Source organism: Pantherophis guttatus, chromosome 4, assembly GCF_059756535.1.
Source record: "Pantherophis guttatus breed Tessera chromosome 4, ASM5975653v1, whole genome shotgun sequence".
Lineage (NCBI taxonomy): Eukaryota > Metazoa > Chordata > Lepidosauria > Squamata > Colubridae > Pantherophis > Pantherophis guttatus.
In genome coordinates, this window is record NC_142066.1 from 159996937 (window position 1) to 160133680 (window position 136744).

General features: G+C 52.6%; 8 protein-coding genes and 1 pseudogene across 25 annotated transcripts in view; 6 read left to right on the top strand and 3 right to left on the bottom strand.

The window, feature by feature from the left end:
- The first annotated feature begins 8135 nt into the window (after positions 1-8135).
- On the top strand, positions 8136-51164 carry KCNH2 (potassium voltage-gated channel subfamily H member 2). Of its 2 annotated transcripts, none has more exons than XM_034423497.3 (15): positions 8136-8874; positions 10254-10484; positions 28169-28333; positions 30737-31189; positions 31695-31909; positions 41053-41484; positions 44057-44444; positions 44854-45053; positions 45556-45808; positions 46751-46944; positions 47065-47164; positions 48060-48326; positions 48591-48792; positions 49255-49444; positions 49690-51164. In XM_034423497.3, exons 1-15 carry the CDS (start codon positions 8799-8801, stop codon positions 49867-49869), a joined length of 3546 nt encoding a protein of 1181 aa, XP_034279388.2. In that variant the 5' UTR covers positions 8136-8798; the 3' UTR covers positions 49870-51164. The 2 variants fall into 2 exon arrangements, with proteins under 2 accessions (XP_034279388.2, XP_034279387.2); XM_034423496.3 differs by having other exon boundaries at positions 8148-8874; positions 31692-31909.
- A 2348-nt stretch (positions 51165-53512) lies between these two features.
- AOC1 (amine oxidase copper containing 1) lies at positions 53513-61690 on the bottom strand. The gene is made up of 5 exons (XM_034423495.2): positions 61617-61690; positions 57946-59492; positions 55491-55779; positions 54318-54450; positions 53513-54236 (listed from the first exon to the last, which is right to left on the bottom strand). Exons 2-5 carry the CDS (start codon positions 59483-59485, stop codon positions 53958-53960), a joined length of 2241 nt encoding a protein of 746 aa, XP_034279386.1. The 5' UTR covers positions 59486-59492; positions 61617-61690; the 3' UTR covers positions 53513-53957.
- Positions 61691-70378: 8688 nt separating this feature from the next.
- LOC117669204 (uncharacterized) lies at positions 70379-79896 on the bottom strand. Of its 5 annotated transcripts, none has more exons than XM_034423455.3 (12): positions 79634-79896; positions 78603-78707; positions 77495-77623; positions 76558-76646; positions 76172-76230; positions 74933-75087; positions 74648-74776; positions 73210-73252; positions 72691-72728; positions 71778-71856; positions 71385-71520; positions 70379-71260 (listed from the first exon to the last, which is right to left on the bottom strand). In XM_034423455.3, the coding sequence occupies exons 1-12, from the start codon at positions 79809-79811 to the stop codon at positions 71105-71107; spliced, it is 1296 nt and encodes a 431-aa protein (XP_034279346.2). In that variant the 5' UTR covers positions 79812-79896; the 3' UTR covers positions 70379-71104. The 5 variants fall into 5 exon arrangements, with proteins under 5 accessions (XP_034279346.2, XP_087750505.1, XP_060549703.2 ...); XM_060693720.2 differs by having other exon boundaries at positions 70702-71133; XM_087894378.1 differs by having other exon boundaries at positions 70702-71133; positions 78603-78704; positions 79634-79814.
- A 411-nt stretch (positions 79897-80307) lies between these two features.
- On the top strand, positions 80308-88643 carry LOC117669218 (uncharacterized). 4 transcript variants are annotated; one of them, XM_034423492.3, is made up of 16 exons: positions 80308-80382; positions 80488-80594; positions 80679-80934; positions 81029-81166; positions 81831-82221; positions 82595-82684; positions 82866-82938; positions 83052-83245; positions 83321-83563; positions 83775-83873; positions 84292-84485; positions 84572-84746; positions 85717-85873; positions 86605-86758; positions 87233-87344; positions 87900-88643. In XM_034423492.3, the coding sequence occupies exons 1-16, from the start codon at positions 80371-80373 to the stop codon at positions 88070-88072; spliced, it is 2568 nt and encodes an 855-aa protein (XP_034279383.2). In that variant the 5' UTR covers positions 80308-80370; the 3' UTR covers positions 88073-88643. The 4 variants fall into 4 exon arrangements, with proteins under 4 accessions (XP_034279383.2, XP_087750470.1, XP_034279385.2 ...); XM_087894344.1 differs by lacking the exon at positions 83775-83873 and having other exon boundaries at positions 80317-80382; XM_034423494.3 differs by lacking the exon at positions 82595-82684 and having other exon boundaries at positions 80317-80382.
- Positions 88644-89445: 802 nt separating this feature from the next.
- On the top strand, positions 89446-94749 carry LOC148114443 (GTPase IMAP family member 2-like). 3 transcript variants are annotated; one of them, XM_087894382.1, is made up of 4 exons: positions 89446-89590; positions 91194-91290; positions 91728-91755; positions 93085-94749. In XM_087894382.1, the coding sequence occupies exons 2-4, from the start codon at positions 91231-91233 to the stop codon at positions 93864-93866; spliced, it is 870 nt and encodes a 289-aa protein (XP_087750508.1). In that variant the 5' UTR covers positions 89446-89590; positions 91194-91230; the 3' UTR covers positions 93867-94749. The 3 variants fall into 3 exon arrangements, with proteins under 3 accessions (XP_087750508.1, XP_087750509.1, XP_087750507.1); XM_087894383.1 differs by having other exon boundaries at positions 89529-89605; XM_087894381.1 differs by lacking the exon at positions 89446-89590 and adding an exon at positions 90212-90400.
- A 2925-nt stretch (positions 94750-97674) lies between these two features.
- Positions 97675-105683, bottom strand: LOC117669217 (GTPase IMAP family member 7-like). Of its 2 annotated transcripts, none has more exons than XM_034423490.3 (3): positions 104506-105683; positions 101872-101979; positions 97675-100673 (listed from the first exon to the last, which is right to left on the bottom strand). In XM_034423490.3, the coding sequence occupies exons 2-3, from the start codon at positions 101888-101890 to the stop codon at positions 100027-100029; spliced, it is 666 nt and encodes a 221-aa protein (XP_034279381.1). In that variant the 5' UTR covers positions 101891-101979; positions 104506-105683; the 3' UTR covers positions 97675-100026. The 2 variants fall into 2 exon arrangements, with proteins under 2 accessions (XP_034279381.1, XP_034279382.1); XM_034423491.3 differs by having other exon boundaries at positions 101872-101976; positions 104506-105619.
- A 703-nt stretch (positions 105684-106386) lies between these two features.
- LOC148114444 (verrucotoxin subunit beta-like) lies at positions 106387-113714 on the top strand. The gene is given in 5 exon segments (XM_087894387.1): positions 106387-106588; positions 109152-109951; positions 109954-110856; positions 111622-111682; positions 112998-113714. Coding segments are annotated over 5 exon segments (2484 nt in total). The 5' UTR covers positions 106387-106500; the 3' UTR covers positions 113630-113714.
- A 7521-nt stretch (positions 113715-121235) lies between these two features.
- LOC117669215 (acid-sensing ion channel 1C-like) overlaps positions 121236-136744 on the top strand; it is a 24313-nt gene continuing 8804 nt past the window's right edge. The window contains exon 1 of one of the 6 annotated variants that reach the window (XM_034423487.3): positions 121236-122345. In XM_034423487.3, coding sequence (XP_034279378.2) covers positions 121791-122345 — 555 coding nt within the window. In that variant the 5' untranslated portion in view covers positions 121236-121790. The remainder of the gene's footprint in view (positions 122346-136744) is intronic. The other 5 variants (XM_034423488.3, XM_034423485.3, XM_087894402.1 and 2 more) reach the window with 5 other exon arrangements.
- LOC117669216 (acid-sensing ion channel 3 pseudogene) lies at positions 126570-128641 on the top strand (annotated as a pseudogene). Its single transcript, XR_015734302.1, has one exon. The product of XR_015734302.1 is annotated as an acid-sensing ion channel 3 pseudogene (transcript).

The following is a 136744-nucleotide window of genomic DNA, read 5'->3' on the forward strand; positions in this document are numbered from 1 at the left end:
ATCCCTCGCTCCCTCCCTCCTTCCATCTATCCATTGTCTTCTCCTTGGACTGTGTTGAAGAGCAAGGACTACAAAACCTCTTTTCCGCCACCTCCTGGGCAAACAAAGAACTACAAGAAACAAGCCAAGTTCTAACCAGAAGCCAACATAGGTTTGTCAAAAGCAGAAACGGGCCGGATAATTGTTGTCTACTTTCACAAAGTGACAAAATTAGTGGATCAGTGAAATGCTGTGGCCATGCACAGAGTCCTCGGTTTACAACAATTCGTTTAGTGACAATTTGCAGTGACAACAGCATTGAAACAAATGACAGGTTTTCAAACTTAACGGCCATTGCAGCCTCTACCTGATCAAAATTCAGCTGGTTGGCAACTGACTCACATTTATGACGGTCCCAGGGTCTCGGGGTCACATGATTCCCTTTTGTCAACGGGGAAGCTAGACTCATTTAACGACTGCATTACTAACCTCACAACCAGGTTACTAAGAGCTGTTGTGATTCATTTAACCACCATGGCAATAAAAGAGGGCAGAACTCGCTTAACAACGGTCTTGCTGAGCAACAAAGGTTATGGGCTCAGTTGCAGTCAATTATTCTCAAGAAAAGAATACAGAATCGTAGAAGAACAGGCAACCTTCATGGTCATCTAGTCCAGCCCCTGCTCAAGCAGGTAAACCTTAAAGAATGACAGAGTTGGAAGGGACCTGGGATGTCCTGCTTGATTGGAATAGACAATCTCTGAGCTTCCTTCCAACTCTGTCCATCTATGATTCTGGAAGGCTTGAGCAGGGGGTTGGACTAGAAGATCTCCAAGGACCCATCTAGCTTTGTGATTCTATAAGGATGTTCTGCTTGAGCAGGGGCTGGACTAGATGACCTCCAAGGTTCCTTCCCACTCAATTATTCCAAGATCTCAGTTTCTGGGAGGCAGGGAGGCGGCATTCGGCCCACTGGAGCTGATTGAACCCACTCTGCAACCTTGGGGGGGGGACACCGGGCCGGACACCCACCCACCCAGATACAGGGCTCATCCTCCCCCCACTCCCACTCCCGCTCCACCACCCCCCACCCCCCACTCCGCCTTCCGGGAAGATGCTGCGTGGGCTCCGCCGCGGGGCGGGGTGTGTGTGTGGTGGTGGGGGGCGTGGAGCTCGCCTTTCCCGGCTGGGAAGGGGAAGGAGGGGCCGCCTCGGAATCTCCCTCGCTCCCAATACACACACCCCCCGAAAGAAAACCGGGAGACGGCGGCACTTTCAGCACCTTGGAGAGCGCCGAGGGCCCGAGCGCGCAGGCGCGGCCGCGTTTCCAGCGAAAGGGAGCGAGATTGGCCGCGAGTTCTCCCGGCTTTCTTGGCCAGATGGGTCGCGGGCCGCCGAGGCCGCCCCGGGCGGAGCTTTGGGGGAGGGAGGGGGAGTTGTGAGTGTGCACAACATGGCGCTCTCTCTCTCTCTCTCTCTCTCTCTCTCTCTCTCTCTCTCTCTCTCTCTCTCTCTCTCTCTCTCTCTCTCTCTCTCTTTCTGCTTCTCTCTCTCCCTTTCTCTCTTTGCGATGTGTTAAACCAATCCGCAATAAAGGAGATTATTCGGAGCTCAGGGTGGAAATGACCTTGGGGGCTCTTTGATTTTTGGTTCTTTTCCTGCACATGTTTCATTACTCAAACTAGAGAACAGTATCAGTACTAGAAGGGAGGGGGTTGTCTTCCTCCTCCTCCTGCTCCTCCCTTCAAACCCCAGTCCCTTCTAGCGTTGATGGTGTTCTCTCTGTCTCTCCCTCCCTCCCCCCCCTCTAATCTCAAGTGGTATAGGGTGTCCTGCCTGAGCAGGGGGTTGGACTAGGTGATCTCCAAGGTCCCTTCCAACTTTGTGATTCTATGATTCTGTAAAGGTCTCCTGCTTTGACAGGGGGTTGGACTGGATGACTTCCGAGGTCCCTTCCAACCATAAGTCTCTTATTTTACATGCTTCGGAAACGCTCCTCCGGGTGAGGCCTGTCCAAACTGCCTCAGCCTTGTTCCACAGCCAGCCCACGCTGCTGACTCAGAGATCCTGATGATAAGCCAATATTTCACTGAGGCTCTTTTTACGACGTCGTATAACCCACTGAGCGAAACGTCCTGGCGAGAATCGAATTATTCTGGATGTTGATCTCCAACCCTGGAATCATCTGCAGGTTGATAAGCAATTTTTCCATCCTCCACCAAAGCGATGAATAACTGGAGGGCGGGGAGAACCTCAACCCCTCTCCAATGGGGGGGGGAGGGAGACCCTGCTAATGAGGAGGGGGTGGAACCCATCCGAATGTGCCAATTTTGATATTTAAATGAATGAAATGGAAAGCCTGAAAACGAATGAGCATGAGAAGCTGAAAGGGCCTGAAAGGCTCTGCTGGAAAAAAGGCATTTGACAGCATCACCCAAATCCTCGGTTCTCGGAGGCTGAAGAAAACAAGAGAGGAAGTTGGCCTGGCGAGTCTTCACCTCAATTGATGGAAGGGTAGTTCTCGCTGAATGACCTTCATGGGGGCTGGCCAGTCATTAAGCAAAACATTGGGGTCGGAGCTGCGTTGGTTTTCAAGTTCCTCCTCCTCCTTTTTCTCCTCCTCCTCCTCCTCTCCTCCTCCTCCTCCTTTTCCCCATCCATCTCCTCCTCTCTTCTTCCCCCTCCTTCTCCCTCTCCATCCATCCTCTGGTCCTCCTCCTCCCCCTCCTCCCTCCTCCTTTCCCTCCCTCCCTCCCTCTTTCTTTTTCTTTCTTTCCTGCTTTCTTTCTTTCTTTTTCTTTTTTCTTTCTTCTTTCTCCCTTTTTTCTTTCTTTTTCTGTCTTTCTCTCTCCCTCCCTCCCTTTCTCTTTTTTCTTTCTTTTTTCTCCATCTTTTTTCTTTTCTTTCTCTTTCTCCTTTTTCTTTTTCTTTCTTTCTCTGTCCCTCCCTCCCTCTCACCCTCCATCCATCCATCCCTTTCTTTTTCTTTCTTTCTTTTTTCTCCATCCCTCCCTTTCTTTTCTTTCTTTCTTCTTTCTCCCTCTTTCTCCCTTTTTACTTCTCTTTCTTTCTCTCTCTCTCTCCCTCCCTCCCACCCTCTTTCTTTTTCTTTCTTTCTTTCTTCCTTCTCCATTCCTGTTTTTACTTTTTTCCTTCCTTCCTTCCTTCCTTCCTTCCTTCCTTCCTTCCTTCCTTCCTTCCTTCCTTCCTTCCTTCCTTCTCTTTCTTCCTTTCCCTTTCTCTTTTCTTCCTTCCTTCCTTCCTTCCTTCCGTTCTATTCATGCCTTTCATTCCTTTCCTGGCATGTCCTTCTTTCCACCCCATCTATTTCAGGGCTGATGTCCTAAAAATTACTCCTCTGCTGGCTTTTGTTCAGCTTCTCCTTTCAAGCCTGCCTGAAACCTGCCAGGCCTCCTTGATGGAGGCTCTAAAATTATCCCCCTTTGGACACCTTAGACAAAACCCCCAGCTCTCTGAAGGCCTCTGTCCCGCTGGTGGGGGGGAGACGATGGTGGGGGGAAGAGCAGAACCAGCAGCGAAGTGGGGCGGGGGGGGCTTGTTCAGCAACTGGGGGGGAGGGGTCTTCAAAAGCCAAGTTAGGGACCGAATGTCCTGGACAAAAATCAATCTTTGTGGTCACTTTGGAGAGTCCACCAAGGTGAAAGGATTGACCCCCCCGCCATTTGGGGTCAAAGGGTCAAAGCCTAGGGCCAAAAGCCAAAGCAGCCCAGGACCCTTTGCATGGGAGAAAAGGGTGAGGGGCTCCAAGCACAAAAGACCCTCTGATTTGCACTCAAATCACCAAGGCGGAGTCCGGAAAAAGGGCAGATGGTCTTTCCCCCCCCCCATGGGTCAAGGAGGGATGGCTACTTCTCTGTCTTTAAATGGGCCTGGGAGGGAACAGACATGGGGATGGGGAATGGGCAGGCCTCAGAAGAAAGGGACTCCCAACCGTCTGGCTTAGATGAGACATGGGGTGGGGGGTGGGTGTCTCTCAAGGAAGTCCCTTGGAGGGAATTCTGGCCTGGCTAATAACAAGAGAGAATGACAGCACACAATAACAGAATCACAGAGTTGGAAGGGGCCTTGGAGGTCATCTAGTCCAACAGCCTGCTCGGGCAGGAGCCCCCATGTCATTTCAGATAGATGGCTGTCTGGTTTTTTTCTTTAAAAACTCCAGGGATGAAGCGCCCACAACTTATGGAGGCAAGCGGTTCCCCTGGTTAATCGTCCTCACCGTTAGGAAGTTTCTCCTTCTTCCCGGTTGCTTCTCTCCTCGGTTAGTTTCCACCCGTCATTTCTGCCTTCTGGTGCTTTGGAAAACAAGTGGAACCCCCACTCCCCCCCTTCTTTGGGGCAGTGCCTCAAATCCTGGAAGGCCCTTAACACGTCATCGTCCCCACCACCACCCCACCCTTCCCGGTCCTTCTTTTCTCTAGACTGACCCATCCCCAATTCCCGGCCAAGAAATGAAGACGTGAACCCTTTCGGACGACAAAATAAAATCAAGCAAAGGCGGTTGTTAAGGTTTTGTTTTAAAAAAAAGCATTTTGGGGACAACCGTGATGTGGACGATGGAAGCTCTCCACAGACACTGGAGGCTGTGTGTGTGTGTGTGTGTGTGTGTGTGTGTGTGTGTGTGTGTGTGTGAGAGAGAGAGAGAGAGAGAGAGAGAGAGAGAGAGAGAGAGAGAGAGATTTGGCTGAGCCGCACCCACTTTTCTTCTACAGACAGATCCCACGCCCTTCCCCCAGGTTCAAGGTTGTTGACTCTTCTTGGCGCCATGGGGAAAATGCCGGCCTGGTTCTCCAATCCTCCCGGGGGAAGGTGCTGCTCTTCGCTCCCTGGGTTAATTGGCAGACGGTGTGGAAGGTGTGACCTGCGCTTTTTCCACTCTTGAGATCCGCCAGGAATTGTGGCAACCTCCTCTCTGGCCCTCGGCTCTCCTGCCGGCGTTTGGGGAGTTTTTACACAATTACAGAAGGACAGAGTTGGAAGGGACCTTGGAGGTCTTCTAGTCTAACCCCTTGCTCAAGCCAGGTGACCCTTACAGAATTATAATGTCAGAGGTCATCTATTCCAACCCCCGCAGGAAAACCTATACAAATTTACAAAAGTGAAACTAAAGAGAATTGCTGATTGGTGACAAAATATCATGACCAGTGGTGGGTTGCTACCAGTTCATCCCAGATCGGGGGAACCAGTAGCGGCAGCAGCAGGAGGCTTCGGCCACCCGCCCGGACACTTCTACACATGCGCAGAAGGGTTGCGCACATGAGTACGTGCACGCACATGGGCAAACCGGTAACAAACTAAATTGAAATCCAGTATTGATCGTGACAGGTTGCACGTGTATACAAAGCAATGCCATCCCATAATACTTCATCAAGTATTTAATTCTACTTCATTATCACATAAGTACAGTGGCACCATGGCTCAATGGCTAAGATACTGGGCTTGTTTACTGGAAACCTGCAGCCTTGGTTCGAGACCCAAGCACCAAGGGCCAGGGCGAGTTCCCGTCCTCACCTCAGCTCCTGCCAAGCTAGCAGATCAAAAGCATGTACTGTAAATGCGAGTAGATCAATAGATACCACTTCGGTGGGTAGGTAACAAAGCACCGTGATGTCATGTTGGCCACTTGATGGTGGAAATATCTTCAGACAGAACTGGCTCAATGACCTTGAAACAGAGATGGCACCACCCTCTATATTCGGCAATGACTAGGAGTGAAATCGGCATGGATTCCTTTTACCTATCATATTACTCAGGGGTCCCCAACCCCCAGACCGTCGCCACTACTGGGCCGCATCTTGTTTGAAACCGGGCGACGGGAGAAATGAGCAAGCGCGTGCATGTGAAGTTCCATTCGCTCGAGCGGTAGGCAAGCACATGCACAAGTGCGAACTTCCATTTGTTCGTGAGTGGAGTTTTGTGTGCAAGGACAAGTGCCCGAGTCTCGCGCAAGTGGAGTTTTGTGCATGAACGCAAATGCCTGCCTCTTTCTAGTGCGGAGTTTTGTGTGTGAACGCAAGTGCCTGCATTTCGCACAAGTGGAGTTTGTGTGCAAGCACAAGAGTCTGCCTCTCACGTGAGTGGAATTTTGTGCATTAACACAAGTGCCTGCCTCGTGCTCGAGTGGAGTTTCATGTGTGAGCACAAGTGCGTCTCATGCGAGTGGAGTTTCGCACACAAGTGTAAGTGCCTGTGTCTCATGTGAGTGGAATGCCAGGCACGAGTGCAGGAACTCTGCATGCACACGAACCTTTATTCGCGCAAGTGCAGGGTACGCCTTGCCACTCACACACCCTCCTCCCCACCCCGCACCTGGTCGAGGCACCGAGCTTCAAAGATTGTGGACCCCTGATATAACTTGACAATTTATGTGTCTCCTTTTATTAGGCCAAAGATCAATTCTGCTCACTGTCGGACCCTCGTCCGGATGCCCCTTACCACAGCTTAAGCTAAACGCCACGTCAACCTTGTTTAATTCTGGTAAGAGTGTGGTTTGCCATACGACAGTGCAGTGTGGAAACCGCATCCTGTCGGCGCGAATTTTGTGGTCAGCCGACAGAGGCGTTGTGGCCTTCTAACTCCTGACGGGAAGTGTTTCTAAAATCCTGCAAATTCTTGCAGGTGGAGGCCCGACCAGTCTAGTTAAAATTAATTTGTTGCTATTTATTAATTAAAATATATAATTAAAAGTAGAAAAAGCAATTGTTCCCCACACTGGCTGGGGGATTCTGGGAGATGAAGTCCCCAATTTGCAGAACTTTCAAAGCACATCCTCCACTCCAGCTCAGGAAGGAGTAAGTCATGGAATCTTCCACTTACCATATTAGGTAGGAACATTTGAAATGAACACAGCTCTTCCTCTTACAACAGTCAATGTGACTTAACGACCGTTCTTCACACTTACGACCATCACACCATCCTCACGGTTACGAGATCAAAATTCAGGCACTTAGCCACTGACTCAGAGTTGTGACCGTTGCTCGTGTCCCGAGGCCAGCCATGATCCCCTTTCACAACCTTCTGACAAGGCAAGTTAGCGGAGAAGTCCAATTCACTTAACAACAGTGTCTAGAAGCGTTGAGGGGAAAAGCCCCATTCGTTTAACAACCGGGGGGGGCTCATTTAACAACGTCAAATGATTCTGTGAACAGCGGCAGCAAAAAAGATGGTAACGCGGGGCAAATTCCCAGAAGAAATGTCTCGCTTAGTGAGAGAAATGGGCTCAAGGGGCGGCCATATGTCGAGGACTCCCTGGACTGGATCGGGGGAGGGGCTTTTTAAGGTCGGAAAGTTTGAAATAAATTCACATTTTATATATGTGTGGGGGAGGGGGAGTAGATTGGCTCAAATATCAGAGCCAGCACCCGGGGGTCCTCGATCTACGACGGTTCATTTAGTGACATTCCAAGTTGACAATGCAACTGGGAAAAAAAAAAGAAGCAGGCCGGAGTCTGTTTCAAGACGCCTGTTGGGGTTACCCGGTGCCCAGGTGCCCAGGGAGGGGGCACTGCCATCCAAGTGAGTTTCTGCGGGTAAACTTTGCCTGCTGAAGGGGGGGAGGGGAGGGGGGCTGGAGGCCCCACCCTCTTTTTCCTCCAGAACAACACCCCCCTCCCCGTCCTTTACCCAAGTCAGCCATGGAGGACCTGTTATCTGCGTCCTCCCCCCCCACCCCCGTTTCCCCCCAAGCTGGCACTTTTCCAGCTGGCAAGGACAGCTTTGACAAAATTTGGGGAGGGGGCCGCTTGGACCCAGTCTCCTGGCTGGACAGCTGGAGGCGCTGTCTGGCGCTCCCCCCATCCCTAGCGGGGGGGGAGGGATCCGGGAGGGGGGGGGCATCTTTACGAGTAGCCAGACCCCTTTGGGCAGAGAAAGTAGACCCCCCCTCCCGAGCTGCTTCCAATGAGACTAGAGGAGGCACTCTGCCCCGGCTCAGAGGCATCATCCATCTCCATCCTCGCCAGCGAGCCAAGACCCGCCTCGCAGCTGCCGACAGGTTCCGGGGCTCGGCTGAGCCAGCAGCTGACGGACGCCCCCCCCTCCGCCCTCCCCACCCCGTTAAAGCTCGGGTGGCGGGCGTTGCCATTGGCTGAGAGGTGTCCAGGCTCCTCCCCGGTTCAGTTCATCACCCCCCCTTCCCCAACCGCCCCCCCCTCGCTCGCCAGCACCTCCGTTCTGGACCGCCGGAGCTGCTGCTATCGGGGCCGTTCGAGACCCCGCACGGCGGGCGAGTCCTCGCTCGCAGCTGGGGAAGCCCAAGAAGAAGCGGCCAGCTGCGCTCCCCCCCCCACCCCCGCCGTCTCCCTCCTCTGCCTGGCTGCCCCCCTCCCTCCTTCCCTTCCCCATCTCTCCCCCCCTCCCTTCTCAAGCCCCACCGCTCCATCTCCTTTTCCTAAATAAGGTTCGGCATCGCAGCCCGTCTCATCGTGGCAAGAGACCCCGGCTTGGGAAAGCTTCAGGGACTCCGGAGACCACCCCCCAACCCGTCCGGCCCAGATTTCTAACGAGAAGAGCCAAGGGAGTCCCAGAGGAGGCCCTGAGAAGCGGGAGGGGGGGCTGGGGAGGGGGCGCAGGGCCCGGCTGGAAGGGGAGGGTCCTGCCTCCCTTGCCTCTGAATCCCTCGCCGTCCTCCCCACCCGCCGCCTCCCCTCCCCACCACACTCGAGAGACGCCGTCTTGAGACTCCGGGGGTCGCGACTCCGTGAAGGGCCCCAGCGCTGGGCCGCTCGGGGATCGCCGTTGTCTGGGGTCCCGGAGGCGCGTGGCGGCGGGGGGCAGGCGACCCTCCCCCATGGGCTTACAGCATGCCGGTCCGGCGGGGGCACGTGGCCCCCCAGAACACCTTCCTGGACACCATCATCCGCAAGTTTGAGGGGCAAAGTAAGTGGGGCCGGGCGAGGGAGGGAGGGAAGGGGCCTTGCCACGTAGGGTTGAGGAAGGGTCCCCGGGAGTGGCGAGGGCCCGTGCCCCTCCCTCCGTCTTTTCCCCGTGGGGCCGCGGTCAACGGAGCCCGGGAAGGAGGAGGAAGAGGAGGCCGAGCCTGGGCAAGTGCGCAGGAGGGGCGTAGGACCCTCTCAGGGCCCCGCCGGATCCATCTTCCCGGCCGGCGCGAGGAGGGGCCAGGACGGCGGAGATCCAGCCGGCTCCGTTGAACGGCGGGGAGACGGACCGGGGCTCCCGGGAGGGTCCGCGCCAGCTCTTTCTCAAGTGGAGGGGGGCAAGCGGTGGGGTGGGGTGGGTGGGTGCCTGGCAGGTGAAGGCCGAGGGGGCGCCGGAGAGGAGCGCCGCAGGTGGGCCGGGCGTGGAGCAAGAGGGTCCGACTAGAAGACCTCCAAAGCCCTTTCCGTCATTCTCCTTCGAGGCGGGAGGGGGAATGGGGGGGTGTCGCAGACCCCCGGGGGGGAGACGACCACCAAGTCGGTACCCTGAGAGGAATGGAACCTGGGGCAGGGTTCCAAAGGAAGAGAGGGGCTGGCAATCACTAGGGATGGGGTCCCTTTGGGCCAGGGGTCCTTAAAGCCCTCTTGCAACTGGGGGGTGGGGGGGTAACGGGGGGGGCAGGGAGGGCATTTGACTGAGTAACCCAGAAGATCCCTCCCTGCTCTGGACTACCTGGCAGGCCCCTCCCTAAACACGCCCAGGGTATCTTCTCCCCACGCATCTGGGGGAAGAGGAAGGCTCTGCTCACCCCCAGACCCACTGTAATGGGAGAGGCTCCCCTGCCCTTCTGGATTTTGGGGAGGGGGCTCAGTGCACACCCAGCCTCACCTCCTCCGGTGACAGCACACACACATTGACCCAAGGACGGCTCAGTCAGGACGGTGCAAAGGCCCTTATTATGCCCAGCGGCCCAGGAGGGAAACTGAGGCCGGAGAGGAAGATTCCCAAGCGGGCCTGGGGTCAGGATTTGAATCCAGGACCACGGCCCAGGCTTTAGCCTCAGCTGGGCTCCTTGCTCTCCCTCTACTGCTGATCCGAGTAGAACAGCAGGCGACACTCTGCCTCAGAGGTCATCTAGTCTAACCCCCTGCTCAAGCAGGAAACCCTTACAGAATTACTGAATTAGAGAGTTATTTTGTAATGGTCTCCTGCTCGAGCAGGGGGCTGGACTAGATGACCTCCAGGGTCCCTTCCGACTTTTATTCTGTATGGGTCTTCTTTTTGAGAAGGAGGTTGAGAGAAAGGGAGGCACAGGACTAAGGGTCTCAAATCTCTTTCCCTACTGACCCCACCCCCACCCCTCTCTCTTTTCCCCACAGGCCGGAAATTCATCATCGCCAACGCCCGTGTGGAGAACTGCGCCATCATCTACTGCAACGATGGGTTTTGTGATCTCTGCGGCTACACCCGGGCTGAAGTCATGCAGAAGCCGTGCACTTGCGACTTCCTGTACGGGCCTCGAACCCAGACCAGTGCCATGGCTCAGATCACCCAGGCCCTGCTGGGCTCCGAGGAGCGGAAGGTGGAGATTTGCTTCTATCGGAAGGACGGTGAGTGAGCCTGGGGCGGCTGGGCGGGCAGGGGCATCGTGGCCAGCGTCTTGAGCTCGGGTCAAGCAGGGGGTGGGAGTAGATGACCTCTGAGGTCCCGTCCAACTCTGGGATTCTGTAAGGGTCTCCTTTAAACTATGCATTTCTACAAGGGTCTCCTACTTGAGCAGGGGGTTGGAGTAGATGATCTCCAAGGTCCCTTCCAACTCTGTGATTCTGTAAGGGTCTCCTGCTTGGGCAGAGAGTTGGACTAGATGACCTCTGAGATCCCTTTCTGACTGATTCCCTTCCAATTCTCTTATTCTGTAACTATCTGCTGTTTGAACAGGGGGTTGAACTAGATGACCTCTCAGCTCCCAACTCCATTACAGGTAGTCCTCGAATTACAACTTTCATTTAATGACTGTTTCAAAGTGACAACGGCACTAAAAATGTGACTTAGGGCTGTTTTTCTTTGCGGCACCTCCACGAAAATGAATTGTGTCCCGTTTTACAACCTGTCCCGCCACCGTGGCTAAGTGAATCCCTGCTGTCGATCTGCTAGTCAGCCGATCGTTAAGCAAATCCGGCTTTCCCTTTGACTTTGCTCGCCCAAAGCTCGTCAACAAGGGGATCGCCTGACCCCAGGGATGCTGCAATCGTCGTAAGTACGAGTCAAGTCACCAAGTGTCTGAATTTCAATCCTGTGACGGTGGGTGATCATAAGAGTGAAAAACGGTCATAAGTCGAATTTTTCAGTGCCGTTGTAACTCAAAACTGTCACTAACCGAACTGTCGTAAGTGGAGCATTAAAGATTTGCATGGCTGTGGCTCCCTGAGACACCGAGACTGTCATAAATACGAATCAGTTGCAAGCATGAAAAATGCCAAGTCCCTTTTGTTTGGTGCCATTGTAACTTGGAACGGTCACTAAGCGAAGCATCGTAAGACGACTGCCTGTAAAGGGGAATCTTGAAGGGGGAAAAAAATAAGAGTAATTTTTGAAAGTTTTGTGGTTGTTTCTTGTTTTTTTAGCCACGTTGTTTTCATTTATAACATAATTGAATTTTTCTCCTCTGTCAATCATACTTTGCCAGAATGTGTCAAAACGACATTTTTGTGAAGGATACACAATCCCAGTTTTCCAACAAATGGTGTTTGTTTTTTTTCTTGTTATTCAACCTTTTTGCAAGTGTGTCAAGGTTTCCAACAAGCTGACCCCGGAAGTTGTAACACATACACAAAGTTGTGCGGAAATCACAATTTGGGGGGGGGGGGCTGCAAATGATTTTGTGGTGTTTTTGACACAATCTGAAATTGTGAGAATTCTCATCCTTGACGTTTTTAGTTGGGATTGCAAAAGCCGGTTGCGAAGGAAAAAAATAGTCTGTTTTACACACACACACACACACACAAATGAACACAACTTGGCCTTTCATCCTGTCCTGTTTTCAGCTGGGTTTTGGTTGTGTGTCCGGTTTTGTGAATTAACACAATCGCACAAGGCAATTGCATTGTTTTTAACACTGTGTTTAATTTAATTTAATTTAATTTAATTTCCAATTTATATACCGCCGTTCTCCCTGAGGACTCAGGGCGGTGTACAGCCAAGATAAGAACATAGAATACAAATATTAAAAACAGTTAAAAATATATATAAATTTGGCCCGAAAGTTAAGAAGTCACAAACTGATTAAAAGAATTTAAAAATTTCTTCCTAAACTAGCCCGGCTTGCTGGAAAAGGAAGGTTTTAAGGGCACGGCGGAAGGCACTGAGGTCCTGGATTCTCCTTATCTCTGGGGGGAGCTGATTCCAGAGGGTGGGAGCCCCCACAGAGAAGGCCCTCCCCCTGGGGGTCACCAGCCTGCACTGTTTGGCTGATGGCACCCCGAGGAGGCCCTCTCTGTGGGAGCGCACGGGTCGATGGGAGGTCGTCGGGGGCAGCAGGCGGTCTCGGAGATACCCAGGCCCTATGCCATGGTAAAGGTGGTAACCAACACCTTGAAGCGCACCCGGAAGACCACCGGGAGCCAGTGCAGCTCGCGCAGGAGCGGTGTTACATGGGAGCGCCGTGCTGCTCCCGTCACTACCCGTGCTGCTGCGTTCTGGACCAGCTGGAGCCTCCGGGTGCTCCTCAAGGGGAGCCCCATGTAGAGAGCGTTGCAGTAGTGTTGTGGTTCGTGCGTGTGCGTGTGTGTTTTCGTGTCCGGAGAAATTCAGCAGCTGTGTTTATCTTTTCGGAGGGTTCAGCTTCTGACACGGTCCTCGGTTTTATGATGGTTCGTTTAGTGACGGTTGGAAGTGGTGGACTTAGGACCGGTTTGCAGAATTGCGATGGGGGGGGGGGGAAATCCGCATCCAGAGGCTCAGCGACTGATTCGTCCTTACTATGTGACCTTTGCTTGCGGCCATCCAACAAGCAGTGGGGAAGAGCCGGTTCACTTAACAACCATGTTATTAAGGGATCTGCTTGTAGGATTCACTTAACGACAGGGGCAAGAAAGGTTGTAAAACAGGGCAAGATTCACTTAACAAATGGCTTGCTTTTGCAAGATATTTGGGGCTTCATTGTGCAGAATACAGAATCATAGAATGACAGATTTGGAAGGGACCTTGGAGGTCATCCAGTCCAACCCTCTGCTTGAGCAAGAGGAACATAGAAACACAGAATGACCGAGTTGGACCTTGTAAGTCATCCAGTCCAACCCTCTGCTCAGGCAGGGATCTTTACAGAATGACACAGATGGAAGAGACCTTGGGGTCATTCAGTCCAGCCCCCTGCTTGAGCAGGAGACCCTTATAGAACCATAGAAGGACAGCTTTGGAAGGGTCCTCGGAGGTCATCTAGTCCAACCCCTCGCTCAAAAGAATTCCAGGTTCAATGGGCTTGATCCTGATGGAGCCCAATACTTATTTGGGGGAAATGGTTGTCATTCAGCACGCAACTCAGCGCCAGGAGGGACACCCACTCAGAGTTGCGTGCAAAGTTTGCCGCAGCCGAAGGAAAATATTTCAAATTCTTCGGTCCCGGTGGAGGAGGGCAGGGGAAACGGGTCATCGTCTAGTCGACACAACAGCTGATGTGCACGTGGGGGACGCATAACTCAAAGGAGGAGTTGTTGCCGAAGGAGGCCACACACCGGGTTGTGTAGTGTTTGTTTGCTCTTGTCCCTGTGTTTGCAATTAACCTTCGCCCTTTGCAATCGGGTGGATTAAAATGGCTCCCTAGTTTGTTTCACTTTCCCAAGCCAGGCCTTGCTTGGAGGGATTCCCCTTCCAGCCTCAATGGGAATGGGACTTGGGTGGTCATCTAGCCCAACCCCCTGCTCAAGCAGTCAATCAGTGATGGAGCACCCACGACCTCTGGTGGCAAGCAGTGGCAAGCAGTTCCACTGGTTAATTGTCCTCACTGTTAGGAAGTTTCTCCTTAATTCCAGGTTGCTTTTCTCCTGCATTAGTTTCCATCTGTTGTTTCTTGTCCTGTTTTCTGGTGCTTTGGAGAATAAGTCGACCCCCAGTTCTTTGGGGCAGCCTGTCATCCTGTCCCCCCACCCCCACCCCACTCCTTCTTTTCTCCAGACTCACCAGACCCAAATCCTGCAGGCATTCTCCGTATGTTTTATTCTCCGGGCCTTTAATCCTCTTAGATGCTCTTCTCTGCACTTTTTCCAAAGTCTCAACAACTTGTTTGTAATCTGGTGACCAAAATTAGTTGCAGTTTTCCAGGAGTGGCCTGACTAAGGCTTTACAAAGCGGTACGAACCTTTTCTCTTGATTGTGATTCTGTGCCTCTGTTGAGACAACCCAGGATTGGGGGTTAGCATTTTCGGCTGCCGCTGCAGAGATATAGCTCAGGTTTAAAGGGTTGTCGGCAGAGGTAGTATTCAGCCGGTTTGGACCGGTTCCCCCAAACCGCTAGTGGAAATTGCGGGTGGGCTCACCCGGGCTCTATGCCCTCCTATTTAGGCAGGTCTTTGAGGCCGGACACATGCGTGGGAGGCGCATGAGTGAGCAAAGCGCCTGCACAGAAGGAGGTGCGCGTGCGTGGATGGAAAGTAAGTGACCCCCCCACCCCCGATTGTTGGCTAGGACTCCGAAGTCCATCTCCCAGTTCCTGTTTCTGAGCTGGGTTTCACCTGCTCAGTACCCGAACCTAGGGTTTTCTTTGTTTGTTTATTTTGTTTGTTTTATTAAATTTATATACCGCCCTACTCCCAAAGGACTCAGGGCGGTGAACAGGCACAGAATAAAATACATAAATACAAAAGTTAGAAACAATTTAAAACCAAATTAAATAATTTAGCCCAAGACAATTAAAAATCCCAATAATTTAAAACAAATTAAAATTTCAGTTTAAAAAATTAAAGAAAGGGGAGAAAATTAGGCCAGTCCGGCTTGCTGGAATAGGAGGGTCTTAAGAGCATGGCGGAAAGTGCGCAGATCCGGGATCCTTTTTCCCGCCTCGGTGTAAAACCTGGCTTTTCTCCCTGTTAAATGTCACTCGGGTTCGAGTCTGTCGAGATCTTTAAAACTTGTCATAAAACTCTCCCTGGACCAGAGCACACATGCTCAGTGCCCCCCTCCCTCCTCCTGCAGGAATTAGGGGGAGACCTCCCAGTGTCAGCTATCCTGCGATGCAGTTCTGGGGATATCCGTCTTCGGTTGCACAAACAGGCATGTTCCATGTGTTTCCCAATTTTCCATTCATAAATTTATACTCTTGCTTTTCTTTTCCTAGCTTAGAGGCTCAGAATTGATTGCGTTTCTCCAAACGGGTGTTCTGAGTGCCAATTTTCATGAGCACAGAATCACAGAAGGTACCTTGGAGGTCTTCTAGTCCAGCCTCCCTGCTCAAGCAGCAGATCCTTACAGAATCATGGAAAAACAGAAGGGACCTTGGAGGTCTTCTAGTCCAACCCCTTGCTTGAGCGGGAGAGCCTTTACCAGAGGTGTCCAACCTTGGCATGTATCAAGCATTATGGGGGTATGATTTGTTGGAATATACATTGTCAATACTAACGTTTTGTGTTTTTTTTTAAATGGACTTAACTCCGGGGGGGTGGAATTCGGAGAAGCGTATGCCGGATGTTGAATATGCCGGTTTATTTCTTGCATCGAAAATAAGATAAAATGAAACCTGGATTATTTTTTCCGTGGCTTTCAAGGGGATCTTAGACCAGCTGTTAATTTATTTATATCCCGCCTTGATGATCTTTTATCAAATTTCACACCGCCTAGCTGCCTGCAAGAGGCGAGAGCATAAAGCGAATGAATATGCTCCTGGAAGTCAACCTAAGTCAGCCGCGACACCAGGGAAGGGGCGGGGGGGTGGCGGTGGTTGTTAGAGAAAGTCTTGAGTCCTAGGGAGGTCACTGTCCCTCAGATAGGCGGGTGTGAGTCTCTTCTATTGAAGTGGGACCCTGGAGTTCAGTCGGCCTTGTTGGTCACATACCTCTCTCCTAGCTACGTTGCCACAGCCCTGCCCGCACTGCCCGATGTCTTGACTGAAGTGGCACTTGAACTCCCAGACCTTTTGGTTGTGGGAGATTTTAATCTGCCTTCGATTGGCGAGTCGTCTGAGACAGTCTGGGAGTTCATGGCCTCCATGGCAGCCATGGACCTGACTCAGGTAATTCAGGGCCCAACTCATAGGGGAGGACACACACTCGACCTGGTTTTTCTCTCTGGGCAGTGGATAAATGGTCATGGTAAGGGGGAGCTTTCCATCACTCCCCTGTCATGGACTGACCATTCCCTCCTTAGACTGGACTTTCAATCTGCCAATCCTTGCCGCTGGGAGGCGGGACCCATAAAATGGTTCCGCCCCAGGCGCCTGATGGACCCAGAGTGGTTCTTGACGGAGCTTGGGACATTCCCCACCTCTCAATCCTGCGATTCGGCTGAGGCTCTGGTGGCATCCTAGGAATGGGCGGCTGCCGATGCCTTGGACCAAATTGCACCTTTGCAGCCTCTGACCCGACGCAGATCCCGGGTCGCTCCTTGGTTTTCCATGGAGCTCTGGAAAATGAAACGTCGGAAAAGACGCCTAGAGGAGAGTTGGAGGTCCTCCCGGTCTGAATCTGATCGAAAACAGCTAAGAACCCATATTAGGTCTTATCTAGTGGCGATGGAAGTGGCGAAGCGAGATTACTTCGCCGCCCTCATTGCATCTGCAGAAAACCGCCCAGAGGCCCTGTTTTGTGTTAATTTAATTAACTAATTAGTTAATTAATTAAGTTAAGTTAATTTAGTTAATTTGGCTTAAAATGGGATTTTGTTGTACATGTTTTTAACTTGTGTTCGCCGCCCTGAGTCCTTCTGGAGAAGGGCGGCATATAAATACATGAAATAAATAAATAAATAAATAAATTCTTGGAAAACAAGCGAGGATGGTTATTCTATGGAAATTGCAATAATTGTAGCAAAGATTAGCATTTTCTCCATGGCGGTTTGTTGTGTGGTCAGCCAGATGTTCAGGCTGGATTTGGCCTTTTTGTCCACTTCTGTGGTCCTTCCCAGAGACCAGGGATAGGCAGATGTTCCTCTTCAATGGTATTAAAGGGATTGTTGCAAGATGTCAGCTGTTCCCAATAAAGCAGCCTTTTTGCAATTGACTAATGGGGATTTGGTCAAGGCCGGTGATGGTTATGGTTTGTACAGATGTTCCAGCCAGATGTTCAGACTGGATTGGACATTTTTCTCAAGCTATCGAGTCCAGTTTGTCTCCCTATGGAGGGAAATGTGGTGGTTTGACGGTGTTAAAAATACCGTCGCGGGATTTCAGCCGTTCTGGGCTGCCTGTTGCAATTGACTGATGGTGAATTTGTCAATGCCGACAGTGTTCCAAGCAGTGCTCCGCTTGTTTTGGGATCGCACCCAAGGTCCCTGTTGCTATTGGGACTAACTTGGATCAGGAAACCTTTAATCCTCCCCACCTTCTGATTCCCCTCCCCCCCAGTATGTCCCCTGCACTGGTATGCAGTTGTCCGCTGGCAGGCTGGCCCTCCTGGGGTCTTCAGAGTGCCCCACGGCTGCCTCCAGTCTTCCACCTCCGGCTTCTATTTCCCAGAGATGGCTTGAGGGGAGGGGTCTGCAACCTGTGAGCCGCAGCCCACTACCGAGCTGCACAAGTGGCTGGTCATCGCACGGCCCCACTCATGCGAGCCTCGTCACAACCACTCACGCCCCACTCACACTCGCGTCTCTGCAAACGTTGCAGGCATTCACGCATGCACATGCATGTACACATGTGCTTGCCCTCCCACAAAAATAATCCCCTCTCTCTGCCGTCCTACCTCTCTGGGCAGCTAATCCAGAAAGTTTGGGGAACTCTGCATTAGAGTGCTGCTAACCCCCCTTCAGTGTCCATCTGGCATTAGGTAGGATACCAGCTCCTCTTCAGGCCCCCAGCTCTTTTCCCAGGAAAATCTGAATTCCCACTGGCCAAATGAGAAGGGGCTGACAGTTCTGTGTGTGGTGTTTAAATGGTGGATGTTGTGCGTAGCTACCAGGGAGGTCGGGTCTCTTCGTCTGACCACTAACTTGTGTTCTTGCAGTCCGGTGCTTCACTTCCTCCCTGTCTGCCCTACATAGTCACAAGGGCAATCCACGCCAGGGGCCCAGGAGATCGGGGGGCCACAGCCCACTATCAGGCTGTGGCCTATTCAGAACTGTGTCATGTGAGAAGCAGGCTGGCACTTGTGCTCACAACTTAATTTACAATCCAGTTTATGCAGCCTGGTTGGGAGCCTCACATTGCAATAAACAAGGACATGCATTCAATTTGGCAGCTAGATGACCTCCAAGGTCCCGTCCTACTCTGTGATTCTGTAAGAGTCTCCTGCTTGAGCAGGGGTTTGGACTAGAAGACCTCCAAGGGCCCTTCCAGCCCTGTAATTCTCTAGAGATGAAGCAGGAGTCTGCCTGGAGAAATTCAGGGTGGCCTCTTGTTCCACAGAAGTTGGCGATGAGCTTCCATTCCTTTTCTAAGCTGTTCTCCACGGGATTCCAGCTGTTGCCTGCTGCTGCCCGGGGGTGGATGGTGGAGGGCTGGGGGAGAGGGCTTCTTCCAACGGAGGGATGGAATTTCAGCCTGGTATCCCACTGGGACCAAGATAAGCAATCAGACATGTGGGCCGGGGCCTTCGAGAGGGCTGCAGGGGGAGGGGGCTGCCTCCTGACCTGCCCCCCCCACTCCCCCTGGGGAGAAAGCCTTTCAGAGAGCAACGGCAGCAGAGGGGGGTGTTGCTCTCCGCTCTCCCCATCGTCGCTGGGTGTGTTTGCAGGCTGCTCTGGCCTGGCCGGCCTTGAAGATGAGCTGTTGTGTTTCATCCAGCTTGTGTTGGCAAGGAGCCCCGCAGCCTCTCGCCGCCCCACTCGCCCGGCTGCCCTCTGCGGCTGAGTTGCTTTGTGCGTCCGTCCCGGGTTTGCTCCTCCCTTGCCTTGTTTGTGCTCTGCTCCTCTTCAGCATGGGGGGGGGGGGGAACTGTCCCTCCCCCCATTCCCTCCCCATTTTCTCTGGCCATGGTCCTGTGGCCAGATCCCCCTCTCTTGTCCTCCCCATCCCATAAACATTTGCCATCGGTAGGCTGGTTCCTCCTTAGGGAGGGAGGGGACTTGGTTCTTGGCCTTGGAGTCTTCTGACTTCTAATTTACAACCACCATTGGGCCCCAAATTTCTGTCACTAAGCAAGGCGGTTTTTAAGTGAGCTTTGGCCTGTTTTGCCACCTTCCGTGCCACAGTTGTTCAGGGAATGGCTGCGGCTCTTTATGCTAGTAAGATAGAATTGGATTTGTTTGTCCGAACGTTGCAAAAGGGGATCACGTGATCCCCGGGATGCTACGTTATAAATGTGAGTCGGTTGTCAAGCATCCGAATGGTAAATCACCTGACCGTGGGGATGTGTGACTGTCTTAAGTGTGAACAATTGTCCTTTGCGCAGTGCCCTGTTAACGTCAAACGGTCACTAAATGAGCTGTTGTAAATCGAGGATTACATGTACTCTCTTCGGACCAGCAGACATCCTGCCATCTCTGCCTGCCAGTCTCCCCCTGCTCTTCCGGACCCTTTCGGTTCGGGTCTGTCTGGGCTGGGCGGGGGGTGTCATCCTAACCCCACAGAATAACACACCCTGAATTGAGGGTGAAGCTGTAGGGTCCCCCCAACCTCTTCTGGGTTGGAGGATGTGGGCAAAGAAAGGATTTGAACCCATATCCCTCATCTCAAATCATCCCCATGTTAAGCAAAACTGAGGACAGAAATGGGTGTTATCCTGACCCACAAATGACCATCTGTGGGGAGACCTCCGAGCTCTTCAGGGTGAACTTTGGGGGGGGGGCTCGCACTTTCTTTCTGGAAAACTCGACCAAGGCCTAAGAAGACTCCCCCTTTTAGAGGCCGCCTCCTTTTCAGCCCCCTCCCTCCTCCCTCACCTATGTGGGTCAGCCGGGAGTTTAATCCATAATTTCATTTCAATCAGCACGCAGAAAATCATAACGAAGACCGTTGAAAAGAGAGATGCAGCGGAGTTACCCTTGTGGCGGTCTCACCTGGTTCCCATGGGGGATACCCCAAAATTTAGTTGGGTTCCTCCCGGTTCGGTCCAGTTCGGCTGAGCCGGTAGTGGTGACGATACAACGTCACCGAACCGGTTCTCCCCCCCCTGCCCTCCCACCACCCCCCACGTTATTCTTACCTTTTATTTGGCCCCACCCCCAATCTATTGCTGCCTCCCGAGTCCCAGCTGATGACTAGAGGGAAAAAAAACTGTTTAAACTCTCGCCGCGGGGCTTCAAAGGGCCGCCCTACAGCTGATCAGTGTTAAAAGCAAACAAATGAGTCGGGTCGTAAGTGCGAGGACTGGTCGTAAGTGCGAGGACCTTCCAGAAACGACTGACCAGCTAGTCACGCCCACCTAGTCACATGACCTCGAAGCCACACCCACAAAATAAGCCACGCCCACAGAACCGGTAGTAAAAAAATTTAGAACCCACCTCTGGCCAGAACATCCAATACCGGCAGCCACGGCGGGCCCTTTAACACCCACTACGGGTGGGGGACCTGCCTAGTGGTGTTTGCAGCGTGCGGGTCTCACCCTTCCGTTTCAGCCTGAAAAAGGGGGTCTGCATGTATGAAAAGACCCCCCCCCAAATTAAGAGGCCCAGATATGACCTTGAACGGGACTCTCTCTGTGTCCGCCGAGGACTAATGTCCGATGGAAAGATGGGTCCCTTATACTTCCCACCCATTCAACCGCAGCAGACAGAACTGGAGGGTGGTCCTGGCCCAACTCCCCCCCCCCCCCATATGACAGTGGCAGCCTTCTGACGGTATTTTGAGGGGGGGTTGGCCATGTCCCTCCTGTTGGAGCTTCCGTGCTTCTCTTCTTTGGCTCTAGATAAGGGGTCCACAACCCCAGGCGGTGGTCCGTTCGGAGCCTGGCTGTGGAAGTGGTGGTCGAGCACCAGCGCAGCTCTATTTGTCCAAGCGGCAAGCGACTCACGCGCGTTCGACCGCCACTCGCATGGAACCATCCCCCCTCTCCTCCCTCCCGCCGGACTACAAAGCCAGAAAGGTTGGGGGACCCGCTGGGTGGGATCTAGTCTGGGACCGGCTTGGGGGGTGCTGGGAGTTGCAGCAGGGCCAGCCAGCTCCCAAGGTGGAGGGGGGGGGGTGTCTTCGGCCTCCATGCATGCCACCCTGCAGGGCCCCATCCTCTCTGCTGGGAAGGCTCTGGGGTGGGCAGGATTCTGGTGGGTTGATCCCTTTGGAGATCCAGAGATCTGCTGGGGAAGGATCCTAACTGGAGAAAGGACTCAGGGTGGAGCCACAGCCAGCCTCCCTACCCACAGGATGTGCTGGGCAGGGGTCTTTCAAGGGGTGGGGGTCAGCCGGCCGAGTGGAGGAGTCTCGGTGGGGCTTGAGTGGACCCCTTTGTCGCTCTCTGTTATGTGTGTGTGTGTGTGTGTGTGTGTTTTCCTCCTAACAGTGGATCGGCCATTTTGGAGGGCAGGGCAGGCGGGGCAAACCCCTTCCCCAGCCCCCCTCCCCAGCATGCAGGCAGGGCTGCCTCTCCTTGCCACTTTGGGGGCAGAGGCCAGACGCTGTAGTCCCTCCTGCCTCTCCTCCCCATCCCGGGTGCCAGGTGGCCTTTCTCCCCACGTCAGCAACTTCCAGCCAGCCGGTAAACAAAGCCGGCCGCGGCAGGAGCAACGCCCCCACTTCCCCTTTTAGGGGAATCCTTGCCCCTCCCTCACGCTCACCCTCCTCACCTCCCCCCCCCAGATAACACGGTTGCCATGTGCAACACGTGACGGACAGCAGACGGGCCCTGTTGTCTGAAAGGGGAGGGGTTCGCAGCTGCTGCAAAGGGTAACTGAGGCACGGCCATTTTTTGCCCCATAACTGCCCCCACCAGGGGTCCAGTGTGCCTGGGGTGGGGGGGGGGCATTTGGTTTCCTTCCTCTTTTCTGCCTGGAAAAGTGATGTGTGCTGATCTCCCAGAGTTGAGGGGCTGCGTGCCAGCGACCACAATGGAGCCCCACATTTCCATCGTTAAGTGAGACCTTTGTGAAATTTGCCCTGTTTTACATCCTTTCTTGCCCCCGGTCTCTAAGTGAATCCCTGCAGTGGCTTAAGTTAGTCGGCTGGTTGCAAAGTCAATCTGGCTTCTCCCATGGACTTTTGCTTGTCAGACGGTCACAAAAGGGGATCACATGACCCCAGGACACTGCGACCGTCATAAATGTGAGTCAGTTGCCAAGCGCCTGAGTTTTGATCACGTGACCGTGGGGAAGCTGCAACGGTCGTACCTGCAGAACATAGTCCCAAGCCCCTTTTTTCAGTACCTTGTAACTTGGAGCGGTCGCTAAGTGAACCATCATAAGTTGACAGGTAGTCCTCCAGTTATGACCACAATTTGAGGCCAGCATTTCTGTGGCTTGAGCCGGACGGTTGTGAAAGGAATAGAGTTCCATTTTACAACCTGTTTTATTTTTTTGCCTTGGTTGTTAAGTAAATCCCTGCCATCGTCCAGCGAGTCGAGCGGTCATTAAGCGAATCGGACTTCCCCTTCAACTTTGCTTGACCAAGGGGTCCACCTGACCCTGTGGGGAACGCTGCGGCCGTCATAAATATGAGTCCAAGCATCTGAATGTTCTGCATGGGACCCCGGCGACATGCAATGGCCGTTAAGGGCAAAAAGCGGTCCAAGGGCCTTTGTCAGCACAGACGGTCATTCAACGAACGGTCGTAAGTCGAGGACCACTTCTACAAGGGGAAAATCCAGTCCCCATTTTCTTGGGGGTGGGCTGTGCTTTGGGGAGCAGCCAAGGGAGTGGGAAGGGAGGGGGGCACAGCTCAGCCCCCCTCCCTTCCTCTAAGGCCGTGATGGCGAACCTATGGCACGCGTGCCACATGTGGCATGCAGAGCCATATCCGTGGGGACGTGAGCGTTGCCCTAGCTTAGCTCCAGCACGCATGCACGTGCCGGCCACCTGAGTTTCCGGCCTTCCGGGCCCACCGGGTGTAGGGAAACGGGCTGTTTCTGGCCTCTGGAGGGCCTCCGGGACAGTGGGGAAGGCCTCTGGAGCCTGGGGAGGGCAAAAAATGGGCCTACCGGTTCCACCGTGCCATCGCGTGCCAAAAGTGGGGGAGCGCGGGGGGTTGCACATGCATGTGCAGGGGGGTGGGGCAGATTGAATTTTGGGTGTGGGCACGCGCACGCTCTCCCCCACTTTTGGCACGCGACAGCAAAAAGGTTAAGCCATCCCTGCTCTAAGGGAAAACTTCTCGCTGATTTCCTGGGGGGGCGGGGTGGAGACGCAGGCAGCACGGCCCATTAACTTGTTAGAGATACTCCTCCCCCCATGGGGAAGAATTGGGGGGAGGGGCTGGGCAGGGAGGGGAGGGGGCTGGATGCATGCAAGAGAAGTGAGTGAGAGAGAGAGAGAACAATAGCGAAGCCCCCTGCCCGCTGTTTGCAGTAGCACAAAGCAGCCCCCCCCCCACACACAAAGGTCTCAGGTGTGAAAGGAGAGGAGTAGCATAGAGCTTTCCCTCCCGCACGATCCCCCGTAAAAATCGGAGTGGGTTTTCAGATAAGACCGCACCCCATCAGTCTCCCTTGAGCTGAGCATTGGTAGGGGGGCTTTTTTGAGGAGGGGAGTGGGTATGCCGACCCTGCCCCAATTGGGGCCTTCTCCTGCCAGACTGGCATGGAGCTCTCTTGGGAGGGGTCCCGGAGATGCCAACAAGCCTCGGCAGAAATGTCCCCTCCCCTTTTGCAGATTTGGGGGTAACACAGCCTGCCTTGTTTTGGGGAGGGGTGGTCGTGAGCTTCTGTGGGAGGAGCTCCTTCCAGGCACCTCCCCCCCAATTGAAAGGGAAAGGGATCCTTTTTGGGGGCAGAAGCAGTAGGGAGGGGGCTCCACGATGAATGAGGGAGGGGGCGGAGGGTCTATCTTGCCTACCGATTGGGGAGGGGGTACGAGGCAGTGCGGCAGGTGCCCCCCCCCGATCAACCTAGAAGGAAAGGAATACCTTAGAAGGTTTTGTTTAGTGACCAAAGTTAGAACCGAGCTGAAAAAAACCTGGACTTAGAGACGTTGTTTCACACTTATGACCTTTGGTTGTGGGATCAGGACACTCAGCAATGGAATTGTATTTATGAGGGTCGCAGAAGCATCCCGTGGCTCACAGGATCCCCTTTGGCAACCGTCGGATGGGCAAAGTCCACGGGGAAGCCGGGTTCACTTAATGACCAGGACAAGGAAGGTCATAAAATGAGGCAAAACTCATTTCACAAATGACTCATTTAGCGACAGACATTGTGGGTTCCATTGTGGTCGTAAATCAAGGACTATCCCATGGTGCAGGAGCCCCCAAATTCCGTTGCTAAGTGAGACATTGGTGAAGTGTTATGCCCCATTGAATGACCTCTCTTGCCTCCGTCGTTAAGCAAATCTGTGCATTTGATAAGTGAGTCATCTGGTTGGTAAGTGAATCCGGCTTCCCCCATCGACTGCTCGACAAGACGGTCACAAAGGGGGATCGTGGAATCCTGTGCCCGTCATAAATTAATTTTAATTGGATTTTAATTTATTTGGATATTTAATTGGATATTTAATTCATATTGTTGAATTTTTATCTTGTAAGCCACCCTGAGTCCTTCGGGAGAAGAGCGGCATATAAATTGCAATAAAATAAAAATAAAATAAATAAATACAAGCCCCTTGGCAAGTGTCTGAATTTGGATCCCATGATCACAGTGGTCGTAAGTGTGAAAAAAGTCCCTTTTTTTTTAGAGCCAACATAACTTTGAGCGGTTGCTAAGCGAAGGGCCGTCAGTCAAGGACTAGCTGTAAAGTTTTGCAAACCATGTGGTGGCTCAAACATCCGGCTTAGTGTGTGTGTGTGTGTGAGGGAGAGAGGGAGTTGGAAGGGACCTTGGAGGTCATCTAGTCCAACCTACTATAAGAGCCACCTCTATGTCCTTGGTCCTCCTCCTTTTGAATCCTGATAACAAACCAACATCTGTCCATCTAGTTTCTCCTCCACTGACTCGGAGGGACTCTGGCCTCGTAGAGGGGTGGGCTGGATGACCTCCAAAGAACCCTTCCAAGCAGGAGTGTGGGACGTGACCCAGGAAGTCCGGCAGTCAGTCCAGACTTACGACCATTGTACCAGCCATCCAGACTTATGACCGTTAGTTTTGCGAGCGTTCAAATTTGTGAAGTGACTTTATGACCGTTTTTCATAGTTATGACCGTCACAGCCTTCCCATTCGTCAGAGGCTTGGCAATTGACTCAAATTATGACGGGCGGGTCACATGATCCCTTTTTGCAAACGTCTGACCGGCGAAAGACAAGGAGGGGGAAACTGGATTCGCTTAACAACCGTGGGGCCTCATTTATCCGCTGCAGGGATTCACTTAATGACAGTGGCAGGAAAGCTTGTCAGATGGGGCAAAGCTCACTTAATGAAGGTCTCAATTAATGTCGGTGGCCCGCCTGCTCCCTCTTCTTCTTGGAATGGCACAAAGGAACCTGAGAGCTGAGGGACACATGCGCCCCCTGGTGCCCAGATGGTGCATTACACCTGGAGAAAAATTGTGACTCCTCTTCTCCTCTGTGGGAGGGATGATGGGAGTTGTAGTCCAGGCCTTCCATTAGGTGAGAATGCCCTGAGTGGAAGTCACTCGACAACTGACTCGTATTTATGACGGTCGTAGCATCTCAGGGTCACCTGAACCCCCTTTGTAACCTTTGGATGAGCAAAGTCAACGAGGAAAGCTGGATTCCCTTAACGGCTTTTGTGTTGCTCAGTTCACAAGGGCAGGGATTCGCTTAACAACCCTCGTGGGAACGGTAGTAAAACGTAGCAAAAACCTCAATTCACCAATGTCTCACTTAGCGGCGGAAGTGTGGGGCTCACTTGTGGTCGCAGGTTGAGAGGCCAGGTGTTTCTGGACGGGGGGGGGCAGGGGCCAGCCTAGGGAGAGGGAGCAGAATGACAGAGTTGGAAGGGATCTCGGAGGTCATCTAGTCCAACCCCCTGCTCAACCAGGAGACCCTGGATCATTTCAGACAGACTGCTGCCCAATCTCATCTTCAAACCTCCAGTGTCACAATGTCTGGTGGCAAGCAGTTCCACTGGTTAATTGTCCTCACTTTTAGGAAATTCCTCCTTAATTCCAGGTTGCTTCTCTCCTGGGTTGGTTTCCATCCGTTGCTTCTTGTCCTGCCTTCTTCTGGGGCTTTGGAATATAAGTGGACCCCCTCTTCCTTGGGGGCAGCCCCCCAAATATTGAAACACTGCTATCATGTCCCCCCTGGTTGTTATGGTCATGCCTGCATCTTCATACGTTTTCACCTCCACTCCGGGGCTCTGGTGGTGCCGAAGCTCAGTTCCGCCGCTCAACCAGCCCTTGGGGGTCAGGCTGCCCCCACCCCCCTTCTGCTTTTACCGGTTGCCATGGTGTGGTGGTGGCGGTGGCGGTAGCTGACCAGGGGCTTATTTGGGCATAAAATCCCCTGCCGAATTCCGCAGCTGTCTCTCTGTGCCAGGTGGGCAAAACGGCCCATCTCCAGCTACGGTGGGCAGTGCCTGGCCTCACCTTGGGGTGGAGAGAGAGAAACCCCCCTCCCTCGGCACCAAGACACCAGCCGTGCCAGGGCTGAACTCCAATGCGGTGTCGCCTTGGCTCAGATGAACTCTGCGCGTGCTCAGGGGTGTCCTGATCCACTTATAGCGGGAGGGCTGCCTGGTAGGTGGAGGGGAGGAAGAGGAAAGGGGAACAGCTCTAGGGAGGGCCCAAAGCTGACCCAACCCTAGAGGTCTTCAGCCAGCCAGCCAGCGGCTCGACCTTCCTGAGGACTAGGAACTTAACGTTTGGAAAGGGAGAAGGAGGCTTTGATGACTGGAGGCTTGGTTGAATTTGGGGGTGGGGTGAAGGTTGGTGGGGGGGTGTTCCTCCTGGCATTCTGAACATTGGGGTTTGGGGGGCTCTGTTGCGCCCCCCCGATAGTGAGCTTTTGGGGGAATTTGGGCCAGATCCTGGAAGTGGGAAAGTGGGCTTGGCCCAGGTGGGGCTGAGGGTTAGGGTCTGGGGATGATCGGCTGACCCTGCTGCTTATTGGTGGAGGGAGGCTCCCTAAACACACAGCGCCTGCCCCCCCAAGAGTGGGGCCCTTTGCTGTACCTCCAAATGCCCCCACCTGGCCCTTCGTTGATGGCTATTGCCCCCCACCCCCCAGAATCTTCAGGATGCCAGGTGAAGCTTCATGCCAGCGACCGGGCACAGCTTCCGTCCGGGGAGGAGGGGGGACAAGACTCCCCCAATCTCCATGGAGATCATCTTCAGGTGTGGGAGCCCCCTCCCCCCCACCTGTGCAGGATAATGGGTTACCCCTCCTGTTTATTCTGTTCTGTTCTGTTCTGTTCTATTCTATTCTATTCTATTCTATTCTATTCTATTCTATTCTATTCTATTCTATTATTATTCTATTCTATTATTCTATTCTATTCTCTATTTTATTCTTTCTCTATTTTATTCTTTCTCTATTTTATTCTATTCTATTCTCTATTATTCTATTCTATTCTATTCTATTCTATTCTATTCTCCTATTCTATTCTATTCTATTCTCTTATTATTCTATTCTATTATTCTATTCTATTCTCTATTTTATTCTTTCTCTATTTTATTCTATTCTCTATTATTCTATTCTATTCTATTCTATTCTATTCTGTTTTATTCTATTCTATTCTCTATTATTCTATTCTATTCTATTCTATTCTCTTATTATTCTATTCTATTATTCTATTCTATTCTCTATTTTATTCTATTCTATTCTCTATTATTCTATTCTATTCTCTATTTTATTCTATTCTGTATTTTATCCTATCCTCTCCTATCCATTAAGCTGCCCATCTGCAGAGGAATTTCTACACCCAGCCGGAAGAGCCCAGGGCTGTTGGCGTAGGTGGCACCTCCAGAGCATTGGGGCTGCCCAAGGGGGGCCCCTTTTGGATGATCTCTGGAGGTGTCCTTGCCAGCAGCAGGCTGGACCAGTGGGGGGAGGGGGAAGAGGGAGGAGCCTCTTAGGGCCCCCTCACCCTCTACCCTGCCCTGGGGAAGGGGGAGCGAAAGTGACACCATAATCTCTTCTGACCTCCCCACTCCCCACCCCCGTTTTTTTTGGCAGGCAGCTGCTTCCTGTGCCTGGTGGACGTGGTACCAGTGAAGAACGAGGATGGCGCCGTCATCATGTTCATTCTCAACTTTGAGGTGGTGGTGGATCGGGCCCTGTTGACCAGCTCAGCCAAGAACACCAACCACTGGGTGTCGCCGGCCGCCTGGTTGCCCACAGGTAGAGGGAAGGGCTCGGTCTGCAGGGGGCGGGCGGGCGGGCAGGAGGTTGCCCTTGGAAACCCATCCGTTTGTCCAGCTGGTCTTAAAATGAGACGATGATGCTTCTTTAGTTGCCATGTTACTTTGGGGCTGCCAGGAAGAGTAAAGCCGTCTTTAACTTAATGACTGCAATGGCAAATAAAATACAGGTAACCATCGCTTGCCCCCCCACCCCCTTCATGCCAGTGCCACTACCTGGTCCATGCACCAGAAAAGCTGGGGACAGCTGGCTTAGACTGATACCATCCTAATTCAGCTGGGGGTACAAGACGCAATCAGGATCTGGTCGATTTTCTGGAGCTGCCCTCCCCCCCCATCCCAGTCTAAAAAAAACCCTCGTCCCTTCTGCCGTGTCCCCCCTTGCCCTCGGAATTGCCGAAAGCGGGGATGGCAAAGCCAGGAGAGGGAGAGTCAGCTGCCCTATAGCTACTCTCATCAGTTAGAATGACCCCACCGGGGAGAGGACAGGCAAGAGTGGGAAGGGGAGGAGGACAGCCCGGTTTGGGGAGGGGGGGAGAGTGCTACAAAGGCCCAAAGTCTGGAGGAAATGCTCCTTACCAACCACAACGTCCAGTGTGGCAAGATCTTAAAAATGCGAGCTAATGCGAGCTAATGCAAACCCGGGCAGCTGTCCCAACCACAGGAAGGCTTTCTGGGCTCCATCCCTCTTCCTCCCCTACCCCGAGTCCTCGGGCGAGCTCTGGAAATTGAGCGGAACACCTTGGAGATGGTGATTCGGGGATGGGGGCAGCAGAAGAGGAACGGTGGCTTTCCGTGGCCGGCTGTTGGGCTGTCTGGACGACGATGACGGGGGGACGGGACTGGTCCTGGCGGGGACTCTGGGGTCCCCTCGGGTCAGGTTGCTTCCGACAGCTTGGCCAAGAGCCCGAGGAGGAGGCGGAGGGGAGGGTGGAGAAGCAGAACGGCGTGGGAGGACAGAGACAGAGGTGACTGTCTCCTTCCTGCAGGAACAGCCTGTCCCGTCACTTCTCCGCAGGGACAACTGCACAATTTTGGCTATAAAAGCAGCTCTCTTGTATGTATGAGCACAAAAGGGGGGACTATGCGAAGGTGCCGGGAGGGGAGAGGCTTCCTCTTACTGGTGGGTCCTGCTTTCCCCAAAGAGCTCAGGATGAACCTCCGTCACCCTCTGGGCCAGGCCATAAGGCCATAAGGAGGGCTGCTGACCTCTGGTGGCCAAAGCATCCGTATCCCCCCCTATGTCAGGGGAGTCAAACTCGAGGTCCGTCGGCCAGATCCGGCCCGCAGGCTGCTTAGACCTGGCCCGTGGGGCCATCCTCAAAGCGGCAAAGGATCGGCCCGTGGTGCCTCTGCGCAGGCCTCCCGAGCTCCGTTTCCACTGGCTGAGGCTGCAGGAGGCCATCGTGGCCAAAACTGGAGCCTCGGCGAGTGAGGTTGAGCTGCCCACGGACACCCCGGCCATGCTCACCCTTGCCCCCCCCCACCCGCCCACCCCCTCCTGCGGTCAAACACAATCCGGATGCGACCCTCAATGAAATCAAGTTTGAGGCCCTTGCCCCTATGCTCCTCCTGTGGGGAGGCGTCTTTTCTTAGACTAGGCCCGGAAGGCAAAAAGAGACAAATGGGCAGAGAAAAGAGGCACGAGACTGATAGTCCTCGACTTATAACCACAAGCAAAGGAAAATGGTGTGACCCCGGGACATTGCGACCGTCATAAAGACGCGTCAGCTGCCAAGCGTCATGTGACTGTTGGGGGTGTTTGCAACGGTGGTAAGTGTGAAAAATGGTCCTAAGTTATTTTTTTCAATGACGTAACTTTCAACTGTCACTAAATGATCGGTTGTAAGTCAAGGACTATAGATATATGTGTGTGTGTTGGTTTGTTCTGTAGACGACTTAATCCCCTTATAGTCCTCGACTTATGATGACAATTCAGCCCCAAATTTCCATTGCTGAGCAAGACGCTTCTTCAGTGAGTTTTGCCCCCATTCACGACCTTCCTCGCCACAGCTGTTAAGTGAGTCTCTGCAGTCCTTAAGTTAATCACACAGTTGTTAAGTGAATCCGGCTTCCCCGTTGACTTTGCTCATCAAAAGGGGATTGTGTGACCCTGGGGACACTGCGACCGTCATAAATACAAGTCTGTTGCCAAGCGTCTGAATTTTGATCCTGCAGCCACCGGGATCGTAGGAGGGAATAGCGGTCCTTTTTAGCGGTGCCGTTGTAATGTCAAACGGTCGCAAAACAAACCGTTTGTAAGTCAACCTGTAACAGAGTTGGAAGGTGCCTCGGAGGTCTTCTAGTCTGACCTGCAGTTGGGCTCTTTGCCCAACCATCTCAACCACACCATTCAAATCTGCATCCTGATTCTGCCTTCCAGGTCGCGGCAAATCTTTCCGTCTGAAGCTGCCGGCGCTGCTCGCCCTGGCCGGGAGTAAGCAGTCCCTGCCGCAAGACGATCCGGATGAAGCTGTGGTGGTGGACCTGTCCAAGCCGAGCAGCGAGTCCATGGCGCTGGATGAGGTCACCTCCTCCCTGGACCATGCCTGCCTGGGCTGCGAGGAAGAGGAAGAGCCAGAGCCGGAGGACCGGCGTGCCTTGATGGAGCACCGGGGGGATGGTGGTATGGACCCCCCGGTCACACACTCCTCGCCCCGGACAGACAAGGCCACCCTCCTCCACCTGGAGGCCTCCTTCTCCAACTGCAGCCTGACCCGCAGCCGCTCGCGCGAGAGCTTCTACAGCGTGCGCCGGGCGTCCTCGGTGGACGACATTGAAGCCATGAAGGGCGAAGGGGAGAAAGGCTGGGCCCACAGCCGGCACGCCAGCACAGGTGGGTCCCTGCATGGGCGCCGGGAGGCAGGGTGCAAGGGGTGCAAATAGATGTGCCGTCCGGGCCGGACGAGAAGTGGGTGAGTGGGTGAGGCACTGCTGATAGCGTTAGAAGGGACCTTGGAGGTCTTCTAGTCCAACCCCCTGCTCCAGCAGGAAACCCTTTACCATTCCAGACAAATGGTGGTCCCGTCTGTTCTTAAGAATCTCCCGTGTCGGAGCACCCACAACTCCAGTGGGGCAGACAAGGGGACCTCTCCCGATCTCGGTAGAAAGAGATTTGGGGATGTCAATGGGAAAATCTCCTGAACGTCCCCCCCAAATGAGGGTGGGGGCGGGATGTTGTTGACTGAGTCGGAGGTCCAACTTTGTATGGGCGGGTTTGGTGCCCTTGGGCAGCCAGACTGACGAAGTGGACGCAGGCCCAAGCTCGGGGTGTCCTTGCGTGTGCGGGAGGGAGACTGAAGCCCCCACTCTTTCACTAATAGCTTGGGGTTTCCCAGCAGGGGCCATGAACAACGTGCGGAGCCACCTGCTCAACTCCACCTCCGATTCGGACCTCATGCGTTACCGGGCAATAAGCAAGATACCTCAGATCACCCTCAATTTTGTGGACTTCAAGGCCGAGGCCTTCCTGACCTCGCCCTCCAGTGAGAAGGAAATCATCGCCCCCAGCAAGCTGAAGGACCGCACACACAACGTTACCGAGAAGGTCACCCAGGTGAGAGCTGGTCGCACGTCTCTGGCTGTGCAGGAAACCTGATGGAGAGACAATCGGAGGGTCCTTCTCGCGGTGATGTGCTTGGCATCTCGGTGGTCGCATGGCGGATAGACGCGAGCCTCGGGCGCTTGTTGAGAAGGGAGCAAGGCGGCTGCCAGGGTGTCTCTTCTGAGGGGAGATGTGTCCTTGTTCGGGAGGACTTTCTTGGTGTGTCTGCTTGGATTGGTCAGAGTAGAGCCGAAAGGGGCCTTGGAGGTCATCTATTCCAACCCCCTGTTCGAGCAGGAGACCCTTACAGAATAGAGAATAGCAGACGTGGAAGGGACCTTCTAGTCCAACCCTCGTGTGGCTGAGACGGCAACAAACAAGTCCAGGCAGCCAGGGTGGGGGCAGCAGAGAGGAACCGGGGTGGGTTTTCTGAGAGACAGAAAAACAATGAGGGAGAGAGAGAGAAAGAGAAAGAGAGAGAGGGAGGGGGGGAGAAAGATGGAGAGGGAGAAAGAGAGAAAGGAAGAAAGGAAGAAAGAGAAGCTTCTTGAAAGCTAGAAGCTGAAAGTTGAAGACTGGACTGCCATCTGTCAAAAATGATGAGGGTCTGCTTGGGTGGGGGTTGGACTAGATGACCTACAAGGTCAACTCTGTTAAGCTGTAGCTGTATCTGAGAGAGAGGGGGGGAGAAAGAGAGAGGGAAAGAAGGAGAGGGAGAGAGAGAGAAAAAGGGAGGAAGAGAGGAGGGAAGAAAGAGAAAATGAAAGAGAAAAAGGAGAGGAGAGAGAGAGAATGAGAAAGAGAGAAAGAGAGAGAGAGAGAGATCTGGTAGGAGATTCATTTTAGGATTGGCCTTGTCTCCCCTTCTTCCTCCGGGGAGCTTTTGGGTCATCTCTGGTTACTCCCGAGTGTCCAGCTCTGCCTAAGACGCGCGAGAGGGCGGGAGGCAGCCAACAGGTTTCCCAAATAAATCCACCTGTCTCAAGGGAAGGGGGGAGTGGTTTGGGGAGGTGGGTGCAGGTGAACCGTCTTGAGGTTCCCAAAGCCAGAGCTTCGGCTGAGATGGCGTCGGTCGCGCGCATCCTCACGCAGGTGCCAGGAAGAGACTCCCATGGCCCTCCTGCAATTGATTTCGGGGTGGGGGTCTTTTCCCCAGTGATTGTGGAGCCTGGGAAGTGGCATTTTTGTTTTTTGAAAAGGGGGGGGTCTCGTCTCAGATCCTCTGGGGCCAAAAGGGCACAGCTTCGAAGTCTTGGTGGCTGCGGGATGGGTGCCCAGAGAGTGGTGGAGGGCAGCGTAGAAGGAGGCCGTGAGGGGGCATTGCCCACCTTGGAACCTTTCTCACAGAGGGGGCAACAAAGGAGCCACAGGGGGGGGGGCTTTTCTTTCAGTCCTTCCTGTCAAGATGCATCACAAGGACCTCCCCCCCCCGAATGGAGGGGCTTAAGTGGGAGACAGCCCCATAATTTGTGGCTGACTGGCAAGACCGCTGCAGGAAACGGCGTTGCTCGTTTCAAGGTGACCTGGGCTTCGGCGGGCGCCCCCATCCGTCTCCCCTTTGCCTGAGACTCTGCGGCTGCATTGCAGGGGCCTGGGAAAAAGACGACCCCCCCCCAAATGCAGAGCTGGTGACCCCTGCTTTCCCCAGGGGTTAGGGGGGAGAAGGATGAGGGTGGGGGGTTCAGCCCTTGTCCGCAGCCAGCCCTCCCGTCTCAGCTGCTCCCGGTCTGTCCCATCTGTCAAGAGATCTGTGGGAAGGTTTGAGACAGGGGAGGGGCCCAGAGGAGCCAGGAGGGGGGGTGTGCCTTCTAGGGCGGAGCAGAGGGAGGGGGGAGGGAAGGAGCTGGCAGCTGTTCCCTCTGCCAGCCGCGCTGAAGAAGCCAGGGTCCTGCCAGATGCAGCTGCCTGGAGTCCTCTGGCTGCTGTTTGGGCCAGCCCCCCTTCCCCATCCTGGCCGCAATGCCCCGGCGGGGCTCAGGCTGCGGACTTTCCAAACCCCCCCTCTGAGCAGCCAGCCCCTTCCCTCCGGCCGGGATGCCTCGGGGTAGAGACGGGCAGCCGATACAGCCAGAAGACAAGGACTCGCGTGTGCGTCGGGCCGTCCGCATCTCCAGCTTGGTGGCTCAGGAGGTACCGGGGAAGCGGAAGGGTGGGGGGAGCAGGACACAGAGTGTGGGGGTGGGACACAGAGAGATCTGGGGATCTGGATTCCCGAGGGGCGGAAAAATACTTTGGGTACTTTGGCTCAGAGGCTCTGTTGCTTTGGAGTCTCCCTGTGGAGTGGGGCATTGGGCAGCTGTCAGAGGGAGCCCCTCAGCTAGGAGCGGTCACCAACAAACACACACACACACATCTGGTGATGCTTCGTGAGATCTATCCAGCCTGCTAAGCCCCTCCTCACAAGGAGACCCCCAAACTGGGCCAAGCAAAGGGAGGGCTCTTCGGAAGACACACACACACACTTCCATCCTCGCTCTGGTGGCCCTCTCGCCAGAAATCTCTTTGGGACCCCAAATGGGGACCGGGGGGGGGGTTGAGTTTGCTGCTCTGATTTCCCATCTTTTCTCAAATGGGGCGGGGGTGGGGGTCTGAAGATTGAGAAGGGGAGCGCTTTTCCTGTTGAATTACCTACTGAAGTATCTTGCTCCCTTCTTGCTTGGGGGTTCCTCAAAAACCACCCCTCCAGGCAGGCTGGGCTCTGACTAGCTAACTAGATGCTCCATGGGGGGAGGGTCCCAGTATTTTCCTTGCCCCTTTCCCATTTCCCAACTGTTCAGAATATTTCTTCTCTGTGTGCTGGGCTCCTCTGCCAGCGGTGCCAGATGTAGGCCTGCGGGGAGGGCCTCTTTCTTTCCTGCAAAGCCCCTCCTCTGCCACCCCCCAACCCCAACCCCTTTCAGCCCTTGAATCCCAACTGGGTGGGATCCTCTCTGCCCCCCCCCCCACAAAACCCCAAGGACCGGCTTCTCAGCAGCCCCGCCGGCCATTGGAGGTGAGACTGCCAATCCTAGAATAGCCAATCTGGGGGTGCCCCTCCCCCTCTTCCCCCTCAACAGGCACGTAGTTTAGACTAGAGGATCTCTGGAGGACTCCCGAGGGCTTGGTTGTCCCTCATGCTTCTCTCCCCTGATCAGGATGGACGTCAAAGCTGTCCATGCCCCACAATTTTTTAAAAAAATACGGCCTTTCTTTTCCATCAGCGCCCCGACGTTTGTCCGTAGAAGTGAGAATGGTCCAAATTTCCACCCACAAATGCCCCAAAAAGTTGCAGAATTAACTTCTGGGATTCGAGGTGGCATTGATGGACGGAGGATGATCTGTCAACGGGGCGTCCGCTCCTTGGCAACCGCCTCTAGCAAATAGATCATTTCCAAGGAATACCAGTTGTTGGCGCCAGATTGTGTGTTTGGGGTGTTTGTTTTGTTTGCTTTTGTGAACAAAAGTGGGGCGCCTCCCCTCTTTCCTTCCCCCCCTCCCCCAAATCTGGAGTGCGGCTTCCGTGCTTCATCGGGCCTCCCTTCGTCCATAAAACAGGCAGCAGAATTGTCGTTATATAAACTTTATTATAAATGTAGGAATCTGGAACCGGCCAATTAAAGTGTCTTTCATTCAAAAGCATCAATTAAAGCGGATTGGGGGAAGGGGGCGGCGGTGAGGCTGGGATCCAGTGGATTGGCATGGACGATCGTCCACCCCTGGATCCAGTGGCGGCCTCGCCCCTCCGTAGGACTGGCATGGAAATTTTAGCAGAAAATAATCTGAAGCCGAGCCTTCAGCTGTTGAAGTCTTGGCTTCGGGTTATTCTCTGCTAAAAGAAAGGTTGCTTATATCGCTGCGTGTCATCATCCCCGGGCCTGCCCCATGGATCAGATGGGGCAGCAGCCGCCATTGTTCTATGTTCCTAGGGCTGGAAGTGTTGGGGTAAAGGCTTTTTTCCTTGGGGCAGAGAGCAATTTCTGGGGGGCCGTGGGGGTTGAGAAGGCTGTATCACATTAAAGCAGGGGTCTCCAACTTGACTTGTGGACTTCAACTCCCAGAATTCCCCAGACCAGTTCCAGAGGGAGGGAGGGCTGCAGAGTGGAGAGGGTCTCAATTTTCAGAACAGCAATGCACTGTAAGATCTGGGGTCTCTTCATGGCTGTTCTGCGGCTCAAACTGATTGGGGGGCCCCGAGAGATCATCCATCCGGTCCCTTTAAGGAAGGGAACTCCAAGCTTGGCCATTTGAAGACTTGTGGACTTCAACTCCCAGAATTCCCCAGCCAGCGTCTCCCTTTCTCCCTCCCCGCTCCTGGCGTGTTTTCCACCCGCAGCCCGTCTAGCACCAAAATAACTACGCCAAGCAGCTGGGAATTCTGGGAGTTGAAGTCCACAAGTCTGAAATTGGCCCCTACCTTAAAGGGATCAGATAGTGGATCTCTCGGAAGCCCCCCCCAACCAGTTTGAAACGTGAAGAGACTCGCCAAAGCTTACTGTTGTTGCTGCTATAAAAATTGAGATGACCCCCCCTCCCCATCCGCAGCCCTCCCTCCGGGGCTGGTGGCACAGAAGATGGTCTCCCCACATCCCCGGGCAATGCCAGCTGTGCCCTGCCCCTCCCAGCCCCCCCTTGAGTGCTGGGGATGGGGCGGGAAGGAGACCCCGGAGGCAGGCAGGGCTAGATTCCACCCCTGCTCCCCAGGAAGAGGGAAGTGCGCCCACCCTTGCAGGACACCAACCCAGGTCTTTGTGAGGTTTCCCTCTCAGCCCCATCTTCCAGATCTCCACAAAAGGAGATCCGGGGCCTGCGTTGCCCAGAACACAGGAAAGAGTCTCCCCCCAGGAATGAAGATCCCCCCCCCCCGGGGAGGGGGCTGAACCTCTGGTACTCATGTGATCCCTTTGTTTGGCCCGGCTGCCCATCTCCCCTCCCTCCAGCCCTAGAGCCTGTCAGTAGCCACTTGGGGTCCCACAGGGCGGCCGAGGGTCTCTGCGAACCTCCTGCCTGTGCGACAGGATACAGGGGCCGGAGAGGCTGCCGGGCAGGGACTGGGGAGGGGAGGGGCTCACAGGACAGGAGGGGAGGTCCCCCCCACCCCCCGTCTCCCTCCTTAATTTGGCATAGACAGCCTGAGCAGGGGGCCAGTTGGGCATGTTAGGGGCTCAGGAAGAGAGCCCCCTTTGTGGATCTCCCACCCTTCTTCACGGGCACAGACAACAACTGGATCAAATCTCTGGATTCCGAAGTACACACACACACACACACACACACACACATCTTGAGTCCTCTGGGTGGGTCCTTCAGTCCCAAACAATGTCCCCAGATTCTGCTGTTGGCCCGGTTGCTGCGGGTGGCTCTAAGCACGAAGGGCTCGGAGGATCTCCTCTTGGGGGGGGGGGAGCTCATCCCTCTGCCTGCTTTTCCAAGGCTGCTGGTTCCAAGGGGGGGGGCTGTCCCCCTTTCCCCTTTCGCCCCCCCTGGCGTGGAGGAAGAGCTTGTTTTCCCATGTAGGCACGCGCCACGCACGCACACACAAACACACACGCTATCCATTTCCAGCAAAGAGAGCATTTTTGTCCCAATTTGGTGCACAGCGCAACGGGTGGCTAATTTTAGCTCCCAGGCCAAGCCGTGTGGTCAGTTCCAGGCAAACCGCCCTGGGCCCACTTCTTCCTCCTCCACCCCTCTCCGGCTGTCCACACCCCCCCTTCCAGCAGAAAAGGGGTCCAGCTTTAAAGAGGTAGCCGGTTCAGGTGGAGACCCCCGTGCCCCTCCTCTGGGAAAGGAGACTCGGCCAAGCAATGGGCTGTTCTGTTTCTTTGGGAGGGGGCTTTTCTATCTCTTCTTCAGCACCCAAAGCTCTGTTCCCCACCCTCCCCAGTTTCTTTCCTCCCCCAGTGTTTGCGAGTCCAGCCTGTTTTGTGGCTGTGCCTGGCAGGGGTGGGCTCCCTCCCTCCCTGGCATCAGACTGGGTGCTGGACCTGCCACGTTTGGCAAGCAAGCGGGTAGCATTGCGGGCACCTGGCCTGGCATGGAGGAGGCCTTTCTCTCCTGTGCCCCTCATCCCTAATCGGGGGTTGCCCTGGGGAGGGGGGGAGCAAGCCAGCTTTGGAGAGCAGCCACTGTGGGGCAGGGAACTCCTCCGACATGAAGAGGCTGGAATTGCGCTCCCTGGCATGCTGATGTGTCCCCCCCCCACTCCTCCCCACCCCTGGCTTGTTTTCCACCCCCAGCCCGTCTGGCACTGAAATAACCGGGCCAAGCCAGAGTGGCTACGCTGCCTTCCACCCCTCCGTCTGCCTGGCTCTGCTGCTTTCCTGAGGAGGGGAAACCGACCCCCTTTGAGTAGCTCTCGGGGTCTTCTGAACCGTAGCCCAGCTGGCAAGAGATGGGTACACCCCAGCACCCCCTCCATCTGTCTGGCTGGTGGTGGTGAGGGGATTTGGGGGTGGGGGCTACCTCTTTGGAGAGCAGGGCAGGCTGGGTAAGATTCCCGCCCCGATAATTTATGTGCTCCCCACTTCCTTGCCAGCTGCTTCTGTCTGGCAGCCACAGAGCTGATGGTGCCTGGGGTCCATGGCAGCCAGATGGGAGGAAGCCCCCCCCCCCCCGCCCAGGACTCACTGGGAGGATGCTGGCATCCTTCCTGTGGCTGCTTCAGGACTGGTCTTTGCCCCCAGCCACCCCTTCTGAGCCCCCACCCAAAAAACCCCCGACAGTGGGTCTTTTCCTCTGGGGCAGCTGCTTGGGCCAGGACAGGGATGCTCCACCCCAGTTCAGAGGCCGGCAGAAAGACACGGAGAAGGTACGCCAGGGAGGACCGGGAAGGGGGCTTTGACTGTCTTCCCAGAGGTGGCTGGGTGGTAAGCTCCCCCCGCAAACAAGCAGTAGGGTGACCAGGGCTCCCCAGGAGAGAAAGGGTGGGGATGCAAGACTCCTGGACGTGCTCACAGGCCCTCTTGATTGGGCACTTCTTCCAGTGCAGCCTCCCATGGAGAGGACTCCCTTCTCCCAGGCTTTCCTCCACAGGACCCACAACAAGGGGGTCTTCTGGTGAGCTGAAACCTCCACCTCACTGGACAAGATCGGGGTCCAAAACCCCAGGCCCGCAGCACACTACCAGAGCGTGACCTATTTGGAACAGGGTTGTGTAAGCGGGGAACTGGCGTGGACTGGCGTCCAGCTGCGCTTGCGTGCGCACCGGCCCACTGCTCATACAACCCCTGGCCTGCCACCTGGGCGGCCTGGTTCCCCTCTCCTGCCCTGCTGTCAAGCCGCAAAGGTTGGGGATGGCTGGACTAGATGATCGCTCAGTCACTAAGACACTGAGCTTGTCGATCAGAAAGGTTGGCAGTTCGGCGATTCGAATCCCTAGTACAGGTCTCCTGCGTGAGCAGGGGGTTGGACTAGATGGCCTCCAAGGTCCCTTCCAACTCTGTTACTGTTCCCTTCCACCTGCCACTCAGGAATGGCACAGCTGGCAGTTGAGGCTGCAGGAAAGGGGCTGCCAGGGGGCTGGATTGGAATGGGGAGGGTTTCGTGGAGTGAGACGTAGGGATTGAACTGTTGGTCATTCTGACTTCCCCAATAGAGGGGCACAAAATTTCTGGAACTGGCAGGCAGGAAAAGTTCTCTGCACACGCTCAGGGGGATTGTTGGTGTTCTTCCAGCTTGCCTTGTAGGAACGTACAGACGGAGGCCAGGGGAAAGGAGGGGAGTCCTTAGTGACGGTCCCTGGCTTTTAGCTTTTCTCCAAAAACCAGGCCTAAAACTGGTGCCCGTCAGGAAGCCTCTAGCAGAGGAGCTAGGGTGGCACCAGAAGGTCCGGCTAGGCCAGGGGTGTCAAACTCAAGGCCTGTGGGCCGTATTTGGCTCGTGGGGTGCTTAGATCTGACCCGCGGGACGGCCCTGGAAAGAGCCAAGGACTGGCCTGCGGTGCCTCTGCGCAGCCCTCCCGAGCTCTGCTTTTGGCCATGACGGCCTTCCTGCAGCCCTCTGCCAGCGAAAATGGAGCTGGGGGGGGGGAGGCAGGCCGCACACACACACACACACACACACACACACACACACACACCGGTCTCTGTTTTCGCTGGCAGAGGGCTACAGGAGGCCGTTGTGACGTGAAAATGGAGCATTGATGAGTGACGTTGAGCTGACTGCACCCAGCCTTGCCATGCCCACCCTGGTCCCCTGAGGCCAAACACAACCCTGATGCAGCCCTCAGTGAAATCGAGTTTGACACCCCTGGGTTAGGCCAAGCAGGGATAAGAATGCTGTGCATGGACCCGGCTGTTCCTGGGCTGCTGACTCCTCCAGGGCCTGCCTTCTCTGCCTTGTCATGCCGGGTATTCCCTGCCCGGGGGGGCGGGGGGAGGATTCGGAGCCTGTCCTGACCCTGTTGTGTGGGGAGGTGGGGCAGGAGTGCCAGGCGCAGGGCAGCCTGTGGCATGAGGGAGTTGCCTGGCAAGGGCTTGGGCTGGCAGGGCTGCTGCCCTCGGATTGTCTGGAAGGTAAGGCAGGAATCGGACGGCAAAGGGTCTTTGCTTTGGGTGGCTCCAAGCGAGCCCCAGACGCTTCCTGGCTCAAGGAAGAACTGGGCAGTCAGGGGTCAGAGGGCAAGGAAAGGTGTGATTTAAGGGGGGTGGACTTCAACTCCCAGAATCCCCCAGCCGGCGTGCTTTAAGAGGAGGGGGGACTTCAACTCCTGAGGGATGGCTGGGCCATTAAACACACTGGGTGGCTGTTGCTCTGGGCACCTCTGGGCTGGAGGGAGAGGAGAACAGGTGGTCCTTAGTGCCCCCTCCCCTTCACAAGGTAGTTAGACTTGTGTGATGTGGTGAGCATGATTTGCCCTACGCAAAGGGGGCCTTGGCCTAAATCTCTGGAGCGCAATTACTTTTTTGGGGAGGGGGGAGGTCAGTATGGGGCACTGAACATGGAGCGGAGGGGCTAGTTGTTCCATTTAGTGTGTGTGTGGCTTGCGGCTGTTGTGAGAGCCCACCTGCATTGCTAGGGAGAGCCCGGGACATCCATCACGGGAGCCCTCACCCCCGCGTCACAGAGCACATCCAGAAAGAGGAGCTGGTGCAGAGTTGAGGGTGGCTAGAACAGGCCAGGGCTGGGAGGGCGGAGCTTAGAGTTGCTCACCTTGCCTTCTGTCCCCTCCCTCCAACCAGGTGCTGTCACTGGGCGCTGATGTCCTCCCCGAATACAAGCTGCAGGCCCCCCGCATCCATAAGTGGACCATTCTGCACTACAGCCCCTTCAAGGCGGTCTGGGATTGGCTGATCCTACTGTTGGTCATCTACACGGCCATCTTCACCCCGTACTCGGCAGCCTTCCTGCTGAACAACAAGGAGGGGCGGGACCACCCCCAAGTAGGCTGCAGCTACTCCTGCAGCCCCCTCAACGTGGTGGATCTGATCGTCGACATCATGTTCATCATCGACATCTTGATCAACTTCCGCACCACCTACGTCAACACCAACGAGGAGGTGGTCAGCCACCCGGCCAAGATCGCCATCCACTACTTCAAGGGCTGGTTCCTGATCGACATGGTAGCGGCCATCCCCTTCGACCTGCTCATCTTCGGCTCCGGTTCGGAGGAGGTATTGCAGCTGGCCGGTGGGAGACGAGACGACCCTATGGCGGGAACGGCTCTGCCTGCTTGGGGTGGGGGCAGTCTTTGGGGTGGGCCACATTTGCCCCTTCTTACTATAGGTAGTCCTCAATGTACGACCACAATGGTGTTCCAAATTTGTGTCGCTAAGTGAAACGTTGGCGCATTTGGCCTCATTTTGCTACCTTCCTTGCCATCGTTGTTAAGTGAATCACTGCCATCATTAGTAACACGGCTGTTAAGCAAATTGAGCTTCCCCATTGACTTTGCCCATCAGAAGGTCACAAAAGGGGATAAAATGACCCCAGGATGCTGCGGCCATCATAAACAAGAGTCTGTTGCTGAGCATCCGGATTTGGATCACGTGACCACGGGGAAGCCTCATGCAACGATCATCAGTGCGAAAAATGGCCCTAGGTCACTTTTGTTCTGTCCCCGTCCCACACACGCACCCCCACAGACGGCCCGGAGTTAATAAGCCACACAACAAAGTCTTTGAAGATAAAGCTGGCAGCAACCCAGTGGCTAGCTGCCAATTCAGACTTTACTCACACAAAACAAAGATTAGACTGCAAGCATTCCGATAAAGCAGGCAAAGTTTCAGCAATACAAGGATTAGTCCAAATGCAGTCCAACAAGGCAGGCAGAAGTCCAGTAATGCAGAGATCATGGATTATTTCTAGTTTTTGCTCATCACAAACTGAACCGGCCACCACACCCACATTTATACCCTGTGGGGTGTGGTCCAGTGACTCAGTTAATCTCTGGCACGCCTTCCCCTCTGCTGCGCACACTTCTCCCTGCGCCGCTGTCGAGGATCCAGCCAGCACTTATCTCCTTCATCGCTGTGCACCTGGGGCTGCGGGGACGTGCTTGGCTCTGGGCCTATCTCTTGGCCTTCGGTGTCCTCCGGAGGCATTGCCAGAGAGGAGGGTCCTGGAGAGGGAGGCCTTGCCAACTCCTCTCCCTCACTCTCAGAGTCTGCATCTGTCAATAGCCCAGGCTCAGGCAATGGAGCCACAACAACTTTTTTCGCTGCTGTGGTAATGTTGAACAGTTGCTAAATGAAGTGTTGTACATCGAGGACTAGCCATACGCGTTAGGTTCAGGGGAAGTCTTTGCTTTTTTAAAGTTATTTTATGATCTGTGGGTCCTGGGACAAGGAGTGCTTTCAATTTTCAGGGACTTTGAAGGTCAAAGGGGGGGGTGTCCTTTCGCCCTCCAAGCACCTCTGGTGGAAGATGGAAGCTCTGGTTTTGGCAGAGCCAGATGTTCACATTTTGTCTTCCTGGCAACCAAAGTTTGGCGGGCTCGGACTTTCCGATGCAGGTGGTTTTATATGGATCCAGCCAAAATGCATCTGATGGATGACTGCCTGCAATGAGAAGCGGGAGCTGAAGGTGGCAAGTGGGAGGGAGGAGGGCGACCCCGCTGGCGCGGCTGGCCATCTAGACAGCTCTGGCTGTTCCCCTGAGGCTGGCATCGCTGCCTCTAGCCCAACTGGGCGGCCCCTTTCAGGCTTCCCTCAGCTGTGGGGAGAAACTGGGTCTGCACGGAGGAAGCCGCACTGGCAGAGAGGGGTCACAGTGCCCTTGGGCAGCCTGTATGGGGCATCTGGGTTCTCCACAGGGGAAATGCCACTTACATGGGTGACTCAGATCTGCGCCTTCTCTCAGGGGTGAAATCTACTTACCTTCCCTACTGGTTTGGAAGTGCGTACACGCCATCGTCATACCTGATTATTGACCCTCTGCGCATGCGCAGAGGGTAAACAGTTACTTCCTGGTTAAAACCAGGAAGTAACGACATCTAGGTGGATGGGCAGAGCCTCGCGCTGCCACCGCTACCAGTTCGCACAATCCGGACAGAACCGGCAGGATTTCACCACTGCCCCCTCCTCTTCTGGCCAGCAGTGCGCCTCTGAGTTGTTTTGCCGTGGGGATGACAAGACCCACTGATGGCTGGTTGGAGGGAGGTGAGGCAACCAGCAGTGAGAGGGGACAGCCTTTAGCGGAGTGGTGGGAGAAGCTGATGTTAGGCCTGGGGAACAGCTGCCTTGGTTGAGTTGTCCCCCGGCAGAACTGGGAGAACCACAGATGCTGGGGCCCCTGTCCTGTGGCTCAGAGGGGGTTCCCCCAACTGAAGGCATAGCTTCGCAGTGGGTGCATGTGGGTCCTCTTTGCCAGGGATCCCCAACCCCTGGGCCATGGCCCATTCCTGGGCCTTGAGACATTCCGAACCAGTCCGCAGAAGTGGCAGATACATGCCCGCGTATCCCCACTTATTCAAGCAGTAGCTGAGCACATACACAGGTGCAAGGGCCGTGTGCATGGGCCCGTCACTCACCCCAAACAATCTCCTCCCACCCCCCGACAAAAAGGTTGGGGGACTGTGCTCTTTGCAACCTCCGAGAGTTCCCACTGAGAATGACAGTTGGTTTACCACCAAACATTGTGGGGTGGAAACAGCCTGCGAAATGGGGTCGAAGGATAGTGCGTAACCCCAGCTGAGAGTGGGGCTCTGGGAGATTCACACCCTTCCCACCGCTTCTGCCCGCACAGACCACCACCCTGATTGGGCTGCTGAAGACGGCGCGGCTGCTGCGCCTGGTGCGCGTGGCCCGCAAGCTGGACCGCTATTCAGAGTACGGTGCAGCGGTGCTCTTCCTGCTGATGTGCACCTTCGCCCTGATTGCACACTGGCTGGCCTGCATCTGGTATGCCATCGGCAACATGGAAGGCAAGACCATCGGCTGGCTGCACTCGCTGGGTGGACAGATCGGCAAGCCCTTCAATGACAGCACACCGCACCTTGGCCCCAGCATCAAGGACAAGTACATCACTGCCCTCTACTTCACCTTTAGCAGCCTCACCAGTGTTGGCTTCGGCAACGTGTCCCCCAACACCAACCCCGAAAAGATTTTCTCCATCTGCGTCATGCTGATCGGCTGTGAGTGTGGCCTGCCCAGGGGAGGGTACCCTGTTGGGGAGGTGGAAGGGAGGGCAACGTTCCCTTAGATCAGTGTCCTGGGGGTATTGGCCCCTCACAAAGGGTGGGTGCTCTCTGTGCATGCTCAGAGAAACTCTTCTTGGCATGTAGGACAAGCTGGAACTGAGTGACTACAAAGCACAGCCTTCCCATGGCACCAGGCGGCGTGATGCGTATCGCTCCGTGGATTGGGAGGGGGGAGCTTCTACCCAGATTTGCCAAGTACTGGGGAACTGAGGCATGCCTGGAAATGGAGCAAAGGCCAGGGGGTCCTGTTGGGTGAGGCAGAACCCTTTCTGGGTACAAGAATCTTGAGTCCAGACACCGGGAGTGATAGCAGCTGATGAAATGATGTCTTCCTTCTTGCTAGCACTGATGTATGCCAGCATCTTTGGGAATGTGTCGGCCATCATCCAGCGGCTGTACTCCGGCACCGCACGCTACCACACCCAGATGCTGCGGGTGCGAGAGTTCATCCGCTTCCACCAAATCCCCAACCCCTTACGCCAGCGCCTAGAAGAATATTTTCAACACGCCTGGTCTTACACCAACGGCATCGACATGAATGCGGTGAGTTTGAGTCATCCCACTGCCCCCCTCCCAAGAACTTGGCTGGTCCCTCCTTCTGGGTGAATGGGGGTCCATTGTCCCCCTAATGGGACCCTGGGGATTGAAGCGCCTGTGCTGCTGGGATCTCCCAAGGAGTATAGAACGGGTCCACAACTTCTGGGCCACGGACCACTACTGGGCCTCGAGATGTTCGAAATAGGGCCACATAAGTGGTTGAGAGGATACGTATATCCCCACTTATGTGAGTGGCAGGTGAGCAGGTGCGCATGGTCTCCGTTTGCACAATCAGCGAGCACTCATTCCCACCGCTCGCACTGAACCATCCCTGCACCCCTCCCACCGATCTGCAAAGCCGGAAAAGTCTAGTGTAGAATAAAGCTCCAACTTGTTTCAACCTTTCTTGTGTCTAATCTGTGCTCACGGGTGGGTGCTTCTCAGGATGGGGAGCCCCTAGCGCCCTGATTCAAATGCTGCCCCCTCCCTTCCTCCCTCCCCCCTGAAGGTGCTGAAGGGATTCCCCGAGTGCCTGCAAGCCGACATCTGCCTCCACCTGAACCGCACCCTGCTGCAGAACTGTCGTCCCTTCCGGGGCGCCAGTAAGGGCTGCCTGCGCGCCTTGGCCATGAAATTCAAGACAACCCACGCTCCGCCCGGGGACACCCTGGTGCATGCAGGGGACGTCCTCACCGCCCTCTACTTCATCTCCCGTGGCTCCATCGAGATCCTCCGGGGGGACATGGTGGTGGCCATCCTAGGTGAGGAAGGGGCTGCCCCCCATTCTTGTTCCACCTCTGGTCTTATAGAAAGGACACCCCTCCCTCTCCAGTGGCCCTAGAATGCCCCTTGGAAGGTGGCAGTGCCTACAAGTAATCCTTGACATACAAACGTTTGTGTGGTGACCATTCAAGACGAAGAAAAGTGACTTATGACTGTTTTTCACACAACCACTGAACTGTGTTTCCCAGAAAATAAGACCTGGTCTTATTTTCTTTTGGGCGCCAAAATAAGCACTAGGTCTTATTTTGGGGGGGATGTCTTACCCACTTAGCTTAGGACTGCTGCAGCCAGGCCTCCCATGCCCCAACACCTGTCGCGCCTTTGCCTGGCTTCCTTTGGGGTGCACTGCGCACACGAGCAGTAGGGCTGGCGCGACGTGACCTGCGCCTGACATGAATGGCGGCATTGGTGCAACGTGCCCCACGGTATCCTCCTTCCAGAAGCAGCTGCAAGTGGCTGCAGAAGTTGGGCAGCGGCGCGACAGGTGTCGGATGTCGAAGGCCTGGCTGCGGTGATCCTAAGGTAAACAGGTGCAGAGCGCATGGGGAAGCTCCACCGCCCCACCCCCAGCTTGATTTTTACACATGCACCTCACCCCACCTCATACCAGCAGACGGTGGGACGCAGTGGGTGGGGTCTTAACTAGGGCTTATACTAGGCACGTGAAAAGAAAGCTAGGGCTTATTTTTGGGGTGGATCGTATTTTTCAGGGAACCACGGTAGCCTCCCTGTGATCCCATGATCAAAATTCAGATGCATAGCAACTGACTCCCAAGCATTCCCTCCTGTATCCCCCTCCCCACAATTCAGGGCAGTCTGTCGCTGTAGTGAAGCACGAAGCAAAGATAAGGTGGCAGCTGACATGGATCTTCTGGCTGGTGTCCCACCATCCTTGTGCCTTCTCTGTCTACCTCCACCAGGGAAGAACGATATTTTTGGGGAGCCGCTCAACCTCTATGCACGGCCCGGCAAGTCCAATGCGGACGTGCGAGCCCTGACGTACTGCGACCTGCACAAGATCCACCGGGAAGATCTCTTGGAGGTGCTGGACATGTACCCGGAGTTCTCTGACCATTTCTGGTCGAACCTGGAGATCACATTCAACCTGCGAGATGTGAGTGCTTTCCAAGGGGCTCCCCAGCCTGGGCTAGCTCCCCCCCCCGGGGCTCTCCATACCCATCCTTCCTGCTGAGCCTCACCCCTCCCCAAGTAAAACCTCGGCTTGCCCTTGCAGACGAACATGATCCCGGGTTCACCTGGCAGCGACGAGATGAATGAGGGCTTCAACCGGCTGCGGCGACGCAAACTCTCCTTCCGACGGCGCACTGAGAAAGGTGAGCATTGGCCAGAGGTGGCCGCCACCCCATTGTCCCCCTCCCTTGAAGTTTGCTGCTCCCTCCAAGGTCCCTCAACCTCCCCTCCCCCACATCAGAGCCTTTTAAGAGATTCAAGGACGCCATCCTGCCTTCGTCTGCCGATCTGCCATCCCAATGGAGCCAAGGGTTGAAGGGCCAGGAGCAAGCAAAGGCGTCCTTGGGGGAGGGTCTGTGAGGGGGGAACCACACACTTATGGCCACAGCAGATTGTCTCTTTTAGTGGCTGCCCTTTGGGTGGGTGGCTGATCTTCTGAGTGAGAGACTGGCAGCTAGAACTGCCAACCGAGATGGAAAGAGTGGGCGCTGTTTCCCACCTAGCAAAGAAGGTTGAGTCTCCCTCCTCCCTCTCTCCTTCCCACCCTCCCTCTGGGGACCAGAGGACCCTAGACCAGGGTGTCAAACTCAAGACCCACGGGCTGGATCTGGCCAACGGGGTGCTTAAATCTGGCCCGTGGAGCCGGACTGGAAATAGCAAAGGACTGGTGTGCAATGCCTCTGGCAGCTAAAACAGCCTGCGCAGTCCCCCCATGCCCCATTTTTGGCTTGGACAGCCTCCTGGAGCACCCTACTGGCCAAAATGGGGCATGGGGTACAGCAGGGTGCTGCAGGCCATCCAGGCTGAAAATGGGGTGCAGGGAGCCACACAATCCCCCCTCCGGTGCCCCATTTCGGCTGGCAGGGTGCTGCAGGAGGTGTCCATCCCATCTCTCCGCCCCCCTCCCCCCGGCTGGCCCATGTAAGAGAACTACAATGCTGCAGGGTTTGATACCCCTGCCCTAGACCCACCAGCCCGAAGACTCAGCCTATGACACACCTGCACCTCTAAAGTACTTTTGTCCTCCGTGTTCTGCAGACGAGCACCTGGGGGAATCGAGGTCCCAGCCCAAGGCGCTGCACCTGGGCCAGAACTGCCAGGCCCCCACCGCCCCCAGGTGGGAGCCCTGCCTTAGCAGCTCAGCTGCGTCCAGCCCCGCCTCCAGTGACGAGGAGGAGACTCCTGTCCCCATCTCCAGGGTCACAGAGTTGTCGCCTTTCCATGTGGCTATGGGGCCCCTGGCCATGCCTCCCTCTGCAGCCCCCCCTGAGGAGCAGAGCAGCGACTCCTGCAACCCGCTCTCTGGTAAGGCCTCTTGGGGGCGCTCATCGCCCACATCGTCAATTGGGGAGGGGAACAGAAGGAGGAGGTGGGCCTTGGCCTCACCCATCACATGGGATCTCCCTCCCCTTTTCTGCTGCGGGAGGGCTGGGCTGTTATCTTCTCTCAGCCTGCAAGGAGCCACGGCAGCAGTGTCCCTCTTTGTGGCCAGGGGGCAGGGAGGGGGCTGGCCTGCCCATCTCGCAGTGACCCCTGGGGCTGACAGCCCTCCTGTGTCCCCCCCCACAGGAGCCTTTTCAGGCGTGTCAAATATCTTCAGCTTCTGGAGTGAGAACCGAGAACGGCAGTACCAGGAGCTGCCCCGCTGCCCCACTTCTGCCCACCCCACCCTCAACCTCCCCCTGGCTGGCAGCAGCAGCCTCCCCTCCAGCAGGCGGCATCGCACCGAGCTGGAAGGCCGCCTGGACCTGCTCCAGAAGCAGCTCAACAGGTAGATGGGATTGGCACGGTGTGTCTGTGCGAGGTTGTGCCCTGCAAACTCAGCAGAATTGTTCCTGGGCATTTGCTGGCAAAGGGAAGGGGGCGGGTTGAAGGATACTCCTCCCTCCCCAAGGCCCTTTCTTGGTGAAGGGGGGGATGTCCTCTTCACGTTTTCAAGCCCCCAGCCCCTTCTAGAAAAACAGGGACACCCTCCCCCCCAGAAGAGCTGGCTAGAAGGAGGGGAGGGAGAAACAGTGGAGAATCCTTCATGCCCGGAGGAAGCCAAATCAGATGAAGTGGCAGGAACGTGCCACTGTTTTGGAATGGGGCAGTGTGGTGGGTGGGTCCCTTCCTTGGAGAAAGGCACTGCAGATGGATGTGGAGATACGTGTGTCACACGGACAGACGTACGTGGAAGAGATGTCTTGCCAGTCCTTCACTTGCCCCCCTCCCTCTTGTCACTTCCCCCTAGGCTGGAGAACCGCCTGACCACGGATGTGGCCTCCATCTTGCAGCTGCTACAGCGCCAAGCCATCCTGGTGCCTCCTGCCTATAGCACCGTCTCGTCTCCACAGCCCCCACTGAGCACGGAGCCCTCCTCGGGGGAGCACCCCCTGGCTCTTCCCCCCATCCTGGCCCAGGCGCTCTGCACCCGGACACAGGTGAGTGTCCCCACTCAGAGTGCTGAGCCCTGTCCCCAGATATACAGCACCCTAACTTCTGGGGCCCCTAAACCCATGCGGGACTCGCCTGGTGCTCCGGGATCCCAGCCTCCTGGACGGACATGAGTCTGTCAGATGGACCAGCCATTGCCTTTGTGGGTGCTGCCCCTCCCGTCCCTTTCAAGGGGCCTGGACCCCCATTCCCCCAGACCACTTACGCTGATCTTCCTCTCATCCCTTCTCAGATGCCTCATTTTCCGGCTCCCCGAGTGGATGCCCCCGAGTCCAGTGGTGAGGTGGTGTTGTTGATGGAGCCGCCCTCCATGGCCTCTCGGCGCCTTTCGCTCCCAGGACAGCTGGCCAATGCGGGGGGGCCGGACTTGCCTTCTGATTTGCACAGACACTGCTCGGACCCCGGCAGTTAATGGACTCTGGACCTAGGCCCAGGCGAGGATCTCTTCACAATGGGGAGCAGACAGTGGACAAGGATTGCCAGGAGCCCGCGCAGCCCACCCGAGGGGTAGCTGCCTGGTATGGCCAAGCAGGGCTAGCCACTCTCCCTTAACGACGTTAGCTGGCCTAACAGATGGGCAGATCCCAGAGGATGCCTGGGGGACTGGTGGGAAGGCTGCAAGAATTGTGGACGACAATGTCGTGCAGGACACAAGGATGATGCAGGTGGAGCCGACGGGACGCTGACAGCGAGGATCTGAGCGTCCTTCGGGACCCTGAACTTTGTGGTGTACCATCCTTCATGGGTTCCGGGGTTTCGATCAATCCAGCTGACTGAGCAAGGAGTCCAGGAGGAAAAGTGGCGTTCCTCCGCAGCCCCCAAGCTGGAACACCTGAGGAGGGCAGATGGGGACACCTCCCCATCCCCTTCTGGGGAGTCTTTGCAGAGCCTGCTTTCTTTTTTGAGAGACTCTCTCCCCTCCAGGACTTTCATAATCCCCCCCTTGCTTCACCAAAGCAATTTCTCCGTGGTGAGGGGAGGCTCCAGCTGAGCAATAATTCAAAGCCCCTTGAGTCCATTGGGGGGGACGGGACCGTTGGGGATCGGAGCAGCCTGCATGGGAGAGCGGAGTTCAGCCCATAGGTCATTGTGGATGGGCAGGTGTGGGTCATTTACTGCTGGATCACTCCAGGAGTGGTATTCACTTACCTTCGCTACCGGTTCGCCTGAACTGGATAGAACCAGCTGAATGCCACCACTGGATCACTCCCCCCCCCTCACTTAGAATCCAGGCTGTGTTCACAGCCCCTCCCCATTACACATGGGACTGCAGGCAGGGCATCTCTCCCCATCTCTGTAAGGGGGCGCATTCTCTGCACGCATGCACCCCACTTTCTCAGCCATTCCTAAATGTTCCCACTGATGGAAAAACAGGGTGCAGGGGGACGCGGTAGAGAATGGATGGAGGTCCCTGTTCCTTCCCATGTCCCACTGCATAGGTACCCCCCTCCCCATTAAAGCAGCAGCCCACTGGATGCAACCCCCTTCCTGTCCCTCCCCACCTCCTGGCCCTCTCGCTTGGTAGCGGGAGGGTAGGTTCCATCAAAGGGGAGCCGACATCTTCCCCCACCCTGCAGGTCTCCAGATCCCCCCCTTCCCCGCTTGCCCCACACAACTGAATGAAGCACGCAACATTTCCCCCCTCCCCCGCATGCTGTCCTCAGCAGTAGCAACAGATGCCCAATAAATATGGAGTGGATGACTTAAGACCCCCTCCCCACAGATCTGGTTTCTTTATGGGGGGCTGTTTTTCAGAGGGGAGGGCTGTGTGGGTCAGCCTGTGTGTTGCAAACGTTGCCTGCAAAAGAGGAGAGCTGGCTGGAGAGTCCATGCAGTCCTTGACTTATGACCATACTCGAGGCCCAAATTTCTGTCACTAAGTGAGACATGGGTTCAGTGGGACACGGGCTCATTTTTGCAACCGGTCTCACCACCGTTGCTAAGTGAATCACCGCAGGTCTTAGGTTAGTCACATGGTGGTTCAGTGAACATGGCTTCCCTGTTGATAGTCCGAAGATCGCAAAAGCAGATCGCGTGGCCCTGGGACACTGCGACCGTCATAAATAGGAGTCGGTTGCCAAGCATCTGCATTTGGATCATGTGACCCTGGGGATGCTGCAACAGTTGTAAGTGTGAAAAATGGTCATAAGTCCCTTTTTTCAGTGCCATCGTAATTTTGAATGGTCAGTAAATGAACTGTTATAAGTTGAGGACTACCTGTATTTCTTGCCGGGGGGGAGGGGGAGAAGGGGGGAAGGACAAAGCATCCAGGAGAGGCAACCAATTCTGCCCCACTTTCTGTACCAACCTCAAGGACTTGTTGCGTCAGGAAATGACACCACAACCGATTGGTCTACGCCAGGGGTGAAATCTACTTACCTTCCCTACTGGTTCAGAAGTGCATGTGCACGCGCAAACCCTCTGTGCATGTGCAGAGGGTAAAAAACAGGTCACTTCCTGGTTAAAACCAGGAAGTGATGACCGGATGGGTGGGCGGAGCCTCGCACTGCCGTTGCTACCAGTTCTCCCAACCACCCACTGCCATCCCTACTGGTTCAGCTGAACCGGTAGCATTTCACCCCTGGTCTACACCGAACTACCTGGTTCCTTGGGTGTTAACAGCCCCTCCCCAAAAGGACCCATTCAGCCAAGCCCCCACATCTACAGGAAGTCCTCGGTTTACGATAGTTCACTTAGTGACCAAACTTACAGCGGCCCTGAAAAAAAGGGTCCGAGGATCGTTTTACACACTTACAACCATTTTAGCATCCCCGCGGTCATGTGTTGGGACACTTGGCCCAACTCACATTTACAGTGGACGCGGTGGTCCCGGGGTCACACGATCCACTCAGGCAACCTTCCAACCAACGAAGCCCAATTCGCTTAACAACCACGTAACCAACAACCACGCTGATTCACTTAAACATGGCAGGAAAAGTCGTAAAATGAGGCAAAACACAAATGTTTCTGACTTGGGCACTTAAAATTTTGGGGCCTGATTGTGGTCATAAATTGAGGACCTGGAAGGGGGGGGGAACAGAGTACTGGGTACTTGGTTCAGGTGACAGAGAACACAACGGGCTGTTGTCCAAGGAATGACAGCTGGTTGTTTCACTCCGGAACAGACGCTGCTTAGAGAGGAGACGGCATTTTACACATGGCACCCGGAAAACTAGAGGAATTGTGGGGGACACAATTAAGAAAGCTGGGACTTCCCAGAGAAGATTCAGTGGAAGTGCGTTGTAATCTGCACCTTACAACCATTCCTCTGCAACCGCTCCAAGTTGCAACGCTTCAGAGTTGACAACAGCACTGAAAACTGTGGGGCTTTGACCACTGTAGCTCTCCCCACGGGTTATGGGATGAAAAATCCAGGCGCCTGGCCAGAGGTGGGTATCCCATAATTTTACCACCGGTTTGCTGGGCACCGAAAATGTGAGAGCATGCGCCTATGCACAGCCTCCCACACATGCACTTTTCTTACACGCGTGGCTTGCACGCATGTGTGCGGCTTAGAAGACGTGGGTCAGTAGGATGGCATAGTGCCAGTGGTGGGCGGCCACCCACAGGTTGCCCCTACCGGCTCACCCGAACCTGCCTGAACCGGCTGAATGCCACCCCTGCCCCTGCCAGTCCCAGGGTCCCAACCGTCAAGAGGGAAGCCTGATTCACTTCGCCAATGTTACTAACCAAACAACGGCTGGGATTGGTTTCATATCTGTGACGAGGAAGGTTGCAAAACGGGGCAAAACCACCATCTCGGTTAGCAACAAAAATTGAATTCTCATAAGTCAAGGACTACCTGTATGCGTTGGTTTGGGCGCTTGGGGGCAGAGTTTTGCAGAGTGACTTCCCCAGCAGGGCCACCGAGGGGTGTTGTGGCTGCATGGGCCTCATGGGTGGGGGGGTGGCTGTTGATTGGTGCTGTGGGCAGGGCCTTCAGTGGCACATGGGCCGTGGGGGAGTTTTGGGGCTCTATGTTCTTGGCCCTCTTTCATCAAAGGCTGCCTTTCAAGAGTGTGTTTTGTGTGCGGCACCATTTGTATATACTGCACTTTGAACAGTTTATCTCAATTTATTTTCATGACAGCCCTGCTGGGTAGGGCAGAGGTTTCCCCTGACCCACAGGGGGAGCCCTGCTCTGACAGCCACCCTCTGGGGAAGAACAACTGGGGGTGAAATACCTGGAATCCTCAAGTCCCGACACTCCCCCCTTGTGGCCTTGAGTTCAAATTTTGCCCCTTGCTGTAGAGTCAGTAATGGACCAGGAGGGGGAGCAAGTGAGGCAGAATTGCCGCCACCTGCTGGCAGTCGAATCACAGCCAGTCCAAGAAAGGATCTGGAACAGGGAGAGCACCAAGGTGGGGAGGCAGCATGGCCAGGTTCCTCCTTTCTGCCCGCAGACCCTCTGTCTGGCCACAAGAGTTGCTAGATGAGGTCCTTTGGGGCGTGTTTTGAACCGGCAACGGCGGTGTTCCGCAGTCAGAAGTCCCAGCTGAGCTAGATGGGGCTGTAGGTGCCATTGTAGCTAAAGGGCTCCTTCGTCACACAGTGTCCAGGGCTCTCCGGAGTCCAGCGCTGAATCCTCACCCCATTCCCACTCCCAGCCTCTTTGGGACGCACGATGACTGTGCGACGGGATGCCACAGAGGGATCTTCATCAAAGAAGTTGAAGGGGCGCAGTAAGAAGCCCACTACGTTGCCGGGCGTGGCCGTGTTAGGGATGTCCTCCGAGTGGGGGATGTGGAGGAACCCCACTGTCACCCAGGCTACCAGGTCCTGTCGGAAAGAAGTCTCCAGTTAGGAATGCACACAGACACACACAAAATGCACACAAACACACAACCTTCTCTCTCCAACCTGCTTGTCGATGCTCTCGTCATTCCGAAGGAAGTTTTCAAAGCTCACACTGGGGTGCCATGGGTCGTTCTGGATGTACAAGCTGCTGCTGACGCCTTCGTTTTCGTGGTGTTGAGTCACAGCTATGTGATACCTGCCGAGAGGATGTCCTGCCTCAATCTCCAGGTGTGGCCGGGGTGACCCCGCCCCACCTGCCTAGACAAAACGCCCGTGTCTGAGGACCCTGATTCCCTCCCTCCATCTCTGCGGCACAACACGTCACCGTTGTGTTGATATCTCCGTACTGAACGCAGGACAGTAGAACCCTCCAGCAACCTGGAGCCGTCTGTGGTCGTGTTCCACGTCTCTGCTACAGCATCCCCCTTCCATTCCCTGATGTTCCCCACACTGTGCTGCTTTTGAGCCTCCCCACAAGAACTGGGGGACACTGCTTTGGTTGTCTCCCTAAATCCAGCTCTGCCTTTTTGGCCCACACTGCCCTCCAACCCAGCCTTGTATCCAAAGTGCCTGCAGTTACTGCCTCCCCATTTTTTCGCTAAAGCCCTTGAAGAGAATGCTAGAGGGCAGAGACCCCTTATTCTTGTACTCTAATACTGGCCCTATGGAAATAAGACCCCGAAGCCCAGGCCAGCCCTGCTCAACCCCTCTCCGACCGCTCTCTATATTGCATGAAGCCCTCTGTTGTAGCCTGTCAGCCGCCAGCCCCTCCAGCAGCCAAACCGAAGGAGGAGGAGGAGGAGGAGGAGGAGGAGGCGTGGGAGTCAGGGTCAGCATCAAGGCAAACTCAGAGCTCCGAGGGGGAAGAGGGAACGGAACTGGCCGGGGCTGCTGGCGCTCCTAATAAAGGAAACTTTGAGTTAACTTTAGAGGGTTTGTCGTGTTTGGAGAGCTGGGTCAGAACACCTTCCTTTGGGAAGACTCGGGGATGGCAGTCAAGAAATACCATGGCCCCTGCACAACGGGGGTTGCGTCAGGGGTGAAATGCTCCCAGTTCGGACCGGATCACCTGATCCGATAGCGATGGTGGCGGGTGGTTCGGAGAACCGGTAGCAAAAATCCCTGCCCCCCCCCATGCCCAGCTGGGCGTGGCTTGGTGGTGGTGGGGTAATGTGACTGGGTGGGCATTTTTTTTTTTACTTTTACTTGGTTGCGTCCTGTCCCATCCCGGCTCACCTGCTCCAGGGGACGCCGTTCTCTTCCTTCCAGCTACGAGGCAGGACGAGGCCGGCATGGGAGTTGAGCTGGATGCGGTAGCTGCGCGGGTTGTCCCAGCGGTTCTTCCTGCTGGGGTTGGAGACCAGGAAGTAGCGAGGCAGGGGCTTGCCAATGAGGAACGTGGCCTGGCGCTCGCGGAGGCGTGGCTGCCGCTTCAAGCGTGGCTGCACCAGCCGGTGGCTCGGTTGCCAGGGGAGCGATATGTTCTCGAAGGTGATGTCCACCGTCTCGAAGCTGTTGGCGGTCCCTGCGAAAGAGGCCAAGACCGGGATGTTTTTCATCAGTCTTCCATGATAGCTAGGGAGTGAGGACCCTGTCGTTGGGGGTGTTACTTGGAACCCTGACCTTCACCTTGCGTGGGAGGAGATGGAAAACATTCCCTTCTGTTGAACAGCGTGCAGCGGCAGCCAAAAAAAAATAACCCAATCCCGGGTTGCATAAACAGAGGCGGGAAGGATTAGTACTACTTTTGTGAAGCCTTAGTAAGGCCACCCCTAGAATAACTGCATCCAGTTTTGGTCCCCACGTTACAAAAAAAGGTGTTGGGACTTTAGAAAAAAATCAAAGGAGTGCAATTAAGACAATTAAAGGCCTGGAGAAAAAACATACGAAGAACGGTTGCAGGGTCTGGGTAGTCTAGAGAAAAGAAGGACCGGGGGGGGGGGGGAGACATATGATAGTCTTCCAGGATTTGAGGGGCTGCCCCAAAGAAGAGGGGATCCACTTATTTTCCAAAGCACCAGAAGGCAAGACAAGAAACAATGGATAAAAAACTAATCAAGGAGAGAAACAACCTGAAATTTAGGAGAAACTTCCTAACAGTGAGGACAATTAACCAGTGGAACTACTTGCCACCAGAAGTTGTGAGTGTTCCATCACTGGAGGGTTTTTTAAAAAAAGACTGGACAACAATCTATTTGAAATGGTATAAGTATCCTACTTGAGCAGGGGGTTGGATTAGAAGACCCCCCAAGACCCCTTCCAGCTCTATTCTGATTGATTGATTGATTTGACTGATTGATCTCCAGGAAGCAGGGGGAACTCCTGGTCATCTGGGGTTTGAAGAGGGAACCGGGAGGACATGACCAAACTCCCTGAGTTCTAGTGATGGTGATTGCAGTCACAGGCAGGAAAAATAACCTGCCCACGCAAAGAATGAGCTTTGGCTCAGAATTGGCTGTTGTGTGACCCCGTTTACCGAGATGGCTCTGTAAAGGTAGCTAGAGGGGAACCCCAGAATTCTTGGATGTAAAGACAGGTCCGACTTGGGCAGTGGTGGGATGCTGCCAGTTAACAACCAGTTTGGTGATCACACATACAAATACTAAGCTTCTGTGTTACCACTTGGGAGTAACACAGCTGAGGCGCAGGCAATCTGCTCTGCTGTGCCAATCAGCTGAGAAGATAAAGGCGAGTAAAGCTCAGGGGGGGGGGGCCAACCCAACCTGATCATCAGAGCTACCGGTTTGCCCGAACCGCTCCAAACCGGTAGAATTCCACCCCTGGACTTGGGCCTTATGCTACATTCTTCCTTGGAGAGGACAGCATTAAAACTGCACACTCTTCACCACAGAAGAAGAGAGGACAATCTTGTAGAAGGGACTTCTTGGAGATGCGCACCATGTAAAGGAAGTTACTTCAAGGAAAGCTATTCCCGGAGTCTATTTTGCTTCCACAGGGTGGTGCGGTGGCCTAGAGGTGGAGGTCTCGCCTCACAATCAGGAGGCTGTGAGTTCAATCCTAGGTAGAGGCAAATATTTCTCTCTCTCTGGGCACAATGAGGATAGATCTGCCAAACAAAACTCCACATTGGCGACAGGAAGGGCATCCGGCCATTCAAACACTCTGCTAGCTCCATTCAGTTGCCCGGCTCCACCCCGCAAAGAATGATGGCAGGGATGCCAAACTCAAGGCCTGGGGACCAGATCCAGCCAGCAATGTGGTTAGATCTGGCCCGCGAGGCTGCCCTGGAAATAGTGAAGGACCATCCCCCAGCACCTCAGGTCAGCTGGGCACTGATCTAAAACTTGGTGGAGGCCATCTGGGCCCCAAAGTGGTCAGCCTTAGATTCACGGGGCCGCCCTGGAGTCAGCGAGGGGCCGCCGCATCCCGTGGAGACAATGGATTCCCGCAGCCCCACCTCGGTCACCACAGGCACCCCATTGACATGAGCAACATCGAGCTGGCACAGCCCCCCCAGCCCCCCAAGTCAACCCCAACCCTGATGCAGCCCTCAATGAAATAGAGTTTGACAGCCCTGGATTATGGGGTCATTAAAAGATGATGATGATTTTGTTTCCATGGACATGACCGACTGGACGAAAGCTTCTGTCCAGAAGAGTTTGGCCATTACAGTGGAGTTTTGAACCTAGGGGTCTCCACCACTCCATCTGCCGTGGCAGAGAGAACCTACCTGCAACATCTAGGTCAATCTTGTAGTGTACCAGGTGGGTGTGGATGTTGCCCAGCAAGTGTGTATGGAGACGGGTGCCATAGTGGATCCCCTCTGGCGTGTAGAAGGAGGCGTGGACATAGCCCGTGGCGTGGACCTTGGTTTCCAGCACACCGTTCGGGAAGAGCAGAAAGTCCCAAATGTAGTCGTAGTTGTAGACGGTGGAAGTGGTCCGGATCACCAGGGCATGACCCTCCAGGCCTGCGTAGAAGGTGGAACCCCCTTGGAAGTTGCTGTCAAAGTGGCGGCGCAGGGGCACGCCCGTAGGCAGCTCAAAGATACAGATGGCACGGGGGTAGCGGACTGGTGCATCGGCATCATAGTGGTGGTAGGCGTCAATGAAGGTGGCTGTTTCTGGACAGTCGATGCCGGGAGCCAGTTCATGAGTGACGCTTCCCATGCCCCATCCAACGTCGATGTACTTGGTCTGCATGGCAGCTGGGGAGTTCCCTCCGTAGAAGGCAATGGCCTCCTGTACACTCACCTCGTAGGCGATACTCTCCCCATTGAAGCGCACGTCGAAAAGCTGCAGGCCGGTTGATGTGCGTAGCCGGAAGGCCAGGCTCCACCCACTGTACTCCACGAGGTTGCCGTGCACGGAGTAGTGGCATCCCTGCGGTTCACATACTTTGGCGCCATGCACGTTGGTAGGGGGCCCAGCATTGAACTGCCCGCGTGGCACAAAGCTGGAGAAGAGGGTTTGGTCTGGATGGGAAACCAGCCGAATGATGGGCACCTTGCCCTGCGCGTACTGCTGGGCCAGTTCTTGTGGAGTGCCGAAGTACTGGCCGTTGTACCATACCGTCTCGATGGACCACCGAGCGGGGTCCAACTCCCGGTGATTGATCAGGACTTCCAGCCCGACAGGATGTAGGAAGAAGCCCTCGATGGCACGCTGAACAATGATCCATGTCCGCCGCTCCCCAGAGGCCAGGCCACGCGGGGCGATGTCGGTGAAGGTCAAGCATTGGTCGTGGCAGTCCTTGAGGCCGAAACCCGAAACGTCCTTCAGGAACTGGTTCAGGGGGGCCAGGAGTTCGGCCAGCTTGTCAAAAATCAGTTTGTACTCCAGTTGGGTCATGGGTCTGGTGGTGAAGTCCACCGGCTGGCCAGACGGGCGATAGAACGTCGGCACAGGCAGCGGCCCCACGACGTACTCAGTGATGTTGGGTTTGGCGCCGGTGCCAAAGAAGACCACAGCTCGGGCGCGTCGACGCGGGGGCTGCATGCCGGAAGCAAGGTAGCACAAGGCCTGGTTTTTCTTTGGGGGGAGCATTTCGATCAGGAAGAGGCTGTTCTTGGCAAGGGACCCCCCCTTGCTCGGTTGGAGTCCCAGTTCAGGACGACTCATAAGGAACGTCCGGACGGCCCGAAGCTCTGTGGGGCTCAAGTCAGAGAAAATGGAGGCCTTCTCTTTGCTCAAGGAGGGCAGTGCATCCCGACTGGCCTGGGCGAAAAGACAGAGCATGCCCACCATGCAGGCCACTGGCATCCACATCATGACAGGCCTGTTGGAGGAAGGAGAGGCGTGCGGCAGGGATTCACGTGTGGCAGAGAGACGTGGCCGCCACTAAGCATTTCTTCTCTCCCAGCTGCAAACTGCCTGCCGTCAGCTCTGATGAACCTCAGCTACTGGGGTGGGGGTGGGGGGGTGACAACTTTCTGGAGAACTCAGTTGATGGAGCCAAGGGGGTGGAGAGGGGAAAATGGGGAGAGGGGAAGGAGGGAGGGAGGGGAGGGAGAAAGGAGGGAGAGAAGGGAGGGAGGGAGGGAGGAGGAGAAAGGAAGGAAGGAAGAGGAAGGGAGGCATGCAGGCAATAAGGAGAGGGAAGGAGAGAGGGAAGGAGGAAGAGAAAAAGAAGAAAGAAAGGAGAGAGGAAGGGAGGCAGGCAGGCAGGCTGGCGGGAATGAGAGGGAAGGAAGGAGAGTGGGAAGGATGGAAGGAGAAGGAGGGAGGGAGGGAGTGATGGAAGGGAGGGAAGAAAAGAAAGGGGGGAAGGAAGGGAGGGAGGAAGGAAGGAGAAGTGGGAGGCAGACAGGGAGGAAGAGGAGGGAGGGAAGGAAGGAAAGAGAAAGAAGAAAGGAAGGAGGAGGAGGAAAGGGAGGGGAGGGAGGGAGGGAGGGAAGGAAAGGAAAGGAAGGAGGGAGGGAAGGAAGGAAGGAAGGAAGGAAGGAAGGAAGGAAGGAAGGAAGGAAGGAAGGAAGGAAGGAGGAAGGAAGGAGGGTGCTAGGAAGCCATCCATTTCATGGCTTAAAATAGTCTGTGTTTTCACTGCTCCACCATGGGGAGCCAGGCATCCTGGCATGACTTTTGGGCAAGCTCTCTGCTCTTACCCAAAACAAGCCGAGGGCAGAGGCATGGAGGGGAATGGGGGACAGGCGGGGGGGTTGTGCACCCTGGGACAGTTCACTGCGTGTCTTTGGCTCGGGGTGCCTATCGCTGGAGAAGGGGCATCTTTCCCATCCCCCATCCAGTTCAATTGTGGGCAAGCCCCACCCCACCCCAAGACCCCTGGAGCCACCGAGGGCTTTGCACTGAGCCACCCTGCCAATTATCCAAGCGGCTGAGACCCCCTCCCTTTTAAACAATAGGTGTAGGGGGGGGAAGAGACAGTGGGCTGGGAGCACCAGGAGAGGGAGTAGGTGGCAGGCCCCGAGTGCCCTCCACCTCTGCCTTGAATCTCTTCCCTCCCTCCCTCCCTCTGGAAGGCAGAACGGCACCTTCCCCCCCTGACCTCTGGCCCTGGGGAGAGGAGCTCTCCTCCTCACAAAGTCTCCAAGCAGCCTTCCTTATTTACTCCCTCCTGCTCTTCCTTCCTTCCTTCCTCCTCCTCCTCCTCCCATCTCTTTCCTTCCTTCCTTCCTTCCTTCCTTCCTTCCTTCCTTCCTTCCTTCCTTCCTTCCTTCCATCTTCCCTCCATCCTCCTTCCCTCCCTCCCTCCCTCCCCACTTCCGTCCCTCCCTTCCTCCCTTTCTTTTTTCCTTCCTCCCTCCCTCCATCCGCCGCTTTCCACCTCCTTCCTTCCTTCCTCCCTCCCTCCCCACTTCCACCATCCTTTTCTTTTTTCCTTCCTCTTTCCCTCCCTCCTCCTTCCATCTTCTTCCTTCCTTCCTTCCTTCCTTCCTTCCTTCCTTCCTTCCTTCCTTCCTTCCTTCCTTCCTTCCTTCCTCACTCCTGCTCTTCCTCTCTTCCTCCTTCCCTCCCTCCTCATTTTTTTTATTTATTTATCAAGCATATATAAGATAACAGGTAAAAGTAAAAAGATAATTTGAATACATGAAAAGAGTAAGTAAAAAAGGAATATTAGGACAGGGACAGTAGGCACGCTGGTGCGCTTATGCATGCCCCTTACAGACCTCTTAGGAATGGGGTGAGGTCAACAGTAGACAGTCTAAGGTTAAAGTTTTGGGGGCTTGAGGAAGAAACCACAAAGTCAGGTAGAGCATTCCAGGCATTGACTGTTATTGAAGTCGTATTTTCTGCAATCGACCTTCCTTCCTTCCTTCCTTCCTTCCTTCCTTCCTCCCTCCCTCCCTTCGTCCTTTTCTTTTTTTATTTCTTCTTTCTTTTTTCCCATCCCATCCCTCCCTCCCTCCACCCCACCCCACCCCCCACCCCGAGCGCCACTCACTTCTGGGCCGCCTGGGCTATGGCTTGGTACACGGCGCCTGCTTCCACCAGCCCTTCCAGCGGGGCTGCCCCTACTTATCTATCTCCCCTGGCGGGGAGGGCAGCAGGTGGAAGGGGGCAGGTCCTGGCAGAGCAGAGCCGAGCCGTTGGCTGTCCCAGGGCACGGGGACGGGGGTGGGTGGGCAGGCCCACCTTAAGTCCACAAACAGCCGGAGGGACTCTGCTCAGGTGAGCAAAGTCCCTTCCAAGGGGAGGATTTCTCAACGCGGCGCAAGGTGCAGCCCTACATCTAGCGGGATGAGAGGGAGGGGCAGCGTGCTCCCCCTCCCTCTCCCGTTGCAGTGGGGCGAGCAGGAGTTTGCAGGGGTCCACGAGAAGGGGGAGCGCTTCCCTGGCCCATCCCCCCAGGTGAGGGCTCAGAAAAAGTCGGGCCAGTTTGGTCCGCAGTCGGGCAGCCTGATCACGATTCAGAATAAGCCGAGTTTCCAGAGAGATCGCTGGCTCCCAACCAGCTTTGGAAGAGGGTTGGCTGAGTTTGGACGGTTCAATCGGGGGGGGGGGGGTGTCGGACGTCGAACGACGGGACGAGGACCGGAGCCGTCCAGGACAGGCTGTTCCCTCCAGGGCCGTCACACTCGGAGTCCCTGCCAGAGAAGGAGGAGGAAGAAGGAAGAAAAGCAGGCAGGAGGGGAGGAGGAGGAAGGAAAAAGAGGAGGAGGAAGGAAGAAGGGAGGGAAGGAGGAAAGATCTATCTATCTATCTATCTATCATCTAATCCATCCATCCATCCTCTGTCGATCTGTCTGTCTATATCTACCTACCTATTTATCTATCTGTATCGTTCTCTTTCTCTTTCCCTCTTTCTCTCTCCAAACATGGTTGTGGATAATGGGGCCACTGGCCTCCCCTCCTCCAGGCTCAGAGCCTTCAGGACAGCTTGTTCCCTTTGCCTCCCCCTCCCTCCCTCCCTCCCCCCCTCCAGGCTCTGGGGCTGTTCTGCTCTCTGGCCCCATTTTACAGGCCAGCTGAAATGGAATGTCAGATTGGGGGGGGCAGGGGGGCTTTGCAGCATATCAGCTGGGCGCCCTAGATGGTTGTCTACATTTATTTATTCCTCCCATTTGAAAAGGAACTCCGGGCAGCCTGCAGCAGTCAATAGGGATAGTTCTCGATTTACGCCAACAATTCAGCCCAGCTTTCTGTCGCTAAGCACAACATTTGTTACATGAAGTTTGCCCCATCTCGCAACTTTTTCTGGCCACCATTGTTAGTGGAAGCCCTGTGGTTGTTAAATCAGTCACCTGGTCATTAAACGAATCCGGCTTCTCCCCCGTGCTTGTTGGAAGGATGGATGAATGCAAGGAAGGAAGGAAGGAAGGAAGGAAGGAAGGAAGGAAGGAAGGAAGGAAGGAAAGGAAAAAAGAATGGGAGGGAGTAAAGGGAGGGAGGGAGGAAAGAAGGAAGAATGGATGGATGGATGGAAGGAAGGAAGGAAGAAAAAAAGAAGGTGAGGGAGTGAAGGGAGGGAGGGAGGGAGGAAGAAAAGATAGAAGGATGGATGAATGAATGGAAGGAAGGAATAGGGAAGGAGGAAGGAAGGATGGAAGAAAGGAAGGAAAGGGATAGAAGGAAGGGAGATAGATAGGAGGGAGGGAGGAAAAAATGGGAGGGAGTGAAGGGAGGGAGGAAGGAAGGAAGGATAGAAGGAAGGAAGGATAGATGGAAGGAAGGATATATGGAAGGAAGGGAAGGAAGGAAGGAAGGAAAAAGAATGGGAGGGAGTGGAGGGAGAGAGGGAGGAAGGATGGAAGAAAGGGAAGGAAGGAAAGAAGGAGGGATAGAAGGAAAGGAGGATAGATGGGAGGGAGGGAGGAAGGAAAAAATGGGAGGGAGTGAAGGGAGGGAGGAAGGAAGGATAGAAGTAAGGAAGGATAGATGGAAGGAAGGGAAGGAAGGAAGGAAAAAGAATGGGAGGGAGTGAAGGGAGAGGGAGGAAGGGAGGATAGAAGGAAGCAAGGATGGATGGATGGAAAGAAAGGAAGGAAGGAAGGCGAGATGGATGGATGGGGGGTGGATGGACGGACAGACATGATGGTGATAGATAGATAGATAGATAGATAGATAGATAAATTTTATTTCTATAGCCACCCATCTCAGCAAGCCACTGGACAGCTCACTATTCCCAAAAGCAATTAAAATCTATTTTTTAAAAAAGCATTTGAAAAAAATGTTTAAAGACGCCATGGAACCATTTGGTGGCCCTTAGCTAAATGGCTGCTTTTTATCCAGCGGATTTGGCATTGAAATTATGTGCCAGAGCCTCGATCTGGAACCCGTATGGTAGAATGATTTTTTCCCCTCCTTTTATTAAAGTTGATCACCGAATCCTGCGGAAGGAACATGCCCTGGCACAGGGAGAAAACCTACCAAACCAGGGAAATCGGGGTGGGTGAAGCCATGAGGAAATTATATATTTTTTTCCTGCACACGATTGAATTCTGCGTCCATTGTTGGGTGGAGCGAAGGGACAGAATGCAGATTAAATTCGTATATAATAAGGAAAAAGCTGAATAAGGAACGGGGGGGGGATCAAAATTGCTGGACATGGTGTTAGCCACAAAAGGGGGCAATTTGTGGGCCCACTCATGCTCACTGCTGCAGCTAAGGCAGGGGGTTTAACTACATGACCTCCAAGGTGCCTTCCATTATTCTATGATTCTGTAAGGGTCCTCGGCTTGACCAGGGGGCTGGACTAGATGACCTCCAAGGTCCCTTCCAGCTCGACTCTGATCCAAATGCCTCCTCTCCTTAACTGGTCATCTACTTGGGGGGGGTGTTTGGCCTAGATGACCTCCGAGGTGCCTTCCAGTTAGATCCTATTATCTGGGATTCCCCCTTGGGATTCCAGCTGTTGTCACCTAGGCTTCCTGAGTCATTAAAACACACGAGTAGTCCCAAAAACCTATTTTATTGAAACAGCTGCGAATTACATTCATTCACAGCTGAGTCCCAATTAGTTCCAAATAAGTCCTTCGGGATAATCACCAACCTTTATCTCCCTTGACACTCTGCCAAAGATCTATTTGGCAAAGCCCCACAGAGTCCAGAATCAAACCGAGATGTCGACTGAGATGCCTGCAAAGAGCCCAAGAGCCGTTGCTGTTCTTTTAAGCCTTATGGGAAGGGCCGGTCATCTCCAGGCCTTACTCCTGAGTCGTCCCTTTTGTTATGTATGTAGATTTGGGTGGGCAGTTTGAATTAACTGACCGTCAGCTTATTGGCTGACCACCACAGCTGCAAGGTATATAAGGGGAGCTGTTTCCCCAGGTCAGTTGCTGACCTACAATAAAGAGCTGTTGTCACTCACTGCCTGACTTGCTGTGTCCTCATTCACCCAACATAACACCTTTAGTTTTAACTGTTCTTTCCTTCTGGCAGCTCTGCGCCTGCGTGCACCAAGAACAGGCTCCTCCTGTTCCTCTGCCTCTCTGATGTCTGACTCTGGAGGCTCCGGAGTCCACGCATCACTCCCAGATGGCCCTGGCCCCATCTCTGCCTCTGACGCAGAGCCCTCGTCCGGGCCTCCTCCGGACTCCAGGACTGGCCCCTGTTCCTCACTGTCCAACTCCGCTGCCAACTCCTCAGGCTGCTGGCGGACCACAACACCAGCTACCTCCTCAAGGCCACCGTGCCCGGCTGCCTCAGGAAGAGTTATAAATTAACCAAGAAAAACAGAACGTACAGTTAAGAAGGAGAGATAAAACCCCGGGAGAAAATCAGATTTGGACCAGGAAGGCCGATCAGAAAGATAGATAGATCCAGATCGGTGGTGGATTACTTGGGGTGGATCCGTTGCCTTTTGCATGTGGTTCCTGGCCTGGAAAGTCCCCGAACAGAGCCACGACAGGAGGGGACGTTGCCAGCTTTTATTCGCCAATCGATCAAAATCGATCCATCAATGAAAATCGATCAATTGATCCCAGGCTGCCCTCCTTCCTCCCCTCCCCCCCCGGTCGAGGGATCCCAAAGAGCCGAAAAACAGAGATTCCTAGACACTTTGGGATTGGGAGCGGGGAGATCAGAGGGGCCCAATCAGTGGTGGGATTCAAGTAACTGAACAACCGGTTTTCTGCCCTAATGATTTCTTCCAACAACCAGTTTGCCAAACTGCTCAGCAAGTTAACAACCGGTTCTCCTGAAGTGGTGCGAACTGGCTGAATCCCACCACTGGGCCCAATCCACCAGCAGGTTTGGGGGAACATCGGCCTGAAACCGAAGGGACGTGAGCGCCATCTTCCAATCTTTGGAGGGGCTGCCCCAGAGAAGAATGTAGATAAATAAAAGAATTTTATTTCATTAAAAGATTTAATTTAATAAAATAAAATTTAAATTAGATTTGTTAAAAATGAATAAAAGAATTTATTTCCCAAAGCACCCAAAGGCAGGACAAGAAACCACGGATGGAAACTAACCAAGGAGAGAAGCAACCTGGAATTAAGGAGAAACCGCCTAACAGGGAGGACAATTAAGCAGTGGGACAGAAGTGGCCTCCAAAAGTTGTGGCTTCCTCCATCAGTGGAGGTTTTGGAGAAGAGATTGGACAGTCACTTGTCTGGAATGATCTAGCTAGGGTCTCCTGCTTTGGCAAGGAGTTGGTCCCTTCCAACTCTGTTATTCCGTAATAACAAATAAAGCCTTTGTTTTATTTATTTTATTTATTTTATTTTATTAAATTTCTATACCGCCCTTCTCCCGAAGGACTCAGGGCGGTGAACAGCCAGAAATAAAACCATGACAGTAGAAAAATTAAAAACAAGTTGAAACAATTAAATTAATTGGCCAAAAATTCTAATAAAACAACCCATTAAAATAGTAAAAATATTATTATTATTTAGGCCAGCCCTGCTTGTTGGAATAGTAATGTTTTTAGGGCACGGAGAAAGATACGCAGGTCGGTAATCCTACAAATCTCCGGGGGCAGCTCGTTCCAGAGGGTGGGGGCCCCCCACAGAGAATGCTCTCCCCCTGGGGGTCGTCAGCCGGCATTGTCTAGCTCTAGCTGACAGCACCCGGAGGAGCCCCTCTCTGTGGGAGCGTACCGGTCGATGGGAGGCTATCGGTGGCAGAAGGCGGTCTCGTAGATACCCAGGGCCCATGCTTGTGGGGCTTCTGAAATGCTTGAGTTGCTTCACCTTGGACGATACTGCAAATTTTGGTCCAGAGGTCCCAGGGGGCAGAATTTTTATCAGATGCCACCCGTCAAATTTGTTCTGCACCTTCGTGACGGCCTCATACGCAACCTTGCTGACACACTTGGCTGTGGCTTCTTTGGAACTGAAATCGGAAGTTGGTGAGCCGTTCGTGACCAGAGACAATTTGACAGCCGGCCTGGTTCCCTTTTTTGCTGACAGCTCCCTTTGGTGCGCGTGGCATCTAATCCGTTTTTTCTGCCGGTCCTCCTGGCCCCGTCCATCTGCAGAGGTTGCGGCTGGGAAACCGTCTTTGCCATAAACGTCGTATGATTTCCCTCGAAACTCTCTGGCTTCGCTCTGTACACCAAGGCCCGGTTTTCGGCTGTAGTATACCACTCTCCTTTCTCTCTCTGTTTGTGTGTAGGTGTTGTGTGTATATGCGCTGTACATTGAAAAAAGCTGAGCTCTCTGAGCTGGTTGGTTTTCTTGCAGACGTTTTGTGACCCAACTAGGGAACGTTATCAGTTCTAGAAGGGAGGAGGAGGGGAAGTGGCTGTCAGGTCCCTGATGCTGTTTGAGCTTGGCTGTTTTCTTGTAGGACACTCTTACAGAATCACAGAGTTGGAAGGGACCTCGAAGGTCTTCTAGTCCAGCCTCCTGCTCTAGTAGGAGGCCCTATACCATTTCAGATAGCTGGCTGTCCAGTCTCTTCTCCAAAACCTCCAATGATGGAGCACCCACAACTTCTGGTGGCAAGCTGTTTCACTGGTTAATTGTCCTCCCTGTTAGGAAGTTTCTCCTTAATTCCAAGTTGCTTCTCACCTTGGTTAGTTTCCATCCATTGTTCCTTGTCCTGCCTTCAGCTGCTTTTTGGAGAATAGATTGGCCTTCCGCCTCTTTGGGGCAGCCCCCCAAATATTGAAACGGCTATCATGTCCCACCCCATCCCCCCGTCCTTTTTATTCAACGAGACATCCACAATTCCAGCAACCATTCTTAAAAGCCAACCAGGATAAGACCAAACTAATACTTGGAGACCCCCATCTAGCCCTACCCACATTGCCCACCAAATCCCACCCCTAGCATGCAAGATAGCTTGGGAAGTCAAAACCGTGTACCAGAAAGTTGGCAACCGCAAACTATTGTGTTCCCAGGAAAAATACAACCAGCATCTCTGTGTGTCGAGCACAATTTTATGGGGAAAATTCCAAATAAAAATTGCAAATTCAGATGCATAAAATAAAAGATTATTTTAATATAAAGGCCCCTATGAAATAAAATGTGATGGGACCCCTAAATTGGGCAGACCTTTGTAAAACCTCACATGCGAGTTTCCAGTTTAGAAACAACAAACTAACATTTGTAAAGTGTCCAGTTTCTGCAAGTAATGCTGGACTTATTTAGTCCATTTAGTGGCCCATTGCTAAGTGAATTTTGCACCATCTTACCACCTTTATTGTCCCGGTTGTTAAGTGGATCACTGCAGCTGCTAAATTACAACACGGTTGCTAAGTGAATTGGGACTTTGCTGGTCTGACAGTCACAAAAGGAAGTCGTCGGACTACGGGATGCTGCGACTGTCATAAATACGAATCGGTTGCTAAGAGCCTGGATTTTGATCACGTGTCTGTGGGGACCCCTAGGGCTGTTTTTCATACTTATGACCGTTGCAGCTTTCCCCATGGTCCCATGATCAAAATTGGCAACCGACTCGTATTTATGACAGTCATAGTACATATAATACAGGAATATATATTTGTTTTCTGAGGTTTTCGTGGGTGGTTGTATGTAGGTCTTTGGTTATTCGGGTTTTCTCCCGCATAAAATTGGAGGTTTCTTGGCAACGTTTCGACGAAGTCTCATTCGTCATCTTCAGGCTGGTGTTCTCAGCTTCGTGCTTCCAGGAGCAATGTGAGATCGCAGCTGTTTCTTCCTTTTAACACCAGCCTGAAGATGACGAATGAGACTTCGTCGAAACGTCGCCAAGACACTTCCAATTTTACGTGGGAGAAGACCCGAATAACCAAAGACCTACATACAAACACCCGCGAAAACCTGAGAAAATATATATATATATATATATATATATATATATATATATATATATATATATATATGATTTTGTATTTATATAAAATTTATATTTATAGTTATAAATATACTGCTCAAAAAATAAAGGGAACACAAAACTACTGTATGTAATGAACAAAGTATTTAATAAGGCTATTTCATTCATTCAGATCTCGGAGGTCTTCTGCTTGTGTTCCCTTTATTTTTTTGAGTGTATATTTTAAAAAAGCACAAAAAGTTGCTTTTGTCTCTTTTGGGGAGAAAAAGACGGTTCAATGAGTAACTAATAAGAATTTATCTCAGGTCACCTTTGCTCGGAGGGAGCTGATTACTGAAGGGTTTGCGGCCAAGGTTGGATTCCCATATGAAGAGATGTTGAAAATAAGAGCAATAAAATGAAATAAAATGAATGTGTTGAAATTGTTTCCAGATTAAGGGGTTGCATCACATTTCCATGTCCCCGTTGACAAAATCAACAAAGCGTTTATTGTGCAAAACTCTGAACGATCCACATGCCCCATGGTCACCGATGAATGGCAGGGTTGAGCAGTCAAATATCGGTGGGACTCTCAGAAATCTGGATTTAACCTCCCCCTCCTCCCATAATAGGGCAAAAGGGCGTCCCCAACCCAGTGAGATGGAGCAGGAAGCCAAGAAACGGTGGACTTTTTTTTTTTTTATTGAAAAAGTTTTAAAACAAACACAATTTCCCCACAACCGTCCCTCCCAACCCCCCCTCCCCCTCCCCGACTTCCCAGAGCAGAACACAAGGTATTTCTATTGACCTTTAACAATAAACTAAATTGTATAACCAATCATTAAACTAACACCCCCTAAAAAAAAATGCATATTAAAAGGTTGTATAATGTTTTATTGGAAATAGATTCTGAGACGGAATTGGTTAAAGACTGTATGATTAAATGGGCACAAAATTTTCAAGAGCCAGTAATGATGGAGACTTGGGAAAAGATTTGGATTAGAAATGTGAAATTTACACAAGCACAAAATTTAAGAGAAAATTTTTATAAAATGTTTTATAGATGGCACTTAGATCCCAAAAAATTATCATGTATGTATCCTAATGTGCAAGCTAAATGTTGGAGATGTGACTGTGATGATGCAACTTATTATCACATGTGGTGGACTTGTAGAAAAATCAAAGCATTTTGGATAAAGATTTGGTGGGTGATGCAGAATATTTTTTAAAAAAGACTGAAATTTACTCCACAGTTGTTCTTACTGGGTATAACTACGGACTGTACAGTTGCAGAGACTAAACTGATTTTGAACTTGATAACAGCAGCAAGATTGTTGGTAGCACAACACTGGAAGAAGGACTTTTTGCCTACTATTGATGATTGGATATTGAAAGTAACTAATTTAGCTGAAATGGCTAAAATTTCAGCATATCTGAAGGATCATACACAAGAAAGGTATATACAGGACTGGAGAAGATGGATTGATTATATACAAAATAAGTATCAGACCAAAAAATATCAAATAGCTTATGAATGATCTCTTTTATTTGTATAAGCGCTATATAAGTGATATTAGAAGTATTATGTTTAAAAATGGTGGACTTTTTATATATATTTATTTCTGTACTTGGCTTTCTGACCCAGATTCTGAATTGAGTCCGAATGACATCAACCTATTTCCAGATGTTAAAAAAATAAAAGGTTTCAGCCGAGAAAATGGATTGCTTTGAAGCAGGACTTCCCAACCTTGACAACTTTAAAACCTGTGAACTTCAACTCCCAGAATTCCCCAGTTAGCAAGGGTTTACCAAAATGGATAGCACAAGAAGAAGAACAAATGTGGATAGACTCTTTTATCACTTTTTTATTAGCAGGTGGTGGATATGCAGTGAACAAAATATATCACATTTTATAGGATAATTTTATTAGTAGATGGTGGGTATGCAGTGAACATAATATATCTTGATTTCAGCAAAGTGAACAAAATTGCTGGCTGGGGAATTCGGGGGGGGGGGAGTCCACAAGTCTTAAAGTTAAAAAGTATGGACATCCCTGGTCTAAAAGGAAGGTAATATACCCACCTTGCAGCCCTTGAGCAGGGGGCTGGACTAGAAGATCTCCAAGGTCCCTTCCAACTCTGTCCTTCTGTTATATTGTAAAGCTCTCCTGCTTGAGCAGGGGGTTGGACTAGACAACCTCCGAGGTCCCTTCCAACTCTATTCTGATTGATTGAAGGCCCTTCCAGCGCCTCAGAAGTGGTCCTGCTCAGCCAGCTCTCCTGCGTCGCCGATGAAAACCAGGTTACTGCAGCCCCCCACTGTCTGTGCGGCCGAGGGAGGAGGACCCCGAGACCCCAAAAACGTCTTCATCCGAGGGGCTCCTTCTGCAGGCAGCCCCTCCCTCTCCTGCAAGGCACGGAAAGCAAAAAGGTGACAGTGACTGAACCCAGGGGAGGGCTGGGGTCTGTCTGGGAGGGCTGGGACCCAAATCCCTGAGCCCCCACCCCCCACAGCTCCCGATAACACTCACTGGGTCAAGGACAAAAGGGGGGCAGTCTTCCAGCTCTGGCATGGACCCCGGCGGCTGCACACGAGGGAGGCTCAAGACCCTCGAGCGGAGAGGGAGTGGCAGGGCCACAAGGGTCTCCTGGGCAGGGGGAGCTCTTCTGTGGGGAGAGAAGTCACTGAGGGGGGGGCACCCTCCGAGAGAGCCCTACCCATGGCAGGTTCTACCCGGGCCCCGCCCCTTCCAGGAGGGGGCTGGTGTGAGGTGAGGCTGGCCCTATCACTGACAGGACAAAGGTTGTGCAGTGAGCCCCCCTCCCCATCAATGATGGCCGCCTTCCCTTTCAGGAAATGGTAAGGTTTTCCCTGCTCGAGCAGGGGGTCAGACTAGATGACCTCCATGGTCACTTCCTCTTACCGGAAGAGCAGCAGTGCCAGCAGCAGCCACAGCAGGAGACCCGCAAAGCAGGAGACCCCCACCAGGGCCAGGAGGAGAGCTGCATGGAGGGGGGTCAAAGGTCAGGTCAGAGACCCAGCCCCCCAACTCAAATATGGGTTTTCCCTGCTCAGCCCTATGCATGGAAAGCCCCTCCTCACCAGGCACAAAGCAATATGGCAGCGCCTGAAGGGGGTTCTTGGGAGGAATCTGGGCCCTTGCCCCATAGAGGGCCTCCTCTCCCTCCCTCCCTTCTCTCTCTCTCTTTCTTTCTTTCCTTCTTTCCTTCCTCTCCCTAAGTAAGTCCCTTTTCCCTTTTTCTTTCTTTTTTACTCTCTTTCTCTTTTTTCTTTCTTTCCTTTCCTCTTCCTTTCCTTCCTCCTATCCCTCCTCTCTCTTTTTTTTTTCCCCCTCTCTTTTTCCCTCCGTCCCTCTTTTCCTTTCTTTTCAGCAGGCCCTCCCCTCCACTGGCCACAAGCCTGAGATTCCTAGACAGGGAGAGTGGGCAGTCTGTCCTTGGCCCTCTGCTGCCTGCCTCAAAGGGAGGGCCTCACTCCCAATGAGTGGGCGGGGGGCGCTTCCAGTGCTCCCACCTCAACCAAATCGGCCTGGTGTTGGATCGGGACCAACCGGAAGAAGTTCCCCACCACCACCACCACCTTCCTAATCCAAGTGCTTGTGGCAATGAGTTCCCAAGTTTGCCTGCACAACATCCAGCCAGGTTGCCATGCATTGCTTCCAATTCTCCAGCACCCTGTCTAGCCCCTCCCTCCCCACTAGGCTCTTGTCTCAACCCCCTCCTCCCCCCCCCATTATCCCTCAGCCACGGCTTCTGTCGGCTTGGCCGCTGTGGGGGAGGAAACACCGCCCCCCCCCAGGGAGGTGAGGCACTTACGCTCCTGGCAGGCAGCACCTCCAAAGCCAAAGGGACACCTGGAAGGGAAGGAAGAGGTAGGAGGGCAGGCAGGGTTCACTCCCACCAGCCAGGTGCAGGGAGGGCACCGGATTCCCCTTCTGGGACAACTGCTCACCCCCCCACCCAAAAAAAATAACCCTGCTTTCCCTTGGGGCAGCCAGAAACCTCAGCCCTTGCCAGGCGGGCATCTCTTTGTTGCCAAGCACCGGGCCTTGACACTGCTGCCCTCTAGTGGCCTCGATCTTCTTTTTCATCAGAGGATTTTAGGGCCGGAAGGGACCTCGGAGGTCTTCTAGTCCAACCCCCGGGGACTCAAGGCACCCAAGTCTTTTATTCCATCCTGGACAAATGGGAGTCTGGTTTTGGTTTTTTTTTTCTTTTTTTCTTCAAACTGATCTGCGATGAAACACCTGCCACTCACGGACTGGGGTGTGAAGAAGATGCAGGACCAGAATTAGAATCTGGGACCTGATTCTGCCGAGTATAAATGCACCTCACCTGATGCAGGTGCCGTTCTGCAGCCAAAATCCACTCTCACAAGCTGGATAGGGGACAGAGAGAGAGAGGGAGAGGGAGGGAGAGAGAGAGAGAAAGAGGGAGAGAGGGAGGGGGAGAGAGAGAGAGGGAGGGAGAGAGAGAGAGAAAGAGAGAGAAAGAGGGAGGGAGAGGGAGGGAGAGAGAGAGAGAAAGAGGGAGAGAGGGAAGGAGAGAATGAGAAGACCAAGAAAGGGAGAGAGAGAGAGAGAAGGAGAAGAAGGAGAGAGAAAGAGAGAATTTAATTTAATTTAATTTAATTAATTCAATTTATATGCCGCCCCTCTCCAAAGACTCAGGGCGGCTCACAGTACACTTCAAAAAATCACCACCAAAACAAAAAACCATTTAAAAATTAAAAACATTAAAAACTCATTCACGCCATTCATGGCCGGATCTTGCAAGATCGCAAGAGCGAGATCAACGGCCCCAGGCCTGCCGGAAAAGCCAAGTCTTCACTGCTTTTTGGAAGGCCAATAGGGTGGGGGCAGTCCGGACCTCAGGAGGTAACTGGTTCCAGAGAGCCGGGGCAGCCACAGAGAAGGCCCTCCCCCGCGGGCCCGCCAGCCGGCATTGTTTAGCTGACGGGACCCGGAGGAGACCAACTCTGTGGGATCTTACTGGTCCCTGGGAGCTATGCGGTAGAAGGCGGTCTCGAAGATAGCCTGGCCCTGAGCCATGTAGGGCTTTAAAGGTAATAACCAACACCTTGAATTGGGACCGGAGCCGATAGGGAGCCAGTGCAGCTCACGGAGAATTGGTGTAATGTGGATGTACCTAGGTGCACCCACGACAGCTCTCGCGGCTGCATTCTGGACCAACTGTAGTCTCCGAACACTTTTCAAGGGTAGCCCCATGTAGAGCGCATTGCAATAATCTAACCGTGAGGTGACAAGGGCATGAGTGACTGTGAGGAGAGCCTCCTGATCCAAGTAGGGTCGCAATTGGTGCAGCAGGCGAACCTGTGCAAAGGCCCCCCCTAGCCACAGCTGTCAGGTGTTGCTCTAATCTTAGCTGTGAGTCTAGGAGGACACCCAAATTGCGAACCCGTTCTGAGGGGGACAATTTCTCTCCCCCCAGAACCAAGAATGAAAGAGAGAGAGTAAAAGAATGAGAACAGAGAATGAGAGAGGAGAGAAAGAGATTGAGAGAGAGAATTAGGAGAATAAGAAAGAGAATGAAGACAGACAGAGAGAGAATGAGAAAAGAGAAAGAAAGTGAATGAAAGAGAGAATGAGGACAAAGAAAGAGAGAGAGAAAATGAGAATAAGAGAGAGAGAGGATGATATGAGAGAGAGAGGATGAGAAAGAGAGATCCGCTGAGACCCTGGGTGGAAAAAAAGGGGTGCCCCATCTGCAGTGGGGAGCAGGGATCCCCCAAGTCCAATCCAAGGGAGCCCACCTGTGCATGTGCGGTCCATGGCGTGTGCCCGGAAAAAGCCAGGATGGCAGGTGCAGCCGACCAGGCCATCTGGGGAGGAGCAGGTGGTCGAGAAGGGGTCGCAGACGTTCAACTGGCAGAGGTTCAAGGCTGCAAAGGAAGAGCTCCAATTAGTGTCGGACTTCCTGGCAGGGAGGGGGGCTGCCAACTACGAGGCCCTGCCTTCCAGGATACTCAGGGAGGGGCCGTTTGGCAGCCCTTCCCCCAGGGCCCAGGACTGAAGCTAGAGCTCCAGAGGCACCTTACCCTTGTAGGCGCCTTCATGGTCGCAAAACGGAGTGCCCTGCAGGCTGCTGTGACACTGCACTCGGAAGGCGTCCACAGCCATGTCCACCTTGTGGCTTGTAACCGGACCCCAAGCAGAAAAGTGGTGCAGGATGGTCACCTCTTGGCCAGACCGGCTGTGAAGTCAACAGTCGGGGTCAGCTGGGTGACCGGCGGTGCACGGCGTCTCCTGTCTGGAACTCGCTTCATTGGTTCATCTTTTCTCTGACACATTAGGGTGCTGAGGGACCCAATTCCATTGTCCTCCACACGGGAGGCAGAGATGGAGGGGCTTCCGTCCCAAGGAAGAGGAGTTGGGTGGGACAGCGAGGCCAAATTCCTCCCTGGGACAGGTTTTGTGCCCCTGGAGAACAAACTGGAGGTTGAAGACTGAAAGGTTAAGCAGAGGCCGGCTGGATCTCTGTCAGGAAGCTGGGGACTACATCAGAGGTCCACAACCCCTGAGTCATGGCCCGTACAGAACCGGGCTGTGCAAGCAACAGGCGAGTGCACGTATGCACGCAGCTACATTTGTACAAGGGGTGGACGCAGGTACTCGGTGTGCAGCTCCACTCGCATGGAAACATCCCGTCTCCGCCGGGCTGCCAAGCCAAAAGGGTTGGGGACCATTGGACTAGAACACAGGTGGGCAACCTTAAACACTCAAAGAGCCACGAAGGTCCTAACTGGAAGCCCCCTGTTCAATTCTGGAACCAACCAGAAGTCCGGTTCCCCTACCATAGAGTCTCCTCCTAGCCGAAAATCCTATCAATTGTGGAGCCAACTGGAAAACCCGCCCCTTGCCATCAAGTCACCTCCTGGCACGCTGTGCTTTTCCTCCCCCTAACTGGAAGCTCCTCTCAAAATTGTGGCAGCAACAAAGAGCTGCATCAGAGGATGAAAGAGACACATGCGGCTCCAGAGCCAAGGGTTACCGACTCCTGGACTAGAAGATCTCCAAGATCCTGCTCATCCTAGGACAAGGGTCCCCAACCCCACCCCACCCCCGGTCCACAGCCTGCTAGAAACCGGTCTGCACAAACGAGCAAAGCACCATCGGCGCACCTGCAGAACCATGAAACCACACCGCAACCAGGTCTGTGGAAAAGCTGCTCTCCATAGAATCAGTCCACGGTGCCCCAAAGGTTGAGGGTACCTGCCCTAGGAGGCCCTGGGGCAGGCTCACAATCTCAGCCCACCCCCCTCCTTCCATAGACTCACTTCAGTGCATGAATCAGGGAGTCCAGGTACCCGTCCAAATGGCCCAGGAGGCACTGGAACTACGGACAAAGACAGACAGGCATGGCAAGGAGGCACGGGGTACGAACCCTGCCCCCAAAGCTCTCCCCTCAGTGCCGAAATGGTGTATCCAATAAAGTTTTGCTTTTGGGACAACGTCAGGGGCCCCTTTCCTTTCCCAGCTTCACCGGAGACCTGCAAGGGTGTTTGGCGGACTGCAGGCGGGGGGCTGTGCAGGAGCCCCAGCCTAATACCCACCCTCCCAATCAGAGGGGATGGAGTAGTTTGCCTCCATCCTGGCACCACAAGGCTATGGGTTCATGGCCACCAAGGGGTCAGCCCCAGTCCTTTGAGAGAGGGGCCCTTACCAAGCGCTGAACCTGGCGGGCGACCAGCAAGGAGGATGACTCTGGGGGCTCCAGGTTACAGACCGTCAACTGGGCAGCGAAGACTTTGACTGCAAGATAGTAGTCGGGGCCATGCCCGTCAATCCAGGGGTCCTGGGAAGCCGCCTGACTCCTTCCCCTCCCACCCACATCTTGGCTCAGGTGGAGCCCTGGGTGTGGGGAGGGGGCAAGTCCCAAAGAGGAGGCAAGGGTTTTATGGCGGGAGGGGGGGTCCTGACTCCTGTCAGTTCCTGCTGAAGGAGGGGTTGTGCTCAACTGCCCGTCAAACACCTCTTCCCAAGCCCTCCCTCCCTCCCTCCCCCTTCAGCCTGGCCCATTTTACTGAAGCCGAGCCGAGCCAAGGCTGGGATGGGCAGTGCCACGCTTCCACGCAGGAGCCACACGGGCAGTGGTGAAATTCAGCCGGTTCTATCCAGTTCGGGGGAAGTGGTAGTGCCGGCGGCAGGAGGCTCCGGCCAGCCAGCCGGACGTCATCACATCCCATTTTTGACTCTCTGCACATGCGTGGAGGAGTTGCGCACTCACATTTGCGAACCTGCACATGGGGCACTCACCTGGCCACCAGCCGAGGAGGAGGACGGTGGGGGTGGAAGGAGCAGCCCCTCCCGGAAAAGACCTCCTTCAGGGCCTCCTTGGGGGAGCTATGGAAGGACTCCCCCCTCCCCCCTTCCTTTAGATAAGGGGTCCCCATTCCCGGGTTATGGACCCGTCCCGGGCCGTGGCCTGTTAGGAACCAAGCCGCACGAGTGAAGCTTTAATCTCCAAAGTCACGGGATCGAGGTGGTGCGTGAAACCATCTCCCCCCCCCTCAAATCCATCGAAAAACTGTCTTCGACAAAACCGGTCCCGTGGCGGGGGGGGCAAAGTTTGGGCATCCCTGTTTAAGATGCCCCCTTACCTGGCACACAGCCAAACACGGGGTGGAGATGATAGCCCAGCCCACAGCGGCAAATTTGGCGTCCCACGTGGTCCTCCTCGCAGGAGCTCCAGGGGGGGCAGTCCTCCCCTCCATGACAGGCCGGGGGTGCTGCGAGGAAGGGGGGAGACACACAGGCTGTGACACCGGATCCCCATCTTTGGGAGGGGGGCCTTTGGGGGGCTCCGAGGAATAGGGCCTGAGATTTATTTATTTATTTATTTATTTATTATATTTCTATACCGCCTTTCTCCCGTAGGACTCAAGGCGGTGTACAGTCAAGAAAAATATAGACACACAAACATAATAAAATTGCTAATTAAAATTATTACTTAGTTTGGTCAATTAAATAAAGATTGCCCCAAGGGCTCTGGTTCCAAGTTATGGTGGCACTGAAAAAGGTGACTTAGGACCATTTCTCACACTTATGACCGTCCCAGCATCCCCTCGGTCACAAGATCCAAGTTCAGATGCTTGGCAACCGAATCGTAGTTATGACGGTCGCAGCGTCCCCGGGTTGAAGGATTCCCCCCTTTTACGACCTTCTGAACGAGCCAAGTCAACGGGTGAAGCCAGATTCACGTTACGACCGTGGGACTAATGTAACAGCTGCCATGATTCGCTTAAGAACCGTGGCACGCAAGGTCAAAACTCACTTAACGAACATCTTACTAACTTTTCGGCTCAATGATGGTCGTACATTGAAGACTATCTTTAGGCATGGGTGCTACTACCCCCTCCTCCATAAGATGAACAGAATAATTTGATAATTAGTTATATACAGGCAGTCCTCGACTTACGACCAGAAGGGAGCACAGAATTTATGTCGCTAAGCGAGACATTTGTTCCGGGAGTCTTTGCTGGGTCTGATGACATTCCTCGCCATGTTTGTTAAGTGGATCCCTGCCATTGTTAAGTGAGTTACACGGTTGCTAAATGAATCCGGCTTCTCCGGGGGGGGGGGGGGATGTCATGTGATCCCTTTTTGACGAACAAAGTCAAGGGGGAAGCTGGGTTCACTTACCGAGTGTGTGACTCACTTAACAACTGAACAGCATCGGTTTTTCAGCGCCAAAGGCCCCCCCCTTACCCGGCTCTGGTGCATCACTGGTCCAGTTGACCATCATTTCGGGGAGGGTCTCATCCCAGGCAAAGGGGGGATCTGACTGTGGTGGCTGGCTGACCCCGCTCTCTGCTGAAAGAGGAAAAGGGTTTTTTTTATTTCCATTCCTGGGGGCTTTCAGAAAAGAGAACTGGGCAACCGTTGGTCCGAAATAGTAGGGTCTCCTCTTGGAGCAGGGGGCTGGACTAGATGACCTCTGAGGTGCCTTCCAACTCTTTTCTTGTCTTGTCTTCTCTTCTCTTCTATTTTAATTCTTTTACAGGGGTTGGACTAGAAGACCTCACAGGTCCCTTCCAACTCTATTATTCTGTCATTCTGTAAGGGCCTCCTACTAGAGCATGGGGTGGGACTAGATGACCTCAGAGGCCCCTTCTCACTCCCCAGTTCCATAAGGCAGGTTAGAAAAGACACCCCAGGGAAAAATAACACGACACAGTTGTATGATAATCACACGTGCAAGTCAGCATAACTCACAACGTGACCCACCGGGCCACTAAACCCTGGATGTCGGGAAGGAGGCAGTCAGGGAAGGTGCGGGGAGGGGGGGAGGAGGGAAGGGGAGGCATCTCCCTCCCTGCCAATGGGGATCCCGGATGGAGAGACACCCCCACACCCTCGGGAGAGGTCAATGTCCGGAGACAAGCGGGTCCCGGACCACGCGTGGGTAGCTTGGAGCGAGACCTAACTCCGGATTGTGGATTAAAGCTACCGCGCTGCCGTTTCCTCCGAAGTCTAGCCTAGCCGTCTTCGGACCCCCTTGAGCCCCTCACCTCACCCCCGCCGGGAGGCCCCCTACCCCTGTTTTAGCCGATATGACCTCCGGGATCGGGCGCAGCGCTCGCCTCCTTCCGCGTGGCGCGCCCTGGAAAGTTTGCCGATCTGCCCGGGAGTCGAAACGGGGTTGCGGCTGCATTGCGGGTAGAGCAGGCAGGGGTCTTTTTCCACCATCCCACCCCCAGGCGGAGGAGGCGAGCTCTGCGCGCGATCCTGAGACTCACCTGCGGCGATCCCCAGCTCCACCTGTAGGAAGGCGGCCAGGGCCAAGGAGAAGCCCACCCCCCACATTTCTCCAGCCCTGCAGCTGCGCTGAAGGGGGAGGGGGGATTTGGAGGGAGGGGCGCAGGGAGGGAGGAAGGATCCTGTGACCATCCTATCACCTCCCACCAGGGTACTCATTAACCCATCCGCCACACTCCCGGCCGGCTTCCAGGGCCAAGGGGAGGGAACACCGGGGTTGCCATCCTCTCTCAGGATCCGCCCCCCCACGCACCCCTAGACCCGCATCCCCAGGGTCTAGGGGGGCGGAAACAGGAGCTGCTAAACGAGGCGCATGGCCATGTCTGTTTCCCTCGATGGAAAGGGCTTTTCTCCGCACAGAATTATGGAAGGACAGAGTTGGAAGGGACCTTGGAGGTCATCTAGTCCGACCCCCTTCTCAGAGTGCACGCACACACACACAGGATTATGGTTGCTGGAACACTTGGGCGGAAACGAGGGAAGGGGTGGGGGGGGGGCGTCCAGCGACTCCCCTCGAGAGCGGGGGTGGGGCGTGCAAGTCCCCACCCCAGACGCTTCCGCCACTCCCACCAGCTGCGAAAGAAAGCCGGAAAGCTTGCGGGACGCATTTCTGCCTGTTCTTGGGGGAGGGGGAGGCGGGGGAGGCGGAGAGAGGGCGGGTCGCGCCCGGGCCCAATGGGAGGAGGAGAGGATTCCTCTTCCGCCTGGCTGCCCGAGCATGGAGCCCGTGGTGGGTGTCAGCCCGCGGCTGGGGAAGGGGAGTGAGTGAGGGGGTGGGTGGGTGGTCTGGGCAGCAGTTCAACCGGTCGAGCCTTCTGCGCCTCTTGCCTTGCAGACGGTTGGGGGGCTGATGCGGACCCTGCGGGAGATGGGCTTCAGCGAGGAGCAGGTGGGGGCCGCCCTGCGCGCCGGCTGCCTGAGCGTCCCGGAGGCGGCGGACTGGTGAGTGGGGGGTGTTGGGGGGCGTTGGGGGGGGAAGGTCTTCTTGACCCCCCCCTCTGATCGTCTCTCCTTCCCCGAGACCAGGCTGCTGCGCGATCGCCCGGAGGGGCTTCCCCATTCGCCCCGTCTCCGGCTCTTCCCGGGGGTCTCGGAGCCCCGCGCCACGGACGCCTTCCAAGCCCCCCGGACGCCCCACTTAGTGGACGGGACGGGGGCAGCTGAGCTTCCCGGGGGGGTCCCGGCCGCGCCGGGGGGAGACGGGCAGCCGCAAGCCTGGGATTTGGCGGATCGGTCGCAGCTGGTCCAGCAGCTGAAAACCGAAAAGAGGACGAAGCAGCGGGTGAGCTCCGCTTGCGGCGTGTATGGGGGAAGGGGGGGGATTGCGAGCGATCCAAAGGCGCGGCAAACTTTCTCTCCGGCTCTGCTTCCCCTAGGAGCGCGAGTTGGCCTTGCAGAGGATCGCGGACGACCGACGGCAGAACCGGGCCAGGGCGGCAACCCCTCAGCCCGGCCCAGGATGCGCGCAGCCAGACGCGATCCAGCCGCCCGGCCGCGCGCAGTGTCTGCTGGTGGTAAGGAGACGCAAGGAAACCCCTCACCCCAAATGACCCCCCTCAGCGCCGAGTGGGGAGAGGAAGCGAGTCCCGGGGTCCGCTGGGCTTTCGGCGAAGGGGGGCACGCAGAGGAGGACGGGCGAGGGCGGAGTCGGCAACCAAGCTCCGGACTTTCTCTCGTTTACCCTTTCTCTCGTTCTTTTTGTCTTTCACTCTCATTTTCTCATTCTGTTTTTTCTCTTTCATTTTCACTCTTTCCTTTCTCTTTCTCTCTCATTCTTTTTCCTCTTTCTCTCTTTTTCTCTCTCGCGTTCTCTTTTATTTTCTCATTCTTTTTTCTTTTTCTCTTTCACTCTTTCTCCTCTACTTCTTTTGCTTTTTTTCTCATTCTGGTTTTTTCTCTCTTTCATTTTCTTTCTCTCTTTCACTTTCTCTCTTTCTTTCCCTTTCTCTTTCCCTTTCTCTCTCATTCTCTTTCTCATTTTTCTCTTTTCTCATTTTTCTTTCTTTTCCTCTTTCTCTCTCTTTTTCTTTCTGTCTTTCTTTCTCTTGCCTTTCTCTCTTTCCCTTTCTCTTCCTCTTTCTCTTCTCTCTCTCTCCCATTCTCTCTTTCTTTTTCTATTTCTCATCTATCTCATTCTTTTTCTCTTTCTCTCCCTTTTTCTCTTCCCCCACCTCCCAGATCCGCCTGCCCAGCGGGGAGTCTCTCCGCCGAACCTTCCCGGCCGAAGCCTCCCTGCAGAGCGTCCAGCGGTTCCTCCGGTCGCAACACCCGGGGCTCTCGCCCTCCTCTGCCTTCCTGCAGGCCGCCCCCAAACGCCGCTTCGGACCGGCCGACCTGCCGCACTCGCTGCTGGCGCTGGGCCTGGCCCCCGGAGCCACCCTCTGCGTCGTCGAGCCGGCGCCCGGGGACGCCTCGCCTCCTTGTCCCGCCCCTCCGGAGCCCCTCCCCGCAGAGGGGAGCCCCTGTTCGCAGGGGGCGGGGAAGGGGGCGGAACCCACCCCTGGCACTCCGCAGGAGGGTCTCTCCAGCCGAGGGGGGAAAGTTCCCTCCCGGGACCCCCATCGGTGGGGTAAGCGAGCTGGCGGCTGCAGTGGGTGGGTGGGTGGGCTACGGGTTTGAGGCTCGTTAATGCGGCTGACCCCTCTCTTCAATGATTCCTCCCTCCATGGGGAGGGGGGTTTGCCCCTCGTCTGAGCAAGGGAGGGTCCGCCCTGCTACATGGAGGGCTGGGTTGCGGGGGTCTTTGACCTGTGGCAGGAAAGATGGGGTTGCAGGGGGCTCCCCCAGGCTGGCCTTGCAGAAGAGCTGGGTGAGGGTCTCTGCCTTCCCCTGTTCCCGCTCCCTCCCCATGGCCTGGAAGGGTGGGAAACATCCTCTCCCCGCTTCAAGGAGGGAGGGGGCTGGCTTCACTCTGTAACCTTCACTCGGGGGGTCTCCGGCAGGCAGGGGTCAGAAGCTGGACTCTGAGGAGCCCATGGAGCAGGACCTGCCGCCAGCCGCCAGGGGGCAGCAGGCGCTGGGGGAAAAGCCAGGTGAGTCGGGAGGGAGCTCTGGAGCTTCCAGGGCTGTGCCAACCATCCAGAGAGAGAGAGAGAGAAAGCCTTGGAGGTCATCTAGTCCAACCCCCTGCTCCAGCATGAGACCCTTACAGAATCCTAGAATGACAGCACTGGGGGAGGGTCTCTTACCCACTCCTCTCCTTCCTCTTTGTAGCTGTCTTGCCTGCTGCCCGTGACGACCCTGCAGAGTCTGGCCACTGGTGGCCGCAGGAGGGCCACCGGCTGCGGTAGGGCATTTTCAGCCTGGGTGGGTGGATGGGTGAGCTGCTAGCATGGCACTGAAGAAGCCTGGCTGGGGGTGAGCAGGGGCCCCGTTTCAAGGATCTCTTTGCCCCCCCAGGAGGGAAGCCGAGGGGAGCAGCCCGGGACCCCTGCCCCTTGCCGTAGCCCGGGCAGCCGAGCAGCGCCACTGCCAAACGCCCGTCCTAGGGGAGAGCAGCCAGCTTGCATCAGCGTCCCCTGCGGCCTTGGTTTCCCCTTCGGTGCCTTCGCTGTTCGGGCTGTGTCTTCAGGGGGCAGCCGCCCTCCTCTCAGGTAGAAGCCCCCTCCCTCTCTAACCCCACCCCAAAAAAGACTCCGAGTTGCCCATCTGCCTCTCTGCCCTTCCAGCCCCCAGCAGGCAGTACCGCGGCAGCCTGGCCTCACTGCCCCCCGGGCTGGCCCAGGTGTTGCTGGAGTACCTGGTGCGAGGGGCTCGGCTCCATCCTGGCAGCCTGCGGCTCTTCTCTGGCTGCTCCCTCTGGACCCTCTGCCTGGACTGCTACCCCTACGCCACCAACCGGCTGCTCGCCGAGCTGCCCGCTTTTCCCGGCTTACGGCAGCTGAGCCTCTTCTGCTGCTCACTTATTACAGGTGAGAGAGGAGAAGGGGATCCCTTGGCAACTGTCTGTGCCACCTGGGTCTCCGGCCTGCCTCGGGAAGAAAATCGAGGAAGGGGGAGAGGAAGGGGTGGGTGGGTTTACACGGGTCCTCAGTCCCCTTGCCCCAAGGAGGAGAAGTTGGGTTCAGGATGGTGGGCGGGAGGCTGAGCTGAGCATCCCACCACCCCCTTATCTCCTCCCAGACCAAGGTCTGTCCGTAGTGCAGCATCTTTCGCACCTGCAGCAGCTGAACCTCTCGGCCTGCGCAAAGCTGACTGACAACTGCCTACCGTTCCTGAAAGGTTTGACTGATGCACACACACACACACACACACACACACACAGAGAGAGAGAGAGAGAGAGAGAGTCTGAATCAATCAAGTAGAAGAGAGTTGGAAGGGACTTTGGAGGTCATCTAGTCCTGCCCTCTGCTCAAGCAGGGGACCCTTCCAGAATCATAGAATGAGAGAAAAAAGAGGAAGGAAGGAAGGAAGGGTTAGAAAAGGAAAGAAGAAAAAGAGAAGGAAGGAAGGAAAAGAGAAAGAAAAAGAAAGAGGGAAAGAAAAAGAGGGGTGGAGGAAGTTAGAAAGGGAAAGAAGGGAAAGCAAAAGAAAAAAGGATGGGCCTAAACCCTGACCTGACAGACAGGAGATTGGGGGGGGGGGTTGTGAAGGAGGAGGGGGCACCTCCCACCCCCATCCACACCTCCCTCTCCCACAGGGCTGCTGGAGTTGTCCCACCTGGTGCTGGACCAGACCCGAGTGACCGATGCCGGCCTGGCAGGCTTCCTCCTGGGGTCTCCCTCTGCCCTCTCCCACCTGAGCCTCAACCGGACCAGTGTCACGGAGCGCACCCTCCTCCTCCTGCCCCAGTGCGCCCCCCAATTGCGCGAGCTCGGCCTCAAGCAGACTGGCGTAAGTGGGCCGCTCCAACGGCCCGGAGTGGGGGGACTCGGAGTGGGGGAAGCTACTTTTCTTATAGCGTCGGCCGGTGTCCTCAGATCAGTGACGTGTCCGCCCTACGGCACTCGGAGGCCCTGCAGAGGCTGTTCCTGGACGGCACCCCTGTGAGCGAAGCCTCCCTCAGGACCCTCGCCTCCCACCCAGCTCTGGGCTGCTTGACCCTCTCCGCCGTCCAGTCTGTGGATGGAGATCGGGTTCTGGAGCTGGTCTCAGGTACGGGGCAGAGGTGGGCTTGTCTAGATGCCCCCAGGTGCAAATGGGGGGGGGGCTCCCTGTCCTGGGATGGCAGGGCAGAGCTCCTGCGGTGTCTCTCAGGGTGGCCAGCAGGGGGCAGCTCCTTAGTTGCAGGAAGGAAAGAAGGAAAAGCAGGATGGAGGGAGAGGGGCATTGAGGAAGGAGGGAAGGAAGGAGAGGAAGAATGGAGAGAGGGAAGAAAAGGAAGAGAGAGAGACAGGAATAAAGGAAGGAGATAGATTGGAGGAAGGGAGGGAGGGAGGAAGTGGGGAGGGAGGGTCATTGAGGAAGGAGGGAAGGAAGGAGAGGAAGAATGGAGAGAAGGAAGAAAAGAAGGAGAGAGACAGGAAGGAAGGAAGGAGATTGAAGGAAGGAAGAAGGGGAGGGAGGGAAGGAAGGAAGGACGAAAGGAACTAGGGAGGGAGTGACATTGAGGAAGGAGGGAAGGAAGTAGAGGAAGAATGGAGGCAGGGAAGGAAGCAGAAGGAGGGAGGAAGAAAGGAAGGAGATAAATTAGAGGGAGGGAAGGAGGGAGGAACATTGAGGAAGGGGTGAAGGAGAGGAAGAATGGAGAGAGGGAAGAAAAGGAGAGAGAGGAATAAAGGAAGGAGATAGATTGGAGGAAGGAAGAAGGGGAGGGAGGGAGGAAGGGACATTGAGGAAAGAGGGAGGGAAGGAGGGGAAGAATGGACAGAGGGAAGGAAGTGGGGGGGGGGTAGAGAGGAAGGAGATAGATTGGAGGAAGGGGGGGAGGGAAGGAGAGAGGAAGAATGGAAGGGAGGGAGGGGAGGTCAGCCCAGGCTTGCCAATGTGCAAAGGAAAAAATCCGGAGGCTGCCCAGATTTCTGCTGGAGCAGATTTTGTTGGGGCGTGGGGGGGGGGGGTGTTGCTGGCAACCAGTGGGAGGGTGTGCGAGGGCATCTGAGGCATTCGGTGCCCCCTTTCCCAGCTCTGCCCCTGACACAGCTGGCGCTGCCAAGCCGGCACACAGTGACCAACCTTGGCCTGGCTGCTGTCTGTCGACTATCCGGCCTCCTGGAGCTGGACCTGACGGATTATATCCACATCACGGACGAGGGGCTGCAGCCCCTGCCTGGGCTGTGCAGGTGAGCGCCCTCCTCCCTGGCCTGCCCCCCTCATCTGCCCCAGCTCTCCCCCCCCCCAGCCCCTACCCTGGGAGCTCCTTAAAGAAAGGGGGGGAAGTCTCTGCCCCCCCAAATTGGATCCTGCGTGATCAGAACACAGAGCTGCCCTAGGGCCACAAAGGCAGCCTTAGCCTTGCCTGAGTGATAAGGAAGGGAGGGAGGGAGGAAAGGAAGGAAGGAAAGAAAGAAAGAGAAAGAATGAACAAAGAAAGGAGAGTGGGAGAAAGGAAGGAAAGCAAAAAGAAGCAAGAAGAGAAAGAAAAAAGAAAAAGAGAGAAAAGAGAAAAGGAGGGAGGGAGGGAGGAATAAAGGAAAAGAAAGAAAGAGAAGAGGAAGGAAGGAAGGAATCAAAAAAGGAAAGGAAAGAGAAAGGAGGGAGGGCAAGAGAAAGAAATGAAAAAGAAGGAAAGAAGAGAAAGAACCAAACAGAAAAAGAAAGAAAAGAGGAAGGGAGGGAGGAAGGAAGGAATAGAGGAATAAAGCAAAAGAGAGAAGGAGAAAAAAGGAGGAAAGAAAAGGGAGGGAGGGAGGGAGGAAAAGAAAGAAAGAAAGGAGGGAGAAAGAAAAAGAAAGAGAAAGAAAGAAAGAAAGAAAGAAAGAAAGAAAGAAAGAAAGAAAGAAAGAAAGAAAGAAAGAAAGAAAGAAAGGACTGGCACCCAGAGCCTCAGGGCCCCGGCGTAACTCTCTTGCAGGCTGCGGTGCCTGTCACTGGCCAACACGCGAGTGACGGATGACGGCCTGTGCCACGTCCGGCCCCTTCAGCTTCTGGAGCAGCTGCGCTTGGACCGCCTGCCCGTCTCCAGCGCTGGCGTGGCCCACTGCGTCAGGGGCCTCCGCCACCTGCAGGTATGGCTGGGTGTCGCCGCCAGGTAGTCCTCCACTTACGACCGTTCGTTTAGTGACTGAAGTTGCAAAGCGACTTTTCGTGCCAGCATCCCCGCAGTCCCGTGATCCAAACTCCAACACACTCGCATTTACGATGGTCCCAGGCGGGGGGAGGGTTACTCTCCTTCCGACGGGCGAAGTTGACGGGGAAAGCCCAATTCGCTTAATGACGGTGGGACGAATTGAAGAACGGCAGCGATTCGCTTAAGAAAGGCAGTGGGAAAAATCGTAAAACGGGGCCAATCTCCCTTAACAAACCTCTCACGTGGACGATAAATTTGGGGCTCCCTTGGCGTCATAAGTCAAGGACTCCCTGGAGAATTTGGCTGGATCGTTGGATTGGGGGGTGGTCTTTGCAGGACAGGGCGGTCTTCCCATCCCCCACCCCGACAAAGGGGGATCCTCAGTGCTGCAATTGGACCCCCTCTTTCCTAGGTGCTGAGTCTGGCCAGCACGGCCGTTGGAGACCCCGTAGCCAGGCTGGGCCTCGCTGAGTGCCGTCATCTGCTCAAGCTCAACCTGAGCGACACCTGCCTGACCGACAGAGGTAGGGAATGTGTGGGACCCCCCCACCGCCCTGTAAGGGGAACCCTCCCTCGAGCCAGCCCCCTTTCTTTCTTTCCTTTCTCTTCCTTCCTTTCTTCCTCTCTTTCTTTTTCTTCCTTCCTTTCTTTCCTTCTTTCTTCGTTTCTCTTTCCTTCCTTCCTCTTCTTCCTTCCTTCCATTTTCTTTCTTTCTTTTTCTTTATCTTATTTCCTTCCTTTTTCTTTCTTTTTTATTCTTTCTTTCTCTTTCTTTCCTTCCTCCCTCTATTCTCTTCTTCCTTCCTTCCTTCCTTCCTGGCCTTTCTTTCTTTCTTGTTTTGTTTCTTTCTTCTTTATTGCTTTCTCTTTCCTTCCTCCCTCCCTCCTCTTCTTCCTTCCACTTCCTTTCTTTCTCTTTCTTTTTACTTTTTCATTCCTTCCTTTTTCTATCTCTCTCTTTCATTTCTTCCTTCCTTCCTTCCTGGCCTTTCCTTCTTTCTTTCTTTCTTTCTCTTTCCTTCCTTCCTTCCTCCTGCCTTCATCCAGCCTCCCTCGCCCCACTCCCCAAATCTTTCCAGGGCTCCGCTTCCTGGCTCAGCTGCCCCTTGTCCAGCTCAACGTTGATGGCTCAGGAGTGACGGCCGCCGGTGTGGCAGAGCTCGTGGCCACCTGCCCCACCCTCGCCCGCGTCCGGAGTGGCCGCCTGAGGCTCTTGTCACCAGCGGAGGAGGAAGAAGAGCCAGGGGACTAGGTGGCACATCCCTCCCAGCGCTACTGAGGAGATGCCTGGCACTCGGCATCCGTCTTCTGCCACGCTCTGCTCTTGGTTGGAAGGGAGCTTGGAGGTCTTCTAGTCCAACCCTGTGCTCGAGCAGGAGACCTTTGCAGAATCATAGCATAAGAGTTGGAAGGGAACTTGGAGATCATCTAGTCTGACCACCTGCTCAAGCAGACTCTTACACAATCATAGAATAAGAACTGGAAGGGACCTCGGTGGTCATCTAGTCCAGCCCCCTGGTCAAGCATAGGACAGAGTTGGAAGGAAGCTTAGAGGTCATCTAGTCCAACCCCCTGCTCTAGCAAGCTTTCCTCCGGAGAAATTGCAGGGGGGGCTGCCTTGCTGCAGACACCTCCCCCCACTTGGCCTTTGAGGATCAGCAGCAAAGAGGGGAGGGTTGGCAGTACATTTGCTGGGGCAGGGGGCTAGGGAGATGTAAAGCCCCCTCCCCAGTTCAGGGGTGCCCTGAGTGAGTGGTGGGGAAACCACAATGTTTGTGTCTTAACCTTTGTGTCCAATAAAACAGTGCCTTGTTTTTACTCTTGATCTGGATGCGGCCTTTGTTTTTTCTGGTGGTGGTGGGGGGGGGCAAAGGGAGGGGCCTTTCTGAGGAGGACAGCAAGGACAATGTCTTCTCTGTTCTGCCCCCCTCCCCAGCACCACAAGACCTGGCCTCCCAGTAACCAAATGGGGAACCAAATGTCAGGGGGAATGGAAGGTGGGGATGGGATGGGGCCCTTGGGGAGTCATCCAGGGCAGTCCTCAAGACGGCCCCTGTGCCAGGCTGGCACCCTGAAATTTGGGCATTCCGCAGCTAAGCTCCCCACTAGTGCCAGGCGCCTGAATAGCCTCCAGGGAGACATCTCGTGACCCAACTAGGGAATGTCATCAATGCTAGAAGAGAGAGGGGGGGTTGGGAGGAGGAGGGGGAGGAATGGAAAAGGACTTTGGAGGTCCTTGGTCAGACAGACAGACAGACAGATCAATAGATATACAGGGATGGATGGATGGAGATAGATACAGATACATAGATGCTACAGATGAGAGAGATGATTGATGATAGATAGATAGATAGATAGATAGATAGATAGATAGATAGATAGATAGATAGATAGATACAGAGTGAGAGGGAGAGATCAGGGATGGATGGATGGAGATAGAGACAGACATATACATAGATAGATGATACAGATAGATGAGAGAGAGAGAGAAGATGTGAGACACGTGTAACTCTTGGCTCGTCTGAGCCTCCTCCAGCCAACTCTTTTTGTTTTCCGAAGCGGCCATCTTCCGCCTCCGCTCCCTTCTCTCCCGCCCCGCTGCCAAACGGCCAACCACCAGGGTTTTCTTGCGTCCCGTTGCCAACTTCAACAGCGGTTTCGATGTGACCACTACTTCCTTATTGGGGGGAGGGCCCCCCGCTTCCCAAACATGGAACTTTGCCATACATACGAATCATAAAAGATTCCGGCCGGGAGCGAAATTCACTCGGTTTGTTGGATTGGGGTTAGTTTAAGGCAGGCGGCGGTTGGCTACAACGGGGCCGGAGGCTTTTCAGAGGTTGGGGTCTCTCGGGGCTGGATAGGGGTCTATCTGGTTGGGGTGTCTCGAAAGCCGTACCTTCCCACCCACCCCCACACACTTTAGGGCCCACTGGGGCAAACCAGAAGAAGACCGCTCTCTAAACTGGGCAAACTGGGAGGCTGTACTGGGAGGAAGGTGTCCGACCTTGAATTTGGAGAAGGGGGGGAGGAACAGGACACAAGGCGGGGTGGGCATCTTGAAAGCCCTCTCCCCATCCGCGACGGGCTTGGGTGGTCGTCGAGAGGAAGAAACAGCCAGAGGGGAAGGCGGTCTCGGAAGCGGTTTTGGCACGGGATGGTGCTTTGCCGAAGGGACCGGGGGTGGGGAGTAGGGGGCTCATTCGCCTCTGCTCGGCAACGGTGAGACCCCCCACTCACCAACCCACCCCGGAGTCCAGAGGGGTTTGAGCAGACTTGGGGACAAGAGTAGGGGGCTTCAGAGGTGGCAGAGAAAGACTGCGCAGGCGCGGGAGGGGGCTTCCCCCCATTTTGTGGGGGGCGCCCCTTAACTATCCGTTGGGGGGATGAGCTCCGGCTGCCTCGCTGGAACCCGCAAGGAGGCGGAGCGGAAAAAAAAGAGGCGAGGCGAGGCGTTGGCCGTCTCCACTTTCGCTTTCGCTTTCAGGGACTTTAGCTGGAGGAGCCACGTAGCCCCGCAGGGAAAGGAAACCGGGCGGCGAGGTCGCAGAGCAAGACGGAGCCCCCCTCCACGGCGCAGGCGAGAAGGGAGGGTCTCGGGCACGTGGGGGTCCCGCAGGGAGAGGCATCCCCCCCAGATCCGCAGAAACCCCCCACACACACACTCGCCTCCCTTCGGCCGGGATAAGCTCTCAGCTCTCTCCCCCCCTCCACCCCGATTGCTTTGCGGGCCCCCCACCCGGGCCGTGGGGAGGAAAGGCGCCCCCGCCCCACCCCGCTTCCCTTCCTGCTCGAGGATCGCCCCGCGTTGCTTTATATCCGGAGAAGCTCTTTTGCCTTTCGGTGGGGCAGGGGAGGAAAGAGTGGGGCAGTGTCCTTCCCTTTGCGGGGAGGATGGGGGGGATGCAGACTCTTCGGGACCCTCGTGTAAAAGCGTCGGGGATCTCTTGAATGTGGCGGGAAGAAGGCACGGGATCTCCCTGCTCCCCACAGAAGAGCCGCTGGGAGAGGCGTCGTCGTGTGGGTCGGCCGTGGGGCGATAAAGGAGCAGCGCTCCCCAGGAGCCGTGCGCCCCCAGCCCCTCCTTCCACTCAGGAAGAGGGGAGGTCTTCCGCATCTTCAACGTGGAAGTCAGGAAAAATTTTCTAAGGCTGAGAACTATTAACCAGTTCTTTGTTAATTAACAATTGGCAATGAAGCTTGGCACCAGAAGTTGTGGGCGGCTCCAACACTTTTCAAGAGGAGACTGGGCGGCCATTTGTCTGGAATGGTCAGGGGGGGCTGTCTCCTGTCGGAGCAGGAGGTTGGACTAGATGACCTCCAAGCTCCCTTCCAGCTCTCTTCTGATTCTGATTCCCTCTCTTCCGCCCCAGGCTAAGGGAATCCCCCTGGAACTACAAGCAGCCAAAAATGACCTACCAGTCAACTTCAGAGACGGCTCGGGTAGATCTGAGATCATCTTCCGAAACGGTTTGTGTGTGTGAGAGAGAATGTTTTGGAAAAGGGGAAATGCTCAGAGTTTGGGGTCCCCGAGAAGCCTCCAGGCCAGTTTGGGGTCCCCCACTCCTGCTCCAAACCAGCCCACTTCTTGTTATCATAAGCAGCAAGGGAGGTTCTGCTGCTTAATTATGCAGTGTCCCTCCCCCAAGGAATGGGGGTCCTCCTGCCCCACTTCCCCCCTCCTGCCTTCCTTCTCTCCTTGCCCCTCCTTTGCTCCCCTCCTGGGTCCCTTCAGAGCATCCCAGGCCCCCCTTAGCTGGGGGAGGGGCTACAGAGCAGCTTAGGGCCGGTGCCTTGAATGGGGCGGGGGACTAGGCTGCGGTTTCTGGGGAAGGGGCAGATGACATGCCAAGGCCTCCGGGTGTCGAGAGCCCTGTCTGACCCTTGTTTCCTTTCCGCTCTTCCAGGAAGCCACAGATGAGAAGTCCACACTGGGTAAGCGAGGAGGCAATGCCTGGCATTTGGAGGGGGGATCTTAGGGGGGGTCAACATCCTTTGAGAGCCAGTGGATTCCAGTTCAGAAGCACTACGCTGGATCGGTCTCTCCCCATAGCGACGGACAGAGCCTTTGCTGGGACGCCCAGAGAAGGCTGCCTTGGGCCTTCTGTGGCGACCTCTTCCCCACTCCTGAGCTGCCCCCCCTCCCTTCCTGAGGGTCTCTGCTGCCCACCAACGGTCCCCTCTGGCCTCCGTCCACAATCTGCTGGACTTTAGGGTCTTGGAGAGTCGGAGGAGGGAGGGGAAATGCAGGACATCCATGGAAGGCAGCCATCTTATTGGTGGGCTGGGAGGAATAGGCAGGCAGGAAGAAGGGGCTGCCATGGGGCGCATATGGGTGGGGAAGTTTGGGCCTTGGATGGACCAATTTCAGCAAACTCTCTGGATCAACCGGATAGGATCCTTCACAATTCCCGTACTCTACACAGCTTGTCCGCACTGTAGGTTTGATCTTGCTCTGCCCGAAACAAATCAAGTTGTAAGCCGGCTTGCAAACCTTGGGGGGGAGACGGGGAGGGTCAGTCCTAGTTGGTCAGGCCTGTGTCTGTATCTGCCCTCTCCCTCCCAGCCCAGTGGGTCAGAGATCCTGCCGCAGCCCTTCATTAGCAGTCCTAAGTCTCTTCCGGGTGACTCAACTTGGACCAGGGGTGGAATGCTACCGGTCCTCACCAATTCGGGTGAAGCGGTAGCAGCACTAAACTCTGCCCACCCGCCCGGACATCATTACTTCCTGGTTTTAACCAGGAAGTAACCTGTTTTTGACCCTCTGCGCATGCGCAGAAGGCTGCAAGTGTGTGTCCACGGGTCACGCACTTCTGAACCTGTAGGGAAGGTAAGCAGATTTCATCCCTGACTTGGACCCAGCTTTGCTGGTGACATCTGGATGCAGTGGCCGTATTCGGACATACAGTGGTGGGGCACTGAGGTGAGGACTCACTCTTGGGACCCAGGGTTTCCCCTGAAACCAGAAGGTTGTTTTGCTATTTTGCGTTTTGTCGTTTAATCCGCCGAGTCTTGCTAAAGTGGAGTTTCCGTGTTGTGAGAATCTGTGCGGCTGAGCAGCCCAATTTAGCAGTTCTGGGAGAGTCACGACAATCCATCATTAAACCACATCAGGGCAGAGGGGACTCTTCCAAAATCATCACCCTTTTCAGCCTCTTCAAGGACGCCCCGATGTGTTGGATTATAGGCCATCCCCCCATTTCTTCCTGGGCATGTGAGAAATGTCTCCATTCCTTTTTGTAACATCATCTTCCAAACTCACAGGGGAAGACACCGAACTCCGGCTGATCCTGGTCGGAAAATCCGGAGGTGGGAAAAGTGCTACGGGCAACACCATCTTCGGCCGGAAGGAGTTTGAGTCCCTCGTGGCAGCAAAGACCACCACCCTGCGGTGCCAAAAGGGGCAGGGGGCCTGGCAGGGTACAAGAATTTCCGTGATAGACACGCCCGCCATTTTTGATTCTGAAGGCAACGATGAGATTGTGCGACGAGAGATCATGGCTTGTGTCGAGCTCTCCCGGCCTGGCCCCCATGCTCTGATTTTTGTCACCCAGGTGGGACGCTTCACCGCTGAAGACAAGGCTGCCGCAAAGTGTGTCTGGGATATCTTTGGGGCTGAGTCCGCCAGGCACACAATTGTTCTGTTCACCTGCGTGGAGGATTTGGGCAGGACCCCCCTGAAGGAGTACGTTCAAAAATCTGACAACAGGAATCTGCGGGACCTGATCCGGCAGTGCGGGAATCGCGTCTGTGGGTTCAACAACAAAGCCAAGGGAGCCGAACGGGAGAGTCAGGTCTCGGAGCTGATGAAGATGGTGCAGAGAACCGTTTCGGAGAACGGAGGGAGATACTACGTCAACCGGCTGTACAAAATGTCCAATGTACAGGAAGAACACGTCAAAGCGTTCCTGACCAATGACAGAACAGGCAGAGAAAGGGCAGTCCGGAGACCCTGGAGCTCCACCAGAATTGTGACATTGGCTGCGTTGAGTTGCCTTTTGCTGGCCATTGTGATCGCCATTATTCTCATGATCCACTTTTTGTGAAGGGACTTCTCCCTTGACCCTCTGTAACCGTCTAGTTCCGTCCCATGACCGAACCGGACGGATACAGACGTCGACAGATAGTTAGGGCTGCGAAAATAACAATCGCAACCAGCCTGCCTTCCATTGAGGACTTGTATATTCCATGGGTCAGAAGGAAGGCTGTGAACATATCTACAGACCCCTCCCATTCTGGACAGAAATCTTGTTTCGATTTTCCCCCTCAAGACGATGCTATAGGGCAGGGGTGTCAAACTGGATTTCTTCGAGGGCTGGATCAGCATTGTAGTTTGCCTCTGCAGGCCAGCTGAGGGGGGAGACGGGACGGACGCCTCCTGCAGCACCCTGCTGGCCAAAGCTCTATTTTGGCTACCAGAGGCGGGCTGGTCCTTTGCTATTTCAAGGCCAGCCCCGTGGGCCAGATTTTAGCAACCCGCAGGCCAGATCTGGTTTGACACCCCTGCTATAGGGCATTGCACGCCAAAACAACGAGACACTGGGACAGTTCCCCCACCCCACCCCACCCCGTGCCATCACTGCTGAACAACTAATTCCCACAACATTTGTCAAACTACCTAGTAAGGCTGTATCACCTATTATCCTTCTCGCCTTTCCTGTACACTTCCTCCTTATCTTCTCACGGTTATCACTTTATGGCTTGTATCTTACCATTTATATTGCTTTGTTTAGTATCCTACGAGGATTGCTGTCGACTGCTTGTTTAGTAACCTAGGACTATCACTGAGTGTTGTATCTTAATGGTGATTATATTTTATGATTATGGTGCTTTTATCACATTGCTTGTACGTACACTGAGAGCTTCTGCACCGGAGACAAATGCTTTGTGTGTCCAATCACACTTGGCCAATAAAGAATATTCTCTTTTGTTCTGTCCCGTTTTCTATTCTGTTCTGTATTCTTTCTTTATTCCTTATTCTTTCCAAAGTTTTGGGAGGGAGCAGAAGATGCTATGTTTGGATGGGGGAGGGAGAGGAGGAGAATGGGCAATCCCCCTCACTTCGACATCTTCCCTCTTAGGGGTGTCACTTCACATCTTCAAGGAAAAATGGTTGAGCCTGTGGGGGAGGTGCTTCCTGCCAACGAATGGGAATATCTGTATCCCAGGATAATGTTGCAAGGGACACATTCACAATTCCTTATGTAAAGAGAGAGAAAACGTTTTCTCTTCCTAATTTAACGCAGAATTGCTTGCCTGCAAAGGGAAAATCCCAAACATTTTTGAAATTTATAATATATAAATTATAAATTATTGGGTGGGCTGAACCTGAAATTTTTACTCTACGTAGATGATACCCCCAGATTTACCGAAGGAGCAGAAATATCATTGCATTTCACCAAAACAAAACTGGCCTCTCTTTAGACCAGGGGTCTCCAAACGTGGCCACTTTAAGACTTGTGGACATGGACTTCCACTCCCAGAATTCCTCAGCCGGCAAGTTTGTAAACCCTTGAGTTAGGAAAGGGAATTGACCTCCTTGTTTGAGAGATCCCCCTTCAAAGCTGCCATCCTGAGCCAGGGAGAGCAGGTCCTGTGCCAATCAAGTAGACAGCTGAAATTTGTTTCCTACAGGCCTAAGAAGCAGCTACTACAAGGACTAACAGACAAGGGCATCCAGTCTGGGCTCATTCCCAAGCAATTCAGATTTCCAAAAAGGGAGGCCCAGAAGCTTCTCAACCCAATCAATGTCTCCTCTGAAGGAAATGAAAGGTGTGTAAATCATGGAAAAGGGGGCAGGATTACTTTCCGATTTGCCAAACTCTTTGGGTCCCTGGATAAAAGCCTCACTATGGAAAGTGTGGCTCTACAGCCCCACCAGCCTCAGGCGAGCGCCTGAACCCCCCCGAAGGCTGGGAACGGTGAACTGGGCTCTATAAGCAAGGGAGCTTGGCACTTCCTGGATCCCAGGTACAAGCGGGATACTACAATGGATGCTGTCAGACCTGCCACTACTTAACACCTCGAAATAGAAACGATCCTCGGTTCCTATTTGTCAAGAAAGGCATAATTAATGCAGAGCCAGAACTGAGGACCGATCACCAAAATCCCCAGGTTCAACTTTTCCTTTTCTTGACTGCCTCCCATCACTGACCCCACCCCCATGACCAATCAGGTTCAAGCAAGATGTTTTCAAAAACTTCAAGCATTGCAACGGTATTCTATTCGCCTCCCAACCAAGTGTCCTTGAAGCACCATCTCCGGGTTACTCGCGGTTACTATCACTTTCCCTCCAGTCTCTCCTAGAGACCAGGGCAAGCTGCATCCTTCACCCATTTATCTCCCAGCTGCGTGACCTTGAAGCAGCATCTTGGGAAGACATGGCAGTTACTTTAGCTTTCCCTCCAGCACCCACCCTCCCAGAATTCAGGACAAACTGTCACTGCATGGTAGCAAAGCACAAGTAAAAGGAGCAGAAGATGGCAGCTGACAGATGCTCACTTGTGACCTTTCCACCACTTTCACTTTCAACTCAGTTGTTTGCTGAACCTTGCAGTTTCTCGGAAGCTTGTTGGCATGTAGCCAGCGGGAAAAGGGCGAAGTCCGAAGCTGTGTTTCATTTTCTCAGCTTCGCCTTCTGTTTCTCTTATCGTGTTTTCCCAAAAATAAGACCCTGTCTTTTATTTTGGTGGGCTTATTTTGGGGGAAACACAACTACAGGGTGATCAGCCTGGCTGGGCACCCTGCCCCCAAGTATGCCCACAAGAGGCGGTGAGCGTGTTGGGACCGATGGTATCTGGCAGCAGCTGCAGCCCGCTGGCCCCTTGATCAGGGTACTCTGGGGTTGTGTAGCCCGTGCAGCGCAGGTGAGTTGATTCGCTGTCCAGGCAGCAGGGGCAGAAGAACGGGGGGCAGGCAATCCAGACACGGTCAGGCCACGGGAAAGCTGAGTCAGTGGGGCAGGGCGGGCAGCCATAGGAGTCTCATCTTAACAGGATGGTACCGGCAGCAGAGGCACAGGGCAGAAGGCAGACGATCCCAACGTGCAGCACGGGCAAGAAACAGAGATACGAAGGCAAAACTCCCGTGGCCAGCCGCCCACACCAGCCCACCTGACTTGGCTTTCCCGTGGCCTGTGAGGCACATCCGGATCACCTGCCTACCTCACACCCCACGCCTCTGCCTGTCTGCTGCTTAGATAGGGAATCAACTCACACTGCACTCCATGGGTTGTGGCTGCTGCCGGAAACCCTCAGCTTGCGTGCCTTGCCGCCTCCTGTACTGGCCGTGCCCCCCACCCTTCACCAGAGCTTCCTTTTCAGGTAGGTCTTATTTTTTGGAAAAACACAATAATAGTTGGCCACAGTGCCCTTTGCCTGGTGTGACCGTTTTCAAACGATTTGCTCAGCATTTTCTGTAGGGGTCCCCCCCCATTGCTTCCTCTTGCAGTTTTGCCCGTGCAAACTAGCCCAACGTTTGTAAAAGTCACAAGTGGATTGTGGGAGGGTGGAGAGGGATAGGGGGACATCCCCGTCCCCCTCAGACACTGCAGGGCTGAAGCTCCAAATATCCCTCAAGGTCTGTTTGATTTTCCAGTCAGAGCTGGACACCTGCCCCCCACCCCCATCCAGCCCTCGTGCGAAGAAGGCGTGGGAAGGAAGGAGGTGCATTCACACAGAATTAGAATTAGAATAATAAATAGAACAGAACAGAATTAGAGAATGGAATGGATAGAATAGAATAGAATAGAATAGAATAGAATAGAATAGAATAGAATAGAATAGAATAGAATAGAATAGAATAGAATAGAATAGAATAGAATAGGAGAACAGAACAATAGAATGTAGAATAGAATGTAGAATAAATTCTTTATTGGCTAAGTGTGATTGGACTTTGTCTCCGGTGCATAAGCTCTCAGTCTACATACAAGCAACAAGTGATAAATCATGATCATAATCATAAAATACAACCATCATAAATCAGAAGATACAAGTAGTGATAGGATACGAAGTAAGCAGTAGGATACGAAATAAAAGCCATCGGCATACATCCTGAGATGCAAACAGCAAAATTATAGTCGTAAGAAGCCAAGGAAGTAGGTCATAGGAAAGATAAGAAGGATAATAGGGGATACAGCTCTACTAACGTAGGTAGTTTGGCTTCCCAGGGCTTAGGACACTGTTGAGAGCTGGTTGTTTAGCAGAGCAATGGCACCGAGGGGAAAAACTTTGTGTCTGGTTGTTTTGCTATGCGATGCACTACAGCGTCATCTCGAGACGTCGAAACAGTTTCTGTGCAGGGATGCGAGGGGGCCTGTATAGATGTTTTCTCAGAAGCCCTCTTTCTGGCCCGTTCAGCCTACAGGCCCTCAAGGGGAGGCAGGCTGGTTGCCGATGGTTTTTTCTAAACGGTTCTAACTATCCGTTAAAATCCATGTCCGTCTTGTTCGGGCCAAACCAGATCCTTCCAGAGGTGCAAATGACAGACTTTGTCGAACTCTGATCAGCGGCTCCTCGGACAGCCTGAGCTTCCTGAGTTGGCGCAGGAAGTCTGTTGTGCTCTTTGGATGACATGGTTGATGTTAGGCATCCATTTTAAGTCCTGAGATATCACGGAACCCAGAAACGTGAAGGTCCTTCCTGTTGACGCTGCGTTGTCCAGTATTGTTAAGAGGTGGTAGAATCGGAGGGCTGCTTCTAAAATCTACCATTATTTCTACAGTTTTGAGCATACATCGAATAACAGAGTTGGAAGGGAGCTTGGAGGTCATCTAGTCCAACCCCCCACCCCCACCCAAGCAGGAGACCCTACTATACCATTTCTGACAGATGGCAGTCCAGTCTCTGAAATGTATTTGAATGTAAGTAGCTTGGTGCAGGAGTTGGGCTGTGGGGCTCAGCTCCAAGCTTGGCAATTTGGTTGGAGACATGTTGTCACCATTCGAGGAGATGCCGTTGGTGTGCTTTGAATTGTGAAAAGTCTAATCTCTTCTTCAAAGTCTCAAGTGATGAAGCTCCCACAACTTCCGAAGGCAACTTCTGTTCCATGGGTTGATTGCGCTGTCAGGAAATGTCTCCCTATTTCCAGGTTGAATCTCTCCTTGATCAGTTTCCATCCGTTATTCCTTGTCTGGCCTTCAGGTGCCTTGGAAAATAGTTTGACCCCCTCCTCTCTGTGGCAGCCCCTCCAATATTGGGACACTGCTATCATGTCCTCCCTGGTCCTTCTCTTCACCATGCCCAGTTCCTGTAACCGTTCTTCAGGCCCCTAATCCTCTTGGTTGCTCTTCTCTGTACCCTTTCTAGAGTCTCAATATCTTTTTTTAATAGTGTGGTGACCAAAACTGGACCCAGGAATCAAGATTGTTCTGGCCCCATCCCAGAGTCAATTGTTCAACTTCCCGTCTGTCTGCAGATTTGTTGTTGTCTCGAATGACTGAAACCAATCATCCTTGTATTAGCTGCAAACTTCACTACTTTAACAGAGGGATCCTTTGCTGGGATAGAGAGAGAAGAGCAATGGAGAGACGGGGTGGGTGGGGGAGAAACATGATAGCGACATTCCAGTACTTGAGGGGCTGCCCCAAAGAAGAGGGGACCAACCTATTCTCCAAAGCACCAGAGGGCAAGGCAAGAAGCAATGGATGGACACTCATCCAGGGGGGAAGCAAGCTAGAATTAAGGAGGAATTTTCTGACAGTGAGGACAATTAACCAGTGGAACTGCTTGCCATCAGAAGTTGTGGGTGTTCCAGTGATGGAAGTTTTTTTTAAAGAAGAGATTGGACAGGCCCTTGTCTCAAATGGTATTAGGTTTCCTGCTTGAGCAGGGGGTTGGACTAGAAGACCTCCAAGGTCCCTTCCAGCTCTATTCTGATTCACTCTAGGGTTCCCAAACCTCCGGGTCATGGCTGTCCCATAGATGCTTTTTCACAAAAGGCCACTGGGCCTTTCTTGGCATTTTCCCTGAAGAGGTTTCGCTTCTCATCCCTGAAGCTTCTTCAGAAACTCAGGAAGCTTCTGGGATGAGAAGCAAAACCTCTTCAAGGAAAAAATGAAGTCCAGTGGCTTTTGTGGGGGTGGGGGTGGATGGGAAAGCACCTTTGGGGATGAAGCAGCCAAGGAAAGCCATGGCCATCTACTCCGACCCAGATGTGTTTGAATGGCATCTTCCATGGGTCTCCATTGGTGAGGAGGGGGCTCCTGGATCACAGGAGGATACATGCAGGTGCTCTTTTTTTGTCCTCTTCCAGCATGTCTTTGGTGTAGTAGGGGTTGGTTTTGTTGTGTTGCGTGAGGTCATCCACCATCTGAATCAGCTCCTTGACCTGATCCTCCCGTTCCTTCCCTTTGGCCTTGTTGTTGAAAGCCAGGCACCGATTGCCACAACTCTCGATTTGCTCCCTCAGAGCCGCCACGCTCTCGTCTTGAAGTACCTCGGAAAGAGGGCGCCCCTCCAGGTCTTCCTTTCGGGTGAACAAGACGATCATGTAGGCCTTGGCCTTAAGGCTGAAGATGTTTTTGATGAGCTGGGCAACCTCCATCTCCTCCTTGCTGAAGTGGCCCAGACGGATGACCTGTATAATGACGTGGGGACCCGGGTAACAGAAGCTCGTGCATTTCCTAATTTCTGCAAGCGTCACCACCTGCGAGTATTTGGTATCGAAAAAGCCCGGCGTGTCAATCACAGCCAGTGTCCTTTTATCCGGCAGGGTACCTGTTTCCTTTTTACACTGGGCGGTGACGGATTTGGCCTCCATCTTGGAGATAAATGCTTCCCTCCCTAAAATGGTGTTCCCGGTGGCACTTTTCCCATTGCCCGTTTTGCCGACCATGACGATCCTCACGTCTTGAACTGAAAGGAAGAGAAGAGAAGGGACAAAGGGGTCAGAGGCCTCCCATTCACTCGCGGGGAAGAGAAGGAACGGGAGTAAAGGGCAAGAACGTGATGGGCAGCAGGGAGAAAGCAGAACGGCTGAACTCGTTCTTTCCATCCGTCTTTCCATAAAGGGAAGAAACAGTCCCACCTGTCAAAAACAGTCCTGTAAAAAAACAGAGCTCTGTTTTCGCTGGCAGGGGCACCACGGTCCAGTCCTTCACTATTTCCAGGGCAAGCCCCCTGGCGGGTCAGGTCTAAGCACCCCGTGGACCGGCTCCGGCTCCTGGGCCTTGAGTTTGACACCCCTGCTTAACTAATATAATGTGCCCGCCAGGTTTCCTTGCTTTCCATCAGCCGAGGTCGCAGGGGAGGGGCGGGGGGGGGTAGCGGTTATCATTAAAGGAGGTCTGAGACCGAGGGAGGCCACTGTTCCTCAGACGGCTGGCTGTGAATCCCTCCTTGTGAAATGGGGTCATGGGGTTCAGATGGGTTTGCTGATCACGTACCTGGCTCCCTGCCACGTGGCAACAGCCCTGCCCGAGCTACTCAACGTCATCGCCGCGGTGGCGGTTGATACCCCTAAGCTTATGGTCATGGGGGATTTCATGTTCGCCGGGGTCTCCAAGCTTCAAGAAGAGACCGGACTGCCCATCTGTCAGAAATATCCTCGAACCATTGTACCAGATTTTTCAAAGATCCTGGAGCACCAGGGAAACTACCTGAAGCTTGGAAAAGAGCTGATGTGGTCCCTATCTTCAAAAAAAGGGGGAGGGAATGTGGATCCAGGAAACTATAATTTATATTTTATATAGTTGAAGATATAATTTACAGGGACTTCAATAAGGCATTTGACAGAGTAGACCATGACCTGCTTCTTGATAAGCTAGAAAAAAATGTGGGATAGATGGTATCACCCCCAAATGGATTTGTAACTGGCTGACAAACTGTACTCAAAGAGTAGTCCTTAAATGGTACTACGTCTACATACAGTAGAGGGAAGTATGCAGTGGGGTACCACAAGGTTCTCCAATATCTTCAGAAATGACTCAGATGAAGGAATAGAAGGGGAACTCGTCAAATGTGCAGAGGACACTAAGGTGACAGGACTAGCCAACACCCTGGAAGAGATGCTTAAGAAGATGGTACCTCCCACACTCTCCTAACTGAGATTTACCTGACTCAGCTGCACCCATGTTGCCGACGCTCGAATGGTCCTTCGCCGATTTTCAGGGCTTCTAACAGGAAGAGCAAACCACGCTGAGAATGGTTCGAGAAGCTTCTTCTGGCAGGCAGGAAGTCACAGGAGTGAAAATAAACAGAAAAAAAGGGGGAGGAGAGGTGAGGTGAGGCTGGGCTGTTTGCCAGAGTCTTTCTGTTGTGACTTCCAACACCTCCATTTTGCAAACATAAATACGGGTTCTTCCGTTACTACCACAGTTGAATTCAGTGCCTCTGTCATTTTAACCCCATTTTACGGCCTTTCTGGCCACCGCTGTTAAGTGAACCCCACAGTGGATGTGTTAGTCCCCCGGTTGTTAAACGAATTGGGTTCCGCCCCGTGGGCTTCACTTGCCCGAAAGTCGCAAAAGGGGATCGTGTAACCCCGGGATGTAAGTATGAACCCATTGGGAAGCTTCTGAATTTTGATCCCGTGATCACGGGGAGGCTGCAACGGTCGTAACCATGAAAAAACGGTCCTAAATCACTTTTTTCAGGGCTGTTGTAATTTTTGAACGATCGCTAAATGAGCGGTCGTAAGTCAAGGACTGTAATGATGAGCACGGCGCCTGTTTTCATAATTTCATGCATTTCCCAGGCTTCAATGTGTTTTTAACATGGAAAACGTTCACCATGTATGTTTTTTTTAAGCTAAATCGTTTGTCCAACAGGTCATCCCTGTAATAAATATAACTCCGATTTTAATTTGCTTTAAAGCAGGGGTGTCAAACTGGATTTCATGGAGGGCATCAAGGTTGTTTGACCTTGGAAAGCCAGGGTGGGTAGTTGGGGGAGGGCGTGGCCTGGGTGGGCATTTGACACAGGCTCAAGATGCGCTTTTCCCCTTCTTTCTTTCCACAGTACTCCCTGGCCTCCAGCAGCAGCCTACTGGGCTAACAATGAGGCCTCTGTGCGGCCCGTTTTGGCCAGCAGAGGCACCGCAAACTGGTCCTTTGAAATTTGCAGGCCGGCCCTGTGGGCCAGATTTAAGCACCCGACAGGCCCGATGTGGCCCGCAGGCCTTGAGTTTCTCACCCCTGCTTTAAAAGTTAATCTGAACCCATTGATGCTTTACTCCCCAAAATTGCAAAAACAGACTCCAGCAGGGAAAATCCCGCATTCTGGTGGCTTCTGCCAGGACCCCCTTCCTTCTGCTCCCTGCCCTATGTCAGGCTGCCAAGGGAGAACACCCCTCCGCGTACATCCCGAAGGGCCAGGCCAACATAGCCTGAAATGGCTGGAGATGCTTTCCGTGGAGGGCCTGCCCAGCTGCCCGGCAGGAGGAGAGGACTTGTGCAGCCCAGTTCCCAATGGGCCACAGCTTGGTACCGGAAGTTGGGGACCCCAGAGAGGAATCAGGAATGCGAATATTATCCGATTCCAAGGGGATAGAAAAGAGAAATAACCGACCACGGAAAAACCTATTCTTCAACCTCCCTGCCATATTTTGCTCTGAATTAGAAGAACAATTCTGATGTGATGTCTACGGATCTACTCCTCCAATTTTGATGGTTCATTTAGTGGCTGTCCAACGTTATGACAGCATTGCAAAAAGGGCCTTATGGTGACTTTTTGCACCAACAACCATTGCACCATTGCCCGCTTGGCAACGGACTCGTATTTATGACGTTCCCTGGGTCACACGATCCCTCTTTGCGACCTTCTGAGGAGAGGAAGTCAGAGATGCTTCGCAGCCGGGGTTAAAATGGAAGTCCGGATTGTCCTTCAGCTATCCAGGTGTGCCCCCCCCCAAACCTCAAAGAAACCATAGCTACCTCTCTGTGTTGTTTCTGCTTTTGTCTGTCCGGGTGGAGAAGTTTAGGAAATCCGGGAAATGAAATTAGGATATTGTGGGCAGGAAAATCAGACATATTGTGAAATCAGTGAGATCTTTTCCTCTATGCCAAAAAACCCCACAAACCTTAAAAAATTAGTCCTGTTTGGAGTAGTTTAACCATTTGGGGTCCAGGAATATTAATATAAATATTCTTTGTATCGTTTTAACATCGTTTTAACACAAAACTTTGAAAAGGAACCCAGAGTTCTTGAGGACACAGAGTAGAGACCCCTCCCCTCTACTCTCCCTCCCTCCCACAGGAACATCCTCCTTCCCCCCTCCAAAAAAGAAGTAAAGGAGGGACCGGCCAAAGTCCCGGCCGCCTGCCTGATGCCCAGCCTGAAACCAGGACAAGGCGGTTGGAAGCGTTATTTATTTATTTATTTATTTATTTATTTGTTTATTTGTTTGTTCAATTTATATGCCGCCCTTCTTCGGAGACTCAGGGTGGCTTACAATGTGTTAAGCAATAGCCTTCATACCTACTTAGTAAGGCTTTCGCCCCCCCACCCCCCAAGCGGTGTTCTTTTTTATACAAAGTCATCTTATTGCCCCCACAATCCGGGTCCTCATTTTACCTACCTCGGAAGGATGGAAGGCTGAGTCAACCTTGAGCCTGGCGAGATTTGAATTTGCAGTAATTGCAGGCAGCTGGTGCTACTTAACAGCACTTTAGTCTGCTGCGCCACCAAGATTCCCCCACCCCACGCCGCACCCCTGCACTAGCGACCCTGGCGGGGAGACGCAGCCCACCTGAGTCGTGGAAAGCCGGGCAGACACTCCGTTGACTCCCGCGTTCCGGGCTCGACTGAGCAACCCGAAGAAACAACGCGCGCTCTTCCAGCTTTCTTCTCCGCATTTTCGCTTTCGCTCTGGTCGGGTCAGAAAACGAACAGAAGTAGAGGGGGGGGGAGGAAGGAAAGAAGGGCGGGTCTCATCCCTCCATCTCCTCATTTGGGCTCCGGCCAGGTCACCAATCAAAAGAGATCTTATAGAATCACAGAATAAACTTGGTGGGGACCTTGGAGGTCATCTAGTCCAAACCCCCTCCTTCTCAAGTAGGAGAGCCTTACAGAATCCTAGAATCACAGTTGAGAGCTTGGAGGTCATCTAGTCCAACTCCCTGCTTAAGTAGGAGGTCTACAAATCGCTCAGGATTCAATTCCCCCGATGAGGTCCATTTTATCCCCGATCGGACCAGGCCTTCGGTTCCGACTAAAAACAGGGCGATGTACACATCCAAAAAAATAATAATCCAGATTTATTTTAATTTCTCCGTCTACACATTTTGGCGAGTGGTTTTCCTGTCGCGACGCTGTTCGCCGGGGTCTCCAAGCTTCAAGAAGAGACCGGACTGCCCATCTGTCAGAAATATCCTCGGCTTGGGGGGTTGGACTAGATGACCTACAGGTTCCCTTCCAACTCTGTTAATCTGTCAATGCCCACCCACCCCCAAAATAAACGGAGGGGGTGGTAAGAAGTCCATCCCCAGTGTGTGAAGGGACCCGCCCCCTCCCACAAGACATCCCCCCTTGGTTTAGGCCTGAGAGGGGAGAGGTGGAGGAGGGGCGTCCTCCGCTGGGGAGTTGCGTAATCACTCCATTAGGGCTTGCCAGCCCCCCACCCCCAGATTCATTAACGGACTGGAGCAGGCTGGGACCCCCCCTCCCCTCCCCGTCCATTCCAGACATCGAGTAAGCCGCTTCTTTCCAACGGCAGGGAAGGCAGGAAAGCGAAAGTGAAAATCTGCGGACGGCGGCGCTGCTTGGAAACCACGTGATTGAAGAAAAGAGGCCGAGAAAAGACGCCCACCCCACCCCACCGCACCCGCAGGAAAAGGGGGGAGGCGCTGCCCACAAAGAGGCCGTGTTTGTCCCTGGGTCTCTTAAGGGCCGTTGGGGGGAGTTGCTTCCCCCTCCCACCCACCCCCACTCCATTCCAGGCTGCTTCCCTCCGCCCCCCCCCCAGCGCTTCCTTTGTCCAAGGGGGGGGGAGGTGCGGGGGCGAGTGGGTCTTTGGCTCTGCTTCGTGGCTCGTTTGGTGTCCGCCTGCGGGGGAGGGCAGTTAGACTCCCAAGAAAGAGCCGCTGAAAGATAAGTCCGCGCAGAGGGAGGAGGCGGGGATGGGGGGAAGAAAGGGAGTTAGGTCAAGAGCCTCCTCCCCGCCCCCGCTAGAAGGAAGCAAAAGCGGCGCCGAAACGCTAGAGAGAAGAGAGCACCTCTCCGGCCCGTGGGCAGACGGACGGGCTGCCTGTCTTGAGCAAGGGAGTTGGACTAGATGACCTCCGAGGTCCCATCCAACCCTGGGATCCTGCTAGCCCCCCCCCTGTGGCCCCGTCCCAGCCCAGAAGGGGACAAAGGAGTGATATCACACAGGGTGGGGGTGGAAACAACACGTGTCTTGTCGGTCCCTGCTTCTCTGGGGTGGAATTGTGCTGGAATGCGGGTGGCAAAGGGGCCTCACCCTCCTTTGGGGTCCTTGAAGACCATCCCTGTCAGCCGACAGCCCAGCTTCTTCCGTGGCCCTTGCCCCTTCCCGGATCTCCAAACAAAAGGTTAAAAAAGTCGAGAGCGCGCAGGGCTACATTTGGGTCTCTTGTGCCCACACAATGACTCCAAACTACTGGCCCGTTTATCCCCACCCTCCAGCTCCGCCTGCTCATCTCCTACACCCAGGCCGAGTCCGGCAGCTGGTTCTCCCTTCTGGGGCTTCCTCTCTCCCTGGTTGGCTTGAGGCCAGACGCGTAGAATGGAAGGGGCCCTGGAGATGCCGACCCTGGGTCGCCCCTTCCAGCTGGGGAGGCTCTACGACTGCCGCAGAGATTCCCTGATCCCAGGTAAGTATCCCCCCCCGGCTTCTCCTGTTGCTCTGAGCCTCCCGGGGCACAGAAGGAGGCCGCTGGGCTCCCAGTGACTCTACCCTTAAGCCAGACTGGTGCTCCCAGGTAGCCGTGGACTCCTTGGGGGAAGGTCAGGCCCTTCTTCTGAGCCGCTCCAGGTCGGAGAAGTCGAGGGTGACTCACTATCCTCCCTGAAAAGGAAAATGTACGCCCGCCACTCATCATGGCGGGCCCTCAGCATTGTTGGAATGGAAGTAGAAAAAGAAGTAATAGAAATAGAAATAGGATGAGATGGGATGGGATGAGATGGGAGGGAATAGAATAGAATAGAATAGAATACAGAATACAGAATACAGAATAGTGTAATAGAATACAGAATGTTACGAGTTTGGAAGAAGTATCAATATAAGTTAAATTATAAGATACCTATATGGGCAATACCCAGACATGAGATAGAGAATATAAGTGTAGAACAAAAGCAAGAGGTGATTACCTATAAAGAGCTTCTTAAAATGGAAGGCGGTATATTGCAGTTAAAAATCTATAAAGGCATTAAAAGAAGAAAAAATAATTCAAACTTGGTTTCAGTATGGACAGTTGCAAGCTAGATGGAAAGAAGACCAGAGAATTGGTATCATGCAGAAGGAGGAAAATTTGGTAAAACAAATTAGAGATCAAAGCCAAATGCATATAAAAAGATTATATAATATATTGATAGAAATAGATTCAGAAACGGAATTAGTTAAGGATTGCATGATAAAATGGGCACAAAATATTCAGGAACCAATAATGATGGAAACTTGAGAAAAAATATGGGTTAGAAATGTGAAATTTACGCAAGCACAAAATTTAAGAGAAAATGTTTATAAAATGTTTTACAGATGGCATTTAGATCTTAAAAAGTTAGCTTGTATGTATCCGAATTTGCAATCTAAATGTTGGAGATGCGATTGTGATGATGCCACCTATTATCATATATGGTGGACTTGTAAAAAAGTTAAAGCATTTTGGATTAAAATATGGTGGATTATCCAAAATATTCTTAAAAAGAAGATAAGGTTTACTCCTCAGTTGTTTTTGTTGGGTATAATTACAGATTATACGGTTATAGAGACTAAATTGATTTTAAATTTAATAACTGCAGCTAGACTTTTGGTGGCGCAATATTGGAAAAAGGAAGATCTGCCTACTATTGAAGAATGGACATTAAAAGTAGCGAATTTTGCAGAAATGGCAAACATTTCAGCATATTTGAAAGATTATTCACAAGAAAGATATATATTGGAATGGAGAAGATGGATTGACTATATTCAAAACAAATATCAGACTAAAAAGTATCAAATAGCTTATGAATGAATAGAAAAATTAAGAGTATTCATATCTAGTTAAGTAAAAGGGGAGTTAAAGTTTGAAGGGGGGATAGGAGTCCATAGATACTTAGTTTAGTTTAGTATATGATTGTTAATTGTTATATCCTGTATTTTGTTCTGCGAAGTTTGGGGGTGGGGGTGGGGGGGAGGGTAAGGAAGGGAGGGGGGGATAGGGAAATATTTGTAAAAAAAATTTTTGTAAAATTCTTTAATAAAAAGTAAGAATGGAATAGAATAGAACAGAGAACAGAACAGAACAGAACAGAACAGAACAGAACAGAACAGAATAGAATAGAATAGAATAGAATAGAATAGAATAGAATAGAATACAGAATAGTGGAATAGTGGAATAGTGGAATAGAATACAGAATGGAATAGAATAGAACAGAGAATAGAATAGAATAAGAGAAGAGAAGAGAAGAGAAGAGAAGAGAAGAGAAGAGAAGAGGGAATAGAATAGGGAATAGAATACAGAACGGAATACAGAACGGAATAGAATAGAACAGAGAAGAGAATAGAATACAAATAGAATAGAATAGAATAGTATAATAGAGAATAGAATAGAATAGAATAGAATAGAATAGAATAGAATAGAATAGAATACAGAACGGAATACAGAACGGAATAGAATAGAACAGAGAAGAGAATAGAATACAAATAGAATAGAATAGAATAGTATAATAGAGAATAGAATAGAATAGAATAGAATAGAATAGAATAGAATAGAATAGAATAGAATAGAATAGAATAGAATAGAATAGAATAGAATACAGAACGGAATACAGAACGGAATAGAAGAGAACAGAGAAGAGAAGAGAAGACAAATAGAATAGAATAGAATAGAATAGTATAATAGAAAATAGAATAGAATGGAATGGAATAGAATACAATAGAATAGAATAGAATACAGAACGGAATACAGAACGGAATAGAATAGAATAGAATAGAACAGAGAAGAGAAGAGAAGACGAATAGAATAGAATAGAATAGTATAATAGAAAATAGAATAGAATAGAATAGAATAGAATAGAATAGAATAGAATAGAATAGAATAGAATAGAATAGAATAGAATGCAGAACAGAACAGAACAGAACAGAACAGAATAGAGAATGGAATAAACAGTCTTCTTTTTCATGAATAAACCCTTGTGCATGCCCTGAATGGCAACTTTAATGAAACTTCCTTGCAGATGTGACTTTGTGGGATGCTGACCTTTTGCAAAACGGGGTAGTGGCAGAGGACCGACCCCACAAGATGGACTGTCAGGTACTCCCCTCGGAGTCTCTCGAAAGCAAAGCCTCTGCCCTCCATCTAAAGGGTCCTCTGAAGGCCAGTTTCTTTGGGGGGCTTTTTGAAGTGGGGGGAGCAGCCACCTGCCTGGAAGAGAATCCGCCCTCCAGGAGCCACGCCCGTGGGACCCTTCACCTCTCCGTTACTACTGAACGGAAGCTTTTGGCGACAGATCTGCTCCACGGGGAGTGTTTCTTACCAGGGAGCATTCGTGGAGGGCTCAGCCACCCACGTGGTCACGGAGGTGCTGCACGGGGCCCAGGCGGAGTCTCAGAATCTGAAGATGTCCGGGACGTCCAGCGGCATCTTCTGGAGATGATGGAGAAGATACCGAAAGCTGCCGCAGGAGGAAGAGACGCCCCCGGATGGAGCGATGCAGAGAGACAAATGGAAGGAAAGATCCACTCTACAGTCTACAGCGACATCTCCATGAAAAACCCAACTACTTTCCGAGAGGCCTTTCACATCTACGCCATTTCCTCCCAAATGTTCAGAGAACGGGGGAAGATGGTGCCGGTGAAAGTCTGGAAAGTCTGGTTGTATCCGCTCATCAAGTTGGATCCCAAAGCGGCTCGGATCGTGCGGGGGCCACCCTTGGTCTGGCTCCGGGAGGCGGAAGCTCACCTGCAGGCCCTGATCAAAGTTGATCTCCGGTGCCAGGATCTGATCAAATCCCCCATCACAGCTCTGTTTCCAGAGATGAAGGACCAAGTCAAGCAACTCCGGTGTCTCTGCCGGTGACACGGTCTGGTTTTCCGGCAAAAGGTCGGGAAGGTGTTGCTTGCCATTCGTGCAGGACAGGAAGAGGACGCAGTTTTGTGGGGCATGTTAACACGCTGGCTCTGCTCTCCTTTCCATCAGCAGGCCCTGAAGAAGCTTCTCGCGAGAAAGAAACGGGAGATGGACTTTGCCTGTCCCACCTCAAAGGGCTGGAAGTCGTCTCCGCTCCGGACAAGTTCGAGGAAATATTGTTTGACTGCCGAAACAAAGTTGTGGTCGCGTTTGTGTTGACATCCTTACACAGGGAGGAACCCTCTTTAGATGAACTGCGAGGTTGGCTTCCTTTAGAGGGAAGCGGAGAACCAGCGAGGGCGGGGCCCTCCTCAGAGAAGCAACCATCCCAACTGTGGTTTGAGGATGAAGAGAGGAAGCAATGGATCCGCTGTGCTGTTTCTTCCCTTTTGGACTTTGCCAAGTTCCACCAGGAAAGGGAGAAAGTTCGCTTCCTGGTCTCCTCGGTCTGGGACGAGAGCCATCCGGGAGCCTCGGTTTACCTCTACAAAAACGGCAAGTTGGTCAACAGATGCCTGGAGTTGCCCTTCAGACCTGCCCCTCCAGAGGTTGAGCTGCTCCAGCTGGACGATGTCTGGATCAAGGTCAATCCGGTGAGCTTTGGGGCAGGTTCCGTCTCCAGGTACAAGGTGGAATATCGGATTCCCGGGGAGACGTGGACCAGCCTCCATATGGAATGTCCAGAGGAGGGAATCAGCCTACATGTGCCCCGAAACATCAAATACGAGTTCCGATGTGCCGTAGTGACTCAAGTAGGGATCGGACGATGGAGTGAGATCGTTTGTCACTGTCGCACGGAGAAGCCCGAAAAGGTAAACTCTTCTTCAGTCTAGTCTGGCTGAACAGGAGGAAGAGGAAGGGGAGGGGGAGGAGGGGAGGAAAAAGAAGAAGGGGGAGCAGTGAGAGGAAGAGAAGCAGGGAGGAAGAAGGAAGAAGAGGGGGAAGGAGGAGGGGAAGAGGAAGAGGGAGGGAGGGAAAGGAGGGGAGGGGAGGAGGAAGAGGAAGGAGGAGAAAGGAGGGAGGAGGAGCAAAGAGAAAGCGGGGGAGGAGAGGAGGAAGAGAGGGGAGGAGGAGGGGAGGAGAAAGAAGAGGGAGGGAAGGGAGGAGGAGGAGGGGAAGCAAGAAGAGGAGCAGGGGGAGGGTGGGGAAGAAAGAAGTGGGAGGAGGGGAAGAAGGAAGAAGAGGGGGAAGGAGGAGGAGGAAGAGGGAGGAAAAGTCAAGAGGAGGAAGGAAGAGGAGCAGGACGAGGGGGAAGGGGGAGCAGGAGGGGAGAAGAGGAGGCAGGGGGGAGAGTTTGAGGAGGAGGGAGGGAAGGGGAGAAGGAGATGAAAGCCCCCTTCACCGAGCTTCAGAGTTCATTTTCCTCTTGGGGAAGGTGGTCTCCCCAGATGGCCGTCCTGCATCTTCCCTGGCCCGGGTGGCACCCTGGACACGTCTCCCGCCAAGGACGTCCTGGTTCTGCGAGAGGCCTGAGACCCCACCAGCCTTCCCTTCCGGAGGAAGGTCCGGATCAGGGCCGTTGCTTAACCAGAAGGCCATCCTGGCCTTCCCGTCATCATCTTCTCTTTCTTCTCCAGGAGGCACCTTTTCCAGGAGTTAGACGGGCCGAACTTGGACCATGGGGCCATGGAGGGGAAGGTAACAATGTCCATCTTTCGAGGGCTTGGAAACACTTTGGGGCCTGGGTATCCCATTCCCATGGGCTCATGGAGAGGTGGGAATGGCGTGTAGGCCAGGGGTGTCTAACTCAAGGCCCACGAGCCGGATTGGCCTGCGATGTGGTCGGATCCAGTCCACGGGGCCGTCCTGGTCTACCCAATGCGAAGAGTTTGGGGAGTGGCATCAAGCTGGCCACGCCCACCCAGTTGGCCACCACCATCAGCACCCCACCCGAGGTCAACCCCAGCCCTGATGGCGGCTCTCAAGGAAATTGAGTTTGACACCCCTGGCCTAGACCGCTGAGAGCCAGAGTGAAAAAAGGGGGGAATTGGAAATATCAATCAGGATATCCGGGCTCCCTTCCTGGCTGCCAGGGGATCCTCGGCTTTTAAAGGGCCCTTCTGCCAATTGCCAAAACGAAACTCACGAACTAACCCAACCTTAATGGCGTCCCGACCTCGGTACACTTTGTCCTCGGCTTACAACAGTTCACTTAGTGACCGAAGTTACAATGGCATTAAAAACAAGGGACTTGGGACGGCCGTTGCAGCCTCCCTGCGGTCACATAATCAAAATTTAGGCCCTTGGCAAGCGGTTTGTATTGATGACAGCGGAAGTGTCCCGGGCTCACATTGTCTGCCAAGCCAAGCCAAGGGGAAGCCAGTTCACTCAACAACTGTGTGACTAATGTAACAAATGCCACAGTTCGCTTACTGACCGTGGCAAGAAAAATCGTAAAATGGGGCACTTAACAAATCACTTAGCCACTTCACAAATATTTCACTTAGCCACATAAATTTGGGGTTCAATTGTGGTCATAAATTGAGGACTTCCAGTAGATGAATCACAGCCTTATGCCATTGGAAGTGACTTTCTCTTTCCCTTGTTTTCTCTTTCCCTTTCTTTCTCCGTCCCTCCTCTCTCTTTCTCCTTTTCCTCCTCCTCTCTCCTCCCCTTTTCTCTTTCCTTCTTATCTCCTCTCCTCTCTCTTCTCCCCCTCCTCTTCCTTTCCCCTCTCCTCTCCGTCGTTTTTTCTCTTTCATTCTTTTCTCTCTCCTCTCTCCCTTCTCCTGTCTCTCCCTTCCCTTCCCCTCCTCTCTTTTCTCTTTTGTTCTCCTTCATTCTTCTCTCTTTCTCCCTTCCCTTCCCCTCTCATCCTCTCCCCTCCCTTCTCGTCTTTCCTCTTTCATTCTCTTTTCCTCTTTCATTTTGTTTTGTTCTTTTCTCTCTCTCTCTCCTCCCACTTCTCCCCTCCCCCTCTTTTCTCCCCTTCTCCTTCTCTTCTCTACTCTAGTGCCAGAGTTCAGAATCATCCTTGTGGGGAAAACCGGTGCCGGGAAAAGTGCGACGGGGAACACCATCTTGAACAGAAAACATTTTGTCTCCGAGATGAGTCTCCAAACCGTAACCCGAAGCTGCCAAAGGGGCGAGAGGCGGCTGAAGTACCGGAAAATCATGGTGGTCGACACGCCCGGAGTTTGCGACACCCAGTGCTCCGAGGATGAAACCTCTGCCGAGCTTAAGAACTGCCTGCGGTTGTGTCCACCGGGCCCCCACGCCATTATCCATGTCCTTAAGACCGGGATTTTCACCACGGAGGAGAAGAAGACCGTTCGGGTCCTGAAAAGTGTTTTCCAGGCGAAAGCCCTCTGCTACGTCATCATTTTATTCACTAGAAAAGAGGACCTGGAAGGGGAATCCCTCGAAAGCTTCATCTCTGCCCAGGACAAAGAGCTGAAGAAATAGATTGCAGAGTGTGGGAACCGGTTCCTGGCTTTCAGCAATCAGGCCGAAGAGGTGGAACGAGAGGCTCAGGTGGAGGAGTTGATCCAGATGGTCTAGGATCTGGTGGAAAAGAACCAGGAGGCTCCGTATTGCTCTGAAGAAACTCCAAAGGGCTCCTCCTGGATGAGCTCCGTCTTCTAAGAGAGAGATAGCGAAGACACACACACACACACACACACACACACCAGCACTTCACCTCCCACGAGGAGGTGACCTCCCCGTCACAAGGCCCTCGAAGAAACACCTTTGGGCCTTCCAGGGAGGTTTCATCTCTCACCTAATCTGGAAAGGATCGTTGGGGAAGTAGGCAGTGGGAATCCTTAAGGACTCCTTGGCAACTCTTAACCCTGTGGACTTCAACTCCCAGAATTCCCCAGCCAGCAAGGCTTTACCAGAATAGATAGGACAAGAGCTAGAACAAGATAAAACTACTTTATCACATTTTTTTGATAGTTTAACTTTATTTTAGTAGACGGTGGGTATGCAGTGAAGATAATATAGCAATAGCACTTAGACTTATATACTGCTTTACAGTGCCGCACAGCTCCCTCTAAACAGTTTTACAGAGTGAGAATATTGCTCCCAACAATTTGGGTCCTCATTTTAACCACCTTGGAAGGGTGGAAGGCTGAGTCAACCTTGAGCCTGGTGAGATTTGAATTGCCAAATTGCAGGCAGCTGGCTATCGGCAGAAGTAGCCTGCAGTACTGCACTCTAACCACTGTGCCACCACAGCTCCTATATATCACATTTATATATCACAAAAATATATCACATTTTTGATAGGGAAACTTTATTAGTAGATGGTGGGCATGCAGTGAACATAATATATCTGGACTTCAACAGAGTGGGAAAAAAATGCTGGCTGAGGAGTTGAAGTCCATAAGTCTTAAAGTTGCCAAGGTTCGAGACCTCTGCGTTAAGGGTCATTGCACTTAAATCCCTCTTTTAAGTGGGTCATTAAGTGTGAACTATCTGTGAACCTGTGAAGGTGGAGTCTTGTTCCTTTTGGGGACTGATGCATAAACAGAAACATAGAATCAAAATCAAATGAATATTAGTATTACAAAGCCTTAGGAAGCCCCCCCGCCCTCCGGAATCCTGCATTCAGTTTTGGTCATCAGATTACAAAAAAGATGTTGAAACTTTGGAAAAAGTGCAGAGAAAAGCAACTAAGGCGATTAAAGGCCTTAAAACGAGAACATACAAAGAACAGTCGCAGGATTTGGATTTGGCCAGTCTAGAGAAAAGAAAGACTAGGTGGGATGTGATAGCAGTATTCCAATGCTTGAGGGGGTGCCACAAAGAAGAGAGGGTCCATTTTTCAAAGCACCAGAAGGCAAGACAAGAAACAATGGATGGAAATTAATCAAGGAGAGAATCAGCCTGTAATTAAGGAGAAACTTCCTAACAGCAAGGACAATTAACCAGTGGAACAGCTGGCCACCAGAAGTTGTGGGTGTTTCATCACTGGAGGTTTTTAAGGAGACCGCCTGCTGCCACCGACGACCTCCCATCGACCCGTGCGCTCCCACAGAGAGGGCCTCCTCGGGGTGCCATCAGCCAAACAATGCAGGCTGGTGACCCCCAGGGGGAGGCCCTTCTCTGTGGGGGCTCCCACCCTCTGGAATCAGTTGCCCCCTGAGATAAGGAGAATCCATGACTTCAGTGCCTTCCGCCGTGCCCTTAAAACCTTCCTTTTCCAACAAGCCGGGCTGGCCTAATTCTTTTTAAATGTTTTTTAATTGTTTGGTTTATTGTTTTAATTAATGGGGCCAAATTTATATATATTTTTAACTGTATTTTAATATTTGTATTTGATGTTTTTATTTGGCTGTTCACCGCCCTGAGTCCTCAGGGAGAAGGGCGGTATACAAATTCAAAAATAAAATAAAATAAATAAATAAGACTGGACAGCATTTGTCTGGAATGGCCGAGGGTCTCCTGCTTAAGCAGGGGGTTGGACTAGAAGACCTCAAGGTCCCTTCCAGCTCTATTCTGAATTGAAATTGAATTGATGCCAGAGCAGCATGAAAAATTGGGGGTGGGGCAGGTTGTATCTGAGGTCTCCATCTGTATGGTTCCAATTTGGCATAAATGGATTCTTTTTTGCGTGGGACACAACCCGCCCACCCCCCATTTGAGGAAGGTCCCGGGATAAGCAGCGAAACATTTCAGAGAAATGTCCAGTTGCCGTGACTCGGCTTCCTGACCATTCCATCTGGATAATGACCGAGAAACTTAATGGACCTCCTCTGAATTGTATCTCTTTTTTTTTATTATTGAAAAGTTTTACAAAAAGTTTACATATTTCCCACCCTCCTTCCCTACCTCAACCTCCCCCCCTCCTCTTCCCAGAACAAATTACAGGGTATAAACTTCAACAATCATAATCAATCCTAGTCTAAACAATTATGACATTCCACATCTCTTGTTTCTTCATTTCCCTAATTACCCGCCTAGCTTTATTACTTAAAGACACACCAAATATCTATATAATCATTCATAACCTATCTGCAATTTCTTATTCCGGTATTTATTTTGAATATAATCTATCCATCTTCTCCAGTCTCTTAAATATCTTTCATTTGAATGATCCTTCAAGTACGCCAAGATTTTTGCCATTTCCGCTAGATTTATAACTTTCATTGTCCACTCTTGGATTGTAGGTAAGTCTTGCTTCTTCCAATATTTTGCCACCAACAGTCTTGCTGCAGTTATTAAATTCAAAATCAATTTAGTCTCTATGACTGTACAATCCGTAACTATACCCAGCAGAAACAGCTGTGGTGTAAATTTCAACCTCTTTTTAAGAATATTTTGTAAAATCCACCAAATTTTTATCCAAAACGCTTTAACCTTTTTACATGTCCACCAAATGTGAAAATAAGTGGCATCCTCACAATTACATCTCCAACATTTTGGTTGTACATTTTATAAAAATTTTCCCTTAAATTTTGCGCTTTGGTAAATTTCACATTTGTCACCCATATTTTCTCCCACGTTTCCATCATTATTGGCTGTTCAAAATTCTGCGCCCATTTTATCATACAGTCCTTAACTAGCTCTGTTTCCGAGTCCATCTCTATCAATATATTATACAATCTTTTTATGTGCATTGGGCTTTGGTCTCTAATTTGTTTAATTAAATTTTCATCACTTTGTATAACACCAGTTTTCTGGTCTTTTCTCCATCTGGCTTGTAATTGTACATATTGAAACCATGTTTGAGTTATTTTCTCCTCTTTCAACACATTCAGAGATTTTAATTTTAATATACCTCCCTCCATAATGAGAATATCTTTATATGTAATTATATCCTGTCTACTTTCTATACTCGTATTCTCTATTGCGTGCCTGGGTGCTGTCCATATAGGTATTTTTTCGTTTAACTTATATTGATATTTCTTCCAGACACGCAATAAAGCATTTCTCAGTATATGACTCTTAAATGCTCTATCCACCCTTTTTTCATACACTAAATAAGCATGCCAACCATAGACCAGGTCATGCCCTTCAATATTCAATATCCTTCCATTTGTTAAATTAATCCAATCACTAATTGCTGATAGAACAGCTGCTTCATAGTACAATTTTAAATTTGGCATTTTCAATCCTCTTTCTCGTATGTCCTGCATTATTTTCAGTTTTATCCTTGGTTTCTTGCCTTGCCATACGAACTTATTAATACTTTTCTGCCATTCTTCCAGGTTGGCATCCTTTTTTAGTATTGGTATCATTTGAAAGAGGAATAAAAACCTAGGTAAAACATTCATTTTTATAACTGCTATTCTACCCAACAAGGACAGTTGTAATTTTTTCCATTTATCCATTTCAGCTTGTATTTTATGCTATATCAGTTCATAATTATACTTATACAATTTACCATTAGAAGATGCAATATAAACTCCTAAGTACTTAACTTTTTTAACTATTTCACATCCCGTTACCCTTTGTAACTCCTCTTTTTGATTAGCTGTCATATTTTTAACTATCATCTTTGTTTTTCCAATGTTTATCTTAAACCCAGATACTTGACCATACTGTTTTATTATATAAATCAAAACCTTTGCTGATTCCACTGGATGAGTTAAGGTCATAACCAAATCATCTGCAAATGTCCGTATCTTATATTCATAGTCTCTAACTTTGATTCCCTTTATCTCATCTATATTACGTATTTTATTTAACAGCAACTCCAAAGTTAATATAAATAATAATGGCGATAAGGGACATCCCTGCCTCGTACCTTTTTCAATTTTAAAAGTTTCTGTCAAACTGCCATTAATAATTATCTGAGCTGTCTGTTCCTGATATATTGCTTTTATGGACTGCATAAAGCAATTCCCAAATTGCATCCTATTAACCACTCTCAATAAAAATTGCCAATCTAATCGATCAAAAGCTTTTTCCGCATCCAGAAATATAAGCACCGCAGGGATTTGGTTATTCCTTTCCAAATATTCCAATATATCAACAATTTGTCTTACATTATTTTTCATTTGTCTACCTTGTATAAAACCAGTTTGATCAGCATGAATCATTTTTTGCATTACTAGCATTAACCTATTTGCCAATATCTTAGCAAATATTTTATAATCTGTATTCAATAAGGATATGGGTCTATAATTTTTGGGATGTGTCAAATCTTGATCTTCTTTTGGAATTAACAAAATAAAAGCTGTTTTCCATGAAGGTGGTACCCCTTCACCCAGCTGAATTCTATTAAATAATTCTTTAAGAGGTAGAACCATCTCCAGTTGTAAATATTTATAATACACAGCTGTTAGTCCATCCGTGCCAGGAGCCTTACCAGTTTTTAACTGTTTAATTGCTGAGAGGATCTCCTCCTCTGTTATTAATTGGTTTAACCGTTCTCTTTGTTCCTCTGTGACTATTGGAATATTCTGTCTATCCAGATATGTCTCTACCTCTGCACCTTGTATTTTGTCTGCAGTATACAGTCTTGCATAAAATTCTAAAAATGCCTTTTTAATCATATTTTGGTGATACACCTCTTTACCTTTATACTCTATTTTCTCTATGGTACGAGATTTTTGTTTTTTCCTCAACATATATGCCAACCATCTACCTGGTTTATTTGCATTACAAAAAGTATTATGTTTAGCATATTGTAGATTGGTTGCCACTTGGTCTGAAAGCATCATATTAAATTGCCCACGTAATAGACTGATCTCTTCTTTGATTTTCTTATCCCCTGGGTTATCAATTAACACCCTTTCTTTTTTCTTAATCTCTTCCTCTAATTCCCTCCTTTTTTCCACTTGTCTACGCCTATAAGCATTATTCATATTTATCAAAACTCCTCTCATATATGCTTTACTAGAATCCCATACCATATCCATAGATGTTCCCTTGTTCATATTAAAAACAAAAAATTCCTTCATTAGTTTTTTACATTCTATTACATTTTTCTCATATCTGAAAAGGTTTTCATTTAACCGCCAAGTTCTCCTAGCTCTTTCCCCACACTCCAGTTCCATTCAAACTGGAATATGATCAGTTAAAATTCTGGGACAAATCTTTATCTTCTTTACCCTGGAAAAAAAATCATTTGTAATTAATATAAAATCAATTCTTGAAAAGGATTGATGTCTATCTGAAAAAAATGTAAAATCTTGTTCTCTATAGTTCCGTTCACGCCAAATGTCTCTTAATTCCATATCCTCCATCATATCAAAAAAAGTCTTAGGCAGTCTGGATCGCAATTTGGTAGATTGTACTATTCTTTTCTTATCAATACTAGGGTCTATCACTCCGTTCCAATCTCCCATCAATATACATGAATTATAATCCCAATGTAATAATTTTGTATGTATCAACTTATAAAATTTCTCTTGGTGTTGGTTGGGAGCATATATCCCCAATAAGAGTGTTTTCTTTCCTTCTATCATTATCTCAATTGCCAGAAATCTTCCTTGTTGATCTGCCTCAACTAATTTAGCCGTCAAATCTCTTTTCAAGTAAATCACTATTCCATTCTTTTTTTCCGGGGCTGATGCAACAAAATGTGTTCCCAATTTTGTATTTATTAAATATTTTTGATCAGTTGTCCTTATATGTGTTTCCTGCAGGCATATTATTTCATTTTTAAATTGTCTCAAGTGGTGAAATATTTTCTTCCTTTTTTGTGGTAAGTTTAAACCATTAACATTCCAGGTTAAAAACCTAGAAGCCATCCTCAGACTCTCGAAGCTTGGCGAGAATCGCTTGATAATCCTCTTGGAATTTTCTTTTGGGTCTCGGCCCTCCCACAGCTTCTGCACCAGTATTCACTTCTTGTGATAAAGCCTGCTCTTGTAACTTTTTTAACTCTTCAACTTTACGTTTAGTAGCTGCTCTGGTTTGTCTTTGATCTTTGCCTTCTTCTTGTTTTTCAACTATATCCCATGCTTGGACAGCACTTGAAAGTTGCAGTACTTCCTCCTGCATACTCATAGCTCCGCCTTCCAATTGCTTCTGCAGGTCCTCTTTCCTTCCCTCTGTCGCCTCTCTTGCTTTTTTACCTCCTGGCACTGGTGGTTGTCCAGCCTTTAGTATGTTACTATAAAAATCTCTTGCTTTGCATATTGTATTGAAACGATATCGCTCTCCTGCATAGTCCACTGATAATCCAACTGGGACTTCCCATCTGTATTGTACCTGTCGATTCCTCAGCTCATCTGCCAGAAAAGCATACTCTTTCTTGTATCTCAATTGTATCTCATAATGGACTTTTGCATTTGGCCTGCCTTCTATCAGGCCTCACCTCCTCTTCCTCCTCCTCCCTCGAACCTCTTGAAGAGCTTTCGCTTCTCATCCAAGAGCTTCTTCCGTTTGGACGGAACAGCGGAAGATGGGACCGACAGGGACCGACAATTTTGACAATCTTGCTGCTGTTGCACAGAAAGCTGTGATACCTTTCCATCACACTGTTTAGAGCCGCCATCGGGCACTCCGAGTTGACCGCCGCTGGGTACCACAGCCTGACAAGTCAGATTAAAGATGGAGGAGGAAGACTGGGGGGTCCTTGGTGCTCCCTGAGCTGGGTGGTTTTCTTGTAGCCGTTTCATGACCCAACTAGGGAACATCATCAGTGCTAGAAGGGAGTGTGGTTGGCAGGGAGGAGGAAGCTGGACAGCCACTTGTCTTAAGTGGTATGTCTCCTGCTTGAGGAGGGGGTTGGACTGGATGACCTCCGAGGCCTCTTCCAACTCGGTTGTTCTATGATTCTGTAAGGGTCTCCTGCTGGAAGAGAAGGAGAAGGAAGACTGGGGGGTCCTTGGTGCTCCCTGAACTGGGAGGTTTTCTTGTAGCCGTTTCATGACCCAACTAGGGAACATCATCAGTGCTGGAAGGTCTGGAAGAGGGGGAGGGGGGAGGAGGAACTGGGGGATCCTTGGTGCTCTTCTTGCAGATGTTATATGGCCAACTAGGAAAGATCAGCTGGCTGGGTGACTTTGGGCCAGTTGTTCTCTCTCAGCCCAGCTGCCTCACAGGGATGTTGTGGGGAAAAGAGGAGGCAGAACATCTGTAGGATAGGTTCACTGTCTTGAGGGTTTTATAGCAAGATGAAACGGGGAAAACGAACGAATGAATGAATTGTCTGAAATGGAATAAGGTTTTCTGCTTGCGCAGGGGGTTGGACTAGAAGACCTCCATGGTCCCTTCCAGATCTATTCTGACTGACAGGCTAAAGCTTTGCCTTCCGCTCTCCTTCCCCCCCCCACCCCCAGCGGCCAACCCCGCATTCTCTCCGCGTCACGCCTCCTCTCCGATGCCCGGCAGCACCGGTGCTTAGGACCCAGAAGGCGGTCGGGGCTCGCTCGGAGGAGGGGAGGGGAGGGGGCGACGGGGACGGAAAATCAGCGCCAGCCCCCTCCCCACGCCTCGAAAAGACAAGGAAATCAGCGAGCGGCTGGAGCAGGCGGGCGTGGGTCGTGGGGCTTGCCCGGACGAGCTGCTGCCTGCTCCCCTTCACTCTTTCCCGCAGAGCTCGGGCGTTTTTGCTCAGCCGGCGGGGTGGGGGGCGGCCGACTCCGCAGCCCCCTCCTCCAAAGCGGGCTCGGGGGTCGCTTGGCCCAGCCGGGGGTGGGGTGGGGATAGCCTTCCCCCCTTCCGCAGCCCCCTCCTCCAAAGCGGGGGTCGGGGGATGGGGAGAGAGGAGCCGGCGGGCCGGGAAGCATGGGCGTGGGGCGGGAGGAGCATGGCAGGTTGAGTCGGGGAGCGTCCGGAAGAGGAGGAGGAGGGGGTCGCGGCTGAGAGGAGAGGGGGTCGCGCGCGCCCCCGAAAAAGGCGCATCATGTACGGGGAGCGGCCGTGCCCCATGGGTAGAGAGCGGCCGTCCAGCCTCCAGATGTTCGCCGGGGCGTCCTCCCTGCACGGCGTGAGCCATATCTTCGGCTACGGCTCGCTTTCCCTGCGCCGGGCGGTGTGGGCGCTGTTCTTCGTGGGCTCGCTGGCCCTGCTGGGGCTGGTGTGCGCCGAGCGAGTGGGCTACTTCTTCACCTTCCCGCGGGTGACCAAAGTGGACGAGGTGGCCGCGGCCAACCTGACCTTCCCGGCCGTCACTTTCTGCAACCTCAACGCCTTCCGCTTCTCCAAGATCACGCGCAACGACCTCTACCACGCGGGGCAACTGCTGGCCCTGCTGGACGCCCGCGCCGAGGTCCGCGGAGCCCACCTGGCCGACCCGGAGACCCTGGCCGCCCTGCGGGACAAGGCCGACTTTAAGGGGTTCAAGGCGCGCCCCTTCGACATGGCCGAATTCTACAACCGGACGGGCCACGACCTGCGGGAGATGATCTGGCACTGCACCTTTCGGGGGGTCGCCTGCAGCGCCCACAACTTTACCCTGGTGAGTGGCAGCCGGCCTGGAGGGGGATGTAGGGGCGGGGCGTGGGGAGGGGTGATGACGGGCGGTGGTAGCCGGGTCTGGAATTTGAGGGGGGGGATGCTGAGAACAGCCACTTGGAGAGAGCCACTTTCCATCTGGGGTGCGTAAATCAAAGATGGCACGCTTCCACCCCACCTACCCACCCCGTGCGCTGGACTGTCCTTGTAGCCCTCGACATACGACCCCCCAATTTAGGTCGCTAAGTGAGAGGTTGGAAAGTGTTGATGAATTTTCCCTGCCCCCCCAAAGCCCACCCCGTTGGTGAAGGAAATCCTTGCAATTCAAATTCAAACAGCCACAGGGATGTTAAGTGAAGCAGCCTCCACCCCCCCACCGCCCCCACCCCCCGTTGTCTTGCTGGGGGTGGGGGAATGATAGGCCATGGTCTCACGGCTGGAACGGGGAGACGGGGATCCGTTGAGAAGATCCACCTTGGAGAGAGCTTCGGCCACCTTCTTCCACCTGCGGACCGCCAATCCCGCGCCGTCCCCCACCTGCCACCCCAATAGGACAACAGGGTGCTGGACAGCTCTTGGGACGCCGCTGCGACCATCATAAATAGGAACCGGTGGCCGAGCATCTGAATTTGGATTCCCCAGGGATGCAGCAAAGATCGTCAAGAGTGGAAAAAGGATCCCTTGTTTAGCTCCGTCGTGACTTCGGTCGCTAAGCGAGCGGTCGGAAGTCGGGAACCATTTGTATTTGTCTCTGGGCTGCCCAGGGGAGGGTTTGTCTCCAGCGGAGGTGCAGAATTGTGTGGCCAGCTGTGGGCCACCAAGAGCCAGAAATGGGGGGAGGAAATTGGGGGAGGGGGCCTGAAGGAAGATGGGGCGGCCCCCTTCTCCAATTCTGGGATCTTCCTGGAAGGGCCCACCACTCCCTCCTGCCAGGCCACCTGCGGGCATCTCCGTGGTGGGGAGGGGAGGGAGGAGCCCAGAAACCTCTGTGAGGTCAGCAGGAAGGAGGGGAGGTGGGCCAGAAGCCCCCTCCCCAAAGGAAGAAACCCATTCTCCCTGAGAAGGAGGACTGCAGTTGAAAGTGGGGGGTCTGCTTAAGACTTGGACCCCTGCTTTGCCCAGCCAAGGGTAGAGGCTGGGCCAATCAGGAGAGAGGAGGAGGGGGCCGCAGCAGCCCCCGCTGCCCTCGGGCCCCATCAGTGGGTAGAAGACCCTTCATGATCGAGCCCCAAAGGGGGGTTCTTCGCTTCCTGCACCCCCAAAATCGTTTTCTCCCCAGATTCCAGCCTTCGAGTGGCCAAGGAGCAGCCGACCTGCCAGGCAGGATTTTCGGTCTCCCCTTCAACCCCTGGCCCAGGACTCTGCCCCCCACTCCCACACCAAAGGTTCCTGGGTAGTGGGGTGGGCTGCCTGAAGCCCACCGGCTCAGCCACTTTGGTAGGCCTGTTTTAACCGCTGGGCACTGCACTGGTTCCTTGGTGCTGTCCTGTAAATTTGAGGAGGAGATCCCTCTGTCTGGGATGGGTGCCGAGTCTGATCGTGGGGCTGGGAGGGGGTGGAGTTTGGCCTCCTTTTTCAGGCAGGAAACACCCAGGCCCCCCCCCACTTCTGGGCACCCAGCTGTGCCACAAAAGGATTTTTGGGGTTTTGCCTTGCCCCCTTGCATGGGTCTCGGCTCAAATGGGAAAGGGGGCAGATAGCCAAGGCGTGAGCCAAGGGGTGGGGGTGATGTTCCTCTTTGGACGCTGGGGAGTGGGGCAGGGGGCACTTGTAGGGCAGGCTAAGCCCAGATTGTCAATTCAGGGAAGTATCGGGAGGAAAGGGGTCAGAGCTTGGAAGAGGTGTGTGTGGGGGGGTCTAGTTCTTGGCTTCTGGGCTCTTGGGACCCCTCCTCTTCGGAAGAGTTTGGGCATCGCCCCCTCCCTCCAAACCCACCATGCTGTTTCTCCGTAGAGCCTCCAGGCTCAAGAACAGTCTACCCCTCTTTAGCAGGGGATGCTTCGTGCGCAACCAATAACCTGCCTGCTTCAACCGGGACGTGTCCTGAAGGCCCTCCGGAGACGGCTGGGCACTGCACCTATCATCCCTTGTCAGTGAGGATACTGGACAGCTGGCATTCCTGCAGGCGTAAAACTGGGAGGGGGATCTTTTGGAGCACCTCTTGAGTTCTCAACCCAAGACACTTCCTGGCCTGCTCCCCTCCTCAGAATTGCCCCTGCCCCGCCCCCACCCTCTTTGGCACCTAGTCCAGGCACTCTTTTTGGGGTTGTCTGTTGCCATGACGATCTTCCCATCTTCCGAGGCAGCTGAGCTGGTTGCTATGGCAGCCTCTCGAGCAGGGAAGGGCCTTCCTGCTTCCCCCCCTCCCCCCCTTCCATGGACAAAGTGGTTTTTAATCCTGGGAGGTTTTTAAGAAGAGACAGACACTTGTCTGAAATGGTATATATGATCTCCTGCTCAAGCAGGGTGCTGGACTAGATGACCTCCAAGGTCCCTTCCAGGTTCTATTCTGATTCTGGCCCACCAGGGATGGGACAGCCTCCCCTCCACAGCTGCAGCTTCCTTTCCCGAATGTCTTACAGGGTTAGATTGGTCTCTTCTGCTGGGCTGCTCCTTCCAGGTTGCCCCTCCCTCCCTCCTCCTCCTCCTCCTCCTCTGTCTTCCTTGGCCACAGCTGTGGAGGTTGAAGGCTGCCGGTCCTTTCGTTCTAGCCAGCTGTTCACCGTCATCAGTTCCCCCCAGTCACGTCCCACCTGCGCTTCCCTGCCCTGACACTCCACTCCCTTTGCAAAGGCCTCCCTCCATACCTGCCCTGAGGTGAAGCGACTTGGTCTGCCTTCCAAACTCCTCCCCTCGAAATCTGGAGGCTCTCCGGGGACTCAGTGGGAGCCCAAGCGAAGTCTCCTGGGCTTGTCCAGCCACTCTCCGGTGCCTTGAGCCCGCTACTCTAGAACAGAACCGAAGGGCGCCAACACTCTACGCAGAAAACCTTTGGAGGCGTCCTTGTGGCTGGACAATAGCCCTCGCGGCTGAACTGTGGCCGGTGGCACCTGAGGTTCCCGGTGCTCTGGTGCCCAGATTCCGGTGCCGCCTCTTGGCTGGACAGGCTGTCCTGAGAAGGTCCTTGAATTACATCTGGGTGGGCTCCATCGTCAGAGAGACACCCCTATAGAGTAGTGTTTTTCTCAGCCTTGGCAGTATTTAAGGCAGTGGATTTTATCTCCCAGAATTCCGCACCTGGCTGTGCTAGAAAAGGCTGTGCCTGTCTTAAAAGGTGCTGTGGTTCAGAAATGCTGCTCTGGCACAACCTTTCTGGCTTCGTGGGCCGGTGGGGAGAGAAGGGACGGGGCCGTGGGAGCTTCACGCACGTACGCGGCTCTATTTCTCACGCAAATACATTTGGGTATGTGCCCTCGCCTGCCACTTCTGCGGCCCAGTTCCAAACGGGCTGTGGATCGGGTACTGGGCTGCAGCCCAGGGGTTGTGGACCCCTGCTCTAGCGTATCCTGTACATTCAAATACGAAGCATAACGTAATCCTCTCCTTGATATATTCTCCCACGTAGCACGCTGAGCAAAAGGTTGGACAAACTCTGATTGAGTGATTGTTTACGGCGGAGGCACTGCCAACACCCCCTACCTCCAAAATAAACCTGATGCCATTTTGTCACTTCACACACACCCTTGGGACTTGGGTGTCAGTCTGGCTGCTTTCTCATCAGTCTGGCAAATCCAGTTCATGCCCACAAGGAGTTCTTGGCCGAGGCAAGATGGGAGCCAGCTGGGTGCTCCGATGCATAGCCAAGAAGTATTTCCCGCTACAGCATGCAGAATTCCGGGGGGGGGGAGACTCCTTGAGGTCTAGTATGATGCCCTAGCCCAGGAGTCTGCAACCTTAAACACTCAAAGAGCCATTTGGACCCGCTTCCCACAGAAAAGAAAACACCGGGAGCCACAAAACCTGGGTGGGCATGGCCAACTCAATGTCACTCACTTCCACCAGTCACATGATCCACCCCCAGCCACGCCTACCCAGCCAGTCATTAGGGCGGAGAACCGGTTGTTAAAAAACACCAGGAACCACAAAACCCTTTTGACACCTCTCTCTTTCTTTCTCCTCTCTCTCCCCTCCTCTCTCTGTATCTCTCTTTCTCTGCCGTGGTCACTTCTCCATCCCCCGCCATCGCCTTTACCTTCTCAAGCCAGGCAAGGAGTGACTGGGAGGTTGGGGCCAGCCAGTGGTGGGATCACTCGACAGGGAGCCACAGCAGAGGACCCAAAGAGCCACATGCAGCTCAAGAGCCCCAGGTGGCTGACACCCGCCCTAGCTCTGTATCGCCGAGGAAGTCTTAATAAGCTAAATTTTAAATGTTTCGTCTGTTGAACTTGGGAAAAGTTCTCCCCACAGAGGAAGAGCTGTAGCTGTGCCAGCGTCTTTCCGTGGCAATCACGACCCGCTCTCTTTCATACAACACCTTTGTGTCCAGCAGTGTCTGGAATGGATGTGATATGCCCTCCCACTGTGCCTAGGCTGGGAACCGCCAAATATTTCCTTCCTGGCTGCAGTGTGACCCAGCTTGTCTACACCATCCTTTTGCCCAGGCCTTGGTGGAATGCTGACCCACGACAGGCCGGCAATGGCCCACCCTCTGATTTGCATTTGGGGCAAAGAGAAGTGGGGAGCTCCCACTGTGGCCGGTCTGGCCATCTCTGGTTTTCCACCCATGGAGTGCTGCCTTCCTGCCATCGGCTGGCGTATCATGCTCCTGGCTTTGCATGGAGGTTATGTGGACCCTGGTTAGCTTCTTTTGGGTGCTGGTGGGAAGGGGTTCTGCTCAATGCCCTGGGCCTCCAGTGCTTTAGGGGGCATCTGGGCAAGGGGGAGGGACGCGTCAGTACTGGCTACGCCAGGGATCTTTCTGCCCCAGGTGGATAACACCGGTTCGCTGTTATGCACCAGTACAGCAAGTACGCCATGCTGGGTGAAATCATGGGTGCCTGGCTGCAGTGGGCAGTGCCCATGCCGAGGGTCTCTGTAACTCTCCCCCAGCCATCCTAGAATGTCTTCCTTGTCAAGGTCCGTGCCTGGTCCCGTCTGCTTGCTCCGATGAGCAGCCCAAAGGAGATGGATGCATGGAGAACCGGGGAGCAAGGGGGACTCCTGGCCTAGCAGAACCCCTCTTTTCAGCCCTGGTGGGGCAGAGGAGGTGACTGCTTGGTCAGAAAAGGGGAGCAAGAGTTCTCCCATGGACTTCATCGCACCCCACTCCCTTGAGTTCAACCAGTACTGTACAGTGCTCGCAACTACGCCAGACAGATGCAGGCTTCGAGGGAGGAACGGCTTCCCAGCCAGGGGCTCTGTCGGCATCCTTTGGTGTGCCTCGCCGCTTCCCTCCCTAGTTGCTCCCACCTGACAAGGGGGGGGATGAGCCAAGCCCCTCCCTCCACCAGGACTGGTGTCGCCTGACTCCAGGTTCGACACACGATCCTCTGGGTGCAGCAGAGAGAAGTGACGGCGTCCCAGCAGCACAAAGCAAACTGAGTCAAAGGCGATGGAGGCTCAGGAGGGTGAGGCAGCCCCCAACATCGTGGCTTTTGCTGGCAGGTCTACCTTGCATGGCATCGGCCACGTCTTCTTGGCGGGGCCGCTCACACCACGCCGCATAGCCTGGGGAGCGGCAGTCCTGGCTGCCCTGGGGATCGTCCTGTACCAGGTGGCCGACCGGGTCCAGTATTATGCGGGGTACGACCATGTCACTGCGCTGGACAAAGGAGAGGGCCGGCAGCTCACGTTCCCAGCTGTCTCCTTCTGCAACGTCAACCGTATCCGGCGGTCCCGGCTGACCCCCAACGATCTGCACTGGGTAGGTCGGGAGCTGCTGGGTGTGGAGCTATCTGACTACCCAGAATACAGCCGAGCCTTGGGCTGGCCTGACCCGGAGGCCGCCCGAGCCTTCCCCAGCAGGAGTTTCAACCTGCGTGAATTCGTGGACCGGACCAGCCACGACTTGGAGGACATGCTGCTGGAATGCCGCTTTGGAAACCGGCCCTGTGGCACCAGGAATTTCAGCACTGTGAGTGCCCCTCGCTTCCCTCCGGGACCACCCCTTGGCTGCAGTGCCACCCCCACCTCTCCTTGTTCTGGTCTCAGTGTCAGGCAACTGTAGCTGCTGTGCCCCCTCTTCAGCCATGGGGAGGCAGCCCCTGGCACGCTGTCAGGACCAAAAGTCCACAACAAGAGTCTGAGAGAGCCCAGGGTCCCTCACGGTCCCCACGGCAGAAAAGGGAGAATTCCTAACTTGGAAAGTCTCCTCCCTTTGGCAGAGAGATGGGAAGGGCTGGCTGGCTAACCCCCATGGCCCTGGGCTCTAAACTTTTTTTTTTTTTAATTTTATTTATATGCCACCCTTCTCCAGAGACTCAGGGCGGCTTACAATGTGCTCAGCAATAGCCTTCATCCTTTTGTATATTTATACAAAGTCAGCTTATTGCCCCCACGATCTGGGTCCTCATTTTACCTACCTTAGAAAGGATGGAAGGCTGAGTCAACCTTGAGCCTGGTGAGATTCGAACTTACAGTAATTGCAGACAGCTTGATGTTAATAACAGTGCTTTAGTCTGCTGCGCCACCAGGCTCCTTAAACTTGACCCTCGTGTGGGGGGAGAGGGGGAGGGAATTGTATAGCCAGGTGCCCAGAGATTTGATGGAATGACACAGTAGTGAGGAAACTTTGGGTGCTCCCCTGGTACCAATTCCTTTATTGGGAGAGGGCCAGTGCCAAGCATGAAGGGGGCCATGGGAATCTCTGAGCAAAGCCAAGCTTTTTGTTACCTCTTCCTCCTTCTCTGGCTTATCTCCTGAACAAGGGGGCAGCTGCCCCAATGAAATTAAGCATCCCAAATGCTTTCCCAGCCCCCTGTTTCTTTGGATGCCAGGTGAAGGGGGTGCACAAGGGGGTCTCTGGGGGTGCCAAGAGGCGTTGTTGGGGCTGGCTGGTGGGGGCAAGCGCCGCTCAGCTTCTTTCTCCTCTTTCTTCCCAAAGGACACTCAGGTTACAGCTGGGTGCTACGTCAGCCACACCAGCCAGATTCGCCTAATGGCAAATTAGCACAATCTGAGCCGGCTGGCAGAGGGACTGACGAGGAGGAGGGGGTTGGCACTTAGTTCAATGTCATATCACTGCATCAATTTGGGGGCTGGTCCATGCACAGGATGGAGGAAGGGGTGGGAAGGAACCCTGAGGCCATCTAGCTTGGCCCTTCTGCGTCTCCTCGATCTACTGACCCTTGATATTTGAGCTTCAGGGCACGCAAAACGGCCACCGGTGAGAAACACCTGGTGCTTTCCCTGAGTCTACTAGCCAGGTGCACCCCCTTTCCCTCCCTCTCCACACTAAGTGGGGGTGAAGAAGGGGATCCATCGGTGCCCTAATTCAGGCTTTGTAGCAACTCTGCTGGCGATCTCTGGCTGTGTCCGCACGACTGTCTTTAGAAGAGCACATGACGGCCGTGGCCAGGGGGGCTTTTTATCAGGTTCGCCTGATACGCCAGTTGTGTCCCTTTCTGGATCAGGACTTCCTACGCATGGTCACTCAAGCACTCGTCACTTCCCGCCTTGACTACTGCAATGCTCTCTACATGGGGCTCCCCTTGGGGTGCACCTGGAGGCTGCAGTTGGTCCAGAACGCGGCCGCGCGGGGGATTATGGGAGCGACGGGGCGTTCCCACGTGACACCTCTCCTGCGCGAGCTGTACTGGCTTCCTGTGGTCGTCCGGGTGCGCTTCAAGGTGTTGGTGACGACCTTTAAAGCGCTCCATGGCTTAGGGCCGGGGTATTTGCGAGACCGCCTTCTGCCGCCGATAGCCTCCCACCGACCAGTTCGCTCACATAGAGAGGGCCTCCTCAGGTGCCGGCTGGCAACCCCCAGGGGGAGAGCCTTCTCTGTGGCAGCACCTACCCTCTAGAATGACCTGCCCCCGAGATACGCATGATATCAGACCTCCGGACTTTTCGGCGGGCCCTGAAGACACACTTGTTCCATCTAGCTGTGCTGGCTTGATCCCATCCTCTCAGTTTTTAATCGAAATTCAGTTTTAATTGGGTTGTTTTAAATTTGGGCCAAAATTATTTAATTGTTTTTTTAAATGTTTTTAAATTTTATATGCTATGTTTTATCCTGGCTGTACACCGCCCTGAGTCCCGCAGGAGAAGGGCGGTATAGAAATATAATAAAATAAAATAATAAATAATAAATAAATGAGGAGGCCAGAGTGCCTGACCCCGTGTTATCTCAACGAACAATTGTGCAACTGCCGGGACGTCCTGGGAAGGAATGGCGAGCGGAAGCAAAGTGAACGACTGCGGTGGAATGAAGACTCGGCAAGCAGACAGGGTTCCTCTCTGGACAAGGAGAGTGTTGGGATCGCCCACAAGCACTCCAGACAGTGGCTCTTCACAAGGAGGTTAGAATTCAGTGATCTGTGGTGGATTTAAAGCTCTGAGAGATGGGAGATCTTTCTGCTCAAAGCTTCTGTCATGCCCATCCCACCCCCATCGGGACATGAATCTATGGAGGAAGACGAGCCGGAACTAGAGCCGACGGAGATGGAGGGGGTGGCTTTGTTGGCTTAGGAGGAAAATGGGGAGGGACAGGCCGAGTCAGACCAGAGCCTTTCAGGATTAGGATGGCTTGTAGGCAGGGAAGAAGGGGGGCAGGATGACCAAGAGAGACTAAGCAGTGAACATGAGAGACAGAGCTCAGGCGATGAGCAAGGACCACCCCCTCCTGATCCTCGAGCATGAAGAGTGGAGAGAAGGCGAGAACAGCGCAGGCTGACCCAACTACTTGGGAAGAGAGCAACCCGCCCATCTCTACAATGCACACCTGGGGACTGAGACTTAAGGAGACACTGTGGGGAGGGGCATTTTTTGGGAACAGATGCTGAATTCCTGGAGTGTTGAGTGACCAATGTTTGAAGTTTCCTGGATTTCCTGCTTTCTTCCTGGTTTCCTGGATTAATTGCCTTGCTCCTTTGCTTCCTGGACTCCTCATCTGGCCCTGCTGGATTTTTTGCTTTGCAGCCGTGGTGCTCACAGCATTGGGCTGGACTACTTACAGCCAGAGGCTGCTGGAGGTGTGTGTGTGTGTGTGTGTGTGTGTGTGTGTGTGTGTGTGTGTGATCACTTTGCTCTGGGACTTGCCAGAAATGTGGGAGTGTTTGGAGAAATTTGGAGTAATAAAGGGACGGTTTGAATTGCCAGCTGCCTGTGATGCCAGCTTCATCACAGCTTCTCAGTTTACGGATGCCGGTTCACATACTTCTCTTTTCTCTTTTTTTTTTTTAATTTGATTTATATGCCGCCCTTCTCCGGAGACTCAGGGCGGCTTACAATGTGTTAAGCAATAGCCTTCATCCTTTTGTATATTTTTACAAAGTCAGCTTATTGCCCCCACAAACTGGGTCCTCATTTCACCTACCTTTGAAAGGATGGAAGGCTGAGTCAACCTTGAGCCTGGTGAGATTTTAATTGCTTCTTTACGGCTTGTTCAACAATCAGGAATCTTTGGATCAAGGCAGTGAGTTTCCTTCGAGTCTCCACAAAAGAAGTTTTAAAATGGAAGTTTCAACATTCTTTTGGAAGAAATAGCCAATAAGAGTTTTGATTGGGGAAAATTGCAACATTTGGATGTAGAGTCCAAAATGGATCTGAAATAAGGTTTTGCAAATTTAACCGTCACCATCTTTCATCCTCGTCTTCTTTTAACGACCCCCCATAATCCCTTGCAGGGTGGAGTCTGGGCAACTCAATGGAGCTGAGTGTTTATGTCTGTTTTTTGTTTTACAAATACCTGGAACTCATATTTTTAGAATAGTTTGTAATATGTGTGTGTGTATGTATGTGTATATATCTTTTTTTTTATTGAAAGTTTTTCAAATACAAATTTTTCCCCCTTTCCCCCCCCGCTCCCTAAACCCCCCTCCCTCTCCCCTCCCCCCATGGCTTCTACAAGATGAAATCCAAATTAATATCACATTATATAATACTTTACCACCCTTTTACACCACCCCCTATGTGCTAAACATTTCTTTCTAACATTATTATTATGTCCCCCATATACTATACATTTCAAAAACAACATTCGGCTATGAAACTATATAATAAATCCTAATTTGGCATTTATTCTACTCATAATCCACCCATTTCCTCCACCCCCATACGTATATCTCTTAATTCAAATCTTTTAAGTATATTAATATCTAAACATAACATCCCTTTTCCTAAACTAAGCAATCAGTAACGTTACCTATCACCTTATACCATATCAGTTTTATTTCACCCACTTTCCTACAGGTCTACAATACATAATACATTTAATATCTTTATTCTTCTGCCCATATTACTAAAAGATATTTCCATATATAAATAAAACCCTCAAATGACTTTAAATTTGTATTCCATATAGTATCTTCTGTAATGTCTTTCAACTAGATTGTTAATATTGACCATGTTAGGGTAACATCAAGTCCTGCTTCCAACAGTTTATTCAGTATTTTCAATTACCATCTGCCCCCATCATTAATAAGTATTTCTGTATATATATAAAAAAAAACCCGAGTGACTTTATATTTATATTCCATATGGTGTCTTCTGTAATGTCTTTTGTCTAGATTATTAATCCCAACAACCACGTTAGGGTAACAGCCAGATCATCTGCATGCCCCAATTCCATAGTTCTCTTGCCTTATGGCTCAACATGTACATAATCCATTTTTCAGAGAGTCCAAAATAGAAAGTTCCAATCCGCTCAATCACAGGCCTTCTTCCACATCCCAAAAACACCAGCACTGCAGAGATCTGTTATTCTTCTCAAAATAGTATAAGTCTATAATTTGCCTCAGCTATATTTTCATGTATCAGCCTTCTATAAATCCCGCTTATTATATTTAATCGTCTCTTAAATAACTGGCATTAATCTGTTGGCTAAAAAAGAATTGTAGTTTAAAATTTTTTAGTTTTGTAGAATCTGCTTCTTCTTTTCTTAACTTGTTGTGGTTTAGATCTCCATCCTGGTTGCCTTTCTAGGACTTGTATATCAGCTGATTGAATTACATGCTGGTCTTTAACTTGATAAGACATCAAACCGAGATCCAAAGCTGCCTCTCTTGTATTTATAGGTGATCCAGCTATAGCCTCTGAAGGAGAATCCAAAAGCGGCTCATCCAAAAAGCCCTCTATAACTTGTCGTTTTTCCATTACCTCCATCTCCATCTGCTTAGCCTGAGTTTCAATCTCTTGTTCATTTTGCTTTTCTTTATCCCCCTCCTGTATTCCATATGTGACTCCTGAGGACGTGGACAGGATCCTGGGGAGATTAAACGCAACCACATGTTTATTGGACCCGTGCCCCTCCTGACTGGTACTGGCCACCCGGGAGGTAACACGAGGCTGGCTCCAGAGGATCATAAATGCTTCTCTGAGAGAGGGTTTCTTGCCTCCCGCCTTGAAAGAGGCGGTGGTGAGGCCCCTCCTCAAGAAGCCTTCTCTGGACCCGGCCGTTTTGGCAAACTATCGTCCGGTCTCCAACCTTCGCTTTGTTGCGAAGGTTGTGGAGAGTGTGGTTGCGCGACAGCTCCCACAGTTCCTGGATGAAACCGTCTATCTAGATTTAAATTTTATGGAATTGGGGTTTTAAATTTAAAGCCAATGATTTAATTCTTTTAATTATCTTAACTTTTGCATTTGTATGTTTTTTAATTTTGGCTGTTCACCGCCCTGAGTCCCTTCTGGGAGAAGGGCGGTATACAAATTAAATTAATAAAAATAAATAAAATAAATATGTGGAGATGTTGGGCCCATTTTAAAAACCTTGTAGTAAAATTCTTCCGCTTTTTCAACAGTGTTTAATTGATATCTTTCTCCTTGATATCTCAATATTATACCAACTGGAGCATCCCACCTAAATGGGATGTTTTGTTTCTTTAGCTCAGTCACCAAAAATCCAAAGTCCTTTCTATCTTTTAACATCTTGGACGGCAGCTCTTTATATATCCAAATCTTCCTTCCATTCATTTCTAGAGTGGAGTTAAAAGACTTTTGCACAATATCATTTCTTATTCCTTTATCAGTAAAATAAATCACCACATCTCTAGGCAATTGTCTTTGCTTTGCCACCCAGGAATTTATTCTGTAGGCCTTATCAATCTTACAGAATGCTTCTTCAGAGCTGACCTTTAAAATCACAGCCAGAACTTCAGCAGACATCTTTCTCAAGTCCTCTCTTGTATTTTCCTGTAGTCCCCTCATTCTGATCGCAAATTCCATGGATCTGAATTGTATCATTGTAACTTCATTTTCAATCCTTTGCTTTATATTATCTACATTGTAAATCTTGTGATCAGCTTCCTTCATTTTAGACTCTACTTCTGAGCTATTTTCTTGAAACATTGTCAAATCATTTTCAATTCTTTGTATTTTATTATCCAGATTATGAATCTTATAATCAGCTTCCTTCATTTTAGACTCTATTTCTAAATTGATATCTTTATCCATCTTTATAATTACTTCTGAAAAGCTTTTCAAAGCTGTTACAATATAGCACTTCAGGTTATCATACTTTTGTTGAACCAACTCTTTAATTTCCTGTCTAAATTTTTCAAGATTCTGGTTCATAATCTCATCATGTCTTGCCAACTCCTCCACAACAAATTCCTTTAAATCTTTAAAACCATTCTTCTGCATCTGCAAGCTCAAAAATTGCTCTTGTAATTTATAAATGGGGGAGCCCCCCCCCCACAGCTTGGTTGTCTGGCTTTGTCAGTTTTAATGCCATCCTGCCACACAAACAGACTCTTTTTAAAGAAAAAGACTTCTCTCCACACAATATCAATATCAAGTCTCTAAGAAAGGAAGAAACATAAAACAAAAATTTTTCTTTTCTCTTGTAGCCAGCGCTATTGCTTCAGATACTTTGTAACATATTAAACCATTCAAACGGAAGGACTTTCGTTTTCAGCTTTCTTCTCAAGCCTCAGCCAGCCGCCATTTTAAACTTTTTTTTTCCCTTTCACTCTTTCTTCTTTCTTAAAATCAATCATAGGGTTGTTACAAATACTTGCGATTTAGAGTCCCAGATCCAGATTTCATCCTGCTTATTCAAGCAATCTATTAGTTTTCGCTAATTAGGTTGGTCACATCGTCTAGCTCTGTGAAGTGCAGAGTTCTCCCGAAGCCCGGAGCAGCGGCGAGCTGGATAGGAAGCCTCATCCTGCTTCCTCTCCGAGAGTAAAAAGAAAACTCTGGGGACTTCGCAGAGGGCTCTACCTGCTCTCGCCGGCTCACCTCACATTTCCTTAAGGAAACGGAGTTTTTCGAGCTGCCTCTCAGCTGTAAAGGCGGCTCTTTACGGGCGACGGGGGTGGCGGTCCCAAAAGACCATCTGGCGACGACGGAAGCCAAACCGGAAGCCCTGTGTGTATATATCTTGAAAACATAATAGAAGGAGACTTTGAAAGTCGGACATTGGAGGAAATCGGGAATTAAAGGAATTCCATCTTACAATTCTAGGAGACGGACGTCGACACTGGACTCACAGAATGAAGTAATGCATTTAAACATGGGACATATTGAAGGGTCTTTTTTGAACCCTGGACCAGGAAGTTAATTTTAACCGTGTCGGCCTCTATCGATGGGTGTTTAAAAGAGGTTATAAAAGAGGAACACGTTTCACTTGCTAAGACTGCGTCTGATAAGAAAATAGATTTAAAGATGATTCTCGTACAAGAATCAAAGATGCCATGCTGGACACACAAAAGAAATCAACGGATATCTTAATAAATAAAAGGAATATACAAATACAGACTATGATTTAGATAATTTCCCTATATTAGATTTAGGAAAGAGGGTTAAAGCAAGAATTTGGTCTCAGCTCGGACAAGGAAAAAAGACGAAAGAAATCAAGTTTTAGGGAATGATTTGAAGAGAGGAAAGCTCAAGATTGTTAAAAGTAAAAGGAAGGAATATAAAGTCAGCTTATTTGGTCAAAGTTAAGAGATGCTATTATCTCTGGTCACTCCTAAAGAACTTTTGCTGACACAAGGAAGGTTTACGGTTTTGTTTATAGATAAGAGATGAGATATGGAGAGAAAAGATCATTTTTTTGTATTTGCAGATTTGAAGGTGATTAGTTTTTTAAATTATTTATAGTTGTGACAAAGGGGAAGGTCGTTTCTTTACGTATTTTGTTCATTTTCTTATTATATTCTTATTTTTTTCTGTTGCATACTTTCCTGCTCTTCCGATTTTTTTCATTGTTTTAAAATTTGTATTAGATTTTATCTTTTTTAGTTATACTTTTTAATATGTGTGTGTGTCTGTGTGTGTGTGTTTTTTTAAAAAGATAAA

What these genes read in the sequence shown, in the direction of transcription:
- AOC1 (XM_034423495.2), bottom strand. Translation starts at nt 59,485, where the DNA reads ATGATGTGGATGCCAGTGGCCTGCATGGTGGGCATGCTCTGTCTTTTC. An exon ending in GATTGACCTAGATGTTGCAG is followed by an intron (nt 55,780 to 57,945) that starts GTAGGTTCTCTC and finishes CCTCTTTCGCAG; the next exon opens with GGACCGCCAACAGCTTCGAG. An exon ending in ACGAGAGCATCGACAAGCAG is followed by an intron (nt 54,237 to 54,317) that starts GTTGGAGAGAGA and finishes TCTTTCCGACAG; the next exon opens with GACCTGGTAGCCTGGGTGAC.
- LOC117669204 (XM_060693720.2), bottom strand. Translation starts at nt 79,811, where the DNA reads ATGAGTACCCTGGTGGGAGGTGATAGGATGGTCACAGGATCCTTCCTC. An exon ending in CCCGCCAGGTTCAGCGCTTG is followed by an intron (nt 76,231 to 76,557) that starts GTAAGGGCCCCT and finishes CTTTGTCCGTAG; the next exon opens with TTCCAGTGCCTCCTGGGCCA. An exon ending in CAGAACGGCACCTGCATCAG is followed by an intron (nt 72,729 to 73,209) that starts GTGAGGTGCATT and finishes CTTCCCTTCCAG; the next exon opens with GTGTCCCTTTGGCTTTGGAG.
- KCNH2 (XM_034423496.3), top strand. Translation starts at nt 8,799, where the DNA reads ATGCCGGTCCGGCGGGGGCACGTGGCCCCCCAGAACACCTTCCTGGAC. An exon ending in CCGCAAGTTTGAGGGGCAAA is followed by an intron (nt 8,875 to 10,253) that starts GTAAGTGGGGCC and finishes TTTTCCCCACAG; the next exon opens with GCCGGAAATTCATCATCGCC. An exon ending in CCGACGGCGCACTGAGAAAG is followed by an intron (nt 47,165 to 48,059) that starts GTGAGCATTGGC and finishes CGTGTTCTGCAG; the next exon opens with ACGAGCACCTGGGGGAATCG.
- LOC148114443 (XM_087894382.1), top strand. Translation starts at nt 91,231, where the DNA reads ATGACCTACCAGTCAACTTCAGAGACGGCTCGGGTAGATCTGAGATCA. An exon ending in TGAGATCATCTTCCGAAACG is followed by an intron (nt 91,291 to 91,727) that starts GTTTGTGTGTGT and finishes CCGCTCTTCCAG; the next exon opens with GAAGCCACAGATGAGAAGTC. An exon ending in AGATGAGAAGTCCACACTGG is followed by an intron (nt 91,756 to 93,084) that starts GTAAGCGAGGAG and finishes CCAAACTCACAG; the next exon opens with GGGAAGACACCGAACTCCGG.
- LOC117669218 (XM_034423492.3), top strand. An exon ending in TCGGCCTCAAGCAGACTGGC is followed by an intron (nt 84,486 to 84,571) that starts GTAAGTGGGCCG and finishes CGGTGTCCTCAG; the next exon opens with ATCAGTGACGTGTCCGCCCT. An exon ending in CACCTGCCTGACCGACAGAG is followed by an intron (nt 87,345 to 87,899) that starts GTAGGGAATGTG and finishes AAATCTTTCCAG; the next exon opens with GGCTCCGCTTCCTGGCTCAG.